Source organism: Lycium barbarum, chromosome 10 (genome assembly GCF_019175385.1).
Source record: "Lycium barbarum isolate Lr01 chromosome 10, ASM1917538v2, whole genome shotgun sequence".
Classification (NCBI taxonomy): domain Eukaryota; kingdom Viridiplantae; phylum Streptophyta; class Magnoliopsida; order Solanales; family Solanaceae; genus Lycium; species Lycium barbarum.
Window position 1 is genome coordinate 114,779,735 of NC_083346.1, and position 144,134 is coordinate 114,923,868.

At 35.0% G+C, this 144,134-nt stretch overlaps 7 protein-coding genes, 1 long non-coding RNA gene, 6 other non-coding genes and 1 pseudogene across 16 annotated transcripts; 5 read left to right on the forward strand and 10 right to left on the reverse strand.

Annotated features, from left to right (window-relative positions):
* Positions 1-150: 150 nt before the first annotated feature.
* LOC132615618 (heat shock cognate 70 kDa protein 2-like) lies at positions 151-2,899 on the reverse strand. Its single transcript, XM_060330227.1, has 2 exons — positions 2,573-2,899; positions 151-2,117 (listed from the first exon to the last, which is right to left on the reverse strand). Exons 1-2 carry the CDS (start codon positions 2,784-2,786, stop codon positions 379-381), a joined length of 1,953 nt encoding a protein of 650 aa, XP_060186210.1. The 5' UTR covers positions 2,787-2,899; the 3' UTR covers positions 151-378.
* A 12,373-nt stretch (positions 2,900-15,272) lies between these two features.
* Positions 15,273-15,344, reverse strand: TRNAP-AGG (transfer RNA proline (anticodon AGG)). Its single transcript has one exon. It is a non-coding gene; the product is annotated as a tRNA-Pro (tRNA).
* A 6,509-nt stretch (positions 15,345-21,853) lies between these two features.
* On the forward strand, positions 21,854-26,973 carry LOC132613744 (ubiquitin-conjugating enzyme E2 7-like). The gene is made up of 6 exons (XM_060327949.1): positions 21,854-22,059; positions 22,200-22,302; positions 23,987-24,084; positions 24,194-24,294; positions 26,063-26,140; positions 26,674-26,973. Exons 1-6 carry the CDS (start codon positions 22,005-22,007, stop codon positions 26,749-26,751), a joined length of 513 nt encoding a protein of 170 aa, XP_060183932.1. The 5' UTR covers positions 21,854-22,004; the 3' UTR covers positions 26,752-26,973.
* A 9,456-nt stretch (positions 26,974-36,429) lies between these two features.
* LOC132615700 (CASP-like protein 4C2) lies at positions 36,430-38,911 on the forward strand. The gene is made up of 3 exons (XM_060330309.1): positions 36,430-36,828; positions 37,741-37,876; positions 38,515-38,911. Exons 1-3 carry the CDS (start codon positions 36,608-36,610, stop codon positions 38,734-38,736), a joined length of 579 nt encoding a protein of 192 aa, XP_060186292.1. The 5' UTR covers positions 36,430-36,607; the 3' UTR covers positions 38,737-38,911.
* Positions 38,912-41,866: 2,955 nt separating this feature from the next.
* On the reverse strand, positions 41,867-45,627 carry LOC132615423 (uncharacterized). Its single transcript, XR_009572688.1, has 2 exons — positions 45,146-45,627; positions 41,867-42,332 (listed from the first exon to the last, which is right to left on the reverse strand). It is a non-coding gene; the product is annotated as an uncharacterized LOC132615423 (long non-coding RNA).
* On the reverse strand, positions 44,098-44,170 carry TRNAR-CCU (transfer RNA arginine (anticodon CCU)). Its single transcript has one exon. It is a non-coding gene; the product is annotated as a tRNA-Arg (tRNA).
* TRNAR-CCG (transfer RNA arginine (anticodon CCG)) lies at positions 44,745-44,817 on the reverse strand. The gene has a single exon. It is a non-coding gene; the product is annotated as a tRNA-Arg (tRNA).
* A 351-nt stretch (positions 45,628-45,978) lies between the features above and the next one.
* On the reverse strand, positions 45,979-46,050 carry TRNAH-GUG (transfer RNA histidin (anticodon GUG)). Its single transcript has one exon. It is a non-coding gene; the product is annotated as a tRNA-His (tRNA).
* A 1,392-nt stretch (positions 46,051-47,442) lies between these two features.
* Positions 47,443-51,907, forward strand: LOC132614320 (UDP-glucuronic acid decarboxylase 5-like). Of its 2 annotated transcripts, none has more exons than XM_060328734.1 (13): positions 47,443-47,596; positions 49,180-49,279; positions 49,414-49,500; positions 49,605-49,692; positions 49,883-49,974; positions 50,108-50,172; positions 50,245-50,333; positions 50,510-50,587; positions 50,714-50,807; positions 50,906-50,972; positions 51,053-51,116; positions 51,210-51,250; positions 51,509-51,907. In XM_060328734.1, the coding sequence occupies exons 2-13, from the start codon at positions 49,199-49,201 to the stop codon at positions 51,692-51,694; spliced, it is 1,032 nt and encodes a 343-aa protein (XP_060184717.1). In that variant the 5' UTR covers positions 47,443-47,596; positions 49,180-49,198; the 3' UTR covers positions 51,695-51,907. The 2 variants fall into 2 exon arrangements, with proteins under 2 accessions (XP_060184717.1, XP_060184718.1); XM_060328735.1 differs by lacking the exon at positions 47,443-47,596 and adding an exon at positions 47,780-47,910.
* Positions 51,908-52,202: 295 nt separating this feature from the next.
* TRNAK-CUU (transfer RNA lysine (anticodon CUU)) lies at positions 52,203-52,275 on the forward strand. The gene has a single exon. It is a non-coding gene; the product is annotated as a tRNA-Lys (tRNA).
* Positions 52,276-55,805: 3,530 nt separating this feature from the next.
* Positions 55,806-56,330, reverse strand: LOC132614078 (histone H4-like). The gene has a single exon (XM_060328436.1). It carries the CDS (start codon positions 56,263-56,265, stop codon positions 55,954-55,956), a length of 312 nt encoding a protein of 103 aa, XP_060184419.1. The 5' UTR covers positions 56,266-56,330; the 3' UTR covers positions 55,806-55,953.
* A 15,505-nt stretch (positions 56,331-71,835) lies between these two features.
* LOC132614014 (uncharacterized) lies at positions 71,836-86,987 on the forward strand. Of its 2 annotated transcripts, none has more exons than XM_060328347.1 (11): positions 71,836-72,047; positions 76,053-76,161; positions 76,579-77,466; positions 77,553-77,632; positions 79,519-79,731; positions 79,845-80,817; positions 82,575-83,093; positions 83,190-83,518; positions 84,367-84,465; positions 84,548-84,673; positions 85,006-86,987. In XM_060328347.1, the coding sequence occupies exons 1-11, from the start codon at positions 71,901-71,903 to the stop codon at positions 86,761-86,763; spliced, it is 5,241 nt and encodes a 1,746-aa protein (XP_060184330.1). In that variant the 5' UTR covers positions 71,836-71,900; the 3' UTR covers positions 86,764-86,987. The 2 variants fall into 2 exon arrangements, with proteins under 2 accessions (XP_060184330.1, XP_060184331.1); XM_060328348.1 differs by having other exon boundaries at positions 79,576-79,731.
* A 1,013-nt stretch (positions 86,988-88,000) lies between these two features.
* TRNAC-GCA (transfer RNA cysteine (anticodon GCA)) lies at positions 88,001-88,072 on the reverse strand. Its single transcript has one exon. It is a non-coding gene; the product is annotated as a tRNA-Cys (tRNA).
* A 1,886-nt stretch (positions 88,073-89,958) lies between these two features.
* Positions 89,959-94,236, reverse strand: LOC132614146 (actin-depolymerizing factor 2). Its single transcript, XM_060328520.1, has 3 exons — positions 94,078-94,236; positions 90,648-90,913; positions 89,959-90,309 (listed from the first exon to the last, which is right to left on the reverse strand). The coding sequence occupies exons 1-3, from the start codon at positions 94,078-94,080 to the stop codon at positions 90,147-90,149; spliced, it is 432 nt and encodes a 143-aa protein (XP_060184503.1). The 5' UTR covers positions 94,081-94,236; the 3' UTR covers positions 89,959-90,146.
* Positions 94,237-102,275: 8,039 nt separating this feature from the next.
* Positions 102,276-102,970, reverse strand: LOC132613347 (glucose-6-phosphate/phosphate translocator 2, chloroplastic-like; annotated as a pseudogene).
* Between the last annotated feature and the right edge of the window lie 41,164 nt (positions 102,971-144,134).

The window sequence follows — 144,134 nt, forward strand, 5'->3', positions numbered from 1 at the left end:
GATCAATCTCACTGTGTTCTTGCCTTATTATGCTGGACCTCTTGGCTCGTTGTCCCATTAAACCGTTTTCGTGTTAAATAATGTGTAACTGATGCATAACTAGTTCCAGCCTTCCCTAGTTTTGTGTTACCATGAGGATAGAAAAAAGACTTGCACAGAAAATTCAATAAGATTTAGTCGAAGGGTTCTTTCACAAAACAAACCCATCCACCGATCACTGCACCAGCAAGAGTACGGGATGCTTACATCGTCTCAAAAATAACTTACACAAACAGCTGAAGTCTCAAGCATATTACAACAAGAAGTAGAAAATGAAATTACTACAACTATATTTGACTACTAGAATTATAGATATCATCTTAAATCCGGGTAATAGACTTAATCGACTTCTTCAATCTTGGGACCTGGACCGGTTGCACCAGCAGAAGGACCTTCCTCATCCATGCCACCAGCCATGTCAGGACCACCAGCACCACCTTGATACATCTTTGCAATGATGGGGTTGCAAATGCTCTCAAGCTCCTTCATCTTGTCCTCAAATTCATCAGCCTCTGCTAACTGATTTCCATCCAGCCACTGAATCACCTCCTCAATTGAGTCCTCTATCTTCTTCTTGTCATCAGGAGAAAGCTTTGAAGCGATCTTGTCATCCTTAATGGTGTTTCTCATGTTGTATGCATAATTCTCCAAGGCATTCTTGGCTTCCACTTTCTTCTTGTGCTCTTCATCTTCAGCTTTGTACTTCTCAGCTTCTTGAACCATTTTCTCAATATCTTCCTTGGACAATCTTCCTTTGTCATTGGTGATGGTAATCTTGTTCTTCTGGCCAGTTGTTTTGTCCTCAGCAGAGACATTCAGAATACCATTTGCATCAATGTCGAAGCATACAGTGATTTGAGGAACCCCTCTTGGTGCTGGAGGAATGCCAGTGAGCTCGAATTTACCAAGCAAGTTATTGTCTCTGGTCCTGGTTCTTTCCCCTTCATAAACTTGAATCAAGACACCAGGCTGATTGTCCGAGTAGGTCGAAAACACCTGTTCTTTCTTAGTTGGGATCGTAGTGTTCCTCGGAATCAAGGTGGTCATAACACCTCCAGCAGTTTCCAGACCAAGGGAAAGAGGGGTAACATCCAACAACAAAAGATCTTGAACTTTTTCGTTCCCTTCACCACACAAGATTGCAGCTTGCACAGCAGCACCATAGGCAACAGCCTCATCCGGGTTGATGCTCTTGCAGAGTTCCTTCCCATTAAAGAAGTCCTGCAATAACTGTTGTACCTTTGGAATTCTAGTAGAGCCACCAACAAGAACAATTTCATGAACGCCGCTTTTGTCCATTTTAGCGTCCCTCAAACACTTCTCAACAGGCTCCATACATTTTCTGAAAAGATCCATGTTAAGCTCCTCAAACCGAGCACGAGTAATCGTCGTGTAGAAATCGATACCCTCAAAAAGGGAATCAATTTCAATGGTTGTCTGAGCAGTGGATGAGAGCGTTCTTTTTGCTCTTTCACAAGCAGTTCTCAGTCTCCTAAGAGCTCTGGGATTTCCACTAATATCCTTTTTGTTCTTCCTCTTGAATTCTTGAACAAAGTGACTAACCATCCTGTTATCAAAATCTTCACCACCAAGATGCGTATCACCAGCAGTAGCCTTCACTTCAAAAATACCCTCTTCAATAGTAAGAAGCGAAACATCAAATGTACCACCACCCAAGTCAAAAATAAGCACAGTTTTCTCCCCCGTACTGCTTGTTTTCTTATCAAGACCATATGCGATTGCAGCAGCAGTAGGCTCGTTGATAATACGCATAACATTGAGGCCAGAAATAGTTCCAGCATCTTTCGTAGCCTGTCGTTGAGAGTCGTTGAAGTAAGCTGGCACGGTAACAACAGCATTCTTTATTGTTGTTCCAAGAAAGGCTTCTGCAATTTCCTTCATCTTAACAAGGACCATAGAAGAGACTTCTTCAGCAGAAAATTGCTTTTCTTCACCTTTGTAATTGACAACAATCATAGGCTTGTCATCAGGACCGGGAATAACCTTGAAAGGCCAGTGTTTCATGTCACTTTGCACTGAGGGGTCACTGTATCTCCTACCAATTAATCGCTTGGCATCTATATAATCAAATATAGAAGAGTTCAGCAATGAGATGGTTAAATAATAGAACTAGCCATAGTAGTCACAAAAACCGAGCAATATATCTCTAGAAAACTAATCATTATCGTATTAATGAAAAGTAACAAAAACAGGGATCGATAGACCATCCAAATCAGCAAAAAAGAACATACAAATCAGCAAAAGAAGAAGAAACAGAACAGCCAAAAAAATAACTTCTTCATTGACAAGTTTAGCCTAACATATCTAAGGGTGGACGTATTAGACAGATAACCCTACGGTGGACAAGTTAAACAGATAATCCTCCTTTGTGCTATAAATTAAACACCCAATTCTTAAGGGATTATTAAATAACAAAAACAGGAGCAAAGCTACACTTCTTTTTACAGGTATAGCAAAATCAAGAACTCATAAACTCAACAAATTTAAACAAACATGGAATTTAAGAACTTACCAAAAACGGTGTTGGTAGGGTTCATAGCAACTTGATTCTTAGCAGCATCACCAATAAGTCTTTCCGTATCAGTAAACGCAACATAAGAAGGAGTAGTCCTATTCCCTTGATCATTTGCTATTATCTCAACCCTATCATGTTGCCATACACCCACACACGAATACGTCGTCCCTAGATCAATTCCTATTGCCGGTCCTTCACCTTTTCCAGCCATATTATAACCTCACAACACAAATAGATCACTAAACTAAGCAATAAAAAAAGACAAGAGTATTTAAGCAAGTTTTTGTAGATTGTAAAAAATGTGGTGTAGCTAGGTTGAAAAGTTGAGAAGGGTATATATATATATATATAGGTAAATTAGAGTGTCTAGAAGTTTCTTTGCTAACACACGTCGATTAGATAAGGTGAGTTGGTCTGAAATTGTTTTTGAGTTGGGACAAGTAGCCAATTGCTTTTCTCTTCTAGTGACTTCTCGAGATTTCTTTAGACTACTAGACGTGTTTCATAATGTTTGGATTAATTTTCTTACTCATTCTTTTACTAGTCTTTATTTTACGCGCAATTTACGTACTCTACTTTGTTTCTTCGACACAATTGAAATTTCGAGAATTAATTAAGTTTTTTTTTTATTGGAATCTTTTTATATGATTTTTAAAATAATTAAGTTTTTTATTATTGTGATTTATTACATAGATTTTAATTATTTAAATTTTATATCAAAAAACTTAAAGCTTTTATGTCCAAATTTATGGTTAAAATTTAGAAATTTAAATCTCGAAATTTCAACTGTGTCACAATAAATTTGGAGAGAGGGAGTAAAATTTTAAGTATTATGTAGGAATTATAAATTTTATTAAATTTAAATTTATAGTAGTATAACTTGAATTATATTGTAAATTCATGAAAATGGTTCCAAAAAGAAAAATGTTGTGGGTTAGTATGATTTGAGTTAATTATTCAAGTTCAATACACATGGATTAATTAAAAAAAATTGAATTAATTGGACTAACCCACTTATTTCTCTAGACTGCTAGACTTGTTTGACAATGCTTGGGTCAATTTTCTTGCTCGTTCTTCTACTAGTCTCTATTTTACGTGTAATGTAATTTATATACTAACACTTTTAAGTGTGATGTAGGTAGTTAAATTTTATTAAAACCTGAATTTGTAAAATATTTTGAACCTTATTTTAAATTCAAGACGTTAGTTCCAATAAATGTTATAGGTTATACTATTAGGATTGCACGGTAAGATGATACTGCAGAGGGACTTTTATAGGTTAATAACCCTGGCAAGGAATTTATCCAACTCAGATCAAGTCCAAAAATAGCCCTAAACGCCATCTCGGCTCAGCATATTAATATTATGCTAAAGCAACAAAATTACGCCAGTATTTACATGAGTATATAGGGCAAACAAATTATTTCATTACATGATAGAATCGACAAATTGTTTTCTGAAATTGAAAAATTACACCATTCTGATAATTTTCAAAATAAGAAGCAGAAACCCTTGCCACTCCTAGTGTGCAGCCTCCTCCTGAAATTAAAGATTTCAAATTGAGTTCATTTTCAAAATTAGAGCAATTGCTTGATGATAGTTTCAAATGTTTGAAAATTAGTCTGTTACTAGCGGAAGAAGACGAGTTTGACCTCTCTAATCATGATTATAAACAAAAAGTATTGGAAGAAATAAATAAGATATCGGAAGCATATGCCCGAAAGCCTTCTCAACGGATGTTCTACTATCCTCGTCCTACTCCTCAGGATGTATTGCTCGAAGAACATGAGCCTATTATTACCAACCGTTATAGTGGTAAAGAGATTTATGAATGGAATATTGATGGTTATACCGACAGACAAATTTATACCTTGGTACATAGAATGCTAATCTACAACACAATTTGCAAGGCTAATAAAAATACTGATAGGAATATTGCCGAAATGATTACTACTGGTTTTACCGGCCAATTGAAAGGTTGGTGAGATAATTACTTCTAAAAAGTTTTTTATAAAAATTACTCTTTTAATTGATTATAATTTCAAAAAGGGATTTATTGCTCTAGTTGATAGTGGAGCTGATTTAAACTATATTCAGGAAGGATTAATTCCCTCCAAATATTTTCATAAAACTACTCATGGTCTCACATCTGCTAGTGGCCAGAAAATGAAAATTGCTTTTAAATTACCAAAATCTTATATTTGCCAAAAAAAGGTTTTTATACCAGAAAGTTTTATATTGGTGTAAAACATTTCAAACCAGATTATATTGGGCACTCCATTTTTTCAAAAAATATTTCGTATTATCAAATGGGATGAGAAAGCTATAATAGGAACCTTTGAAGGAAAAGAAATTACATTACAGTTTATAACTGAACCTTTTTCAAGAATTATAAATGAAATCAAAGACAAGTTGATGAATAAGCATCAACAAGTCAATTTTCTTAAACAAGAAATTTATAGCATTAATATTGAGGAAATTTTACAAAATCCTAAATTACAACAAAATTTGATTTTATAAAAAATCAGTTTTCATTACAAATTTGTAGCGAACATCCCAATGCTTTTTGGAATAGAAAGAAGCATGTGGTTACTCTCCCATATGAAGATAATTTTAATGAGGGAAATATCCCTACAAAGGCAAGACCATGTCCAATGAATTTTGAATACTTAGAATTATGTAAAAAGGAAAATACTTCACTTTTACAAAAGGGTCTCATAAGGCCTTCTAAATCTCCATGGTCATGCACCGCTTTTTATGTTAATAAACATGCTGAACAGGAACGAGGAGCTCTTAGATTGGTGATAAATTATAAACCTCTTAATAGAGTTTTGAAATGGATAAGATATCCCATTCCAAACAAAAAAGATTTCTTAGATAGACTTCATAATGCAATTATATTTTAAAATTTTGATTTAAAATCAAGATGTTGGCAAATTCAAATTGTCGAAACAGACAAATATAAAACTACTTTCAATGTCCCTGTAGGGCAATTTGAATGGAATGTTATGCTATTTGGATTAATAAATGCCCCTTCAGAATTTCAAAATATTATGAATGATATTTTTATGCCTTATAGTCATTTTATTATTACATATATTGATGATATCCTAGTATTTTCGAATACTATAGAAATGCATTTTAAACATCTTGATATATTCAAGAAAATTATTATTCAAAATGGGTTAGTTATACCCAAACCAAAAATGTCTCTTTTTCAAACAAAAGTCGAATTTTTGGGTCACAATATTGAAAAAGAAAAAATAATTACTATCCATAGAAGTATTGAATTTGCTTCTAAAGTTTCCTGATAAAACCCAACTTCAAAGATTTCTTGGAAGCTTGAATTATATTTCACTATTTTATAAAGATTTAGCAAAAGATACATCTATTTTATATGATAGATAGAAAAAAGATTCCGAAAGCATGAACTGAAGATCATACCCAGGCAGTTCGAAAAATCAAGGAAAAAGATAATAATCTTCCTTGCCTTACTTTAGCCAACCTAATTGGCAAAAAATTCTTGAAACAGATGCATCTGATATTGGCTATGGAGGAATATTAAAACAATATTCCCCAAAAGAAAAGCAGGAATATTTAGATCAATTTTACTCTGGCAAATGGAATAATAACCAGAAAAACTACGCAACTGTGGCTAAGGAAATCCTTGCAATAGTTAAATGAATTCTTAAATTTCAAGGTGATTTATATAATCAAAAGTTTTTAATAAAAACTAGCTGTCAAGCAGCTAAATTTATGCTTAATAAAGACTATAAACATGATGTTTCTAACCAAATGTTTGCAAGATGGCAAGCTTTATTAGCGCCATTTTTGAAATTTAATATAAAAAAAGGTCAGATAATAGTCTCCCTGATTTCTTACAAGAGAATATTTGAGTTCATAAATCTTATTTACATTATCTGGAGGATGAGACCGCAGTTTCAACCCTACTTAGAGGAAGGGGAAAAGGCACAACCAGAGGAGCAGGAAGAGGAATTGTTCTTGCCCAAATGAGTAACCAAAGGCTAATAGTCGATAATATTGCAGGATCTTCCAATATCACTATTGATAAAGAAGACCCTATGTATAAAGAGGTTATGGATTTCATAAAATCCAAAAAGAAGGATGCTAATACTCCGCCTTCTTATTCAAGTGCCCTTACCTCATATGATCATGAGGACACAGATCATATGATAAAAATGAGAACAGGGAATTAATAATTCTCCTAGAAAATGAAGACCTTCAATGGAAGGACGATCCCTAGCAAATCATGCAAAGGTATTTTGATACAGTGTCATACGCTCCTTATACTTATAAGTATAGGATGAATTATGAGTTGATTCTATCCTCCATAGGATCAGCAGAATTCCAATACTTTTATCTTGCTAAAGATCATAATAAAAAAGATTTATGCTCCAGCTAATTGGGGATTAAGCACTCTTAAGGAAAGAGATTATATCCATCCTGATCAAAAAATCTCAGTTAAATTTAATTATCGGGATTATGTGGAAAGCTTTAATAAAGCTCTTTTATATGAAAGAGAAAACAATTTTGATTTATAAAACTCTGTGCCAATGTTTATAAACAAGGCATACCCAATTGGTTTTGTCAATGGTGATCAATTATGGTCCAACAATCAAAATATTACCGGAACCCTTCAAGAGTTTATATACAGAATGGGTTAAGTTTCTCCCAATTTAATAGACTTAGAAACTAATCATACATTTTTGAAGGAATAGCTAATACGTATTTCTTTATTGAATTTTTTATTCCATAGATCATGAAATGGTCTATAGAAGTGGGCCATACCCACACAAGCTTCCTTGTCTCAACAGAATTTTTTATGCAAAATTCTGGAAAAAACTTATTCAAAAAGCAGCCGATGGTAATATTCCTGGCCAAGAATTAGTGGATCGAAATCCAAGCTACTATAACCAGTTATAAAGAGTCCATTAATTCCAGACAACATAGGGAAATCCCAAGTCCTTTTCAGCACATTGTTAGAAGAATTCAAATGAAAAAAAGGAGTTATAACCCGAGAAGAAATGATAGCTGCTTATATGGATGAAGTCAGGAAAGATTTAATACAAAATCTAGACATAGAAATGTCTTCAGACATATCCATGACATCCGTTGGTGATACCATTGTCACGACCCAACCCCGTAGGCCGTGACTGGTGCCCGACCTGGACACCCGTATACATCTTCTTTAGCTATATGTTCTTTTCACAACAAACTCAATATGGATCTTATAACGACCAACCACGGTCTCAGATTTGTCGCATAATTATACATATAAAAGCAAGCCGACAAGGCTACAATCACATATCAATATCATATGCAAGCTAACAAGGCTGTCATTATAGACGAACATCGTACCACAGCACATCGTATAGACACAGCTGAACAGAACCCATACACAACCCACACATATGTCCACAGACCTCTAAGAGTTTCAACAGTGAAATATGACGGGGCAGGGCCCCGTCGTACCCTTAAACATCATATGCATATATTTAGATAAAAAAGGATCTATACCAAAGTCTGGGCTCCGGAACAACGGAACTCTCCAAGATAGCAGAGGGGAAATCTTAAGCTGACGGCTCACCAAAACGAATATCTGCACCTGCGGGCATGAAACGCAGCCCCCCGAAGAAAGGGGGTCAGTACGAAATATGTACCGAGCATGTAAAACGTTAAATACAGTAAAAGGATCATAACTGAAATATGGAGTACAGTAAATGTGTACAATATCCAGAATGCCAAAACACTTGCCTTTGTAACATAATCATATTTGTCAATATCATATATCATATGCATGTATAAATATTGTACCCGGCCCTTTAATGAGGGACTCGGTGAATAAGGTCATCATATGCCCTCCTGGCCGCCATATCATATCATCGTTTCATCATATCGTCATATCATCATATCATCATATATATATATACCGTACCCGGCTCTTTAATGAGGGACTCGGTGAATAAGGTCATCATATGCCCTCCTGGCCGCCATATCATACCATCGTTTCATCATATCGGCATATCATCATATATATATATACCGTACCCGGCCCTTTAATGAGGGACTCGGTGAATAATGCAGTAAAACTGTACACGATAACATTACATTCCCGGCCCGGGATTAGGTGAAAGATATATTGAGACATGCACGAGCAGGGTAGTGAGAAACTATATGCAATTCAAAACATTTTTAAGTATTCAATAGGATAGTCAACACGAACCATCGTTCGCAAATTCAAATAATAGTCATGTCATAAACCTTTCGGATGTCCCTGTGGATTATATCAAAATGAAACTTTGAAATTCATGTGTACATATCAATATATATAAAGCAAATCATAAGTTATGGGAATCAAGATCAATAGCCATCCTAGTGGCTCTAGGAATAGGAATTCCTTTGGAATCGTATATATATATATATATATCGTATATTCATTTCGCAACGATCATGTCAAAAGAAAGAATGGTTAGCTTCGCATACCTTTAGCGCTTATTCGTCACGTAATATGTATACGCTGCCCAATAATACTTCAACCTATATTAAGACGCCAACAACTACGGTTAAGCTACGGGGAGATTCAAAACGTATTCTAACGTTAGTAACTCCTTTCTAGAAGTTTAGACGACGTTTTCTCTTGTATCCAAACCAACCACATACAACCAATCAAACATCAATAATTATGTGTTCAATACCAATCCGGACAGCCTACACAATATCCCAAACAGTCCGTATTCACAACATTCAATAGCGATTCACATACGGCTACTACATTCTCAAGTTATTTGTAATAGTTTGTAGCCTTATCGTTTGCATGTAACAACTTTATAACAGCCCATCCAACATACAACACGATGCATAATCTTAATTATCATTAATCTTCCAAGCTCAATAAGAATAACAACAACGTGTCAAAACAGTCCGCACATTACAACACCCAATAATAGTCTACATGCGATTATGACACGTCCAATTTATTCTTGTTAGTCTATAGTCATAACATTTCGTCAAAACGATTCTATAGCATCCCAACCACTATGACAACATGATGTGTATTCTTAACTATAATTAGTTTTTCCAACTTAGCCAAAATAACACGTCCAAAACAGTCCCTAATCAACAACATGTCCAAAACAATCCTTAACCGACAACATAAAAATGTTTGGAATTCTTGCAAACGTTTACGAACATACTAAGCAAACCACATATGATTCTTACACATTATTTCATGTCTTCTTTTCATATAATTTCAGTAAGTTATGACCAGATATCCATACGACAAGTACAACATCAATTCATACGCAACTAAGCTACATCGTCATCTCTATAATCCTTACAACAACTCACAAACGACTTTGGTTTCAACTCCAACCATTAAACACCTTCATTTCCATCATAAAATTCATGACAATAACAATCAAAATATCAAGTAAAATCAGTTCACTAACTTCTTACAAAAACAGTCCATACACGGTTTCAACATGCTTCAACATCACTCACATAAAATCATAGATTCAATTATTTTCATACAAACACAACTTCACTTTTAACCTTCCAATTCTTTTCATTCCTTTTTACCATGAGATCTATGATAGTAAAAACCATATTTATTAAAGAAAATTAGTCCATTAATTCCACCAAAACAGTCCCCTCGGCCACATAGTCATTCCAACACCAACATTCATGATTTTATGCATGCGATTCATGTTCATCAAGTTACAACCATACTTCAACATTAACACCTATAACCTCATGGTTACTATCATTTTCCCACATCAACACACCTTATTTCATGCATACAACTTATATTTACACATCTACATCACCCTTAATACATGAAAAAGAAAGTTAGATCTTACCTTGACAACTTGACTTCTCAACTTGGCTAGAGTTTGTGAATTGAAATGAAAATGGTTCTTGTTGCTCCAATGACTATCTTCACGTTTCTAGGGACCTTCTAAGGGTTGAAACACCTTGGAAAATAATTTTTGAATCAAGACTCAAAGACCTCAAAAATCAGCCCCTTGGCCGAGACTCTCTCTCTCTAGGTTCTAAGTTTTCTTTCTTTGTGTTGTGTAGTTGAAATGAATGTATTTGCTGATCTCCTTAGTCCTTATTTGGTTAAACTATGATGCCTACAAGGTGGCCACATTCTCCACTCAAGAAAATGAGTCACTCCATTAACTTTACACAAAAATTTCATTTCTTTTTCTCCTACTTTCGGCTAGGTGTTGGCTGAATTGTCCATCTTTGTTTCCTTTCTTCTTTCTTTTCAATTGTTTACAAGACAATTGCTTGTGTAGTTGATGATTCATACACTAACCCTTGTCCATTGTAATCATACAAGATGAATGGTCAATATTTAATGTGAAATGATTCCTCCACCATGTTATGTCTTCATAAAATAACGCATGCTTTCATAAAGTAATGGATGCTTCAATATTCAATTGCATGCTTCAACTTTTTCTCCTTCAATTTTCAGCCATCTTGGCCGAGTATTACATGTATATTTCTTCCAATTTAATTGTCCACAATATAATGAAAGTGTAGTGGATGAATCAACATTAAATGCATATGTGTATGTCTTCCATAATAGCCTTGTTTTAGATGACTTTGAGTCATATTTTGTGTATTGCACGTTGGTGTTCCTTCTTGGTTCATGGTTGTCACAAAATTTTAATTAACACCACAATTAAGTAGTTCCTAATCTCCAATAACATTTTTATTCTAAGTAAAATTTATAACCGATTAGTTCTAGTTTAGAAATTAAAATCCGAGGTTTCTATCTCACGTCGATTCCTTCTCGAATAACTCGACGTATAAAATACGGGGTCTAACAACCATAGACAATGATGATGAAGACCAGATCTGCCTGATAGGGGAATCTCACGTCTTGATGATTCAGAAGATATTAAAGAATTTATGGCAAAGCTCAAAAGCTAGATGGAAGAATCTTCCACGCCCGCAAGCGATAAGGGAAAAGAAAAGATGAAATGATAAGTGGACCTCGCCACTAACTACTGCTTTTATAAAGAAAAGTATTTTGTTTTTTGTAATTATTAAACTTTTCTTTTTAGACTAGCCGAGTTTTAAGTTTTCTTTTTATCTTGTAAAATACTTTGTCAGCCATTATTGGTCATTCTTGTCTTTTAATTTATCGTTTTTCTTGTACTAATCCATTATATAAGGATCAACAAAATTAAGCAGAAGGAGGGCTTTACCCACCACCTTCTCCTCCCTTTGTAAAAATACTCTTTACATAATAAAAGTTTATTGTTTATCAAAAAAAAAATGGTATCAAAGCCATGGTACATAGTAGTAAAAGTACTCGTTCTTCTACTAGTCTCTATTTTACGTGTAATGTAATTTATGTACTAACACTTTAAGTGTGATGTAGGTAGTTAAATTTTATTAAAACCTGAATTTGTAAAATATTTTGAACTTTATTTTAAATTCAAGATGTTAGTTCCAATAAATGTTATAGGTTATAATATTAAGTTAATTATTTACTGTGAAAAAGGCTAATTATTCAAGTTCAATATATATGAATTTAATTAAGATATTCAACTAGCTAATTTATTTACGTTGAGTGTGCAAACAAGATCTATTAAATATAAAAGACGGAGATTTGTTTGGCGTCAAATTCAATTGTTCTTCTCTTCTAGTGAGTTCCATTGTGGATAGTAGTTAATTATTCAAGTTTAATTTATATATGTTTAACTAAAAAGTCTAAATCCATTGGACTAGCACACTTATTTGTGTTGAGTCTGAGAATAAAGTTTCACATTGGCAGTTGCAAAAAATGTTACATATAAGCAAATTTATACGAATGTCCCATTTTTGGCTATCATTTCCATATTGTCCATATTTTAGAGATTTATGCAAATATAACCTTTGTAGCTGACAAAACACTAAACTGTTCTCTAATGTCTAACATTGTTTAGACGGTGGCCTGACGTTTCTTCATAAGATTTTCATTTTGTTCAACAGAATTCTTTGCAGTTTCAAAAGTTCCATAAATTGCAAGAATGATAAAAAAACAATATTTACTAAGAAGTTATCTCAAAATGAGACAACCAACAAAAATTTATGCTAGGAGTATGAAACTCTTCATGGTTTGAGGTTTTTTGGAAAAATTGTGCGGGTTTAACTCAAAACAAACAATAACATACTAACTTGAAGTTGTATTTGAAAAATGAAAAACTCTTAAAATCATGTTTTCACTTTATTTCACGTTTTTACTTTCAGTGCATTCAAACAACCTAATATTCTTTATAAAGACTATAATCAAACACAATTCCATCTCCGACTCCAACTTCAAAATTCCAAATAAAGTGAAAAGTATTTGGTTTCATGGCCAAACGCCTACTAAGAGTATATTTGGGTTGTTTTAACCCAACAATTTTAATTTTAAATGATGAATCCACTTTGTTAAGCTCGATATGTCAATCTTATCCTAGATGCGGGACCGATATCACGTGTCATCTTCTGTGGCACATCAATTCAAATAGGAGAGTCAATATATAGGACCATACCACCGGCCAAAATGATGTGGTATACCCAATCAATCATAGGCAAACAAAAATACATTATATGTGCAAATGACATATTTCGACCGATCAAATATAATTTTGTTTTGTAGGTTCAAGTGCCTGCAGAGCATATTTACCGAAAAAAATGATGACCTTAATAAGATATTTCCTTTATTCTCCGGAGATTCAAGTCAACCAATCGAATCAAAAGAAAAAATGTATCTTTGTCACAGCACTACACTCCTATCTCATAACCAAATAAGATATCAAAATTCATAACAAAAATCTAAAGAGAGATTATGGATCAAAAACTATAAATTTCTCTATAAGCAACAAGTATTCAAGCATTTTCGTTTTAAGTACACGTGGAAGGTTAAGGCTTATTGTTACTAATAAAAACATATTTTAAGACTGAGTTGTCATTAAAAAAAGGGATTTATGATATTTCGTAAGTAGGTTTGGATAGCAAAACATAACTGGTTTTGCAGGACTCGAATTTTAATTTAAATTTGAAAAAAAATATAAAGTAGGGAAAAGGGGCAAATATACCTCTCAACTTTGCGTTATAGAGCATAATGCCCCTAGTTAAAAAAATGGTGCATATATACTTCGTCGTTATACAAATGGTGCATATTTATCCTTTTGTTAACAGGCTTTTATTTTATAAATTAAAAAATTATTTTCCTTATTTTTTAATTTAAAAATTGCTAAAATAACAAACAACCAAAAAAATGTCAATCATCTTTATGTTAATCCAATTGTAAATCTCCACCAAAATCACTCAAAATCTTCACCAAATTATCCCAAATTTTAAATATGAACTTCTCGAGACATTCCCAATCTTTTAAAATGACGCTTATTCGAAATACAGCTCGCTTGCACAAATCCGAAATTTTGAACTTGAGATGTTAATGCTCGGATGATGATGCGAGTTGTTGCTCTTGTTCTTTGGCTATGAGCCGCATTTGCAAACATTGCTTTCACACTGAAGTTTGATTTTTAGGCCTGATTGGTGCTTTTACACACATCAAACGATCACCCAACGCATTTCTTCCACTAGGTATGATGAGAAATACAGTAGAATTAAAGAGTCCGTTTGGATTCACTTATAAGTTGCTTATAAGCTGTTTTCAGTTTTTTTGAGTGTTTGGCTGGCCAGCTTAAAGTCATTTTGTGCTTAAAGTAAGCTCAAAAAAATAATTTGACCCATTTGACTTAGCTTATCTGAAACAGATTATAAGCTGAAAACAGCTTATAAGCCAAAAAAAATAAGTTACACTACCCCAACTTATTTTTTTTAGCTTATTTTTTTTAGCTTATTGTACATGGACTAAACCCAAACAGGCTAAAATTTGTTGCTACATGGACTAAAGTCATTTCCAGCCATCATCTACTTTTCTTCTTTGTTGCCCCTTTATTTCCAAGTTATGCACTTTTCTTATTCCAAGAAATATTTTGGGTTTGCGCAAGCGTACTCCATTTCTAATGGATGTTATTTTAAAAGATTGGGAATGTATTGAAGAGTTCATATTTGAAATTTAGGATAATTTAGTGAAGGTTTTGGGTAATTTTGGTGAAAATTTATAATTTGTTAACATGAAAATGATGGACAATTTTTTGATTTTAGCAATTTTTAAATTAAAAAACAAGGCAAATAATTTTTTAATTCAGAAAATAAAAACCTGATTAATGAAAGGGTAATATGCACCATTTGTGAAAGGATGTATAATATATGCTATCACTTTTTTAAAGATATACTATTTGCCGCTTTTCCCTATAAAGTATGTGTCATTATATTGCAGGCTGAAAAATGGTCATAAAGGTATACATGCTATCACCTTTTTAACTATACACTATTGCCCCTTTTCCCTATGAAGTATGTTTTCATTATATTGCAAGCTGAAAAAGGGTAATATGCACCATTTGTGAAAGGATATATAATATATGCTATCACTTTTTTAAAGATATACTATTTGCCCCTTTTCCCTATAAAGTATGTGTCATTATATTGCAGGCTGAAAAATGGTCATAAAGGATATACATGCTATCACCTTTTTAACGATACACTATTTGCCCCTTTTCCCTATAAAGTATGTTTTCATTATATTGCAAGCTGAAAAAGGGTCATACAAAAGTTACAAATTGGGGCATTCCGAGAATTGAACTCGGGACCTCTCGCACCCTAAGCGAGAATCATACCACTAGACCAAATGCCCCTGTTGCTTCGTTGATTTTACTTTATGGTATTCTTGGAATTACAATTTCAATAAAACTCCTAAATATTGTCATGTATCTACCGTTTTGGCTATAGATTTTTGCTCAACATTTTGAAATAATATTTGCAATTTATTTTAAATAAGTGCTTGTTTATTGAAATGTCTTACACTCGATTCCTTATTATGTTCTTTATATCATAGACTGAAGATATATTATTCTGGTAGAAAAAACTAATAACAATAAATGGGCATTCGTTTAACTTTAACTAAAGAAAACAACATAGCATGTTAGGTGCTAGATTTGTTTTCAACCTTCTGTATCTAAGTGCAACACATGGTCCATGGAGGTAAAGCATACACATGTTGGTATGTATTTTGTCTAGTTGCAGTAGTGTCATCATTTAGGTCAATAGTCTTAAACGCAAAATTATTAATCCCTCTAACCCAATTTATTTGATACAGTTTGGATTTCGAGATTCAAACTTTTTATTTTGACTGTGAATTCGAACATACAATATTTAAGTTTTTTTAAAAATAATTTAAAATTTTAAAAATTACATAAAAAGTATTATTAGTCACATAATTAACAATTTAAAATATTTAAAGGGCATACAAATAAACCACGATTTTTCTTGTTTGGCTCGAAATCTCAACCGTTTCGCATAAATTGGTACATAAGGAGTATTTGTTTGACGAATAAATCATTAATACAAATTAAAGTACCAATGGACGCATTACTTATTCAAAAAAAAATTGTCGGTCGTCCCATTTTAAGATAATTATTTAGTAAATACTAATTCTTTTTCTTATTTGTCTTTTAAGGACCTTTAAAATCATGGTCTAAATATGCTTTATAAATAAATTGATTTTTTTGAGAAAACATTAGTAGGCTTTTGGCCATAGAAACCAAAAACTTTTTCACTTTTTTTTTGAAATTTTGGAGTTGGAGTTGTGTTTGGCCATAGATTGAAATGTACTTTTTTGGTTGTGAAAAACTTGAAAAACAAGTTTTTATTGTTTTTCAAATTCCAAATCCAACTTCAAGTTGTATTTGAAATTTTCATGACCAAACACTAATTTTTGAAAAAAGTGAAATAAAATTCTGGAAAAAAGTGAATAATTCTTATGGCCAAACGGGTCGACTACATTTTAAAATTTTAGACAGTTATATTACACGACTTTTAAAAATAAGAATAAAATTTAAATAGGGGCTAAAAGGATATTTGCTTAAATTAGTACTGCTTCTTTGGGACAACATAATTCAATTTTGCATGCCCATGCAATTGGTCCATTTACATGAAAAAGTTGACTAGCCCACTCAACCCCTCCTTTCCAGCCCTATGTACACATAAATTTTTATATATACTAGTAGTAGTGTGAAAAAAATCACCACATTTCAATTGATTACAACAAATTATTTACTTTATTTTTAGGTTACCAAATTAAATTACTTATTATTGCAAGTCACTGTAACTTAATAGAATAGCGTAAAAAAAACTATTAATTATGTAAAAAATAAACTATTTTTTAGGTGGTTAATTGATTGCAGAAAGATAAAACTGATCATTTCACGTTTGGTCTCTTCTCACCTTTTGCAAGATTTTTTTTCTGTTTTCACCCAATTCAGGAACCCATTTTGAGATCCGATCAATTCGAATTCGTATTGAGAAGTCGCTTCTTAGTAAAAATATGTTTCCATTTTAAAGGCTTGAAACTTTTGATTGGAAATGATTGGGTATTTTGCCTTCTTCTCACATTTTTGGTGGTTGCAAAATGCATAATGAGTAAGCCATAAGGAACCAAAAATAGCATTTGAAAGCTTTATACGAGCCATTGAAATTGCATGCATCGAAAGACACATCCTTTAGCCATGAGCAATGAGTAAGAAAGAGGAACTTTATAAAGAAGTTATGTTCTTCAACTTCAAATGGGAATCGGCATCCTTGCACTTCTCTTTTTATTTTTTCACTTGGTGCTGGTACTCGCATTGAGGTCCGATTAAATTAGGATTAGTATGGAAAAGTCCCACATTGGAGAAAAATCACTTTCTAACAAAGAGGACTCCATCTGGGCGTAGCTAGAAGACCTAATATATGTTCGACCGAACCCAATAACTTTTGCTCGAGTAATGTATTTGGGTTAAGAAATTTATTTTGAATGGAAACAAATATAAAATTTGGAATCCAATTATTACCACTTTAAGTGGTCAATCTAAAATTAAGAACCCATAAAGTTAAAATTTTGGCTCCGCCTTTGAATTCCATAAGCACAGAGGCTGAGCAACGTTGGCTCCAGGGGTTCACTAGGTGAAAAATTACAGTGTATTTTCAAAGTTAAAATTATTTTATTATATAGATATAGTAGATGTTGAACCCCTTGACTTCTTCGTGTATTTACCTTTTAGAATTTTTGAACCCCCTAGATGAAAATCCTGATTCCACTACTGCATACGCAAGACTTGAACCCGAGACCTTCGATTAAAAATGAAAAAAACATTTAACTGTCCACTCCACCATAATCCTTATTGGTTCCACTTTGCACTTAATATCAATCTTTTGCCTCATATTACTTCTAATTTCTTTCTTTTAGATCTTTGTGGTGTTCATATTAGAAAAAGTGATAATATTCCTCAAAGTAAAAATTGAAGAAAATAAAATAAAAGAACTATATATGTCAAGTCGAGATCACAAATTCCCCCCTTTTTGACCATAAAAAATGGAAGACCAGCCATTTGAAAATACTTTTTTTTTTTTTTTGGTTCCTTGACGTTTGACTATAAGTTAATATTTCATTATCTTAACTTTTAAGTTATCTTAACTCTTAAGTAATGAAGTTCATTTTTATTATATACTTTTTTTTTTGTGAATATACGTTTGGCCATCATTATTTTGTAAATAATGAACTTTATTAGGAGTATTTAAATGCTGATGAAATATTGAATTTATTGTTTATCCTTTTTAAAAAAAAATATATATATGTGGAAGAGATGATGCCAAGATCTGATAATTAGGCCCGGTTTGTCCATGAATTTATTTTTTCCAAATCCATGAATTACGTGGACCCTCCTCAAGTTTGAAATAACATTCAAGTCCTAGCCCAAATGAAAAAAGTGAAAGAAGACCCAAAAAAAAAAAAAAAAAAAAAAACACTCTCAAACAAACCGATCAAAATTCCCAAGCAAATCCAACTAGTAACATTTATTTTCTCGCTTTAATTTATTGAAAATTAATCATCACAAATTCACTATGCTTTCAAGTTCAAAGGAGTCCTAAAACCAAATCTACCTAAGCTAAATTAGAATATTGTTATGTGAAGATTATTAGCAAGTTGATCTTCATTTTTATATAAGGGCGGATCTAAAATTTAAGCTCACTATTATAGTTTTGTAAACTTTTACATGGAATTTTATATGTACGAAAAGTATTGGGGCCATATGATGAAACTATCTGCACCAACAAACTCCATCTGGCCCTGTTTTCACATTATAATTAAGGTTAATTTAAGAAAGACTTAGGGCATTGAAATTTGAATTCGTAATACTATAATTCGAATTGTAATATCTTAACTACTGAACTACGGAGTAATTTATTGGGACTGAATAATTGTAGTTACGAATAAGCCACAATCATTATATTATATATACTAATAATTAGAGTTTATTTTACTGCAATAATATACTATACTTCTCTTTTTTCCGTGAAAGGCAATATGAGGTGAAGACTTATCACTAAACGGAAGAATTTCACTTCTCGACAAAAAAATAGGCACAAACATTATCCTTAATGATCAAATATTTTAGTCGAGTGAAAGCTAAATATGAAATGATGAGTCAGTGTGGCTAATATCTTGGGTCATCCCTTCCCTACCTTTTTTTTTTTTTTTTGTTGCCGCCTTTTTCTTAATAATTTGTATTTTCCTTTTTAGCTTGCCTATTTGGTGCATGTTTTGTGTCGGTTTGAAGTTCCGATTAATTCGAATTCGGAATTGCTATCCATTAGAATTTTTTTCATTTTCAGAGCACGGATTCGAGGTCCCTAATTAAGAATGAAGACTCATATTTATCCTACCGTAACTATTGATGATTATTACGAAGACCGTTTGTTAGTTACTATTTTCCTTGTGTTGAAGTACAAGGACTTGTTGAAACCAGAACTGTTTTTAAGTTTAGTTTTGATTTAGCTTTTGAAACATTTCATCCAAACAAGTTTGTATTTGAATTAGGTCTGACTTTGGAAATATTTAATTTGTTTTGTTTTTGGTATGAAAATAAGTTTGGGTTAGCTTTAGTTTTCGTAATAGGAAAGCCTAAAATATCCGATGGTTAATGCAATATTAATAAAATAATAAGTAATAGAGTATTATTTTAATTGATCATGATGAATTAAATGATAGAAGTTTATGTACAAGCACATATTATGCATATATTAATTTAGTGCAAATACCGAGCGTAGCTAAATTTTTACAGGGAGGCGTGAATTCAAGCAGTTTCAAAACCGGAATTTCTACAAGGAAATTTTAAAATGTAAAGAAGTAAGCACAAGAGAAAATTAAGAGAATCCAATATCTATTATATACAGTGTTTCAAATAACGTTTTTTAGGTGAAACCCGGGGACATGGCATAGTAGAAACGCACCGAGACAACCTGGAACTGAAAGCATCACGAGGCATAAATTCCATTGTTTTGAGCTGTACACTTACGCATTGGGCGCATTTTTATTTAGGGTGTAAGATCAGAAAATCTCACCAAATTAGAATTAAAATTGCTAAACAAGTCCTTAATCTAGTACCAAAAAACACAAAAAATGAACTTGTTATTTTTTTTAATAATTGTGGTGTCGATGCCAGCTTATACGCACCTTGACTAATTCCACGGGATACCTGTCACACCCCCCCCCCCCCCCCACCAGCAACAGGTATGAAGTAACTATATCCGCCAAGGTTAGGACAGATGAGAAAAAATCGCCTAGTATTTTTGTCTCTACTGAAATTTGAACCTGAGACCTTATGTTTCTTAACCTAGAGCCTGTTTGGATGGGCTTATGCCTATAAGCTATTTGTAGCTTATAAGCTAAAAAATAAGTTGGGGTAGTCTAACTTATTTTTTTTTGGCTTATAAGCTGTTTTTCAGCTTATAAGCTGCTTTAGATAAGTTAAGTCAAATGGGTCCAATTATTTTTTTGAGCTTATTTTAAGCACAAAATGACTTTAAGCTGGCCAGCCAAACACTCAAAAAAGCTGAAAACAGCTTATAAGCAACTTATAAGCCAATCCAAACGGGCTCCTATCTCGTTGACTATTAGGCCACATCCATGAATGCAAAAATTAACTTATTATTATATTCTTAAATTTTAAAACATAAGTTATTTTTTTTTATTCTTAGCCTTAATTTTAATTCTTTCTATTCATATTCTAACGGGTAAAAGAAAAGATGATAAATTCGCAAATACAAAGAGCCTGTTTGGATGGGCTTATGCTCAAACAACTTATAAGCTAAAAAAAATAAGTTGGGGTAGTTTAACTTTTTTTTTTTGGCTTATAAGTTGTTTTCAGCTTATAAGCTGCTTTAGATAAGCTAAGTCAAATGGGTCCAATTATTTTTTTGAGCTTATTTTAAGCACAAAATGACTTTAAGTTGGCCAGTCAAACATTCAAAAAAGCTGAAAACAACTTATATGCAACTTATAGGTCAATCCAAACGGGCTCAAAGTGAAAATGCATTCTCCTTCATAATTTGCTCTGATTTGACGCTTTTGAATGGAGGTTCCTATTTTGCTTTTATTCCTTTTCAAGTTATTCTGCTCTTTCAAGTTTAATTATAAATTTCTACCTATTTTTTTCAAAATATAATTAATTATGAGATAATTAATTTCAGAATTAGTTTTATTCCTTAAAATTAATTTTAAATAGCGAGATAACTAGATATGATAATTCTAAGATATGGGACAAACACATGAGACCAATAATGAATGAAGATGTAAAATTCAGCTATGTATTTTTTTGTAAACATGTTAAGTGATATTTATCTTCACGGTGTTTTCAAATGATAACTATGCAATATCACGGCTTGCCATTTGAGTTATCTCAATCTTCTTATTTCTATAGATGAAAAACCTATTAAACATCATCTTTTTATTAAAGAATTACGAGGGTTAACAGTGTTAACAAATGAAATTTGACACATAATTTGTGTAAATTATTAGGTAAGCTCCGAGCGTTGGCCGTTAGGCGTGTTTAAGACGTACAGTCGGGCTCTTAGAAAGTAAGCCTCACAGAAGTAAACCCCACACGTAAGTCTCGAGGCGTTTTACCATTGTCCCGCCCCAGGACTAAAACACTATTTTTACCGCCCCTATACTTTGAATCTTTCCACAATCGGGTGTTGTATGACAGACAGTATATCAGTCAGTTTTTAGGCTAAAAAAAGATGGGTCTTTACTCTTTTTTGACCCCCAGTATTTATATATATATACTGCACCGCCACTGTTTATATAAATTCCAAAACATAACATATAACATCCCTATAAGTCTCTCTTTCTTTTTATCTATCCATCTCTTTCGTTACCCTAGAACCTTCTTGAGAGACACCCTTTTTATATATAAATATTTTCATCAACTTTCTCTCTCTAGAAGAAAATAGCTCTTTATCTCTCTGAAGTTGTATGGCTTCAGGTTCACCTTCACAAGCTAGTCTTCTCCTTCAGAAACAACTTAAAGGTACCATTTTTTTTTTTGGGGGGGGGGGGGGGGGGGGGGGGGGGGGGGGGGTTATTTTTTGCAACTTTTTGCTGAATTGGGGTTGTTTTTTAAATTCTTGATTTTTGGGTTATTTAAAGATCTGTCCTTTTTCTTTGCAGATCTCTGTAAAAACCCAGTTGATGGTTTTTCTGCTGGGTTAGTTGATGAAAGCAATTTGTTTGAATGGAGTGTTACTATTATTGGACCACAAGATACTCTATAGTGAGTCAATTGTATTTTCTTGATTTTGTATTTGGGCTTATGGTTCTTGTTTTCTTGAATTTTTTGTTGTTTGGTGTAATTTTTTTTCTTGAATGGCTATTTATTCAATTCAATTAATTGGGTTCTTAACTGTTGAGCAGTAATTCTATTGATTGGGTTTAGTCTAAGTTTGTAATTATTCCCTCTGTCCCAATTTATGTGATATAGTTTGACTAGGCATGGAATTTAAGAAAGAAATGAAACTTTTGAAACTTAGTGGTCTAAAACAAGCCATAGATTAAATTATCTATAAATATAGAAATGTATCAGTTCTTTTTGGGACAGATTAAAAAGGAAAGTGTATCGCATAATTTGGAACAGAGGGAGTATTTGTTTGCATTTTGTAGAGGTGGCTATAGTGTTCTGATTTGTCCCAATTGTAAAAGTAGTTTTTTTTGTATTGGCTTATAGCTCTTTATTTCTAGAATTTGTTATTTTTTGGTGTAAATTTGCCCTGGAATGTCTGTCCGGTCGATTCAAGTAATTGGGTGCTGAACTATTTCAGGATTGTATTGAGCAGTAATTCTATTGATAGGGTTTAAGCCTAAGTTTGTAATTACGCGTCGGCATTTCTGATTTGGCCCATTTGGGTTCTGTGTTTTGCCTATTTTTGCTGAAGCTTTGAACTAGAATATACTAATTTTATCTTGTAAAGGTCGTATCTTTGTATTGGAATTAAAGGGAATATAGCAGAATATATAGTGGATTGCGTTGATTGGTTGAAAAGTAGGATCTTGAGTTCAGTTTTTTTCTTGAGGATGAACTCCCTGTCGATTGTCCCTTTTCCAACCCATGGAAATTTGAGAACTATAGATTCGTTAGTACCGTTTTTGGGGATACTAAGGAGGTGGGTGGTAGGGTGGAGTATATGGGGAAATGAAATACGTAACCATGCAAAAAACCACCAAATCCGTGGTTACAAAAATTGAGCTTTTTCATGGTTATATAACCATGGAATTACAACGGGTTTACAAAACCATACAACATAATTTTGAAAACAATGGAAAAAAATATGGTTTCATAGAAAACAATACAATAATGAACTACGGGAAATGACCATCCAAACAGGGGGTAAGAGGTATGCCAATTCATTGGATGAGTAGTTCTTCTCATTCCAATTGAGTATCTCCACTATCTCAATAGATTCAAGAAATTGCGGTATAAATATTCGGCATCTTACCCTGGGGAAAGGCTATGCGTATGTACAAATAAAGAATTTGTTTTGACGCTAAATGGATAATTTTCTTTTCCTAGACAACAAAAAAAAAAAGGCAGCCCGGTGCACAATGCATCTTGCATTAGCAGGGTCCGGGGAAGGACCGCACCCCAAGGGGTGTGATGTAGACAACCTACCTTAATGCAAGTATTAGTGGCCGCTTGCACAGCTCGAATCCGGTCTACAATTTTTGAAAAAGCAACTGTTTTCAGTCAACTCTGCGCTCTTCTGTGTTCATGGTTTTGAGAACCGATATTGTTATTATTCATTTTCAAGAGTTCTATTCTACGTTTATCAATTCTTTTTTATTTGTTATTAACTCTTCCTCTGCTTTATGGATCCGATGACATTTGGTTATGTCCGATGTTAATGTGTACAGATAAGTTTGTATGAGGAATGTCTAACATTGTGTAATTGTTATAATTGCAGTGAAGGGGGTTTCTTTAATGCCATCATGAGCTTTCCTCCAAACTATCCCAACAGTCCTCCAACCGTAAGATTTACCACAGAGATCTGGCATCCTAATGGTTTGTAGCTACATATCTATCTAGATTAATAAGTCGATTGTTCTTCATTACCTTCATCATCATCATCATTGATTTTGGTTTTTGCTCGGTATTCTGGTGTGCCATACAGTTTACTCTGATGGAAAGGTTTGCATCTCAATTCTTCACCCCCCGGGTGATGATCCAAACGGCTATGAGCTCGCTAGTGAACGTTGGTCTCCTGTCCACACGGTATGACTATCAAAGACCTTTGATGAAATGTGTATGCAGTAAATTCATTCCTTATTATCCTTTTCAATTTGCTTATTGCAAAAAATCTTACCTATAGCGGCTAACCTTTTGGTGCAATTATCAGGACGTATATGAAAATAGACAAGATTATAGCTTTCATTAGCTCATTTCAGGAGTAGGATTTATTGTATAAAGGCGATCTTTCTTTTGTTTTTCTTGCGTTGGGGACCGCTCACTCACCTTCTTGTTGTCTGGTTATATTTTATAAATATTATATCTTGTTTGCTGATAAAAAAGTTACCTATGTTGTACAGGGGGTTAATGTCTGTCAAAGATTTGCGTATTTCATGTTTTTGTTTCAACTCAAATCTTCCGACTTGTCAAAGAAATAAAAAGAAAAGCCAAAAGAAACTACGAAGATCTTCTGTTATACTAATCTTAAATGCTGCCAAATATTTTTAACGATCTTTTGATTAATTGTGTTGCTCTTTTCTTTGTAAAAGGCTATGTAAGGGCAAAATCACCTCAAGAACCTGGGATCAGGAATATATGTTGTAACATCTTATGATTGCTAGCCTTCTTTTTATGATACTTCTTTTAATGCTTGAATTATCCTAGTACTTTGCAATTGAGTAGGTTGGTTCTTGAGCTTCAGTAAACTGATAAACTTGTCTCATGGTGAACTCAGCTGATGAAAATGAAGAGGGTTTTCTAACACTACGGGTATTTATATACAAGCATCTCCAAAGGCAATTCTGCAATGCAAAAAGAAAAGAAATATCTTTTGTGTATGCCCTTTTAGTGTAACTGGACAATAATAGTAGTGGTCTGGTCTTCTGTTTCCTCGCTGAAATAACTCTTTGGTTATGCTTTGGGTCCCCACAAGTGTCCATCCAGAATTGGAGAAACTGAGGAGACCGTTATCAGCAGGTTTTACCCGACCTGACTATTCAAACAATTTGAAAAATGTGCAATATAAATTATGAAGTGACTCAGTTGCTATTAATTTGTTGTATTTCTAATTTATTAAGTAGAGTTTTTTTATATAGGGGGCTAAAAACTGCTGACACTAATTGCTTGGTATAAGCATTGGCATTGGATTCTTACATATTCTAATTTCGCTAGAATTCTTTGTTCGACACTCATGTTCACCAACTTGAAGATGCATGTCAAATGTGAGAACGCCAGCTGTCCTACACTGACTTCAGTGCTGCTTTATTGCTTTTTGACTTCTTATGCAATAGTTGAGATCTAGTGTTGCTTGATTCTTTGGGTATGGAAGTGGTTGGTGAGCACTGAGCATTACTGATGATTTAAGATAAACCAAATAGTAGTACAAAGCCGGTATTGTTTTAATAGTTCTGGTACTTATTTATTCAAGTTTTTGTTGGGATTAGGTGAGAGATTCTTTCTCCCCGTTGGTACAGGGAGGGAAATTCCTTTTTTTGAGAGCTAAGTACCACTTTTTGGACGGACTAATTATAAGACGTGTAAAATTTAAAGACATTATGCATAGTGCAATAAAACAAGACGTGTTTATCCCCCTTTGTTATGAATAGTACACACTACTTCTTTCATTGTGAATCAGAGAGGAAATGTAACCAACACAATTGAGAACACTGTTAACTTACACATCCAGCAGGTGTGCCACTTTATGCGTTCTTTCTTTTGTGATTGTTTGGTTTAAGAGGGTTTTCTGTATGCTGTTTTAGCATTAAAGAGTATAACTTCTATCGAATCAAAACTTGATTCAGAGTTTCCTTTGCAGGTGGAGAGTATAGTTCTAAGCATCATATCCATGCTTTCAAGCCCTAATGATGAATCTCCTGCTAATGTGGAAGCTGCTGTAAGTACCTTTTGTAATTCACATTACTTCACTCATTCATTAGGGTTTCTTTTAGCTTTCCGCTTAGTAATATCCCTGCACCTCTCTCTATATCAACAAAATGTCCGTAGATATCTTGACTTGTGGGAGTTAGCCTTAAAATGCAGTTAAGCCTGTGTCATGATAATATGATTAATCCGCCATTGAAAGATATTTTCGCTTGACAGAATTAACCACCAAAATGTTTTTAGATTTAACATTTGTTTGCAGGATGAAAGGTGCTGATAAAATAGAACTCACACAATGTTATGTAAATTACTGTTATTGTACAGAAAGGATGAACTATAGACGCATTCCCGAAATCCTCTTTGTTTTTTTTTTTTCACACATTTTAACCTTTCCCTTTTTCGTCCCTCTCTTCCTTTGAAACTTCTAACTGTTTCATTTGTTGCACCTTTCAACTCGTGGACAGATGTCTTGTTTCTTCAATAACTTGCTCTGCCCAGTTCCCTGAAGCGCAATATCTCTAATGTCTCGTTTATTGTCTTTTGCAGAAGGAATGGAGAGAAAAAAGAGATGAGTTCAAGAAAAGGGTCAGTCGTTGTGTAAGACGATCACAGGAAATGGACTAAACACAGAATGCTCCTACCCATTTTATGATGAAGCTGAGGAAGTAGCGTCGTTCTTTTGGCTGGCTGTTCATTGCTACAAAATGTAGAGTTTGTTGACCGTTAAGACATTATGTATCGTGCCTTTCTGGTCTTGGGGGTTTTGTCATTTTGACATTCTTGTTATCTTACTTTGAAGGTTAATTGCCTTTTATATTCAGTGGGAGTACTTTATAGGTTGCTGAACTTTGTGATCTTTGGCCTTTTTTTTTTTTTTTTTTTTTCTTTCCTTCCATTTTTTTGGTGGGACGTTTGGCCAACTTTAAGCCAACTGCATTGAACATGTACTGGTGTTATATCAACTTTATGTCCATTTCAACCTTGTCCCAACCCAGAAATAGTAGAACCAAGAAAGTATAATTAATGAAAGGGAAAGGTGGATGCCGGGAAGGACTGGCAATTGATTTGATTGTATATAAAGCTACAGTACATTTTTCTCATTGTATGACCCACCTTAAACGGACCTTGTAAACGATATCCTCCCCTTCGTAGATAATCTGTTGTTTGTATAGTGATGGTAGTTGGAAAATTGGGTACAGAATCAATCTTAAGAAGTGTTGCTAACTTGTTGCAATCTTTTGTAGCAAGGACTTGAAATGAATTAATTCATCAGGAGGGTGATCGTTCAAACAATAATGATTCATGTTAAGCAGTGTTTTAAAAGTTGTTTTCGGGGTGAGTCCTGGGGCGGGGCGTATCAAAAATGCCCCGGGGCGATGGGTCGGGGCGAAAGTCTCCAAAGGTGTACGCCCAGCAATTCGGACCCAGACGTTTGGGACGAGTTTTTTTTGTTGGGGCGTAAGCCCAGAAAACTTCTTCGAACTAAAACGAAATTTGTTAAATAAGTCCTTTATATAATGCCCAAATTTTGAAAAGTCAACATGTAACTACTCAAATGTTTTAAAAAGGAATTAAAACATTAAATTTAAAAGTCAAGACCTTTTTTTATTGCTAGAATGCCTAATATATATTCTTTTCCAATTATTTATCTTGTCTTCTACTATCTCAAAAAAGTAACGAGCAGTCACTTGTACTTATAGGTAGCGTATAATAGATTATTCTAATTAGTTTTTTTGTAGGGGTGGAGCATATATATATATATATATATATATATATATATATTCTTTTTCAATTATTTATCTTGTCTTCTACTATTTCAAAAAAGTAACGAGCAGTCACTTGTACTTGTAAGTAGCGTATAATAGATTGTTCTAATTAATTTTTTTTTTGGAGGGGGGGGCGGGGGGTGTGGAGCATATATATATATATATATATACATATCACTTATTTATAATTTTTTTCAATTTTTTACGCTATTTCACCTATTTAAAAATATTTATTATAATTATATCATTTTATAAAATACTAAAAATTAAAACCCCATGGGGCTTACGCTCCGTGCCTCGAGGCTTACGCCTCACTGAGGCAGACGTAAAACGCCGCCTTACGCCCTCGCCTTTTAAAACACTGATGTTACGGTGGCATTTGTTTCAAAAACAAATAATTTATGTACCAGATGGACATAGAGCTATAGGAGTATAGAATTATCAGAGTTAACTTTAACTCCCTCGTTTATAGATATCTTTGGTTATCATAATAGTTGCTATTGTTGTCAGCAAGCAAAATAATTTGTGGCAATAGTTTTGGCAGGATGTTTGCTTTGCCGTCCAGGTTCATGCGCTTTTAATCTCGTAATTACGAAGGAATGTTTGGAGGATAGTCTTTCCTATAAGGGTCTGTTTGGAAAGCCACCTGGTAATAAAAAATAAATTAAAAATAAAAAGAAATTAAAATAAAACAAAAAAAGAAAGAAACTGAAAAGTAACTCTGGAATTACAGGGTATAATTACACCCAATTTTCATCCCCTCCCCCCCCCCCCCCCCCCCCCCCCTCCCTCCTCTCGAGAATTGGAGAGTGTAATTACACCCTCTCAATTTAATTACTTAATCAAACAAACAGACCAACTGGAAAATGAATAAAGAGATGGAGTTAACTTAGAGAGAACCTAGAGCCTCTCTGTTGGTTTCAACTTTTACCTTCATTTTTTATTTTTTTTACAATTAAATAAAAAATGGTGTGTAGAAGACATGTTTAATGTTTTCTTCGAAGACAAAAAGATGTTCTACAAAGAGCAATATGAGTCAACCAGTTGCGGCTTCTGTTTGGATGGTTGTTTCCCGTGGTTCATTAATATACAGTATGATTTGATACAGTATGGTGTTGTATTGTATTGTATTGTATTAATGAACACAATGTTTGGATAGACTGTATCGTTTGTTGTGGTTTAATAACATTTGTATTGTTTGGTTTGACTGTATGATACTGTATAATAACTTGTAAGTTTACTAAAATACCCTTAACTCTTGATTAGAAATTAGTTTATATATATTAATAAAACTCAGGTAAAGAATAAAATAGAAACTTTAAAAAATAAGTAGGTAGTGAGTGGGGGTGGTGGAGGGGTGGGTAGGATGAGGGTGGGGGTAGTGGTGGTGAGGGGTAGTGGGATGAGGATGGGGGTAGTGGGTGGTAGGGGGGGTTGGGTGGTGGTGAGGGGTAGTGGGTAGTGGAGGGGTGGGTGGGGTGACATGGGTGGTTGTGGGATAAGGGTAGGGGTGAGTGGTAGGGTGGGGTGGGGTGGAGGGTGGGGTATAATGGAAAAATAAAATACGTAACCACGGAAAAATCACTAAATTCGTGGTTACAAAAATTGGGACTTTTCATGATTATATAACTATGGGATGAACCACGAATTTACAACATCATACCACATAATTTTAAAAACAATGAAAATAAATATGTTTTCATACAAAACCATACATTAATGAACCATGGGAACCACCATTCAAACAGGGGTAAGTGATCAAAAGGACACCAGCAAAATTCAAACTTCGATAGACCGATATAAATACTAAATAACAGGAAAGGAACTTGCAGCAACTTCACTATGCACATGCTGATTAACCGCACAACACCATCAGAAGTTGTTATAGGATAGTAAGTATCTGTTAATTTATAATAAAATATTTTAAATTCGAGTCCTGAAAATAGAATTGCTTTCAGTAGGGAGTGCTTTACACTCACTATATGAAATTTTAACGTGAATCTGAATTAATTGGATTCAAGCAAATATCATACACTGAGTGAGAAACTCAAAAATAAAAAGTACTATTGGAAATATTACTCCCTCTTTCTTGCACGAATTTCTTTGATATGCCCCAAAAATGATACATTTTATATATTTTTATATATTTAAAACTAATCTAATTCTTATTTTTTTATTTTAATCTTAGTAAGATAATTTAATTACATGAATATGTAAAGTTTGTTCTATGACTATGACTAAAGTTTTCTCTGTCTTAAATTGTGCGCCCAATTAAGTAAAGTCACATAAATGAGACTGAAGGAATAAACAAAAGCTACTTGCTAGATACAGCACGTGTAGAAAGCAGCATACGTACTTTGAACACTTTCAAATTAAGTGCGTGTGAAAACTGAAAACGAAGAAACAAAGAAAGTACCGCATACAAAAGTAAGGATGGGCACAGTACGGTATTTGAAATTTTGATATGGTAATTTTAATTTTTGATTTTTAAAAATATTATACTATTACCGTATCAAATTAATTTGATATGGTTCGGTATTTTAAGGTTCAATTTCGGTATTTTAAGGTACGGTAAATCGGTACCATAGTTTGTCGACTTCGACTTACATATACTCATATCGAATTATGACTTCCGCTAATTAATAAACGTTTCAATTATTATGTACTAAACGCCTTAAACATGTAAAAATATTCAAAAGAAAGTACAAGCAATTCCCTTCATAAATCAATTACACAAAAAAAGACCTTTAAATCAAGATAGTGTAGTCAAAGTTTCAAGGTTAAAAGTTAAAACAATTAGTTTTCTAATAATACTAGTTTATATATTTATTAGTATTATAATACTAAGATATATGAATTGTATATGTAATTATATACTTCGGTATGATATTCGGTATTTCGGTATTTTCTTTATAAATACCGAATACCAAACTTTTTAAAAATGCATACCAAATACCGTACCAAATATCATAATACCAAAATCGCGGTATAAAAAAATTCAATTTCAGTATGGTAATCGGTATCTACCATACCATGCCCACCCCTGTACAGAAGTACTCTATGCACTATCATTATATTAAACTGATTTAAAATTCTAAATATATTTAACAAAAACAGATTAATATATATCTGATTAAATTGAATTTATAATGTAACAATTCATTTCACTGATAGTACGTAACTTAAATTTTAACCAGATTTAAGTCATACTATATAAGATCTTTTACATTGAAAGTGTAGTTTAACCATGATAATCAGGCACTTGTAGTGGTAAGATCTGCGTACACTCTACCCTCTCCAGATTCCACTTAGTGGGTACTGGGTATGTTGTTGTTGTTGTCATTTTTATTAATTAACCGATTAATCTTAACCATAAGACTTGTAATTGTCTTACAATTGATATAATTATATAGTAAATTTTATATTATCATTTCATAAACTTTTAACTTTAACTGTAAACATATTATTAACGAAAGGACAAAGATTATATACCTAACTTATATTGTTAGGGGTTGTCTAGTTACAAGAATATGAGACAATATTTTCGCAATAAAATGCAAGATAATCTCATATTTGGTAGAAATACCTTCGTTTACTCACAAATACTCTCTAAGGGTTTCCCCCATCATCTAGGTAAAGGTTAACAAAATTTTGACGTGGTTTCCCCCTCATTAATCCCGTGGTGCTTGCGTAGCTTATCTCTTTTGCTTGGTTGCTGGATTAGAGCTTTTTTCAAGGTGAAGTTAGGTGTAAAAGGGTAGCTCTTAGATATCTAAGGTAAGGATTCTTCTATTTTACATGTGTACGAGCTCGTGTGAGGAGCTCGTGGTATTGCTTTGTTTTTCTCTCCTTTCCTATCAGTGAGTTCCAACCCTTTTGCTCGAAATTTCTTCGTTTGTACTGAACCGCTTGCAGAATCAAAGCATGTTCCATTAAATTTCGAGATTAGCAATACTCTAATTGTTTATACCACGATTATGTTATTATTATTTTTATACCACACTCTATATGGAATAACACTCTTGGGATTAGTAATTCCGGAATAAAAATCACGAAATTTACACTTATTCAACGTTTCTCCAAAGTCTTTTAAGAAAAATAAGATTAAAATTAGAAACAAAAATTTATCCAAGTTCATCTAATTTAAACCAAATATATATTTTTATTTATTATAATCTTATCTTGTATAGCTCATTTCAGGTTTATTGAACCAAACATTCATTTATTTAATCTTTGTATTATAATCCCACATTTTAGTCTAGATACAAACCAAACCACCAATCCTAAAATTAAACATGGTAATCAAATACGTAAGGTTGCGTAGACACCACTTTTCATAAATCTCACTTATCGAATTACATTAGATATGTTGTTGTTAATAAAATAATCCCACATTTTCTAGATTCATCCTAAACGACCCCTTATTAGTGTGAAATGTGAATACTCCTTTGTTTTGTTAGTTATTCCTTGTGTCGCCTTCTTTCCCTTTTCCTCTATCTTTACACACATATTCTCTCTTTTTCTCTCTCTCTATCCTTTCATGAAGAATCATGTTATGTTTTATCCGAGTCCGGAGCCAAAATGGCATATTTTTACAGCAATTAGACCAAAATAGGCTGTGTTTTTTTTTATACCCAAATGGGTATTTCGTTGATCATTCAACGAAATACCCCAGTTACTGTTCATAGCAGCAACTCTTTTTTTTTTTTTTTTTTGCTATTTCGTGGATTGTTCCACGAAATAGCTTTTTTTTTTTTTTTTTTTTTTTTTTTTTGCATTTCGTGGAACAATCCACGAAATAGTTTTTTTTTTTTTTTTTTTTTTTAATTTCGTGAAAAAAATGATTTTTTTTTACATATCATGACACAATCCACGAAATAGATGTTTTTTTTTATTTTATTTCGTGAATAAAAAAAGAAATAGGAAATTATAATTTTTTTTTTGTTTTTGCATTTCGTGTATTAAAAAACGAAATAGGATAAATTTTTTTCTAATTTCGTTCGTATAAAAAGGAAATTGGAAAATATATATATTATTTCGTGTATTAATGAAGGAAATTGATTTGTTTTTTTATTTTTTTTGCATTTCGTAATCTAATGAACGAAATAGGTTTTTTTTTTTTTGTATTTAGTGAATAAAAAAACGAAATAGGAAATTATATACATATATATATATATATATGTACCAATGAAATATGATGAATATACATATATATATTTTTGTGTTTCATTTATAAAAACATTTATATATTCACGAAATAAAAAAAATCTTATTTCGTTTTTTAATAATCGAAAAAAAAAATTGTAAAGTCAAGACATAACTTTATTTTAAATATAAATATAATTCTAAAAAATATAGGGAGAAAAACTAAAGTCGTCAAACTTTAGATGGTCATAACTTTGCGCTCGGACGTCCGATTTACGCGATTATTTTTTTGATTTTGGGTATTTTTCCGAGATCTATGCACACAAACTGCCATAAGGCGGTTTGACCGAGCCGAGTTTTAAAAAAACGCCTTTTATCACATTCAATTTCAATTTTTCCCCAAATTGGCATGAAATTTTCAGTTTTATTTACTTATAAGATGATGATACGCAATAGATTTCAACGTAAAAATCCAGGGATAATGTATCTGTGAATGTCAATTTCACTTCTGCGGTTTCAATTTTTGAAAATAAAGCTGACTAATTTTCTCGATATATAAAGTTGACTAAAATAACCTTACAGTTAAACACTAAGTTTTTTGAAAAATATATTTTAAAAAAATTAAAAAATGGCTTTTAATCAATTTGGAATATATATATATATATAAGATCAATTTCAAAAATATATAAAAAAACTGTTTTTTTTTTTATATTTCGTGGATTGTTCCACGAAATGCAAAATAAAAAATAAAAAAAAACAGTTTTAAATTAAAAAAAAAAACAGTTTCGTTAATATAAATAAAACTGTTTTTTTTTTTTTTTTTTGCATTTCGTGGAACAATCCACGAAATATTTCATTGGTACATGAATGAAATATATATATATTCCTATTTCATTTTTATATAAACGAAATGAAAATAAAATTATTTTCCTATTTCGTTTTTTAATACACGAAATGCAATATATATATATATATATATATATATATATGTATATAATTTCCTATTTCGTTTTTTTATTCACTAAATACAAAAAAAAAAAACCTATTTCGTTCATTAGATTACGAAATGCAAAAAAAATAAAAAAATAAATCAATTTCCTTCATTAATACACGAAATAATATATATATATATATATATATATATATATATATATATATATATATTTTCCAATTTCCTTTTTATACGAACGAAATTAGAAAAAAATTTATCCTATTTCGTTTTTTAATACACGAAATGCAAAAACAAAAAAAAAATTATAATTTCCTATTTCTTTTTTTATTCACGAAATAAAATAAAAAAAACATCTATTTCGTGGATTGTGTCATGATATGTAAAAAAAAAAATCATTTTTTTCACGAAATTAAAAAAAAAAAAAAAAAACTATTTCGTGGATTGTTCCACGAAATGCAAAAAAAAATTTTAAAAAAAAAGCTATTTCGTGGAACAATCCACGAAATAGCAAAAAAAAAAAAAAAAAAAAAAAAAAAAAAAGAGTTGCTGCTATGAAGAGTAACTGGGGTATTTCGTTGAATGATCAACAAAATACCCATTTGGGTATAAAAAAAAAAGACAACCTATTTTGATCTAATTGCTGTAAAAATATGCCATTTTAGCTCCGGACTCTGTTTTATCCTGTGACTTTAAATTTTAGGCTTAATGCATATGTTCTCTAAATTTGTTCTTTTTTTATTTTTTTATTTTAACATCCAATTAAATGTTGTTTCTATTGAACTTCTGAACTTGGCTTCAAGTGTGTCTATCAAACACAATCCGCCTTACATAACATATATTATGAATTTCATTTTTTTTTAACTCAAATATGGTTGGCACAAGACCCTACAAATCACAATAACTGAAATTAAAATTAAATAACTGAAAATCAAAATATATTTTACAAAGAGAATCAAGAATTCACATATGAATACATCATCTTACATGCATAGCATTGTCTTTATCAACGTAGTCAAATTCGATATATATATATATTAGCTTATCTTTCAAGGATACATCACGTGAGATCCTCCGTAATTTTCGAAGTTCAAAGCACAATTAATTAGTTTTTCCCCATTTTATTTTTAGTAGAATTTTCTCAGGTTACACATAAATAGTAGAGTAAATATTTAATGAAGAGAAATTATAACTCAGATATAAATAAGGGTAAAGTAGGTCAAATATCCCTTCTAAAAGGACAAATAATTTGAGACGAAGGAGTATTATAATTTCACATTTTCTATATCCTTCCCAAACAACCCCTTATTAGTGGGAATACTCCTTTACTCACTACCCTTTTCCTCTCTCTATCTTTACAGACATATATTCTCTCTTTTTCGCTCTCTATCCTTTCAGGAGAACCAAAAACAGTAACCAAAACAGCCTTTGATGTTTAACGGCGTCGTTTTAGTACTTCCGAATTGAAATTTAATGAATTTAATTCGCTCGTAAGCAGCGAAGGAGTCAAATTTGCTCTTGAACGATGCACGAGGTTCAAAATTTACTCTTCATTTTAAAAAAAACTAATCTTTAGTTGAGTAACCCGTGAATCATCGGTAGCTAGCTTCTACGGTTAAAAATAAGGGCAAATTTATTTCATCTAACACAGTTGGCAAATTTGACCCTAACTAGTAATAGCGAGTGCATATTTGACTTCAACTATTAACGGATGATAAATCTATTTTATTTTGCAGACAAATTTAATCTTTTATCCTATTTTTAATTTAATGAACCAAATATCTATGAATAAGAAATATATTCACTAAAAATAATCCAATCATTATTTAATCCTTCTATTTACGGTATTAGCGATAAACGCGGAACATTAAGTTATGGTTAAATCAACAAGAATAAAATGAAGCAATAATGACATCAAGATTTTACGTGGAAACCCTTCTGAATAAAGGAAAAATCATGGCCAAGAGGAGCAGCTGATATCACTATAGTAAGAAATTTTACACTGTGTAGTCACGAGTATAAATACTCTAAAGACCACTACACACTCAAAAGAAATAACACTCTTTTTAATTTTTCCCACTTCACTATAATATCTCTCACACTCTATTTTTCTTCACAGATTGTTTTCTTACACAGTTTATGATATACCTCACTCCGCACTCTGAGTACTCATATCTATTTGTTTGAGATTGGTGTTTTTTTTTTGTGTTTGTAAACTGATCAAGAGCTCCTTATTTATAGGGATGGAGTGTGTCAATTTTCTCTTGACATTAATTGACCAGTGCCAATTCTTTAACGTTTATTGCCATTTTAAAGAAGTGGAGATTTGCACCTATGAAAAGGGAAGATTTTTTTTTCCTCAATTTATGAGGCTGGACCCCACAAATTCTACATTTTCTATATTCCTGCCAAACGACACCTTATTAGTGTTCATACTTCTTTGCTCTGTTATTCCTTTTGTCACCTTCTTCTCCTTTTCCTCTCTCTTTCTTTACAGAGACATATTCTCTCTTTTTTCTCTCTATCAGTAAAGTAAACCTTGTAAACGACGTCGTTACCTTGTCATTATTACCTATCAATGCACCGTTAATTCTGAAGAGAAAAATAGTAAGAGAAAGAGATGATGAGATCACCTCAGGTTCGAAACGGCGTCGTTGATACACCTTCGCCGTCGCACTTCCATTCAAGCGTGTCTGTACATAAGCTACGGCGTTTCAACATTTTGGTTATCGTTTTTCGATTCGCTTGTTTTTGCTTCTCACTTGCTTCTGCTATTTTCATGTTCACTAATTCTCGACGTGACGATGATTTGCCTCAGTGGCATCACTTCGATGCCTTCAGGTAATACCAGCCTTTTGATGAAACGCTGAAATTTCATGTTTGCTCATTAATTGGCAACAAAAAATTGGAATACTGATCAAGTGACGTCGTTTTTAGTATCCGGAGTTCAAATATTCCGAATTTTTTGCTTTTTGTTTTTTTTACTGATAAACAGGACGATTTTAAATCTCCGAGTTCAAATTTGATGGATAAAAATTGGAATACTTATAACAAATGACGTCGTTTTAGTACTTTTACTGAGATTTTAATTCTCCAGAGTTGAAATTTGATGGATGTTTTGCTCATTAGCAAAAAAAAAATGGAACACTGATAAAATGACGTCGATTTAGTACTCTGGAGTTCATTGCTCATTAGTAAAACTTGGAATACTGATAAATTGACGTCATTTTATTACTCTGGAGTTCAAATTTTGTTGAGTTTTTTGCTCATTAGCAAAAACAATTGGAATACTGAAAAAATGACGTCTTTTCTATACTCTGGAGTTCAAATTTGCTGGGTTTTTTGTTGCTTTAACTGATAAACACGCGATGATTTCTATACTCGACTTGAGATTTAGAGCCCGTTTGGATGGGCTTATAAGCTGTTTTCAGTTTTTTTGAGTGTTTAGCTGGCCAGCTTAAAGTCATTTTGTGCTTAAAATAAGCTCAAAAAAATAATTGGGCTCATTTGACTTAGCTTATCCAGCTTATAAGCTGAAAAAGTTAGACTACCCAACTTATTTTTTTAGCTTATAAGTTGTTTGCAGCTTATAAGCATAAACCCATCCAAACAGGCTCTTAAGTGAGTTTTTGCTCATTAGCCAAAAAAAAATGGAATACTGTTAAAATGACGCCGTTTTAGTACGCGGAGTTCAAATTTGCTGATTTTTTTTTGTTTTTGTTTTTAGTAAAACTTTTTGTTTTTGCTTTGTAGGTTTGTGGCTGTTGCTGGTGCAATTGTTGCATTATATTCACTCTTCGAAGTAGGAGGATCCGTTTGGGAGATTTCAAGAGGCGCCACCGTTTTCCCTGAAGTTGTACAAGTTTGGTTCGATTTCGGCCACGATCAGGTTCCTAAATACTCCCGGTCTATTTTTACTTGTTTACTATATTAAAAATAGACTGTTCACTTTATTTATCCAGTTTAAAAAATCAAGAGATAATTTAACATATCATATCGTTTTTACCTTTTTATTAATTATTGGATTAGAAATTTCAAGAAATTGTTAGTGATTATCCAACTTTTAAAGTATGTTACAATTATTTAGCTCATTTCACTCTCTCTGTCCCAATTTATATGGCACAATTTGAAATTCGAGAGTCAAACGGTTTAATTTTGATGGTGCGTTCGTGCATGAAATCTTTAATTTTTTAAAAATAAAATTTACATAATTTGAAAACTACATAAAAAGCACTATAAATCATAATAATTCAAAATTCAAAATATTTAAAAAATCTATGAAGAAATTACGATCAAATAAACACTTGTTTGAATCTAGAAATTCAGGAGATGCCGCCTAAATTGAGAGTAATAGTTGTAATATAGTAAAATTATCATTTTATTTATTGCTGTTTAAGAGGCCTGAACAAGTAAAAATGAACCGTGTATTTCACTTATCAATGTTTTTTTTACTTCTTAATTTTTAGTCTCGTTTTTGCGGAAATTTGTGAAATACAAAGCCAATTTTGCATTATTCTGTGTGTGTAGGTTTTTGCGTACTTGTTACTGTCAGCGGAATCGGCGGGAACGTCGTTGGCTCGGACGTTGAGGGAGATAGACACGTGTACGGTTAACAATGCGTTCTGTGTACAATCGGATATCTCAATAGCCCTTGGATTCGCCGGGTTCATGTTCCTGGGCTTTTCCTCACTCTTGTCAGGTTTCCGGGTCGTAAGTTTTATTATCAATGGCTCTCGATTTCATGTGTAAAATAAATTATTTTCCCCTTCACATCAATTAGAGAAATGTAATCTTGTTCTTTTTTTTTTTTAATCATCCCATTATCAACAAAATAGTACTATTCCTTTTTGTTTGTTATTTTGATAGGATACAATTTTTCAGTAAGTTTTATTATCAATGGCTCTCGATTTCATGTGTAAATAAATTAATATTTTAAAATTATGTTTTCCCTTCACGTCAATTAGAGAAATGTATACTTATTCTTTTTTTATCACCTCACTATCAACAAGTACTATCTCATTTAATTATTGTGATAGGATGCAATTTTTAAATTTCTGTACACAGTTGATAATGATTCCTAAAAATTGACTAAAGATGAGTAAATAAAAGTCAAGTGGTGTGGGTCTAATATATATTGCTTATTTTCTTCTTTCTTTAGGTGCAAATTATAGACCATGTTGACTAGGAAGACTTTGACGGTGGTCTAATAAATAGGTATAATTAGAGCCCGTTTGGATTGGCTTATAAGTTGCAAGCTGTTTTAAGTTTTTTTGAGTGTTTGGCTGACCAGCTTAAAGTCATTTTGTGCTTAAAATAAGCTCAAAAAAATAATTGGGCCCATTTGATTTAGGTTATCTAAAGCAGCTTATAAGCTGAAAACAGCTTATAAGTCAAAAAAAAATAAGTTAGATTACCCCAACTTATTTTTTTTAGTTTATAAGCTGCAAACAACTTATATGCATAAGCCCATCCAAACAGGCTCTTAACCATTGATTTAATCTAGCTTAACTCATTTACTTACTAACAATTAGAGAGGTATATTATTTCACTATTTGTGCTGGTGGGAAGTAACAAGTATTTCATGGATTAATTGATTATATTCTTGACATGAAGTAAAGTAAAACAGTCATTTTTTTCTCATTGATAATGATTCCTAAGCAATAACACAGTTGATAATGATTCCTAAAAATTGACTAAAGATGAGTAAATAAAAGTCAAATGGTGTGGGTCTAATATATATTGCTTATTTTCTTCTTTCTTTGGGTGCAAGTTATAGAAAATGGTATATTATTTCACTATTTGTGCCGGTGGAAAGTAAAGTATTTCATGGATTAATCGATTATATTCTTGACATGAAGTAAAATAGAAATACTACTATTTTATTTGTAAAAAAGATAAATTAGCTTTTAAAATCATTTTTGTGTACTTCGGTAAGTTTTGTAGATTGACGATAATTCCACATTTGGCACCACCATTTAACTTGTGTCCTTTTTTTTTATTTTTTGCGTATGTATCCGTTTTAGACAACTTCAGACATAGAGTAGCTGGTGTTAAACCATTCAGTCATTTTTTTCTCATTTCAATCATAGTAGGCTGAAGTTCAAATATTTTATTTTTTCCTCACTTCAATTATAGGAGGCTTAAGTTCAAATATTTTTGCATGTCTTCAACTGGGCAATTCACACGAATGCCCCTATCCTGGGGTGGCCTTTAATTTTCGTCCCTCAAATTGCTGGTCTTTAATTTTTTCCTTCGACACTTTAAGTGATAAAAAAAGAAATGAGTCAATTCCTCAAATGGTCATTGAGTTTGTAAAAAAGTTCTACTAAAGTAACTTTTGATATTTTTTGGATAATAAGGTCATCAAACTATGCCCTTGTTTCCAATAAAGTAAAACAATCCATTTTTGGACATAATTCCCTTAACCCATTTTTAAATTACAAAAGTCATTATCTAGGCACAATTTTTCGGTACTCCGAAATTCTTGTTCAAATAATATTTTCATGTTTTAATAATAAAAAATCAAAGTATTATTTCAAGTTATAAGAATAAAACTTTAAGTATGCTATAAGATTTTCTTTGTTATATCAACTTCTTTTGAACTATTTTTTTTTTTTCTATTGCTCAAAGCAGGAAGTTAAATATTTTACTGAATGAAAGTGCTTGGACATAATTAAAACACATGAGACGTTATATAGATGTATGATGCATGTATAATATTTAGATAAATTTTCTCAAAGAAAAAATTGTGTTGGATAACTACATCGTAAAAATGAAAACATTTTTACAATTGGTTATATATATGCTTTCTAAAAATATAAAATATTTATATTAATTGTAATCCACTTATTTGTAGTAGTTAAATAAAATCAAGATATTACAAGTTCATCTTCAAGAAAATAAAAATAGTAAATATTTTTTTTTGATAATCGGAAATTTTATATATCCGGAAAAATTATTTATGATCAATTAAAAAATCTATAATTAAGCGTCGTGCTTAATTCTACTATCATTCAACTATATCCTTTTATTTTCTACTTTAGACACAATTTTGCAATATTCTAAAAATTTTGTTTGAATTAATATTTTTCACCTTTTGAAAATAAAATAAAACTATTCAAATGGGTTATATAATTTAAAAATAAGTCAAGGGGTCTTATGTCCAAAAATGGAATGTTTTACCTTTTTGGAAATATGGACATAGTTTGATGACCTTATTGTCCAAAAAAATTCAAAAGTTACTTTAGTAGAATTTTTCTATAAGTTCAATGACCATTTGAGAAATTGACTCAAAAAGAAATTCAGTCTACCCTATTTATGACCTAATTTCACAAGGTATAGAAACTTTGTTTTTTCAAACAAAGTTAACATAGAAACTTTACCTTATCCGGCATAAGTTTCGTAGGAATTAAGTTCATGCATGGCAGAAATGCAATTTAATTCATTTCAATCCTCGGTCCGATTGTGGGAATTTGAAGCTTGTACTTTGTAATTGCATTTTTCATCTGTGAACTTGAACATATAGTGTATGTACCAAACCCATTATTGGTCACATATTAGAGTTCAAAACTGGAATCCAATTGCTACCCAATTTTTGTGCCTTCGCCACTAAGTTCTAGCTCTTGGTCCAGCACTTAATGGATTTTTTTTAAAAAAATATTAGTTTTAGGTAAAAACATAGCAGCCTCGACTTCCCACTTTCACATGCAAAAATGGGTGTAGAAAAAGCTCGATTTGACCAGCGGAAGACTGGAAAACTGGAGTGTAGATTGATGAAACGAAATTGATTTGCTTGTATTATTTTGCAGAGATTTTTGTTCTTCTAAAACAATTTTTTATCTCAAATAGTAACAAAATGTATACGGATGGGAAAAGCGGGTTTAAAGAGCATCCCGTCTCAAAATATTACAAAACCAATGATGGAAGTATTGACATTCAGATATATAAAGGATTGGAAAAGCTGCTCAAAAGATTATGATTTACCTTTCAAGATAGAAATTAAATCTCCAGGAACAAAAATAAAATCTGTCTCCAGGAACAAAAATAAAATCCAAGTGTTACCAATGATTTTGCATATTCCAGCGTTAACGCTCAACGTCCAGACACAAATACCAGCACATTTTCCTCAGAATGTTTGCATTAGATTAAGTGCTACCAGGTTCACAATTTGGAAGATATCAAGTAATTAAAGCTCGACTCTATGAGACCAGAAAGGAACTGCTTGGCATCAGTTAGTTGCCTGAGTACTTGGGATCAGCCACTACATAATGATAAGCAATAACAGATACGAAAATAAAGATGCCAAGAAAGTTAGCAAAGAATCCTAGATCTTGGTCATCCATTATCTGCAAGTGAAAAATGAAGAGTCAATAATTAGAACAGAATGAGACTACGTTTAGTTACATAACAGTAGGTCTACAACAACTTTGCAATGATCTTGGCTTCCAAAAACCAGATCAGAAATAAAACAAGGGACGGATTCATTCCAAAATCACAAGAACAAAAGATACTAATCGTGTAACGGATACTAATTGAATTAAGAAGTCCATATAAGAAAACTAGTACACTAAACACAAAGGTTCACTTCCTGCAATAATCTTTTATTTTTCACCAGTCCCTGCATCTTTCATGGTAACCAGGTAAAGTGACTAAAATATTCATGAAACAAGAGAACGTTCGATTCTTTTTGGAGCCAGAATATTTGTATAGCACAAAAGTAATAAGAATTTGAACATATGCCATTGCACACTAGACTATTTTTTTATTTCTCTTTTGAGGACAAGCTCTCAGGGAAGAATATCCTTCTTATTATTCACCACAAAACATAAGAATATGCAAGGATCCTTCCTTTCTTATTCCTACAGTATACACAACATTCTGATGAGAGTACAAGTTACCGACTATCACAGAGAATACAAAGCCAAATTATTTATAAGCAACAAGTGAATAATTTACACATCAATGAGAATGATGATAACTTTTGAGTTATCCATTTCTAAAAGGACCTATCATCCTCCTCTTTACCGAATAGAAAAGCCTCATTGTCCAAGTTAAGTGCCTACTATATGCATAACATTCACTTAAAATCAAGAGCCACTTCAATAGCTTTAAAATTCTGCATGCCAATGTACCTAATGCATCTAGCACTGTCAGCCATCAAATTCACAAACATAATATCATGGTGAACAACACACATATCTATACTTACTAAAAATGTTAAGGTGAAATTGTTCCTAGTGCTTTTATTGTTCAAGTAACACCCTTGAGACTTTCGTGTACTTTCCCCAGATAAGGTAAAGAAAGACTTTTGCAGCACATGACACAAACAAACTCCTAAACTAATAAACCGAAAAAAGGAAAATTTAACCTTTTATTTCACTCCGCAAACATATCTCATGCCGAGGCAATGATTATAGGAACAAAAACCCTCAATCAAGTGAAAACCAACCTGCATTTCCAATAGAAATATCTTGGTGGCATAATTTACCCATATCATTTAGTAAAATGCCCAATCAAAACGAAAATTACTAGCAGTTGCACCAACTTCATAACTATTTTGCACATATGCAGTGGAAGCAGCTAGTAACAGTCTCTCAAATCAATCACCTCAAGCTTATATCCCAACAGAAAGAAGTAAAATTTCCAAGATAATTACATTAGGAAAAAAAAAATCATTAAGCAGCTTCCAAGACCAAATACAAAACATGAAAAAGAAAAAAAAAACAGGTGAAAAAAAGGCATGTAGCAATGGCATTTGGATTCGAACCCACGAGCTTAGATCCGGAGTCTAACGCAATATCCACTCCACTATGCTATCACCTCTTACTATATTCTCCATTCACTTATACATTTCAGTACTACATTTCCACCACCATTGAAAACCGATAACAGAAGAGAAATTGGATTAAAACCCCATTCATGTAAGAAGCAAACAAATCAAAATGAATAGGAAAGCCGACACACAAAAGAACAGACGACAAAAGCAAGTTTTCTGCAAGGATCTAACTAAGTCCATGTAATTTCAAATCGTTATGCAATTTCCAAACCCAAATACAAAACATGTAAGTCCACTTAAGAAAACAAAACAGGTGCGAAAAAAAAGGCATATAGTGATCACAGTGGGATTCGAACCCACGACCTTTAGATTAGGAATCTAACGCGATATCCACTATGCTATGTGACCACTTCTTACCATCATCTCCATTACCTTATTTATTCAATATGAATTCCCACCAACACCAAAAGGGACAAAAAAACAGAAATTGGTAACACTTCACCGATCAAAACCCCATTCATGTAAGAAGCAAACAAATTCAAAATGAACGATCACGATACACAAAATCAAAAGAACAAACAACAAAAGCAAGGTTTCTGCAAAAGTTTAACTAAGTCCATGTAAATTCAAAATATGAAACAACAACAACATACGCAATGTAATCCCACAAGTGTGGTCTGGGGAGGGTAAGATGTACGCAGACCTTATCCCTACCTGTGTGGGATAGAGCAGTTATTTCCGATAGACCCTCGGCTCGATTCAAAGTATGAAACCAAGAAAAATAAAACAGGTGCTAGCTAAAAAAGGTATGTTAGTATACGCAATGTAATCCCACAAGTGTGGTCTGGGGAGGGTAAGATGTACGCAGACCTTATCCCTACCTGTGTGGGATAGAGCAGTTATTTCCGATAGACCCTCGGCTCGATTCAAAGTATGAAACCAAGAAAAATAAAACAGGTGCTAGCTAAAAAAGGTATGTTAGTGATCACAGTGGGATTCGAACCCACGACCTTTAGATTCGGAATCTAACGCGATATCCACTATGCTATGTGATCACTTTGTTACTATCTTCTCCATTTCTTCATATATATATGACTAAATAATTTTTACACTAACATTGGAAGGGACAAAAGAACATCAGAAATGGGTACCACTTTCGCCGATCAAAACCCCATTCATGTACGAAGCAAACAAAAAATCAAAATGAATGGCAAAACGACACACAGAAGAACAGACAAAAAAAACTCAATCTTTTTTTCAAGAATCTGAGATACATGTAAATTCAGATCTATATATATATATATATTCACATGAATATGCACAATTATCAAACATCAAACATAGATATATGTGTGTATAAATTTAACAGATCGAGATTTGTACCTTTGTTTGAATAAGACGTACAATGAGATTGAATTTGCTGGAAATTTTAGATCGGTCCCCTGCTCTGTCAAAACTGATTTATGGGACATAGAAAAAAAAAATGATATTGGATTTTACTCCCTCTGTGTTAAAATATAAGGGCTCGTTTGGTACTAGTGATGAAGGGATAAATAATTTTGACATTAGTTTATTTCATGTTTGATTGGAATAAAATTGCAATATAACTGATTTGGAATTAGTTATCTCTAGATTTTACTGTTACTTTATCTCTATGGGGTGGTGGGATAATAAATTTCGGGACAAGTAATCTTAGGATAAATACTCAGATAACTTGTTTGCCAACCAAACAACTACTGAGGGCTCGTTTGGTTGGGAAACAACTTGTACCGGGATAACTAATTTCAACCTCAAGGTGGGATAAAATAAGGTTACAATTCTGGGATAACTAATCTCGAAATTAATTATTCCGAATTTTTATTCCAACTAAACTATTTTTGCTTATTCTTCTCACCAACCAAACGATCCCTAAGGGTTCACTTATTAGGCTTTAGCACATGCTGTATAAAATACAATTTCAATCAACTTGATATATTAAACTATTTTTGCTTATTCTTCACACCAACCAAACGATCCCTAAGGGTTCACTTATTAGGCTTTAGCACATGCTATATAAAATACAATTTCAATCAACTTGATATATTGAGATTTGACTTAAAAAAGGCTAAATAAACACTTATTAAAAGGAGTTAAATCAAATCTAATTGAAGGTTTAAGTTAAATACGAAATACAAAACTGAAAGCGACGGCCTAAAAGAACCGAAAAAAGATGCAAGTGTGGCTGCTGGGATTCGAGCCCAGGTCTCCACGGCCACAACGTGGAATTCTCACCACTAAACTACAGCCACTCGATGACATGAATTAAACAAACTATACTACTAAACTAAACGGAAATGAGATAAAAGGCATAGACTTTTTATATATAATAATTTTTAAAATAATCATCTCATATTCAAAATTCTTTAACCTTTAATATTTCGAATTCACCCTAAAAAATACGGTAGGGTGGTTTAAAAGTTTCCTATATATAAAAAAGAATTATTTTAAGGACTCATATTCAAAAAAATTTATTACTTTTGAATATGCAACCTGGATTGACAGAAATACAAGAGTCAGTCAAAGAAAAAATTGTTGCACACTTTGAAGAATGATTTGTGTATTCGAATTAGAAATAGTGTTTCTTTATTTGAGCATGTTAGTTCCTTGTAGAGTAGAAGTATGGTCCTATTAGGCTAACCGGAAAGTTGTTACTTTTGAATTAGTGTATACACGTGAGAGTGGCTGAACTAGTGTTTTCTCCCCTGGTTTTGTAATTCTCCGTCGGGTAATTAATAAAGTTTTTTACTTCCAAAAAAAAAAAAACAGTTTTTACTATTATTAAAGATGAAGGAATCTTTGTAAAATGACAAAACATTTTCAACCAGCCTTAAGCAAACACAATTTATTAGTGATAATATCCCTTAAAACAACATAATTGTGTTAGTACGTGAATGAGATGTTTCATGTGCCGCAGCAGAGGGGATCTGCACCAACGTCAAATAACTAGGAAGAAGTATCAACATGGATGGACCAAGTGCACACTAATTATAAAATTGCTCTATTTTAATTACACATAAATAAATTGTTTAGTTCCCCAATTAATTGTGGATGGGGACTTGATTTTCTTTATATGAGTTTGGCAATTCACATTGCATGAACGAATTTATGGTATTGAGTTAAATTTAATATCCAATTTTCTTAACACAAATTTAATTTTTTCCCAAAATAGAGAAAAATATACTCCTTCCGTCCACTTTTACTTGGTATGTATATTAAAAAAGTCTATTTTCACTTGTCTAGTTTGGAAAATCAATAGATAATTTCTCTTTTCATACATATTTTACCCTTATCATTGATTATTAGATTGAAGAGTACAAAAAATTCTTATTGACTGCATAACTTTTAAAACATATTTTATTAATTTCAATCATTAAATTATTTAATAACAATTAAAAGTGATATAATAAAATTATTATTTTATTTTTTATTCCATAATAAACTTGTCAAGTCAAGTAGAAATAAATAGAAGGAGTAGTGATGTTAAACATCTTTTAGGACATCTTGAGTACAGACAAAAAAGTACTACGTAACCTATGTTGTTTCTTTGTGATTGGAAAGATAACGTGAAAGTTCAGTTTAGTTTACGCTTCTGACATGTAACCAACGTGGCAAGATAAATTCATAAACTAAATATAGTAATCACAACATTTATTATTATTATTTTCCAACCAGAAAACTTACAGATTTTTATTACCAGCAATTATTTACAGCTCCTCCACCATCTACCCAATTTTTTGTGGGTTTATATATCTCTTAATTTTACATTAGCATCATCATTTTCCTCATATTCACCAGGTAATGTATAATTAATATATTTTGTTGCCCAATTTTCTTTTTGATTGTTTTGATTAAATTAGATGCAGATCTGTTGTGGGGTCTTTTTAGAGTTGCTAAAAAGCTTTGAATTTTAACTTTTATGTTCAAAGGTCACTTTTTTATTTCTCCCATCATTGTCTAGCTAGTATGTTTGGTGTGATTTAGGATCTTGATTTACGTGTTTTTCACGTTAATTGCTCTGAATCTATATTATTTTCATCTATACATTCATGCATTGAGCCCTGGACTTGTTATTCTTTCTGTTTCCATTAGCTGCTTTTAAAGAAGATCAGGTGATTAGAAATTGTGTTTTTATTTGCTGATATGTAATCAAGTTGTTAGCTTTTTTATCTTCTGTTGATGAAATTTGATTAGTGTGTGTTCATTCCTTGAAAATTTGCTCCTTTTAATTTCTTCTGTTGTTGAAAATTGAAATTTGATTTGTCTTTGTTGTTAATGTTTGAAAAATACATATTCTTGCTATTATAAATTGTGATTGATTTATAAAGAGGATCCACCACCTTTGGTGAAGGGTGTGGTGGAATGTTAAAGGTTTATCCTTTTTAACGAGAGATCACGGGTTTTGAGCCTTGAAATGGAGTCGTCTTAGGTAGGGAACCTTAATACCCTTGTTTGGTTTTTAATGGCACTAATCCGGATTAGTCGGACTAGGTGATCTTGAAGAGGGATAAAAAAAGAATAAAGAGGATTCATATAACTGACACCAATTACTTTGTGAAGCGATGCGTTGGCAGAGCTAGGGGATGGAAGGGGTTCATCCAAAACCCCCTTTGTCGTAAAATTACAATGTGTAATAAAGTTAACCTTTTTTATGTATACATGGTAGATGTATCAGTGGAAAATAAATGTAACATGCTTTGATTTTTCACTTTTATGTTCAAACATCACCTTTTTCATTTCTTCCATCATTGTCTAGCTGGTATGTTTGGTGTGATTAGGGATCTTGATTTACGTGCTTTTCACGTTATTTATATGATTTTCATCTATAAATTCATGCATTGAGCCTTGGACTTGTTATTCTTTCTGTTTACATTAGCATTTAGAGGTGATCAGATGATCGAAAATTGTATTTTATTTTTTTATTTTTTTTTGCTGAATACGGAATCAAGTTGTTTGCTTTGTATCTTCTGTTGATGAAATTTGATTTGGGTGTGTTAATTCTCTGGAAAGACAAAGCCTTTTTATCCGCAGTTGTTGATATTTGATTTGGGTTGTTAATTTTCTGGGATAAAAGACCTCTTGCCTTTAATTGTGTTGATTTAGGTGGGGCATTATGGCTATTAGAATAAAGAGGATTCATATCGCTGATCCCAATTAATTTTGAAGTGAGGTTTAGCTGATTGATTGATGCATATGTATATGTCGGCTTTTGGGGAAAATGGTGGCTTTTATCTGTTTAATTTATTTTCCATTTTTTTCTTTATGCATCTGTGTTACTCTGTAAGTAATGGTTATGTAGTAATCATGGTTTCTCTTTTGTAAAATTGGAACATTTTGCAAAGTGTTTATATGGTTTTGAACTTTTGACATCTTGGGTGCAGAAATCGAAGTGATCTATAAATGGCTTCCAATGGAGACAACAATGCATCTGCAAAACCACCACCAGAACCATCGCCATTACGAAAAGCAAAATTTTTCCAGGTATAGTAGACATGGCTCCTCATGTAGTATCTCGTTGATGAATCTTTTTTTTTTTTTTTCTTTTTTGGTTGTCATTTTTATCTTGATATATCTTGTGTTTTTATTGTTTGTATCTTTCAAATTTCTAATCACAGGCCAACATGAGAATTTTGGTGACTGGTGGTGCTGGATTTATCGGCTCTCACCTCGTTGACAGACTAATGCAAAATGAAAAGAATGAGGTTTGTACTTTACCACTGGCTTCACATCATATGTTTGCAACCGCTGAATCAGATAAAAGTAGAAACACAATTGCATTTACCTAAACTTGTTGCGTCATGCTTAGGTGATTGTTGTGGATAACTACTTCACGGGATCAAAGGATAACCTAAAGCAATGGTTTGGCCATCCAAGATTTGAGTTAATTCGTCACGGTAAAGCACACTTTGTGGTTCTACTTTCTGCACATTTTCAAATTTTGATGTACTACAATTGTCTTGCGAGTATCTCTGAGCAGTTTCTACGATTAATAGCTCCATTCGCTAATTATTTTCTGAGTTTTTTTATGTCTGCTCCTAAAAAGTTTTCTTTAATCATCTGTCTTTATATTCATGTGATATGCAGACGTGACGGAGCCATTATTGATTGAAGTTGACCAAATTTATCATCTTGCTTGCCCTGCTTCCCCAATCTTTTACAAATACAATCCTGTTAAGGTCAGTTATGAAGATCCCCGTATTGCAAAGTTTTCATCAATATTATCACTATGTTCCTTTGGATCTAGATAACCTAAAAGATGAAGCCTGTGGTTTTTCTGTTGATTTTTGACTTGCTCTATGGTATTTGCAGACGATTAAGACGAATGTCATTGGCACATTGAATATGTTGGGACTTGCCAAGAGAGTTGGTGCAAGGTATGAATCTGCTTCTATCGTCAATTATTCTTGTGATAATAGATCTTCATCTAACTATCAATATTCAAGCAGGATTTTACTGACATCAACTTCCGAGGTTTACGGAGACCCACTTATTCACCCTCAAGATGAAAGCTACTGGGGAAACGTCAACCCAATTGGTATGCATATTCTGCTTTTTGAAATTGCACTATCTGATTATTTGACATTAAACAAATCGTTGATCATTTGCCCAAGAATGCATCTAACGATAGACTTGTTTATTTCGTTAAAAACTTTTCTGTTAGACTCACTCTAACATAAGTTTGCTTATAATAATGTTGCTTGTGAATTTCAGGAGTTAGGAGTTGTTACGATGAGGGAAAAAGAGTGGCTGAGACTTTGATGTTTGATTATCACAGGCAGCATGGAATTGGTATATAGCACTTCCTCCATGTATATGTTTGAGAATGGTTTTCTTTCAAATCTATTGTATTTCATTTCGTAAAGTTCTACATTCTGAAGCATTGTTTTACATCTTTGAAATGATGGCCTGTATCAGAAATACGAATTGCTAGAATCTTCAACACTTACGGTCCGCGAATGAATATAGATGATGGTCGTGTCGTCAGCAATTTCATTGCCCAGGCAATTCGGTAATATTCTGAACCTCGCCATAACTCTTACTCTTCCATATTTAATCACATTGTGAGAATTAACAATGGCCAACCCTATCTCTTGTGCAATTCTGTAGTGATGAAGCCTTGACTGTTCAGCTTCCTGGAACACAAACCCGCAGCTTTTGTTATGTTTCCGACATGGTATAATCTATGAGCCACGTGATTTGAAGTTCATATAATTTCTTTATCTTTTTTCTTACCTTCCTTTCCAAATGATGAAGGTTGATGGTCTTATTCGGCTGATGGAGGGAGATAATACTGGACCAATTAACATCGGGAATCCAGGTTAGCTTCTGTTTATTTGGTGCATATCCGATCATAACCCTTTCTTTTCCAATTTTATCACTTAATTAAAATAACTCATCTTCTTGCAATCAGGTGAATTCACAATGCTTGAACTTGCTGAGAACGTGAAGGAGGTAATCTGCTGAACCTGCACTCGTCTATGTATTTGCATAACACATTTACATTTGTTGCCACAAACTATTGTTAGGGGCAGATCTAGCCCTTCGGTAACTGGTTCATCATAATCCATTATCTTTCAACAAATACGTAGTATATATGAACTCATAAATTTAAATATACAAGAAGTCCACTTCTAAGAACCTTAAAAAGGTCGAACCTATCAAGTTAAAATCTTGGATATGCCTCTAACTATTGTTGTTGTTGTTTTGCAGCTTATCAATCCAGAAGTGCAAATTATCACAGTGGAAAATACACCGGACGATCCTCGCCAGAGAAAGCCGGACATCACAAAGGCAAAAGAACTACTTGGATGGGAACCAACGATCAAACTACGCGATGGTATTCCCCTTATGGAGGACGATTTCCGTGGCAGGCTTGGTATCTCCAGAAAGAATTGAAGCTATTACTGGTCTTATCGACACAATTGTTAAAAGAGATGCTTTTATGTTTTCATTATATGATAAGGATGTTTACCTGGTCTGAGTTGTCTCTCGCTGTCTTATCGCATGGCCAGTATGTCTTAGTGCTGCATACCTGCATGTATGCCAGTTTTAAATCATGAGTATCGAATATCTTCTTGCCTCTTTGAATTTTCATTAAGTTTTTATGCATCTCTTTTTTTATTTATCGGTCGATACATAATAATTTTGGACAACTTCTGATACTAGAGAAACTAATATAATTCTGGATGTAGACGGGCTTAATTAGAGTGACATGGCAACTTAGGACGACAATATATGAAACACAGGTGAAGCAACTATGGCACTAGGCACTATAGCTAGTTTAGCGAACCAATTGATTTTTGTATTGGACTGCATATAGCGATACATAGTGGATGGAAAAGAGCAAGATGACTTTTAAGGTGCCTCGGGTAATTCAATGATTTTGTGAGCTAAAAGAGTCAAAGCCCGTCTAGCTCAGTTGGTAGAGCGCAAGGCTCTTAACCTTGTGGTCGTGGGTTCGAGCCCCACGGTGGGCGTCATTTTATCCTATATTTTCTTTTTTGTCATTATGGTAACCTTTAGTTCAGTTAAATGAAATAAAAAAACTCTAAAAATGTCAAAGGCTATAATTGTAAGCTAAATGTTGCACAATTATAAATCAGTCACAAGTTCTACACTGTACGGTGGGCGTCATTTTATCCTATATTTTCTTTTTTGTCATTATGGTAACCTTTAGTTCAGTTAAATGAAATAAAAAAACTCTAAAAATGTCAAAGGCTATAATTGTAAGCTAAATGTTGCACAATTATAAATCAGTCACAAGTTCTACACTGTATATTTAACTTTTAACATTATGAACCAACACACGATGAAAGATAATTTGTAGTCTTTAGATTTTTAGGAGGGGAAAACGTAATCTTTGTTTGATAATGGGGAGAATAGAGCGTCCACCCTAGTTACTCCAATTTATTCTTCGGTGGTTCGGTGGTGCCTAGTACTGATTGGTCGGCTAATAGCTTGTTTGGCCAAGCTTTTAAAATCAGCTTATTTTGAAAAGTGTTTATTTTTAGAAGTACTTTTGGCGAAAAACAGTCTGTGTTTGGCCAATTAATTTTAAAAGCACTTTTGAGCAATAATTAGTGTTTGGCCAAGCTTTTAAAAAGTGTTTCTAAGTGTATTTTTCTCAAAAGTACTTTCGGGCAAAAACTATTTTTTTAACTTCTGAAAAACCGTTTCTGCTACTCCCCAGAAGCACTTATTTTCTCTCAAAAGTTTGGCCAAATAACTCACTTTTTCTTAAATAAGCACTTATTGAAAAAAAATAAGTACTTTTCGGAAAAATAAGGTTGGCCATACAGGCTATAAGTTGCAATTGAGATTGCCGAAAGGTATATCTTGGTAAGAAATGGGTAGCTGGGCTAAAAATTGCAAAATAGATGCCATAATGGACAACCAACTTAATTTTCTCTAATTTATACACTATAAACGTTGCATTATTAATCGATGTAGTATACCCCCTAAAAATTATATGTGCTCAAAAGACTATACCCTCCTTTGTCATTTTATGTAACGCTACGGGTTATGTGACTGAAACTAAAAGTGTTAGAAAACATCTGAGTATTGAAACTAATTCTATAAAGAGAAAAGACATCATTTCCCCCTGAAGTTGGCACGAAAACTCACTTTAGCAACTAAACTTAACTTCTAATTATATACCCCCCTAAAGAATATAGGTTTCAATTATTTTCCACCCTGAAAAAATAATACCACTCTCACAATGTGAGGTGTATTACACTCGCGTCACGTCATTGCCACATAGTTGTCACGTCATTGCCATGTCAAAAATTACCAACTCTTCATTTTTTGTTTTTCTTTTATTATTTTTTCTCTTTCTTCTTCTTTCTCCCTTTTCTCTTTCTCCTCATCCTCCCCACACTTGTAGCAACCACCGCCGCCGCCGTCACCACGACCTCCACCACCACCATAACCACCGCCTCCTTAAATCAACCCAACTGAAAAATTCCATCTTTGTCATCTTCATCTTCCTCCTTATCCTTGTCATTCAAACCTCCATTATCCTCAACAAAAAATCCCATCTTCAATTTTTTTGTTGATACCAATCGCAATTTCAGTCCAAAATTAGCAAAATATCAACACTGCCTCTTTAAAAAGATGGAATCAAAATTTGAACGGAGGTGCGGAAGGTTTGTGGGTTGTCCAGAACAAGATGAAGCAAACCAATATTTGTGGGTTTTCTTATTTTGGTGATTTGAATGAGAAGTAGAAGCAAAATTGGAAGAAGATGGTTTGTTGGAAATTATTGTTGCTTCGGTGGTGGGGAAGGTTGGCCGCAGCGGTGGTGGTGGTTATGGAGGTGGGGGTGAGTACGGTAGTGGTCGAGACAGTGGGTATGGTGGTGGAGGTGGCAAGGGGGGGGGGGGGGGGGTCGGTTGGGTTGATTTAAGTGGGGTGGGGGAAGAGGAGTAGATGGGGGTGGGGGGATTTCAGTTGGGTTGATTTAAGTGGGTGGGGGAAGAGGAGTGGGTGGAGGGGCGGTGCATTTTTATTTTTATTTTATTTTTAAATTTTATATTATTTTTTAATTGTATAATAATATATATCAGCGGGTCCACCTTTTTGTGTTCTTTACTTTCTTAATTTTTTTTTTGTCACGTCAGCATTTGGGATTGTGTTTAATTAAGATGAAAGTTGTTTATGGGGTTATTTAAACGCTCATAAAGTTTAGTTGCTAAAGTGAGTTTTGCAGTCAAGTTTAGGAGTGAAATAATGTCTTTTACCTTCTATAAATAAAGAGTTATGCTTCTGAATAGAAATATGGAGATTTCAGTATAATAATAGTCAAGAACATAATTCTGGGTTTTTGGCAGCCCCACAACTCTAAACTTTTATTTTGAAGAGCTACAAGGATCTTTGCATCGGGTAACAAACAAAAGATGCCCAAATTACCATGGAAAAGATTCTGCATTTAACACCCATAACTTTTCTCAGATAACTAATACGAAATCCAATTCAATATTTCTCAAATCAGCTAAAAAGAAATCCATTTCAATATTTCTCAAATCAGCTAAAATAAAATCCATTGCAATATTTCTTAAATCAGCTAAAATGAAACACACTATATCATAGATTCAAGAACGGAATCAAATGCATTAATAACACAAACAATGGTTCAAAAATTATTCCTGAAAATGCTTTGTTCACTTCACGCCTTGAATGTTGTCAGGCAGCACCTTATAAAGTCATTTTAATAATCACATATAATTCTTATCATAGATACAGAAAAATATCAACCTTCAATCCATTAGAACGCATAAACAAGTCCATAAATTAATTTGTCATAATTTTTCCTCAAAATTTTCAAAGATCTACGAAAAATGAAACAATTCTGCAAAATATAGTCATACATGATAAAATCAAACTGAAACAAAAAATTCATTGTTTAAGGAAATGGTCCAACTACATTAACACAAGCGAATGATTCAAAAATTACAAAAATTATTCACTGAAAATGCTGAATTCTTTTCTAGACCACTAATTAGACAATTTCTCAACAATTATACCGAAAAGCAAATACTTTCGACCCATAGAAATACATAAATACAAGTGCATAAATTACTTGAATTACTAGAAATTCCACAATATGAAACCATTCTTCACATTCATAGCCATAAATAACCAAATTAGAAACTGCAATAAGATATTTCATAGATTTAGAAAGATAGTGAACATAATTTTCATAAGTAAGATCCACAAAAATAGTTCTCTGAAACTGCTTTATACTTTTTTTAGGCCACTAATTAAACAATTTCTCATCAATTATACTCGCTCCATCCACTTTTACCTATACACTAGACTAAAAATAGATCATTCACTTTACTTGTCCAATTTAAGATAATATAACATCTTATACCTAATTTACTCTTATTATTAGATACTAGAATTATTTACCTATATTTACTAATTAGTTCTTAAAAATTGTGTCAAGTCAAATACGAACAAAAACATTTAATAAACAAAAATGCATAAACTACTTGAATCATAAAAGTTTTTCCACAAAATGAACCATTCTTCACATTCAGATTCATAAATGACCAAATCCAATACAGAAATAAGATATTTCATAGATCTGGCAACATTACATTAACATAATTATAAGAAACTAATTACCCAACAACCCAAAATCTAAAACAAACTTAACCATCAAATCCATAAAGAGTTCTTCCTTGTCTTTTCAAAGCATAAACAACATCCATAGCTGTAACAGTCTTTCTCCTAGCATGCTCAGTATAAGTCACAGCATCACGAATCACATTCTCCAAGAACATCTTAAGAACTCCACGTGTCTCTTCATAAATCAATCCAGAAATACGCTTCACACCACCTCTACGAGCCAAACGCCTAATAGCAGGCTTAGTAATTCCCTGAATGTTGTCACGAAGCACCTTACGATGTCGTTTTGCTCCTCCCTTTCCTAATCCCTTGCCACCCTTGCCACGACCCGACATTTTTCGAAAATTTGAAAGAGAAAAATAAATGGAAATTTGAGTTGAGTTGAATTGATGATGGGAATTGAAGTGTGTTAGGGTTTATATAAAGGGGGAAATATTTTGGAGGGGTTTTGAATTTTAGAGCGGAAGATATTGGCGGTCGATTGAACTTTTGGTGAATTTTGAAATGGACGGCTAGAGATTGAGATTCGTGTATTTGTTTGTGGCTTATTGTAAACCGTTGATTAAGTGGAATTCAACGGATGGTAATTGTTTTGTTCTCACATGGATCGATGAGGTGGATTGTGCTTTCCAGCTCTAATAGGAGTATTTTTTTAATCAATTTCCAGATCTAATGTCAGTCTCTCATTTTAAGACGTCATTTTCTGAATTAAAATTTTTTGACTTTTAAAGATTCGTATTTTCAAATTATTCACATTTGAAATTTACTAATACGTCCTCATCAAAGTAATTTATCAACAACTATTTGTCTACGTTAGAAATTACTTAAACCTATAATGTTATTTAACACTACAGGATTTTTGGCTAAGCATATAAGCTGGTCAAACGAGGGTATAAATATTTTTAGCATATACTTAAACCTATAATGTTGTTTACCACTACAGGGTTTTTGGCTAAGCTGGCCAAACTACCTTATAAATATTTTTTAGCTTATTTACATGCTTGGTAAATATCAAAAGCACTTACTGTTTGGAAAGCCACCTCGTAATTGAAATTGGTGTAATTACATAGCCTAGTAATTACGATGACCTTTTTTTTTTTTTTTTACAATAAAATGATTTCATTACTAGTGGAAACAGTTACAGCACTATAACCTGAGGTTGGACATTGTCTCTGTCACACCCTAATCCCGTTAGGGTGTGATGGGCACCCGACCTTTATTTAAGGCCGAGCGAACCCGCAGACACTTATTACACATATAATCTCTTTGAACCTTTAAATCAAGTAAACATGAAATACATAGTAGGCTTTCAGAAATTTGTAACCACGTGGACTTTATAACATAACACAAAATGACACACCGGCTGATGGAGCCGCTTACAGACTGACTTCCAATACCCACGACTCTGTCTGCAAAGTCTCTAACATTAATCAGACATCATAGCACACACACTCTGACTCGGCAGCACTCCAGGAGCAAGTGGAGCTTGCCAACTCCGCTGGAATATCTTCTATAATAGCTTCAACTCATCTGGGTGTACCTGCGCAGCATGAAACGCAACCCCCGAAGAAAGAGGGGTCAGTACGGAAAATGTACTAAGCATGTAAGGCATAGAATACAGAAAACGGAACCATAATCGAAACAAGCAGTACAAAGGTAAGTACATCATTCAGAGTACCAACATGCTTATTTTTCAAATGCAAATCATATATGCCGAAGTCATATGTCAGAAGGAGTACAACAAGTAAGTAAATCATCCAGAGTGCCAAAATGCTTACTTTCCAAACATAGACTGTGCGTACCGACATCATATGTCATCACCTACATATCATCATATACAGATATACATATAACTGATAGTGTTGTGGAACGTACAGCCCGATCCATATGTAATATAATAGTGCCGAGGAACGTACGACCCGATCCATATATATATATAACATATACTGCCGAGGAACGTTCGGCCCGATCCATAAATATAATATATACTGCCGAGGAACGTTCGGCCCGATCCATAAATATAATATATACTACCGAGGAACGTTCGGCCCGATCCATAAATATAATATATACTGCCGAGGAACGTTCGGCCCGATCCATAAATATATTATATTGCTGCGGAACGTGCAGCCCGATCCATACATATATTATATTATTGCCGACATCATATATCAGAAGAAATACAGAGGGTAAGTAGCTTATCCAGAATATCAGAATGCTTACTTTTTGAAACACAAATGATGCATATCAAAGTCATGCATAGGGCACAGGAACATGGTCGCCACTCCTGTCTCTGGCGCCATAACACATCATACTCCAGAAGATTTCATATCTCCGAACACCTCCGTCACATAACACATCATAGCATATACACGGTACCCGGGACATATCATACTCCGGGGAACCGGACACATCATACTTCGTAACATATACACGGTACCCGGGGACCGGACATATATACACGGTACCCCGGAACCGGACACATCATACTCCGGAATATATATATGGAACCCGGCCCTCAAGCAAGGGACTCGGCGAACCATACGCACGATACATACCGGCCCGGGACTCGGTGAAGGAGGCAATGACACATGCACGAGCAGAGTAGTGAGAAACTATATGCATATAAATCAATTTTGAGATTCAATGGACAAGTACACTTACCGACACCTGAAGGCTCAGAAACAGGTTTCGGATCAATCCGATTTAGGATAAGAAAGTTATGAGCGTTTGAAGTACAGAACCTTCTATGAACGTTTCAGAAGCCGTTTTTGGAAAATCAAAGCAACAACCATATCAAGTACCTTTCGGATATCGTTATGGATCAAATCAAATATAACTTTTGGAACCATATGTACGTGAAAGTTTCAGACGTTTTTTACCACAAAACTTTTACGAACATTTCAAAGCAAATCCGAGATCTTTTACGAAAGTTAGGGATATTAAAACTTACAGAACTCTTTTAGAAACACAATTCTTTATGCTTATCTCGTTATTCAATCATATAATAAGCTCGATCATATCAGACATACTTATATCAGAAGTGAATCAGAATCATAGACAACCTCGGAAACATATCAAACAGAGCTTCGGAATCATGGATACATATCAAAACCATATGAAGTAGCTTATTTATTTATTAATCATACAATAGACTCAACCATACGAAACATGCTCATGACAAAAGAGAATAAGCATCATAACCGAGCTCGGAATCAAAGAGTAGAATTACCCCAAGGCGCGTGTCAGGTCATACCTTACTTAGCTCTAGGACATGCCAAAAGAAAGAAGGGGTAAGCCTTACATACCTGTTCGACCGCTTATAAGCTACGCTTATTCGTCCAAACTTGTAAGTCTACATTTAAAAGGAATTTATGCTAATGTTAGCCTTTTCATCGCACATTTGTACCATATTTCAAATCATACTATTTTATATTCTGCCGAAAATCGGGCAGCATCTCCCCTATTTATATGCCTAGCCCGAATTCTCAATTCAGCAACCAACAACAACAACAACAATACCAACATTAATCATAATATTTCCAATACCAACGTATGCCATAAAACAACCCACACATTATTTTCTAAATTCTCAACCAACCAAATTTGCGATGTAACTATTTAATAATTTTATTTCCGTAAGGGAGTCGAAATTAATACTAACAACATCAATAACGACATCCTCCACATTCTACAAGTTGCATACATTTATTTTCATTCAAAATTCTCTTCAAATCTCATTTCATAATTCACAACGCCAACAAACGAATTTATCACATTATTTTCTCCGTTCTAGTTCGGTAGAACTCTAAATAAACTTATTAGCAATGAAAAGGAACCTTAATCTTACCTCAAATGTGCAGCCACCACGTCCACCCCTTTCTTTTTGGTTGATTTTTAGCTCAAATTGGAGGCAACGCAACGTAGAACACTTTTCTCTTCACGGGCTTCGGGATTCGGGGCTCAGATTTTGGTCAAAATTGATCTTTTCTCTCTAAACTCTCTTCTCTCTTTTTCTCTAGAATTTTCTGGGTGTTTTGTTCTGAAAAATGAGGAGAAAAAGGCTGATATATTACTTAAATAAACATGGATCATGAGCCTAACCCGGTTGGGCCGCATTGGGCCTAGCCTACTGACCTTTCTGCCTTAAAATGTTCATATCTCCTTATCCCGATGTCGGCTGTGGACCCACGACCTATGGTTGGAAAGCTAATTCAATTATCTACAACTTCTATTTATCGGTAGTTTTCCAAATTCCAAACTTATAATACCGTTTTTGCCCCTCGAAGTCAGATCACCCGAAAACGTTACTTAAAAATATTTGTTTGGAGGACTTCCACTTTGATTTGGCTCAAGGGTCCTTCTTGAGTTGTGTTTAACTTCACATATGTGATTCATATAACTTGTCACATGTTCCTAAAAAATCTCGATGCGTGGGCCCCACCTCCGCTTACGAATAATCTGACGTACAAAAAAATACGAAATATAATACTATCAACGTGAGTTTAAATTATGTAGTAACAACGTGATTGTCAATGTTTGAGGAAGCACGTGTCACGCTCAGGCTCTGAAAATGCGGGGTATAACAGTCTCAACTTTTAGTTTGTTCTTTTATTCATCTATTACATAAAAACTTGCTACCCTAAGGATACCAATGTAGCTGCTGGAAAACACCTGCTAGTCTAGGAAATTTTTGACCTCTAAAGACAACTTCTTGCACCAGTTGTCTGATAAGTACATCTGTTGGCCTTGTTTACTTTGAAATACCCTCAAGGTCCTTTACTGTCATATAATGTGGATGCCAGCACTTAGCACCATTCTGTACACTTCAGCTTGTGCAGATCTTCCTCTATAATGCATTGTTGCCCATTGTGGTTCATCCTCCCACTGCATAACATGTCAATGTATCCCCTGCCAATGTAGTAGTCTTTGCTATTCGTGTGCTAAAAATTCACATTTGAAAAACAGGTCGTTGACAATCTCACTGTTTGTTTGTCATAATCTAATTACAAGCGTATTGTTTGGTGGCATAAGTATAATTACACAGTTAGAGTAAATTTTAAATAAAGTTATATTTCAAGAATTAAAGTTTAATATTTGACAAATACGTGTCTTTGTAATTGATAAATTTAGTAAGATGCATATTGTTTCTTGAAAATATATTAATTAATTAAACTAATATTGATATATATATATATATATATATATATATATATATATATATATATATATATATATATATATATATATATATATATATATATATATATATATATATATGTATGTGTGTGTTTCAAATAATTAATATTTAAGTATAATTAATTATAAAAAGTAAAAACACACGTTTTTTAAGGACATCATGGACTGCATGTTTGATAAAAAAAGATTAATATTTATAAATATAATGTCATAACCTTATTCAAAGGTTTGACATAAATTAACTTATCAATTCTAACTGGAAAAAACAATATGCAATGTGAAATAACAAGCCGATACTACTAAAACAAATGAATTGGAACCGTAAATATAACACAAATTCAAAATCAAAAAAATAAAAGTTAACATAATATCCTTATGTCAAATTCCAAAATAATATAAAGTAAGTTCCAACATAACTTAAATAAATATAATTCAAACGGAAAGGAAAACATAGGCATCACTCATTAAATGTCAAGTTTGTTAATCACTCATTATTTCTAATATTAGGAGGTCTAGTTTCAAAAACAAGAATAATAACGCAATTACGCTAAATGAAGAAATTAAAAAAATACGAGCATTTTATAGAATCACAAGAAGTAAAGGTTGGAAATGAGAAGAAAGGGAATGAAAGAAAAATAGTTTTTTTTTTTAAAAAAGATATTAAAATAACAGAAATACAAAACATTATAAATAAAATAAAGAAAAAGAAAAAGAAATTTAAAAATAACCTTGTAATTACACAGTATAATTACTACCAATTTCCACCTCCCCCATGAAAATTGAAAAATGTAATTACACCCCTTCAATTACACCCAATTCAAGGCTGATCGGGTAATTACTTGGCCAGTCAAACATGCCAAATTGTGTAATTACACAAATCTAATTCCGAGGTGGCTTTCCAAACAGACTCTTAGTATAAGCCAAAATAAACCAAAAGTCGCAAGTTCTAAAATCAGCTTATTTTTAAAAGTACTTTTGATAACAAACAGTTTGTGTTTGACCAATTAATCTAAAAATCACTTTTGAGCAGCAATTAATGTTTGGTCGAGCTTCTAAATAGTGATTATAATAAGTAGGCGTCCGGACATGCGATATGAAATCATGATTTCATGTCATGATTTCAAATCAGCATTTACAAAATTTCAACTTCAACTTTATATCACGATTTCAAATCTCAAATCATCCAAAAAGGCATGATTTGAGATTCTAAATCATGATTTCAATTTTTTAAATGTAAAACTTGACCCATAAGTTTATATTTTATAAAAAAAAATACCCATAAGTTGGTAGATATATTCACCAACCATGTTTACCAACTATTTATATCAACTATTAAAAGATCTGCAAGTTGATAATATATTTTTAACAAATTTACTCTTACCAATCATGTGGAGGATTATATTAAAGAGCAGTTATACTACAACTCATGTTCAATTTTTCATTTTATTAAACTAAAGTTTGATCAATTGATGTTGTATTTTTTAGAAAGGTCTTCTAGTAGCGTATTGGTTTTGTTATGAACTATGATTTGCTCATGCGATGAGATTGTAAAAGAATTGGAAAGTTTTGATGGTTTCACAACTTGTGGGGTTATTATCTCTATGATAAAAAATACAACTAAAGAAGTCTAAATTGCATGTCCAAATAAAACGTCAACTTCAAATCATTGATTTCATACCAAGTTTGTCACACCCCAACCTAGGGGGGAGGGTGTGGCCGGCACCCGAAGGACCGAGCCAACCAACTGTGATATCTGAACTATGTAACATGAATCATAGGCCGACAAGGCCGCTGAATAACAATTGTAAGAAGTATATTACGTCCAACTTGCAAGCAGAAAAGGCCCAACAACACATATATGCATAACTAGGGTCGACAAGGCCACAACCAGGAAAGACAACTAGTCAGAAGGCCGGCAAGGGGAAACACAACACCCGTACACTAAATAATAGTCTGTAAGTCTCTAAGAGCACTAATATGCATCAACTGGTCGGGACAGGGCCCCGACGTACCCATAGCCATACTCATAATATATATATATATATATATATATATATATACACACACACATGCATCCATTCCTACTCAAGACTCTAATCAACAACTCCGGAGAAAGGAAATCATGTACAAACAGCTCCAAGTGTATTTTTCTCAAAAATGCTTTGGAAAAAAACTATTTTTTAATTTATGCTACTCGCCAAAAACACTTATTTTCTCTAAAAAATTTAACCAAATACCTCACTTTTTTAAAATAAGCACTTTTGACCTCTGAAAAGCTTTGCCAAACAGGCTAACGTTTTACACTTAATTTTTAATATTACGAACCAAACGCAATAAAAAATTATTTATGTATTTCAATCGTATATAGCTTGTTTCGGGGGAATTGATTTTTTGACCCTTTACAAACCCTTTTTAGTTTTATGACCTTTTTACAAGAGATCTTCATTTTTTAGACATAAGAGATCTAGAAAAAAAAAACACATAAGAGATATAAAAAAGATATTTTTTTTTCTATTCAAATTGTAAGATGGCAACAAAATCTCATTTTCTCGCTTGTTTCTAGCCCAGACATTTCATAAAAATTCATGTGCTCAAAGGAATACACTCTCCCGACACCATGGGTTATGTGATTGAAAGTATTGAAAAACATAAGCATTAATTACGCGTTTTGGCTAGAAATGTGAGAATTGATGGTCCGTCCGTTTTCTAATAAGTGATGTTTTTTGTTCCTTAAAAAAATTATTCACTTCTATGAAAATAGAAAGTGTATTTACTAACTCACACTTAATCAAATGTGTTGAAAAAAGAAGTAGATTTTTAATGGTTTTTTTTTTGTTATTGTAAAACTCCATTTATTTAAATAAGAATAAAATTAGAAGAGGAACATTGATGGCTTCTTGATTTTGTAAAACATCACTTATTTAAAAATAAAATAAAAAAGATAAAAGCATCATTTATTATGAAATGCGGTAAGTAACAAATATATTGATGTATTTTAGGTAAAAGAAGATTGATAAACGATAGTTATGTTAAATGATTAAAATAGTATTAAAGCTATTTTAAAATGTTATAATTAATAAGTAACTTTGCTGGGAGGAGGAGGAGGAGCGAGTATTCTATTCTACTATATAATAAGAGGGAGTTAGCAGGCAGCTGGTCAACATACCTGCTTAGGATTTAGGGGTATTTTGGTCAATTCAGTTAGATAAGAGTAATATGATTGGCTGAAAAATTAATTTACTGAAGGCTGCTATACAAAATTTAAATTTTGTTTGACTAATTTGGTCATTCGCTTATGTCATCATTTGTAATCCCTTCACAAGTGACAATGCCGTTTACGTGTGCTACGTGGCCTGAAGATCTCTTTGATAATCACACACAAGGTTTCAAAGTTGATCTATTAAGTACGTGTTCTCACCTTTTAGTTCTTTGTTTCTTTTCTTCTACTTTAAATCACCAATTACTCCATATTACCGAAAAGAAAGTTTACTTTCCTAAACTAGCATTTAGATAACTGAACTGATATATCTTTGGAAGCAATTGGATGTTTGTTTGGTTATTATTATTTATGTTTTGATAATTCTTTTGTTACTTATGTTGCCTATAGCCATTAGCAACGTTAATTAGTCTGCTGTATTTCTAATTTTGAATTTATCATTGAATTTTCAGTTGTGAATTAAAAAGTCCCTTATTTATAGTGCATATTAGTTTGTAGAATTGTTAGAAAAATTAGCACGATGTATTTTTTAAAATAAAAGCATTCAAACAACATTTAGTTGAGGTTAAAAATGTTTAAAGCTGAAGCTGAAAAAAGAGTGTTCGGAAGTTATTAACTATGTTTGGACATGAACTTAACTGAGAAAGAAAGGTTGAAAATTGTGAATAGTAGCCTTATTTCTTTAGTACAAAATGCCGATTAAATTCACCATTGTTTCGAATACTAAAATTAGTGATTACATTACTGATTACAAATCAATAATTTTAACTTTTAAAATTTTGCATTATTGTTAAAATTCTACCATATTTCATACTTTCTACGTTCAATTTGTTCGTCTTAGTTTAACTAGGCACGAAATAAAATAAAGAGGACTTTTGAATCTTTGATCTTAAATTAGACACGTGTGTAACATACCAAAATGCCCTCTGAATCTCGTGATCTTAAATATGCCATGTAGGATATTGATGGTCATTTGTTACTGGGTGAAAATCATTTTCACCGCCCAACTTTGCTTTAAAACTCAAACTCCCTCTTCAACTTTGAACAATAGATGTTCTCTCCTCTTTATCCTATGCAATGACTATTTCACCCTTGTTTTTTTCAATCCTCCATATATGCAATACATTGTCACGACCCAAGCTAGGCTGTGACAAGCACCCGACCCCAACCTGCCGAGCACCACTAAACATACATTCACCTCATAGTCATATCTAAGTGGGCCACATTGCTAACTCATAGATATCATAAGCTGTATAAGACACAAGCCTAAAGATAATATACATCGTCAAGCTGAAACCAAGTATACAAGCTGGACCAGACCGTCACATATGTACTGAGTATATAAGGTACGAAAAAAACATCATAATGGAGACATGAGAGTAACATGAAACATGAGAGAGAAAATGAACCTATACATTTGAGCTGTTTCTAAGCCTGTTAACCGGTTTGACCGGAACCGGACCGGTAACCGGTTATAAAATCGGCCAGTTTCCGGTCTAAAAATCGAAACCGGCCACCGGTTCCGGTTTACCAGTTTCAAACTGGAAATCGGAACCGGACCGGTCCAAAACGTTAGAAAACCCTTTTTTTTGTATTGTATATATATTATAGTATTTATTAGTATATTGTAGGTATATTTACATATGTTATATAGACATATATAAGTTTATAAGTAAAGTTTATATATTTACTGACTAACAGCATATACGTATATATATATTAAGTTATATGTTTAAGTTATACTACATATACCTAAAATATACTAAGAATATACTTATATATATCAATATACTTTCGTTATATAACTTATATATATGTGTGTGTTTATCTATATGTTTAATATATATATGTTTAAGTTATATCTATACTATATATACTTATAACTTATATATATATATATATATATATATATATATATATATATATATGTGTGTGTGTGTGTGTGTTTAAGTTATATGTGTACTATATATACTTATATATGTTTAAGTTATATGTATTATAGCTTAAGTTATTTATAGCTTAAGTTTTTTCTAAGTTTATAAATTCCTATTTTATAAATTAAGTATATTTATATTATAAGTATATTTTAGTTATTTTTCAAGTATATAACTTTCTAGTTTTTAATTTAAGTAGATGTATATTATAAGTATATTCTTAGTATATTTTAGGTATATTCCTAACTTAATATAAGTAAAATATGAACATATACTTATAACTTATATATATATATATATATATATATATATATATATATATATATATATATATAGTTATATGTATTATAGCTTAAGTTTTTTCTAAGTTTATAAATTCCTATTTTATAAATTAAGTATATTTATATTATAAGTATATTCTTAGTATATTTTAGTTATTTTCAAGTATATAACTTTCTAGTTTTTAATTTAAGTAGATGTATATTATAAGTATATTCTTAGTATATTTTAGGTATATTTCTAACTTAATATAAGTAAAAATATGAACACAAGTAAATAGAAGAAAGCTCAATGAGCCATATATTTTATTCATTCATGGATAACATTTATTTGCAAGTTGTAGTTTTTTTAACTTGCAAATAATACATGAGTTGCAAAGAAATAGTAGAATAATAAAATCAAAAAGTGTCAATCATTTGGCTAATATCCGCCATATCATATTTGGTCATGGAGATATCTTCAAAGTCTTCCATTTGGTCCACTCCACTTGCTATTAAATCTTCAATCTCTTCCTCTTCGCCTTCCACCGCTTCTAAGTTTTGGTTGCGTCGCTCCGATCTAATTCAATCGCGAATGCACACTAGTACTTGCAAGCTAAATCCTGATAATGAGTTTCTATGGTCTCCAATTTGTTGTCTTCCTTGGCTAAATACACTCTCCGAAGCCGCGGTTGATATTCGAACCGTAAGGATATCTCGAGCCATTCTTGAAAGTATCGGATGACTTGCCTTGTATCTCTTCCACCATGCTAAGACGTACAAATCATCTAGTTCCTTGATATCCACATTTTGCTGCATCAAATAAAGGTGATATTCATTAAAGTTTGCATTATAAGAAGGAGTTGGATGTGAATGTAAAACTTTTAAATGCGACAAACCCGACAAGCCCTTTTTGCTACTTTGAGAAGTAGTAGGGCGTGGAGCAACGGGTGTAGCATTTTCTTCCAAATTAGAATAATGACTAAAAACTTTTCTAAACTCGGCATCAATAGCGAGCTCAGCTTCAGTTAAAGATGGTTCAACTTCCTCTTCAACTTCTAAAAAGGTATAAATTTGATTAATCAATGCTCTAGTATAAGACATTTTTAAAAAAGGATTTAAAAGAGAATCCAATATAAATAAAGTTGGGATGGGAAAAAAAATCCTTCTTAAATTTTGTTGTCACATTAAAAATAGTCGCTTGATAACCGGATTTATTTTTATACTCTTGTAAAACTCTAGCTATTTCCGCTAAGTAGGCTAAAATTCCGATTACCGTGGGATAGAATTGTCTAGAAAAAGTAAGAGTTGCATTATAATTTTTTTGTAAAAGTTTAACACATTCCTTAACATCTTCCCAATCGGTAATATTTAACCAATCATCACTATTCGTATTAAAATGGTTGTGAACTTGTTGTATGAGAATCCTATAATCATATGCTTATTGTAACATAATGTAAGTGTAGTTACACCTAGTGTCAATTTCTACTTGAATTTTCATAGGTCTAAGGCCATTTTCCACACAAGAATTCTTAAAATCTCTCAGTTTTGCCCTATTAGCATTACAAAAAAGAAACGCAACCGCATTTCTAACTTTTTTGAATAAAATCTTCAAAACACTCAAGATCATCTTTAACAATCAAGTTTAAAATGTGACAACTACATCTCATATGAAAAATATTTTTTAGCGAAGGGTTTAATTCCCTTTTTGAAAGACCAATCGCCTTTGTATTATTAGAAGCATTATCTAAAGCAATACAAAATGTTTTTTTATAAATGTTAAAAAATCTCATAATAGTAGACATTGAATCCGCTAAATTTTTTCCATCGTGACGACTTTCCCTTCATCATATAAAAAAGCTATAATTCTTTTTTGCATCACCCAATTATCATCAACCCAATGACAAGTAATAGCAAAAAAATTTAACTTGTTAAGACTAAGACCCAAATCGGCAGTAAGAGAAACACTACAATTTAAAGAATTAAATACACGGCGCAAATAAAATCTATATTTTTTATACAAATCTATAACATCCGCTCTACAAGTACTTCTAGGAATACCCTCAAATAACGGATTATAACAACGTTTAATATAAGTAATAAACCCCAAACCCGAAGGAAAGGAAAATGGTAGAGCATCAAAAGCAACCATTTTAGCTATTTCTACACGCTCTTTTTTCTCGTCATAGGCAAAAATTTTACCGATTCATGGGTTTATCGTCATTTGAATACCCCCCACATTTGAACCCGTTTGCTCTCCCCAAACATCCATATGTTTAGCTTTCATATGATTATTTAGTGTGCCCGTTTCACCATCCTTATTAGTTTGTTGCCTAAAAGCAAATACTTGTCCACATATGGTACATTTAGCTGTTTGGCTTTCCTTATTCTTAGTCATAAATTTTCAAATTTTAGCGGTTGACTTACGAGCTCTTGGCGGTTTGTCTTGTGTATGTGATTGTGCAGGACATGTATCTCCTATGGGATTTTCGAGGGCTTATGTTTCATCATCATCAATTTCATTAAAAGTGTTGGAATAATGTTGTTGCATTACCTCATGATCTAAAAGTGGATTATTTCCACCAGCATCAATATCTAAATTAGGTGTTTCGTTCACAAATGTTTTCTCATTAAACCCACCCCTAACAATACCACTACTACTGGCAACACGTCTAAATCTCTTTGCCATTATTAAATAGAATTAATTTAAATCACACTCAAATAAATCACAAGAAAATAAATTGCAACAAATTAAATTGCGTAAATTAAATAGCGAAAAATAAAGATAGATTTGGAACGAAGGTACCAAATTGTGGGACTAATTTCCAACAAAGTGAAGGCGGCTAGAATTACAAATCCACCAAAGCTACTTCAGATTGTTGCAAAATCACCAACTCCACCAACAATATTATAATTGCAAAATTAATAATTGAAACTAGAATAAAACTTTATAATATTTAATTGAGAGAAATTTAAAGTGGCTAATTGTTGCAAAGTAGCTATAATTGAGAGAAAGAGAAGAGTGAATTGATGTGGATTAAAATTGGAAATGAAGAGGGATTTATATAGGGGTGGGGGATTGGCTAAAGTGTGAAAAAAAGAAGAAGTTTGGGGGGGGGGGGGGGGGGGGTTGGGGGACCAAAAGGGGCGTTTGGAGCCGTTGGCAACGACCATTTTTGCAAAATGGACCGTGCCCAACGGTCCAGCCCACACAGTTAATGGCTACATTTTAATTTTTTTTGGACCGGTTTAACCGGTTCCGGTCCCAAAAAATAAAACCGGACCGGTAGGCTTTAAACGGTTAATCGTAACCGGTAAACCAGTTCCACCGATTCCGATTTTGATTTTACCGGTCCGGTTACCGGTTTGAACCGGTAAAATCGGACCGGTTGCCAGGCTTAGCTGTTTCTATAGACCAATGATATGCATAAATACTGTGCATCTGAAGTGCCTCTGAGGGTTAATGATATACGTAAATACTGTGCATACATGCATGAGGTCATACATATATATATATATATATCTATATATATATATATATATATATATATATATATATATATATATATATATATATGCGTATATAAGGCCCGTCTAGCGACTTTGTGCAGAAGAAGTTCTCCAAGATCAACAATAAAAAGATGAAGAATTACTTCTTGCAAGTTTAATACCATGACATTTGAGGCGTTAAGAATTACTTCACTCAATGTGACGATTTTGTTAGGAGAGAAACATGAAGTTGGATTTTGATTTACGTTATAAAAGAAAATATTCAATTTCATGGTTAGACTTATAACTAGGATTCTAATTTTAAAATATTTTCCTAAATTTTAGATTTAAGTTACTATGGTAATCATTTAATATCTGCTCTGACAGTATATAAATTATAAAATTTAAATTTAAAATTGGATGGACGAGTATCAAGGATCAAATTTAAGCATACTTTCAAATTTGGTTTTATTGCATTTTAGTTCCTCAAGTATAGCTATATTTTTATTTTGGTCCTATTAATATATAGTAATAAAGTATATTAATTCATTAAAATCTATGTTTTTATCTCATTATATAGTAAAAATATATCATTTTAACTAAAACTATATTAACATCAAATTTTCATTATCATTGCAAATTTAATCTAAGACATTAATAATAAAATAGTTTAACAATTAATTGTTTGTTAAATTAGAAAAGATACAATTCAATTGAATGAACGGAAAAGGGCCAAAATTATCCTTGAACTTTGAAAAATAGTTCATCCATACCCTTCGTTATACTTTAGGGCCAATTATACCCTTACAGTTATACTATGGGATCAATTATACCCTTATGTCTAACTGCTGCCACGTGGCATCATCCTAGCCCTTCAAAATTATTGTACCCTCAAATAATTTTTTACCCACTAAAATAACTCAATCCGACCCGATTTTTTTTTCCAGCAAAAATAATACGAAATTATTTTTATTTTATTTTGCTGGAAAAATTATCCGTATTATTTTTGCTGGAAAAAAAAATTCGGGTCGAGTTGAGTTATTTTAGTGGGTAAAAAATTATTTGAGGGTAAAATAATTTTGAAGGGCTGAGATGATGCCACGTGGCAGCAATTAGACATAATGGTATAATTGATCCCATAGTATAACTGTAAGGGTATAATTGGCCCTAAAGTATAACGAAGGGTATGAATGAACTATTTTTCAAAGCTCAGGGGTAATATCTAACAAAAATATCACAGGGACCAAAAATAACAATTTTTTGACATTTCAGAGACTAAGGGCCCGTTTGGCCATAACAATTATTCACTTTTTTCTGATTTTTTTTTTACTTTTTTTCGGAATCAGCGTTTGGCCATAAGAATTTCAAATACAACTTAAAGTTGTATTCCGGAATTCCAAAAATAAGAAAAACTTGTTTTTCAATTTTTTTTACTTTTTTCACAACCAAAACAACTACTTTCAACAAAAAAATATAACGTCAAAAACTATGGTCAAACACAACTCCAAGCCCGTTTGGATTGGCTTATAAGTTGCTGAAAACAACTTATAAACTGTTTTCAGCTTTTTAAAATGTTTGGATGGCCACCTTAAAGCCATTTTGTGTTTAAAATAAGCCCAGAAAAATAATTAAGCCCGTTTGATTTAATTTATCTAAAGCAACTTATAAGCTTATAAACTACTTTTTTTAAGCCTATCCAAACAGGCTCCAACTCCAACTCCAAAATTCTAAAAAAAGTTTTTTTTTTTTAATTTTTATTTCTATGGCCAAACGCCTACTAAATAGTCGAGACTTTTAGCACCTAAAATTCGTACACCTTGCAATTTCGTCAGCCATTACAACAGAAAAGAGAGAGAGAGAGAGATTGGGGTAAAATGGAGGAGCAAAGGGAGCTCCTAATAAATAATCGCATAAAAAACCCTAGTGATGAACGAGAACGAAGAGGAGATAACAATAATAATAATAATAATAATTCATCAGGAAGCAAAGAAGAAGGAGAACTCTCTGCATCTGATAATGATGTAAAAACCCCTCTCATTTTCTTATATGCTTTACTATTTATTTACATTTACTAGAATAACGCAGCTCTAATTTGCTAGCTCTATGCTTAAGTAGACATTTGGAGTTGAAGATGGAGGTGTGTTTGGTGTACTTTTTGCAAATAATATTTGATTGTTTGAATGTACTGAGAGGGGAAAAAAGTGAAAACAGGGTTTTAAGTGTTTTTTAAATTTCAAATACAGCTTCAAGTTGTAGTAAAACCCTCTCATTTACCTCTGTTTTTTACGTTTTCTATTGATTTACTCCATTTTTGCCCGAAAACAAAGCTCATTTTGCTAGCTGTATGTTTAAATTCATTATTTGTAAAGGTATACTTGCTTAGTTTCATTTCTTACTGTTCTATATTTGCGGGGGGAAATATGGCTATTTTGAGCCAAGATATATCGGAAACAACCTTTTTACCTCACAAAGGTAGGGGTAAGGTCTGCGTACATCCTACCCTCCCCAGACCCCACTTGTGGGTTGTTGTTGCCATAGAAAATATATGGCTATTTTGAGCCAAGGGTCTATCGGAAACAACCTCTTTACCCTACAAAGGTAGGCGTAAGGTCTTCATACTTCGCACCCTCTCCAGACCCTACTTGTGGGATTACACTGATTACACTGAGTATGTTGTTGTTGTAGAAAATATATGGCTATATACAACAACGAAACCTCAATCTCAATTTACTAATCCTCAACATCCATTCCGTTACATTTGGACGCCTTAATTCTAATGCTTAATTATTTGTCTTTTAAGATTAATTAGGGTTTAGAGATTTTTCTACATTTTCTATGAAATTCTAAAAAAATATGAAATGATTCTTAATGTGAAGTTCAAAAACAACTAAGCCCTAGATGTGAAGGTTTTCCCCCTATATCCTGTATTTCACAGTTTGTGTTGCTTTATTATCCTCCTGAATTTAGTTGTCATTGCGTAGATGTGAAGTAAAACTTCTTTCCGTATATCCTTCCTTTATTTACCTCTGTTTCTATGCTTGACTATTTGATTTACTCCTTTTGCTCGAAAACGCAGCTCATTTTGCTAGCTGTATGTTTAAATTCATTATTTGCAGATGTATACTTGCTTTGTTTCATTTACTACTGTTTTATTTGCTTTCTAAGTTAAATTCATTATTTGCAGACGTATACTTGCTTAGTTTCATTTACTGCTGTTTTATTTGCTTTCTAAGTTAAATTCATTATTTGCAGACGTATACTTGCTTTGTTTCATTTACTACTGTTTTATTTGCTTTCTAAGTCTTCCTAGAAGGGTAAATGCTGAGAAAATATACCTCAATTTCCAATTTATTAGTCCTAATATCCATTCCCTTATGTTTGGACCCTTTCATTCTAATATCGAATTAGTAGGTGCGCATAAGCTGGCCTGGATACCACAGTTATAAAGAAAAAAAAGATTAATTATGGTGTAGAGATTTTATACATTTTCTATAAACTTCTAAACAAAATGGAAGGATTCTAGACAAGCATCAATTTAATGTGAAGTTCAAACCAACTAAGCCTTTGTTTCTATTCATGACTATTGCTTTACTCCATTTGCTCGAAAACACAACTCATTTTGCTAGCTGTATGTTTAAATTCATTATTTGTGCTAACGTATACTTGCATAGTTTCAATTACTACTGTTTTTTTTAGAAAGGTGACAGCACTACTTTTTTTTTTTTTGCTGAGAAAATATATGGCTATATACCACAACGACACCTCAATCCCAATTTATTAATTTACAATATCCGTTCTCTTAGGTTTGGAACTAATTTGGGCTTAGAGATTTTGTCCATTTAAATTTCTAAACAAAATGAAAAGATTCTAGACTTAAGACGTGTTTGGTACGAAGGACTATAGTTTCCATGATTTCCTAGATTTTTTTTTTTTTGGAGAACAAGTGGTTTTCTTACTTACTTGTTAGTGGTTGGTAAGTAAGCAAAAAAATATTATTCCAAGCAGGGATGGACGCACCTTGGGCTAAGGGGTGTAATATATATATATATATATATATATATATTATCTGAAAAACAGAATATATCATATATTATATAATATAAATGACACTTCTGTGAAAAAAGGATATTGTAGCTCACTGGTTAAGTCCTTGCTATTTCGGCAATTACTGCAGGTGGGTTCGAAACTGCGTAACGTAATTGATCTAGTTTTTTTTTTTTTTTTAAATAATTTGTAAGTGCTAAAAAAGAGCACCTTGAGTTGAGTTCGAAACGTCACAACAATTCTCATAGTGGCCATGATACAAAACCAGTCAACTACATTCGTTTCAGGATAAGCCCTGCACATTAAGTTCCTTAAAAGCAATCTGGAACTGAATTATAACCCTGGGGGTGAAAAAATTATTTATTATTCTCTCCATTTTGTTTGTATGTTTTTCTCTTTAAATGTCGACACTGCTTACGGAAAATCCTGCGTACGCCACTGATTCCAAGAGCATTTATAGTGTTTGGTAAGTAGGCAAAAAAAAAAAAAAAATTACCCCAAGAGCATTTATATGTAATCTAGCAAAAAATTATGAGGGTTTGGGGGGTAGCAGGGGGTGTCGAGGGGTGGCGGTTGGGATTGGGGGCGTTGGTGGGTGTGAATGAGACAACAAAACTTGGAATGTCACTTATTGAACTTGTCTTTTCTCTCATTAACCTCTATTTCTATTCACGACCATTGATTTACTCCATTAGCTCGAAAACGCAGCTCATTTTTGCTAGCTATATGCTTAAATTCATTATTTGCGCAGACGTATACTTGCATAGTTTCTTTTGCTACAGTGTTTTATTGCTTTTTTAAGTCTTGCACAAAAGGGTAAATGCCGAGAAAATGAACCTTAGTCCCAATTTATTAATCCTCAATATCCATTCCCTTACATTTGGACCCTTTCAGTTTAATATTCAATAGTTTGTCTTCTAAGATTAATTAGGGTTTTTATCTGGTACATGTGCTAGTGGGAGGTAGCTGGTAACTCGTGGAATTAGTAGCTGCGTGCAAGCTGGCCCGGACACCACGGTGATGAAAAAAATAAATTAAGTAGGGTTTAGGGATTTTCTATAAATTTCTAAACAAAATGAGAGGATTCTAGACAAGCATCAGGCCAAATGTGAAGTGCACAAAAAAAAAAAAAAAAAGGCCAAGCCCTAGATTTGAAGGTCTCCCCCCTATATATTCTGTTCTTTCACCTTTGTGTTGCTTTAAAATCCTCCCGAATTTAGTTGTCACTGCTAAGATACGAAGTAAACTTCTTTCTGTGTCTCCCTTCTTTCATTTACCTCTATTTCTATGCTTGACTATTGATTTACTCCATTTGCTCTTGCAGCTCATTTTTTGTTTAGATTCATAATTTATAGACGTATACTTTGCATAATTTTGTTTACTACTGTTCTTATTTGCCTTTTTAGGTCTTCCCGGAAGGGTAATTGCTGAGAAAATACCTCAATCCCAATTTATTAACCCTTACATATCCATTCCCTTACATTTGAACCTTTGATTCTAATACTCAACATTCTGTCTTCTAAGATTAATAATAATTAGGGGTTTTATGTGGTACATGTGCTGGTGGGAGGTCGTCGAATTAGTAGGTGAGCGCAATTGGCCCGGACACCAGGGTTATCAAAAAAAGATTATTAGGGTTTAGAGATTTTCTACATTTTCTATAAACTTCTAAACAAAATGTAAAAGATTCTAGACAAGCAATAGACTACAAAAACAACTCAGCCTTAGATGAAGGTTTTCCCCCTATATTCTGTCTTTCACCTTTGTGTTGCTTTAAAATCCTCCTGAATTTAGTTTTTATCGCCTAGATGCGAAGTAAAACTTCTTTCCGTTTCGTGTTGCTCTGAGTGCCTCCTGTGATGTATCTGTTATTGAGTTTCTACTGTGGTGAATGCCTACGAAATTGTATGGGGCAAATATGTAAGTTATGCTGGGTTAGTAGGCTAAGATGCTATTGAGCGATTCTAAATTGTTTGCCACAGGATCAAAATGTTTGTTCCACTGATCAGCTTACGAGCAGTGATGCTGCTCCACTGGAGCAGCAGGTTCACATTGACACAGTGAATGAGAATTCTCCGAATACCCAGGCAGGTATGTCGTAAAGTTCGAGTATTAAAACATTTATTTGTATTATGAACCCTCAGTTTCATATACCTACTAGAAATGACTGGTCACGTTGTTTTGACCAAACTATCTCATCAGTATATATGCACATTGTTGTTAAGTTCACTTTCCATGCATAGCTATTAACTGGTTGACTTACTCTGGTAGTTTTTCGTTCTTTTGGTAAAACTCTTCTCCTTCCCTGATTCATACTCTTTTTTTTTTTCCTGTATATTAAGGACAAGTAACTAGATAAGAGGTTATAACACATATTCTTCTAGTTCTATGTTCTTTTTAATTTGTGGATCTTACTATTTATTCTGTTAGGTCTTTAATTACATTTCTTGCTTATCTGACTGTCCGGCAACGTATTTGCTAAATATTTTTTTCCTGCATACTTTGAAGAAAAATGTACGTCCAGCAAAATGAGTTGCTCGATTGATGTGCCTTCTAGAACTCCTCAAGAATCAGCTCATCTGAAGAGTTCTAAAAAGAATCAGGGGAATTTTATACCATTTTTGATAAGCTTCTCAGATGACAGTGGCAGTGACTGTGAAAATTCTGGACAGAAGAAGATTTCAGTAAGTAAAAACAAAACATTGGCTGCGGGTAAATGTTTTAAACCACCAGCACCTGCTCCTCGAAGACCTCAGAAATTGCAAAAGATTACTAGAAATGAGGCAAAGTTGATGCCAAACAAAGGGGCTGTAAGTCACAAAGTTTCTTCTTTAGTGACCAAAACTAATGGAGGCACTTATGGAAATGCTAGGCCCTTGCATGGTATGAGAAACTTTAACAACTTAAATAAGGTAGCGACCCTTGACCACGGGAAAAGAGAAACTGTACATCCGAATTCTAGTAAACTGCATGATTTGCGCCAATTGATCGCAATTCGCGAGAATCAATTGAATCTTGAGAAGTTACAGAATACCAAAAAGTCAACTTCAGCTTCATCTAGGGATAGAAATCTCGTCAATAAAAGGAATTTCATGGTGAGGGCATCCAGAGAAACTACTTGTGATAATTTGCAAGAACTAAAAGAACCAGATAAGAAACGCCAAAAAATTGTTTCACCGAATCCAAGTTGGGGTATCTCAAACTCCCAAGAAATTATGTCTACGGTCATAGAATCAGAGAAGTGTGCATTAAAGGATTCCGATCAACTAAAACGAGCTGATCATAGCAGTCATGGGGGAAAATACCCATCTTGCTCAGTCCTTCCTGGACAGTTGAAACAAAAAGAGTATCAGGGCTCTTCTTCGTCAACAAATCCATCTCTCACTCTGCAAGATGGTACACATACTCTAATTTGTGTATACGAGCGGCTTGCTTTAAGTGACTTTATTGGATGTCTAATTCAAATGAGCTTATTGCCACAGGTATAAATGCCGTAACGAATCACAATCAGAGTTCCAGCAATTCGTCAAAAGAAATTGCAAGTAAAGCTGCCAATAATTTGGTAAGTTCTCTGAGTATATCACCATATCTCCCTCTGGTTGTCTATGTTTTAACATCAGCCTTGAGAATGGGCATTGAATGGCTTGTTGAGTATTGTTTTGGTGCATGGAGCCTTTGTGTGGATATTGGAACTTAGTTTCACCAGGCCAAAAGTTCTTCATTTAATAAAAGTTCTCTCCCTCCGTTACTGCACTTGCTGCACTTAGAAGCCGGTATTCTTCAGAGGTAAGATAGTGAAGAAAAAATTCTGTGCCAAGTGGATTGAAATAATTGTCTTGGCCTTTTGTCAAGAGATGCTTAATCTAAGTGTCATGCAGATATTATAAAGAATAGGGTGTATGGGTTTAATAAAACATTGATAGAGTCTGATAAAAGCCTTAGAATAAGTATTAGTCGTCAGTTTAATTTTTGGTTTGGCCCGTCCAGCAATAATGTTTCCTCTTGGCAATCAAAGACACGACTTGTAAACACTAAAAATAGAGGTGTTACTTTCTCTGTCTTGGTCTCCATGATCAGATTCTCCTAATTACTTTTTCTATTCTTGTTCTTCATTATCATATCTGATTCTGGTTGTATATGAACTACCTTTGTTTCTTGTGCTAAGGGGTCGATGGGTTAGAATGGGAAGGAAAGAAATAGTGATGGAATGGTGAATAAGGTACTGTCTTGACTTTAAGTGCAGTCTCATTCTTGTCCATTCCTTTCTGTTTCTTCCTATTTATTCAAAGCAATTATTCCTAGGAGTCAATCATGAGAAGTTTTGATATTGTTGACATTCCTTCTTCGCTTATAATTGGAGGATGTCACCCCATCCAGGACTATATTGCCTCATCCATGGTTTATTCCTACGTATATTGTCTGTAGTCATGACTTCAATTTTTATGGTTAAGCTGCTCCGTTGCCTTATTAGGAGAGAGAGACTTTTTTCAAAGGGAGCCTACGCAAATGATCTACCTAAGTCATTTGGAGTGGATAACTTTTAGCATAGTTAAAGGTCCAATGACAAGCTAAAATGAAGGGTCCTACCAATCAGCTTTTTATTTACCATGTAATTCCTAAATGAACGAGGTATATAGTTTTGTCCCATACTCCCATTAGCTTTTATTTCCTTTTTCCCGACCTCTAGTACAATTTCCTTAGTAAGGGCCATTTCGAGAATGAAGGATTATGACGAGATTTGATGCTTTCCATTCCAAATTTGTAATTCTAAGTTGAGTTTTTTGTATTATTCATGGTTAAAGTTATTTCCTAGATTTCCTCATCCCGGACCTATGCAACATTCAGATTATAGGATATGATGTCACTTTCACTGTAACAATTCTGGTCAGGCATTAATCAAATCTTTCTTTGGCTCTTGATTTTGTTTCTAACTTGTGAACTTGACATTTAAACAATGATGAAGTTGAGTATTATGGGGGGAAATTATCTGATAACTCTGACTTCCTCTTGGATGCTGAAAGTGGACGTATGCAATTTTTTTTTTTTTTTTTGGTTGTTGAGAGGAAGTAGATATATGAAATTTCATTTGTTTCACCGTATTTTCCACTGATGGTAGACGATTACAAGGTGCAAACTTGTCGAAATAAATAAAGCTGTCTGTTCTCTTCTCACAGGAAAGATCACACAGTAGGCTTGACTTTCTTAGTCATTGTATTGTTTAAGCTGTATATTCTGGTGATAGTGTAGGGGCTTCTATGTGTTGGGGTGGGGGTGGGGGTGGGGTGGGGGGTTAGTCAATACAAGCTTTCTTAATGCATATATATATATGTTGATATAGCGGATATTCTGTTGTCTCTTGTCAACTCATGTTAGCTACATGTATATTTAATTGTGATATTGTACTTTTTCATGGATAGTTGTTATCTTTTCCCTTTTTTTCATTCTAAGGACAAGGCAAAGCGTGCCTCTGAGCTTTGTAGTCAGTTCAATCAGCCTCTTTTGCAGAAGAAAGTGGGTTCTGGGCTTGCTGGTGTTAATGTAACTGAAAAAAGTGACAGCAATCCAGTCAGATCTAATGAAAACACACAGAAGCCCGCTCCAGGTGGTAACATTATTGCAGCCTCTACCCATGGTGCAGGCAGCAATGCTGGGGCCAATGTTGTACGTTCCTGCCTTTTTATGTCTTCCTTTGCATGTGTTTTTCTTTCCCTCTTCTTTTTCTAGAACCAAAGCTTAGGCATAATTCTGATAAGTTCTTTTTCCCCTCGTGAAAGGAATCTCTGAACTTCCCGAGCTTTTGGAACTTCTGTGACAAGCTAAATATTAATGGAAGTAGCAGCATAGACTTACAATCATTGTTGAATTTAGAAGAACTTCAAGATAAGGAACTGGAAGAAGCACAGGAATATCGCCGCAAGTGCGAGATTGAAGAAAGAAATGCTCTGAAATCTTACCGAAAGGCTCAAAGGGCCTTGCTTGAAGCTAATGCTAGATGCTCACACCTATACAGTAGAAGAGAACAATATTCAGCCCAGCTTCGAGATCTTATGATGGGAAATCCAAATCTGTTACTGTCTTCTGCGTCTCCTGACAAAACTGGAATTGGGTTGGACACCTTACCTGCAATTTCTGATGTTAATTTGCATTTAATTCCCAATTCAAGTTGTGCAGTGCAGCCTATGGTTGACTTTAACAATCAACATAGATCCAATTTAGTTGTCCATCCAAATAATGTTGCTCTTGAAAATGTCCCCAGTGTTCAAGAGCATTACGCTTTGGCATCTGATCCCTGTAGTGAGCCTGATTGTATCACATTCAAGCCTCATAAGGAAGACAATGATATAAATGACATGTGTTCCCCCTCTGAGGATGTCAATATGTCTCAAAATGAGGATGAAGGGACATTTCTGTTTGAAGATAAATCTGCAGAAAACCATTTGGACTATCAAGGAAAGGAAAAATCCAGAGTTGACATGGACAAGAATGCGACCAATGCATCAGAGGGGCAATCAGCAATGGATAGTTCTCACAATTCTTTACTCCTTGAAGCATCTTTGCGCTCTCAGCTATTTGAAAGACTAAGGATGAGAACTTTGTGCCAGAAGGCGAGCCCACAAGAGAGCCTGGAAGCTGTAGCTGAAGGAAGAGCAGAAAATAATGAGCTTGTGGGAAGGGTGGTAATAGACGATAGATTATGCTCCGATTCAGAGCGAGAGAATGAGCCACAGCAAGGTTCTGACTTGCAAGGTAGTGTTCCTTTATGGATGTCTTTCCCTGCAGTAGCTTATCTCTGTTGATTGCAATTTGACCTATGCGGGCATATGATCCGTGAATCAAAAATTAAAAACAACCGAAATACCTTCTCGGCTATTTGGTAATGCGATGCTTTTAGATAAACAACAAATACTTCTAAAAGAAGGTAATAAATGGATTTAGCAAGATGCACATCATTCTCTGTACAAAGGGCACATACAACTTACAAGTACTACCTGATAGTTAATTGGATGTTGTAGCTGAAAGATGTCAAGTGCAGCCTCAATGCCAAACTAGTTGCATTCAGCTATGTGAATCCTTTGTATTTATCGCGCTCTATTTGGGTCCATTTCATTTCAATAAGTACTTTGTTTTCCTAAAACAAATTAAGGGTTTTCTAAAGCTAGAGGTTCTCTACATCCTCACACTTTTTCTTTTTTGATAAGGGCATCCTTACACTTATTCTGACACTGACATACAAACTTCTAAAAGGACTCTTGGCAAACACCAGACCTAATGTAAGCTTAATAATAACCAAGTCTTTATCGTAAACTGGCTTGTATTGCCTATATGGATTCTTTATTTCCATTGCGTTATGGTCTTCGCTAAGTCTGCATTATGTACAAGAGATTGTACATATTTTGTGACAACCTCCTTTCATGTTGATTTTAGATCTACTTCATTCATTTTCCCCTTTGATCATCAGTGTCACACCCATGATTAGTCAATATGGAAATCCACATATGATATAGCCAGCCATATAAGGCAACTTTCTCACATATGTATGATGATATTGCACATTTGAGTATTCGTTAAATTATGCCTCAATCCCGAACTAGTTAGTAGTTGGGGGACGACCATATGAATCCCAAAGCTAGTTGGGTTTCGACTATATGATTCTAGAGCTGCATCATATTGCATATTTCAAGATTTAAAATTAAAAAATATACTTCCTTTGTCCAATTTATGTGGCATTTTTCGCTTGACAAGAATCAATTTGACTGACCTTTGAAGCTAAATTAGATTAGATCAACTCAATATTTTAAAATTTAAATTTAGATATTTAAAAACTATATTAAAAGTACTTTAAGTTGCAATTCTTCTCATATCAATATGATGAAAAATACATCTTAAAATGTTGGTGAAAGTTTACATCGTTTGAATCTCGAAATAGGAAAAGTGCCACATAAATTAGGATAGAGGGAGTACTAAAAATCAAATCTAATTGCTTAAGAACTTGGCTTGTCATGTCTCAGCCATTATTGAGTAAATCATTGACTGCATTCGAAGAAATTATATGCTGAAAGAAGAGATGCAATTTTATTCTGTGTATAGTATGATATTTGTTCAGGTAAAAAATTTGTTAAATCCTTTGCATTTGGATTCTCCATATTTCTGTGATGTACTATGTAACTTTTTTGTGGTAAGCTTAGCTGGTTTGGTTTTTCTTAACCGTATCTGCTAACTATTTGATTTAGTTTTCTGGAAAAGCAAAATTCATTCTGTTGCATCACTTGTACAGTTATACCAGTTAATATGAGTGATTATCTTCTTTCTTATGTTTGTATTCTTCTGGTTTCAATTGTCCAAAATAGTTATCATGAACTTGTATTTTTGGAACGTCATGATATCCATGATCATTTGGAGGTCATATAACATCGAGAAGTCATAAATTATCATTCAGAGGTTGACACTCTTTATTCTGTTTGAGCCAACTTTTGATTTCTCTTTCCTTTTGAACTTTTTATTAGGTTGTGACATGATGAGTACGATGTTTAAGATGCCTGCTGAGGTGGATCGTCAGTGCAACAATGAGAAACTTGGTTCTAATTTTGCATCCCCTTCATCTTATATTTGTCTAGATAGTTGTATCACCAGAGGCGATGACAAATCTCAGTTCGCAAGCTGGGTCACCTTTTCATATCCTATTTTGAAGAGTGCTATCTTAGACTTTAAGGTTTCAGATTCCATGAATTTACTCAAATTACAGATTAGAAATTCCATTGTACAAATTTCTCATGATCGAGGGAAAGACAATTCTGGTAGCAGCACCATTCCAAGCATTTCAAGTTCGGTCTCAGTTGAAGCGGCTTCAATGGATTTAATTGGCAGTAAGAGTGGGTCTTATTCTTGCGATTTTGCCATTGACCCGCTTTGGCCACTTTGTATCTTTGAACTTAGGGGGAAATGCAATAATCCCGAGTGTTCCTCTCAACATGTTAGAGACTATTCTTCTGGCAGTAGAATGAACATGACATTGGATAAAGATGGTATGGATCTTCTGTTTGAAATGCGTAAGACATCCTTACAGTTCCTTCTTGTCCAACATCTGGTGTAAAATTTTCATTACTTGTTTTCTTCTGTAGACAAAGTTGGATTACCAACTCAAGGACAGATATCCTCGGCTAAAAGAACTCTTACCAAGTCGCTTGACTGCCTTAGTTTGGCTCCGCCAACTTATTTGGTGGGCTTGGATGTTCTGAAAGCTGATCTGCAGTCATGTAAATCCATTCTAAGTCACGAGTACAGTCAACTGTGGGTGAAGTGCTTCAGTCTTTCCGTTGTTCTCTCAAGTCATCTGCCCACTGATCTGCCATTTGATGAGCCGTTGTTTCATGGCGTTAATGCTCGTGTTGAGGTCCAGGGTGGTTGGAATAAGCGATCACTTTATTTTCAGAGCAGAATTGGATCATTGGTTTGTCGAATCATCCTTTTCTTTTCTAATAAAGCATGGGGGTGGGGTAGGAAAAGAGGGAAGGAAAAGGGATGATTTTTAGCTACTTAGATAACGCTTTTGGAAAAGCTGAATTTTTATTTTTAGCTTCAACTATTTTAGATGACTTGCCTCTGAAATACCAGCAAAGCTGTGGAAGTATTAAGGGGCTGCCCGTTGCACAAAGCATCCCGCATTAGCAGGGTCCGGGGAAGGGCCTCACCCCAAGGGGTGTGATGTAGACAGCCTACCTTAATGCAAGCATTAGTGGCTGCTTCCATGGCTCGAACCCGTTGAAGTATTAATTTTAATTTTCAATTCATGAATCAAGAAAAATTATCTTGCATCTCCTTGCTGGTTACTAAAACAGTCTTTGTCCGTGAGAAGAATGCAGTCATTGTATGAACTCTGAAACTTAAAACATATTTTGATTTCTCTGGGTAATATTTTGTCTTTTTATTTTTACAATGCTTTTATTTTTCTTTGGAACTTTTATTAGTCGAGGCATCTGAATCTATCTAACCATGCAAATGATGTTTTATTGGTTATGTCCTTTTATATCATACTACTAGGTCTTTTCCAGTGGCTCTTCTAGCTTCCCAATTCACTAGAATGCTCCTTACCTTTTTCTACCATAGGAGTTTCATCTTCTGGTTTCTCAGTCATATATTGTGGAATATCCCTTTTTGTTTCCTGTCCTTGTATAGGCTCGATTTTGCTATGCAGCAAGCAAAGCTTTCCCAACCTTCTGTTGAAGGCAGATAAATAGTTGCTGCCCTTCTTTGGCACGTGCTGTCAGTGCTGTAACTTATCTTCTAATAACTTACCAGGGTCCATGCAAGGAACTATCTGCTGATTATGACCAGATTGTAGAGATGGCTCTTCTTAATCTCAGCCAGGAGGCTAATAAAATGAAGGGAAGGTTACAGGTATGTTTCTTGGTGGTGATTATGGTTTAGATATATGGAGGGTCAGTAATCTCATCCTTCTAATTTTTGCTAAAACATGTAGGCTCTTAAACTCCTTGCTCGAGCTTTGGAAGCCAACCCTACGTCAGCAGTTGTCTGGATCGTTTACCTGTTACTTTACTATAGCAGTCAGAAGTCTATTGGAAAGGATGACATGTTCAAAATTGCGGTATGCAGTATTTCTACATGGAACTCTGCTGTTAAAATGGAATATTTTAGTTGGTTCAAGGTGTTTATATCATTAGGGAGTCTGAGCTGAAAAACATGTGTACATTATAGGGATAGGAATATATTTTAATTGCATCAGAGAACACCAATTTGGTTTATTTTGTTTAGGCCCCTTCTCCAAGTTATGTACGAGCCCTTCATTCTAATAGTTGGGGCTTCCTGAAAACTTGTCATAAATCACCTTCAGCAATGGTTTTACTTTGACTTGTGAGTTTGTCTATGATTCACTTCATTATCTACATAGGTACTGATTAATCTTATTCTGCAATCCAGGTTGAGCACGCTGAAGGCTCTTACGAACTCTGGCTTTTATTTATAAATAGTCGAACACAGCTGGATGAGAGGTTGGCTGCGTATGATGCTGCACTCTTGGCCCTGTGTCGCCATGCATCTGCATCTGATAGAAAAGCTCTTTTTGCCAGTGATGGCATATTAGATATATTTTTGCAGATGATGAATTGTCTCTGCATGTCTGGGAATATTGCTACAGCCATTGATAAAATTAATGAGCTGTATCCCACAGGAGAGAAATCTGATAGCCCACTCAGACCATCTCTCCCTGATATCATTACTTGCTTAACCATTTCTGATAAATGTATTTTCTGGGTCTGTTGCGTCTACTTGGTTGTGTATAGGAGGCTTCCTATTACTGTTCTGCAGCGGTTTGAATATCAGAAAGAACTTTCTTCCGTAGATTGGCCATCTGCTGACTTGACCTTTGATGAGAAGCAGCGTGGTGTCTCTTTGATGGAATTAGCAGTAGATTCTCTAGCATTATACATCGATAGAGAGTCTCTCGAAGATGAAGCAAATCTCAGGGCAGCACACCTGTTTTCGGTCAATCACGTTAGATGTGTAGCGGTGCTTAAGGGTTTAGAATGTAGTAGGAGTTTGTTAGAGAACTATGTCACGTTGTATCCATCATGTCTAGAACTTGTTTTGATGTTAGCTCGGGCCGAGCATGATTTTGTAGATGGAACTTTTGAAGGTTTTGAAGATGCTATAGATAACTGGTTTGAGGAAGTTCCTGGAGTGCAATGTATTTGGAACCAGTATGTCCAATGTGCACTCCAAGATAAGAAAAGAGATTTTGTTGAGGGATTAATGACTCGATGGCTCCAGTATTCATGGAAACACAAATACTCTCAAAATAGCTGTCTGGACACAGTAGATAGTGACAACTCCCAGTCTTTACCACAGACTGCTTCAGTATCTGATATTGCTGTTCTCTTTTCCAATTCTAGCCAGAATGATATTGTATTTGGGATGCTGAATTGTTCCATCTATAGGCTATTACAAAATGACTACATTGAAGCTCAATTAGCTATTGATAAGGCATTGGAGGCTGCTTCTGCTGAGAATTACAGTCACTGTGTGAGAGAACGTCTCTTGTTCCTGACTGCAGATAGTTTGCACAAAGATGGGCAAGCATTGAGACTTCTGTCTGGTTATTTGGCTGATAAGCGTGCTTCGATCATGTCTGAGCCATTGTCCAGACAATTCATCCAAAGAATTAATAAGCCTAGAGTCCGGCAGCTAGTTAGCAAATTGTTATGTCCGGTGTCATTGGAGCCTTCCGTGGTGAACACAGTTCTGGAAGCATGGTATGGTCCATCTCTCTTACCTGAAAAGAAAGACGAACTCACTAACTTTGTTGACACGGTTGAGAGCTTAATGGAGATACTACCTTCCAACTATCATCTGGCAATTTGCGTATGCAAGCAGTTAACCAGAACCTCAAGTGCAGCTAGTGCTTCTGACGGCGTCTCTTTTTGGGGAAGTGCTCTCTTGATAAGTGCATTATTTCAGGCTGTTCCTGTGGCACCAGAATATGCATGGGTAGAAGCTGCAGATATTTTGCATGATCTTACAGGTTGCCGGTCCCTATCTATCAGTTTCCTGAAGAGAGCTTTGTCTATACATCCATTCTCTATAATGCTTTGGAAATCTTATCTCAGTTTGTCAGAGGCTGAAGGAAATTCAGAATCTGTAAAAGAAGCAGCAATAGCAAAAGGCATTAAACTCCGGTGACTAATATAATCTTGGGCAGCTTTTTGATAGGGGAGTGAATTATGTAAATGTGAAGATGCACAAAAGGCAGATCAATAGTTATGTAGAGAACTAGAGAATGTACATGTACAGGAAAATCATATAGGTCCATGCTGCCAAAGATATTTCTCTGAGTAAAACCTTTTTATTGTATGAAGATATAAGCTTTGTCATGTTTTCTATGGCATTTTGCTGTGGTTTCTTCATTTCCGTTATTTCCTTTTTCGATCTGCTTTGAACTCTTTTCCTCGGGCCGAGGGTCTATCGGGAACAGCCTCTCTACCTCCAAGGTAGGGGTAAGGTTCGTGTGCACTCTACCCTCCGTGGATTCCATTGGGTATGTTGTTGTGGTGTTGTAGCTTATGAAGACTTAGGGTAAAGTTACTGTCTTTTGGGTTGATGCAATGATACAGCAACAAATTATACCTTTCTTGAACTATTAACTTTTGCTTATTAGTCTACTAAACGCTTGTAGTTTTTTTTTTTTTTTTTTTTTTCACTCATCGAATTCTGAAATTGGTTTTGTTGCAACTCATACGTGTACTGTTTTCATTTTGTGGCTACCTTTGAATAACACCCCATTTAAAGTTTTTAACATCATCAACCACCTCACCGAGGAAAATTTGCACATCAATGTATGCTTCGATTAATAAGTAAATTGATTACATAAATATTAGTAATGTTTAAATGCAATCAACGATTAAAGAGTGTAGCAATTCTTTTTCGATATTAAGAAAGTGCTACCTCCCCCATTTTTCATATGAAACAGGGTCTTTCTTTTAGACAAAGACATGAAATGAAAATCGAATCCATTTTCATTAGTAAACATCCAACAACAACAACTACAAACCTACCCAAAAGACAGTAACTTTACCCTAAGTCTTAATAAGCTACAACACCACAACAACATACCCAATGGAATCCACGGAGGGTAGAGTGCACACGAGTGAGGTCTGGGGAGAGTAGGATATACGCAGACCTTAACTTACCATTGTTAGGTTAGTAAACTGTAAAAATCCTTCATTTCTTTCAAAACAGAGATTATTTAAAAAGTTAATTTACTGTTTGGATGATGTTGCACAACTAAAGAAAAAATAATGAATATATCCTGACTGATGGTATAGTCCACGTCCATCAGAGTAGAAAATAAGAAAACAGCTGCAGAAATCGATTCATAGAAATAAACAAATAACATATAAAATAAAAAATAAAATGTCGAAGGGCCCACCCGGGTTCGAACCGGGGACCTCTTGATCTGCAGTCAAATGCTCTACCACTGAGCTATGGACCCTTTGCTGTTCACAGCAGTCAGAAACACTATTTGTACGATTTCTAGAAGTTTTATACAGCCATCTTTATTGGGTACATAATTTTTAGAAGCTATTATGTACACCCTCTGTCCCATATTAGTTGTCCTGTTGCACTTTTCGAGAGTCAAATTGACCAGTATTCAGAGTTAAATTGGATTAAATCAATTCAATATTTTAAAAGTATAATTTAGATATCCAAAAGCTATACGAAAAGTACTACAATTCTTCTCATATTAATATGGGGAAAAAATATATCTCATAATGCTGATTAAAGTTTTGTAGAGTTTGACTTTTAGAAAAAGAAGGTGGACAAGTAATATGGGCCGGAGGTAGTAAATATAAACATGGAATCATTAATATCATTCTTTCTTATTGCTTTAAAATTGTTATTATTATTGGAAGAATAATAATAACAACTAAGGTAGAGGTATCTTAGCCCCCATGAGAACTGATTTACGTATAATCGAATCTAAAGTTTGTTATTTTGACAAAAAACAATCGCCACAATCTAATTACGCGTCAATTTTCTTTTTGTTAATTAAAATAAATAATACACTACTCAGCTACTGTCTTCGGCTTAATTCATATATTTATGTATGATTGAAATTTTATTTACAAATTATAAACATTTGTGTAAGTTTGCGAAAAAGAACAGTGATGCAATGACATTCACTTGCAGACTTACAAATTAGATGGCGCTTAACAAAGTGAAATTCTCAAAACATTACTTAGATAAGATCATCATATCAGTAATCTTATTTTATTGTTATTGAATAGCCGGTTAACAAATTTGGAGGTCTTAAGAGTAATCCAAAGTTATTACCTGAAACGTCAAATACTAATCTTCAGAAAAGACAATAGGAGAGTTGGATCAAATATTTGAGACAAAATTACATCTATTTGGCACAGACAATTCATGTCAGCTGAGTTGCTTCTACTAAATGCACTTCCATTTATGTACCAAACATTACATTAAGTTATACATATGTTCAAAAAGAAGCAAGCCTAGTGGCTGAAGCAGTATTGCACTAAAGACGACAACAACAACAACATACCCAGTGTAGTCCCACAAGTGGGGTCTGGGGAGGGTATGCAAACCTTATCCCTATGTTGGGAGATAGAGAGGTTTCCGATAGACTCTCGGCTCAGAATAAAGCGAGGAACGAGAGACAGTAAAAGTATTGCACTAGGCACTCTGCAAAATCATGGAGATTATACCATTTCATATTCTCAACCATGTAACTGCTCAGAAAGGAGAAAGTCTTTGTTGATGTAGCCTCAAAAAAGAAACTTTTATTTGTTTGCTCCTTATTCATTATTTTTGTTCTACAACAACTACTACTGCTACAACCATTTGAAGCTAGTTGAGTCCGTCATATGAATCCTCGCTGTCCAGTTGCTCAAACTCATGTCCTCCTCCTTCACCTCAACCCAGGTTCAACCAATTTTCATTCATCTGTATAACTTGTATTTTCTTCACTAGACCCACTTAGGGGATCACACTGGGTATGTTGTTGTATAACTTTGTATTTTCTGCATCATCTAACCTATTAGACTGAGAATATAAGCTTTGACAATACCACTTAATGTACTGCATTTCCTTGCTCTATGTTGAGGAGATGCTTCAGACACTCTCTTAACTCAATTAGAATCTATTCTTAGATGCATAGTCCCCTGCACTGATTGAAATGATGAACACACAACGTATACAATTAGGGACATCACAATTTAACGGAATGAGTTCAAAAGGTAATCCAAGTTGAAAGACCACCTATATAAGAATAGAACATGTATTAAAAGATTATTGAAGTTCTCTGAGCAGATGAGACTTGAAAGAGTAAGATGAACTAAAAGAAAACAACGATGCTCAAAATAACAAGATAGCTCCTTGATTTCATGAACAATATAACAGAGTAAAGAGTATTGAAGTTCTCTGATAAGAAGAGACTTAAAAGAGTAAAATGAACGGGAACGACAAGCCGGTAGTATAACTAACCAAGTTCTACTTCCCCCACAAACTATAATCACTTTAACATAAGCAAGACACTCAAGCACTCAACATTCAATTCCGCCAGCTCGACTTCTGAAAACATCGAGCCCCATCTCTGTAGGATCAGTTGCTTGCAGCTCTACCTGGAATCCATCAAGCTCTCTCTTGAACCTGTCTTTGGAGCTTGCATAAATCATCTTGCTTCTCACCCTTGCCGTGTCAGGTGACCTTCAACAAGATACAGAACAAAAGGTCAAGCTAGATAACCAACAGTATAAACGAACCGGCAAGATAAAAGTTTATATCACTAAATTAAGTACTCCCTCCGTCCCAATTTATGTGACACTCTTTCCTTTTTAGTCAATCCCAAAAAGAATGACAACTTTCTATATTTAGTAACAATTTAACTTTACAGTACCCATTTTACCCTTAATGAGATGATTTATAGCCACACAAATATCTAAGACTTATTTAAGACCGCAAGTTCCAAAAGTCTTCCTTTATTTCTGAAACTCCACGCCCAATTAAACACCATCACATAAATTGGACGGAGGGAGTATACTTACCAAGCAATGAAGAATATTCTGCTCTTCTGGCAGTTTTCTGCTGTCATGAAATCAAAGTCATAGACAGCATACCGACACTCATCAGCAGGGAGGCCAGCAGTGAAATCCTCATAGCTTTCAGTTGGTTCACCAAGCTTTTCCACAACAACTTGCTTTGACTTCTCTTCAATCTTATAGATGATGAAGCGGTAGGTTCTTTTTGCCTTCAAGTCTAGAAACTTCAGCTTGCAATCATCATGCACAGCCATCCCAGATGCAGCGTTAGCCTATAATTTTTTCACGACATACAACATTAGCCCAAACCCACTACAAGGAAACACGTTGAACAGAAATACAGGGGAACAATAATGGGATAAATACCCTATCAAGATCAACAAGTTTGTCTTACACCTATAAGTCATTAGGTTAAAATTATCCAACCAGTCTAACCACACTTCCAGATACTCCTCCTTCCCTAAAGAGAAAAGAATCAACAACCAGAAGAACAAAGAAAAGAACCAAAGCCTCCAGTAATTGAGATTTCCAAGTCTTATTCATTTTGTCTAGAATTTACAATTCCCACTTAAAAGACCTCCACCAAATAATTGCGAGAAAAACACGTGAAGAGAAAAATAACAATTGCATTTCTTCTGTCTCAGAAGAGAAGAATACATTATTTTCAGAAGTCACTAAGAAGACCAGAATACATAAGAAGTCAAAAAGATGATTTCCTTTCGTTGTTTTTACTTTTCTTGATGACAAAAAATGAAGATGGTGGAACAAGCACTTTCACAAGTAGATTGATTATGAAAAAGGAATAGATAGAGAGAAAGGCTCCAGGGTTTCTTTCTCTTGGTGTCAACATAGGAATGGGAGCAGTTTGAATGGATGCCTTTTTCCCTTGTTGAATCAGCCAAGTCAGTAGCCTTTCTTTTATGCGGGATTGCCTTTGAAATTGCGATACAAGCTGAGGATAATCCGGAATGAGGCTCTCATTACCACCCAGAGGGAAGAAAAAATAAAAAATAAAGGGGACAGTGGCATCACCCCGTGAGACCTGTACTATCGCATAATGGAATTAATACAAACTCCAAACGTAACTTCCAAGGTATGCGTTTTCCAGCACCAAAAAGTTCGAATAATCAAGGCTAACATCATTCCATAACTTTCAAGTCAACTTAAAAATAAATATCTTTTTTGGTGTTAGAACCTCAATAAAAGTCTTAGGAACAGAATAAAGCACAGGTAGAAACTTATAGGCATTCAGACTTACATGATTTGCAAAATAGTGTTTGTTTTACAATTTTCTCCATTATTTCAACCTCAACTTGATATATAGAATCTGAAGTTGAAAAACTAGTAGTTTCACTCTACCACAACTTCAAATAGTCACTTTTTTCAGCTTCAACCAAATATTGTCAAGACGAAGCCTTATTGCCAATCCAAGCAAGAAATTTTATCCAATAAATCATAGATTTTAACTCTCCACACTCCTATTCTGAAGCCTGAGATTTACCCTGAACTTTTGCATAATTAAGCAACCAAAAGGAGAAGTCCAACCAAGAATAATATCTAGATGACCCGAACATAAAAAGGTTAATAGTCAAACCCACACGGAAGACTGTGCATGCAAGAGATGCCGGTATCAAAGAACTCACAATTCAAACCATAGTGTTACCAAAAGAATCAACTATTAAAAAGAACAGTTGGAGTCGTTTGTCCAAAGAATTTTTTTCCTTTTGTTAAACATAATGCTGGTTATACATTGGATTGATTTTTTTAAGATAAAGAGTTTTTTCTACTCTTTACTTTCTTTCTTGTTTTATATTATCATTTTATTAGCATCTCTCATTGGTAATGTCATCACAGAGTTGAACATTGTGATGATCATAGAGTATTTGGTTCTTTCAAGTTTGCTAGTCGTAGAAGAGATGTTTGACCTCATTAAGATTTGTAAGGCCTAGCTCCCCTTGCTTGTACTTATTCTTTTTGAGATTCTTTATTATGAATGAAAAAATTCACTCAAGGTAAATATTTGAGTGGTCCAATATTCGCTTTTACAAAAAAAAAAAAAAAAAAAAAAGAGTTTTTCCTACCCCACAAAGGTGTAGGGGTAAGGTCTGCCTACATCTTAACCTTCCCAGACACCACTTGCACTACACTGGGTATGTTGACAACATACCCAATGTAATCCCACAAGTGGGGTCTGGGGAGGGTAGAGTTTACGCAGACCTTACCTCTACCTTTGTGGGGTAGAGAGGCTGTTTCCAATAGTTTTGAGTTTTTCAAGTGAATTTTTTCCCCCCTCACATTCAACTTTTTATAAGATAAATACATGTTCAGACACAATTTTGTTTTCTCCTTTTAAATCTGCTTTGATTTGCGGTATTTGAGCCCAGGGTCTCCCAGAAACAGCCTCTCTACCTCCACGAGGTAGTGATAAGGTCTGTGTACACTCTATCCTTCTCAGACCCCACCTGTGGGATTACACTGGGTATGTTATTGTTGTTGTTGTTGCATGTTCAAACTTTAATTTCCAAATACACTTTTTCAGCTTAAACTTCAAATACTACATTTTTTTCAAATATCGCACTTGTTATGTCCAAACACCTACTACAAGTGGCTACTAAAACAAAGATCTAAAGATGGATTTTGAAAAAAGAAGGGGCTCTTTTTCTTTTTCTGATGACAAGGGAACCCACAGCTGCTACCTTCCGGTGCGCACAGGGTAAACCCCCACTCCTGTGCAATAGCCCGCAAACCACACAGGAGAGATAACCCGCACCAAAAATAAAAAATAAAATAAAAAAGGGGCTCTTCACAGCTCAAATTCACGGCCATCAGAAGATCCCAAAGCAAAATAATAAATAGTCACATGAAATACCTAATACTCATTAATCTAATCATAAATTGAAATCAGATCCATAAAACGCTAAAGAAATGAGCAATCCAACCGGTAATTTTCATCAAAATTATAGGAAATCGTATCTGTTTGGCCATGAAATGTGTTTTATCTTCAAAATATTTTCCAAGTGAAATGCATGTCCAAACACAACTTCAAAAACTCAAATTTTCACGCTTCAAGTTTCAACTTCAAAATCTATGGCCAAACAGGAGCTTTTAATATGTATAAATAATATATCTAAAAACTCACTAACCTGTCTTTTTTTTAATAATCTATAACTCATAAACTCAAAATCCTAACTCCGTCTCTAATAAAAAAAAGGTCATATGAACTACCTAATACTCATCAACTAACAATAAAGTAAAATCAGATCCATAAAACAATAAACAAATCAGCAACCCAACTCGTAAATTTCATCAAAAGTATTAAAAAATCATGTCTATTATACATATCCTTGTACAGATCGAAGTAGTAGCTAAAATTTAAAATCATTATAATTAAAATTATGTTTACACAAAGAGTTATTAAAAAAAAAAATTGACTAACCATAATTGCAGGAGACAGAGAACGGATGAAGGATGGAGAAAATTTAGGTGTCCGATAAAGTTGGTATTTGGAGAAGATGTTTTTTTCTTGAGACCAGATACGAAAGAAGAGGGGTCCTTGTTTTTCCTCTCTTTTTCCCTTTTTATTTTTTTTTATTTTTTTGAGGGAGATTGTGGTTGTTATTTATACTCCGTCTGTTTAAATTTATGTGATATATTTTAATTAGGCGTGAAGTTTAAGAAAAAAATGAAGACTTTTGTATTGTCTAAAATAAGTTATAGATATTTGTGTAGTTATAAATCATTTCCGTCTAAATTTAGGTGATGTAATTTGATTAGGCGTGAAGTTTAAGAAATAAAGAAAGACTTTTGAAACTTGTAGTTTGAAATAAGCTATAGATATTTGTGCGATTATAAATCATTTCGTTAAGCGTAAAGGGTAAAGTTTAAAGTTGAATTGTTGCTAAATAAGAAAATGTGTCAATTCTTTTTGGGACTGACTAAAAAGGAAAGCGTGTTATATAAATTGGAACAGAGGGAGTAATATCGAAGAGTTAAAATTGTGTTGGACATGTATTTCACTTGGGAAAAAATTGAATTTTTGTAAGTGAAAGAAAATTCAGTTGTCTCGCGGACGCTACGACTCCAATGAGTTCCCTTTAACTAAGCCACTGCCTATGAGTCGCTGGCTCATTTTTCAACAGACACGCGGTTAGAGTCCTGGATCCTCTCGCTACCTAGGAGCTTATGGTTTCATGTTTTATTTCACTTATTGATGGGGTTCTTTTCACCATTCTCTCACGGTACTACTTCGCTATCGGTCATTCAGGAGTGTTTTGCAAGGTGGTCCTAGCCGATTCACATAGAATTCTATGTGCCCCATGCTACTCAAGTCAGAGCGTAAGCTAGTGTTGCTTTCAGAAATTAGTTGTAATTTTTTAAAAAAATCATCTCCAAAAACTAACCAAAATATCATTTTAATATATTACCAAACACATTTTTAAAAATATATTTTGAAAAATAGGGGAAACAATCATGTTCAAACAGGCCCTCAATTTAAGGAAGTTTGGTAAAAATAATCTTGACACTATATACCCAACCGAATGAATATATGATGGTTGTTCAATTATTCACAAATTTTGTAAAACGGTATACAACTTGATATTACTTTCATTTTACTTATTTGGTCGTTGAAAGGATAAGATTTGCATGTGTTGTTAAGTTGTTACAAGTTCTGAAAAGTAGTCTTATAGCACTATATATACACCCGGAAAAATATAAAAGTTATTAAATTATTCGCAAGTCTCTCAAGGCGAGACAAAATTTGTATTATTTTCATTCTCTATCCATCTTGTTGTTGGATGACTTTGAATGTGTTCAATTGTTACAAGTTTTTTTGAATGGACAAAATTTGTTGCCATCTTCATTCTACTTATCTTGTTAAATTGCTCAAACATTTTGTCAGATGACCAAATCTTGCATCTGTTGTTTAATCGCTCACAACTTTTGTAGGACAGACAAAGCATGATACTATCTTCATTCTATCCATCTTATTAAATTTTTCACAGATTTTGCGGCCAGATAAACCAAACGTGCATGAATTGATCAATTGTTCACAAGGTTACATCTTACTGATACAAGTAGCTTAGTTAAGATCTTGTGGAATATAAAATTTCTTTACTCTTCTATTCAATTGCTACACAATAATATATAGTATGATAATTGTGCTCTGATACCATATTGTTGTTATTAAAATAATAAAACATTTCAAAAGATTACTTCGGGCCAAAGTAAAGCAAATATACGTGCTATTTTTCTACTATATAGAAGCATGAAGAGAGAACGACCAAGGGCATTTCAGTCATTTCATGTATATTTCATTACAATTTATAAATTTTATTATTAAATATTAAATACAATCTCTCTACATGACTATTTCACCCCCACAAATACATAGAATTTTTCTAGAGACTATCTCACCTTCACAAATACATAGGACTTTTCCAGAATCAGGGTTGTTATACCCCATTTTAATCGGGTTAAATTAGAGTACAACATATTGGTGATTCCTAAATTAATTAACTAACTTAAGGAGTCGCCACCTAATTAATTTAGAGGTGAATTAGGACACCTATCAACTACTAAATATTAACTCCGTTTAAAATCTACTAAATCTAAGATTCTGGATGAGGGTTCAATTAATCTAAAGGGAATGTGTTAAGCACCCTTTAAGATTCGTATTAAAACGGTTAACCGGCCGAACTTAATTAATTAAAACAAAAGTTACATTGTTATGAGTTTAGGGAAATAGCTAAACATTTAGCTGAATTCAAAAAAAAAAACTTACAAGCAACACAAAGTTTTATAAGTAAAATAATGGATCTAAACTGAAGAAAGAGTTGGACCGAAACTTAAAAAAATAAATGAATTTGTTGTTTATTTAAAGGCGTACAGATGGCATATTAGTTCAAAGGAAACTTTGGTGAGAACTTATAATTGGACTAAATGGGTTTCTTAAGTCATGAAATATATACGCTCTTTTATGCCAAAAAAAGGTACCTTTGTATTATAAAATAAAGGAAGTACTCTATGTGATTAAATAAAACTTCACTCCTAACCATGAACCCAAACTTGAAATAAACCCCAAAACACACACATCAACATTTATACATAAAAGATTTAGATAGGACAAATGATAAAATGAAAACGAAGAAAGACGCCATGGGCATCCCCAAGCAAGTTCGCTTGTTTTCTTGTTGTCGCATGGGGTTAAAGAAGGTAGAGATATGATGACTCTATGTTGTTATGAAGAGCCTTGTATCAAGACTCCATGTTGCTCCAAATGTGTACATGTAAACAAAGACGAGAAGGAAAATAAAGAATTAGAGAAATAAATAAATTCTCAAACATAAGGAATTTGTAAACTAAGGCAAATCTGGACTAATATTAATTCTCAACTATTACACGCATACATTAATAGTGAGTATAAATGTGAGATACAACAAACATTATGACCATTTAAACATTTATGTAACACATACCACTCTTAAAGGTTTCACACATGGATATGATTTTAAGATTATTCAAAGTAAAAAAAAATCCGCAAGGCATACAGGCTCAGATGGTTTAAGAAGCATACAAGTTCAAATAATTAAAAATCTGAACACGTAATCTTACATTGTCCCTCTTTTTGTCATGAACCAATTCTCAGAGCAAAATGAATAAGAAATTTTAACTGCGATTTCTACCCGGCTGAATTAGAACAATATTACTCAAGATTTCAAAATTAGATGCAAAGACGTTACACATTTCTGGAAATTTTTAGACGAAGTAAAAATCCAAACATGATTTCTACAGCACACAATTACTATTACCTTCTGAATATTTTAAGTGACATGGTTTCTAAGAAAAGGACCAACTTCTTCTTCAGTCGTGTTTTAATACAACAGAGGAATCAAACAAGTTTATTTTAAATAAACCAACAAACATAAGCCACATTCTTTTTATGCAAAGATCCGAAAGCATGATTTTTAAAACATAGTAGTATTTTAACAACAAAAAATAAAGGATCGGAGTCAGATTTCTGTAAGCAAATCTTAAGTATTTTATTTTGACATTCAAACATATATATTAACCGAACCAAAGTAGAATTGTAATAATGCTCTGAACATTTATTATCAAGCAAACCAAAACAAAATTCTAAAACATGGATTTCTAAGCAACAGAACCACTTGAAATGAAAGGAGGAGGTGAATGGACATGGAGTCGGATTTACCTTTCTATGGAGCAATGAACTGGGGCTTTGAGGTCTTAGATCTACTATTACTCCACCAACAAAATGGGAATTTAAACTTGTAAATAAACTAAAGTAAATGGACAAGAGCTGAGATATTTTTCTGATTTTTTCAAACTCCCCTTTTTCGGCTGAAGCATAAAGAGGTATTTATAGGCAAACATTAGGGTTTTAGGTTTTGAAATTTGAAGACAACAAAGAGGGTCACAGGCTTGATTTTGGGTCTGAAGGATCCGTTTGAAAAGAGAGACCAATCTCTGAAAAATGCATATTTCTTCAATTTTTTGTTTTGTTTTTTTAGCTTGACCGGATCTTGTGACAGAGTTGAGAGAGGAAGAATTTCATGAAAATGGAGCTGCAAGCTCTGGTCTAGGAGTGAGAGATTATTTTTCGTCCATAATGGGAAAGAGGTGGGGGCAGCTTGCTGGAAAAGATGAAAAATTTGGAACCTTAATTTTATTTCTAGGTTTTGAATGGCTGAAGAGGGAAGGAGTGTTTAAGAGGGATTTCAGTTTTGGGCCTTATCAAGGTTATTTGGGCTCAATTTAATGGACTTGCTGGTGGGTTTGGTTGTTTAAATTGATGTAAGACTTGGGTTTTAAATGAATGACCTCTTCATCCTTTAATTAGTTTATTTGGTCCTCCTTTGTCTTAATAATATGGACTAAGATTTAACACTTTCAAACATAAATACTTGCTTGTTAAAAAAATAAGTAACTATAATAATAAAATATAATATTTGAATATTTGAACAATATTAATTTGTTATGTAAATTTGTCAGAAAAACTAGATAAAATAATATGTCCAAATTATTAATGACCAAGAAGCGTAAAATAAATTAATTGGAGGAAAAGTGGGACAAAATTGGGTGTCAACAACTTGTCCCTCTTTGACCGGAAATGATGTAAGAATTTTCGAATAAAGAAGTTAACGTAGTTGCCAATTTTGTCCCGTCCAGCATGTACGAACTTGGAAGAATTGGAGACACAGATGTTGAAAAGGTTATGTGATAGAAGGCTCTGGAACGGTTATGGGGTAAAAAGGAAGTTGAAAAAGTTATGGTCAATCTTCGTTTCAAGTCGCCTATATTATTTCGAGTTGTATAAGAATCAAGTAGATGTAGCATTGTCGATTTTAAAAAATTGTCCCAGTGTCGAATTATGGAGAGGCTGGGTTAGGCGATTATGTCACGACCCAGATCTGACACTCAGGTCGTGACCAGGCACCCGTCGAGCTTCTACCCATAAGGCGAACCCTCTAAGCTAATCATGCGAAAATTAACGAATAAAATGAATAATACGCAAAGTCTCATAATATAAAGAAAAGTGCGGAAGCGAAATACAAATACTGAGTCGTGCCCATAAACCGCATAAAAATGTCTAAGTCATGGAACTACTAGTCTGAATATAAAAGTACGAGATGTAGCTCGGAATACTACTAAGTCAACTAAAGAAGAAGAGGCCGTCATGATCGAATGGTGGCTCACCTCGACTGAACTAGACTGAACAAAGCTGGAATGAATCAAGTACCGGCTACCTGGTCACCGTTAACCACACCTGTACATATACAACATCAACAAGCGTGAGTCTAAAAGACCCAACAAGATCATCGACACTCTCAGTTTACCCCTGGGGCAAGTCTTTGAAATTCCTGATAATGCATAAAAGCAATCACACAGTACAAGTATATTAAATATATACAAACACTGAAGCTAAAACTGAAATCATGAAGCATAAACAAGCAAAACATGAAAAATACTTTAAATCTGAATCTATGCTCACGAGACATAGTACGTATTTACCTATGTCTTACCCCATCTTCCGGAGAGGGTATTATTTATCCCCATCTTACCCAGACGAGCAATACATGAAATACACTGAATCTGAATGTATGCTCACAGGACATAGTACGTATTTATCTATGTCTTACCCCGTCTTCCGGAGAGGGCATTATTTACCCCCATCTTACCCGGACGAGCAATAGATGCACTACACTGAATTTGAATCTATACTCACGGGACATAATACGTATTTGTCTATGTCTTACCCCGTCTTCCGGAGAGGGCATTATTTACCCCCATCTTACCCGGGTTACTTAGAATTCTAGCATCTATCTCTCACCTAACATCAATGGGACCTGTGAGAGTATGCCCCTCTGAAGATATGATAAGTGGAACATACATCCAATCAATACCACTTCTAGACTTTACATTTATATAAATAGTATCTATTTAAGCGAAATTACGCTAAACGACTCATACGGTCATTATTTAGAAACTTGAAAATTATCCAATTTAGATCATGCTTTCCCACTCACACGAACTAAATGGTTTAAATGCATACATACAACACAAACCATATGCTTTTTATGAAAAACAAGTAAACTAAGAGTTAAAGCCTCACTTGCCTTATAACCGAAATGCAATCCTCTCTTGAAACGCCAAATTCTCCTCCAATAGCCTCAATCTATTCAATAACATAAATGACGGGTCCAAATTAGTCTAGGAAAACTAATCCTAGGTTTAGAACTAAATCTCAACATTCTATACTCCGGTTCTTGAAGTTAAAGATTAAAAAAATATCTCATAAATTGCCATTAAACTCAATATTTTATATATAGCTCATACATAACTGTTTGCATAGCAAGAATGATACTTAAACCAAAGACTAAAGAATTCACCTTAACCGTACACTTGCTGTCGCCCAAAAATTGTAAGCCTATGTGAAAGTTTTCTCTTAATCTCTTTGTTGATTCCCTGGCCAAACCAAATGACCCTTTCTTTCCAAGAAAACTTTCACGCAATCATAAATGGATGGAATTGAAATAGCAGTCGGCGCCGTAATGCTTTTGTTTCTCCAAACTAAAATAAAGGAACCAACTTCACGTTCTTTATTTTCCTTCTTTTAGGCTGTCCACTAGTCAGCCATATAGGATGGGTTTGGGCTCACTTATTAACCCATTAAACTAATGTAAAATTCTATGCACTCTTTACTATTTTCTTAAAACATTATTTAGTTAACCGATCATTAAATCTAACCCACCAACCGCTAGTTATTCATAGGTAGATCACATATGTACCGGTATTAAATCCCTATAATAAATTTACATATATATACATATTATCTGAATATAATCAATACCAACTTCGATATGCAACCAATTAAAATTATATAATAAATACAGAAGTAATTCTAAACACTTAAAAAAATATCGGGTTATTACATTCTCCCTCCCTTAGAATAACGTTCGTCCTCGAATGTAAGAAAAGTTCTACCCGTGGTCAAAGAGGGATACATTGGCAATCCTTAACCATCTTAACAAGTCTCTTAGGTCTACCGAAATTTCGACAGAATTTTCCCTGTAATTAGGACTAATGTTATTTTTAAACGTGTCTCGAATCAGTTGAAGACAACACCAAACATTTATACTTTATAATAACATATACTACAGAGTTCTAGGAGACTCTGTACCATTCACCCTATGCAGAAATTTCAAATAAGGTATATATAACCATCGGAGAATCTTTAGGTAGCTGCTACTGTAAGCTAAAACAGCAAGTGTTGCATCGAACTAGCTTGACCAACAACGTCTTGGATTTCCTCATATAAATTTTTGTATACGACCACTCTTATAAGCTGTTAATTAACACACGGTACTTGTTGAACAACTTACTTCATTCATTGAACTTCCCCTTATTGCATAACCATGTAGTAGCCAGATTACACCGTGGTGCTCCTTCACTTGCTGTTAAGCTTTTAGCATTTCTAGAGTCTGTAATACCTAATTTTGACAATTTATTTTTCACACTAATAAGACTACATGCATGTCTCCATTACTTGCTCTTGGTTCCCAGCCTGGTGTGCCTACATAGTTCCCTCTTCCCATTCACGTTCTAGGCTTCTAGTTAGTAAATTACTCGCCATTTTATCCGTGCCCCTACATAATCGTGGTAATTATTGATAACTCCAATTTCAAAAAATGGAAAATGAAAAAGTTTCTTATACAGTTCCAGATTGTTTTGTCCATCTAGTTTCTGAATCTGATATGTAGTAGCTAATCCCGTGGTCAAATTAGTTTAAAAAGTGATTCTACTTGCTTTTCTAAACTTCCCCGTCAACTGGTACGATTGATGATACTAATTTTTCCATCATTGTATCTTATCTACTGAAGATTAAATTTGTTGAGGTTGGATGGAATTGTGACAGTTTTGACTTTGATCAATCTTCCTTTGCAACATCACTTACGACCCCTTTAGGACGGTTATCATGGATAGCTAATCACTTATTTGGTTCACATTATAGCTAGATACAAATGCCTTTATTTTCCATCCATCAATGGAAAAGGGTGTTCAAAATGATGAATCAAGGGTCGCGCGTTCCATTCTATACGGGAGCATTTTACCATCCTACTGCCCACATCTGGGGCCCTCCATTGCAATTGCAAAAGGTATAAGAATTAGCAGAGACATAACGCACAAACACACATAATAGTTCATCCCGCTCACAGACTCCCCCTTCATTCCTATCTTCGAGAATATATTTCGGAACACAAATGCAAGATTAGATACCATTGCCCCCATAAAGCCAGTCATGTTGAAATTGAGCTCGGTAGTAGCTGAAAGTGCACAACCACCAATAATTGGCAGAGGCGACAAATATATCGGAAGCGGGATAGTATTTCCAATCAAAAACATTGAAACCAACACGCTAAAAGTCGGTTCATCACTTTTGATTAAACTGCAATTTTGTACATACTAACAGTGGATGCCACATGCTCAATTGTATGAGCAACTACAACCGGAAGCAGATTCTTCCAAACTCAAGTTTTTTTTTTTTGGTTGGTTTGGGGGGGAGGGGAATTCAGCAAAATTCATGCAGTCCATAAAATCAATATAATCGATGTACCAGTGGCAAGGGACAGAGTAGAAGTCAACCAGGGTACAAGATAAGCATTAAAACTTTCTTGTTATATATGTTACAAACAACATTCAAAACCCACCATGTAGCAAAAATATATGCTGGTTTTAACCCTTTGAGCAACAACGTGTCATTTTGGTAACTCAACATTCAAATCCAAAGCCTGTGATTTGTCAGCTTCATATGTTTTTCATATCAGTGGCTTTCCAATTCTTGATATGTAGAGAGGTTTCTTGGTTGAAAAAGAAAAAAAAAATATTCCAGTTTTGAATCTTTGTTTTGGGGAATTGGAAGCAATGATAAAAACCCAAGATTTGGATTATAACCCCCCCCCCCCCCCCCCCCCCTTTTTTTTTGTTTATCACGTGACTAGACTTTACCCCCATCATTCAACTTTTAATATCCATCACAATTCCAATTTTTCACATTTAGACCGTGCTTACTCTTTATCCATCTTCTATAGTATTAGAAAGTTCTGAAACATAAGATCATCCTAGTCTGAGCCGTATTAAGGCATTTTGTTTTTAAAACAGACCCTATCCAAGATCGATTACACTAATTCCTAATTCTTTAGATTCGTCCCCTTGAGCTCCAGCTACTTAACTAGCGGATAACACTGATAATTCATGATACCCTAGACCAGTTGCGAGAAAATTTACTCACATGTGGTGTTGACATCAAATTGCATTGATGTGTCAATTAAGCAATAAAAGTGAAATACATGTTAACTTAATTATAGTTAAGTGATGAAAGTGTATACAAAAAAATACAATCATGTATGTAGAGACATTAGGGATAAAATCTCTAACATAATTAATCACACCTAAAAACTGTTGGAGTTGCTTGGTCGTAAAATTAGTGTCCGAAAATTTGAGCAGTTCTTGACAAATATGTGAGAAGCTAGTCTCAAGCAAGCCTTTGTTTCATCACTTCCAAAGTTGTTAGCAAGCCGTACCATGACGATCATTGAGGAGAAATTTCAATCTATAACAATCTCACCAGTCAGCTACATCAGGCAAAAAATATTTTCTAGCGTTGGATGATATATGCACAAAGAGACATATAAATCCTCAAATGACATGGTTTATGCGCACTATCCTTACGTGCAAACTCTTGCTAAACCACTTTTCATTCCAATGACTATCCAAGTCAAAGTTAGACATCCTCAAAAAGTTTCCAAGTATCACCATTAACATGTTCAGACCGTTCATTAGCGGGTGACCCCAAATATCATCAATTAACTCACATCGGTATCCAAAACACTTGATACCATTGTTCTGGCTGAACGGTGGGCTGTCCCTCAGCAATACCCAATGTGAGAGAGTATCTAATGCAACTGCACAACCTCTCAGGTCCTATATCTATGCAACTATTATGCTGCCACTACTGAAATCTGCCACAGATGTCCACATCTCTGAACCTTTAGCTAATGCCAGCACTGAAGTTATCATCAAAATTATCTCAAATATCCGACAACTTAACTAACACCCAACTATTCTTTAGAACTGAATACTTATCTAAGTCAACTGAGTCGAAAATGATGTCATAGTCAACGCCTTCAGATGACGATCATCATATTTTGCTAGATACACAATATTGTGTACCCCCACGGTGGTAGTGTTTCGATCTGGTACTGAATTGTGCCAATCTCTTTAGGATCCATCTAAATCCTATATCTAAACTGAACTCATACTATTATGCTATGGTATAAACCTAGAACTTGCTTACTAAGAATCAACACATAGGTACTCCCGGTATCTGTAAAACTGCTCTCAAATGCTCGTTGCTACAATATGAGTATCAATGCTGGCTCGAACCCTTGGTTCTTAGAATCCACAATGACTGACCATGTGTTGTTTATATCATAGACTCCAAAGCCCTTATCATGACCTCAACAGATCTTGGAAAACTATCTCCAAAACCTCCAACTCTCTTTATTTCTTGGTAGTTATGACAGACTCCAAGTAGATCTCAAAGAGGCTAATTACACCCCATAGTGAATTATTAGATCTAATAGACTTTTGTCGGTAACCCACGTATTTGATCCACCAACACTTCCAACTCATGAAAAGGACATATATGACAGTGTAAAAGTACGTTGATCTGGCGACACATCACCTTAGAATTTTATTACCTCCTTAGACAGATTCTCATAACCCCTGAAGTATCCTCTTTGGAAAATTGCAACCTGTGAGAATGTCTCGAGGGTCAATACTTTACTTTAGTGTTCAAGCTGATACACTTATATACGTCGAACCCATTCTTCTCGATCTTACTCAACATGTCATAAATGACCAACCTTTCCCCTAGGCAACCGTGAACTCACTTCCGCATAAAGTTCTAATTTGATTAAACCCATTGCTCCATGCTAAACTTGACTTTCTAGTCAACATAACAAACCACATAAGGTCTACCATAATACACTTCCCCACTTAGGGCTGAAACTATATTAACTCATATAGAACTCAAGTTCCATCTCTTTTCATGAGAAATATGGAAACTATCAACATCTTGATTGTTTTCCTCAAACTCATGCTATACGAAGCGTACACATATCGAATCGATTATAGGAATTGGAATCCATGATCGCTAAAGGTCATATCACCTACCTTTAAATGTATCAAACATTCTCTGAACTTGTCTCTTTACAAAAAAATGTGCAGTAGTAGTTATACTTCAGGTTTTACTCAAGCTGTGATGGAAGTCATGCCTTGGTGCGCTTATTCTCATTCTCAACGTCTTACTATATATAAATGAAGGTACTCTCTGTTTTGCTGAATCTCGCACATCAACCCTCTACTAGCTATAAAGGATAACAAACTGAGATGACAATTATGACCCGCTATACTGAGACTGGTGATCAATGTATATATATAGTTGTAAAGAGTGGTATGCTGATATTGTCTCAAGTATAACTTGGATGAACCATAATTCTTGCTTTTCACATACCTTTTTTGAATGTGCTATTGACTGTATAGACAAAGTTGTCGCTTAACTAAAAATGTACCTCTGCTCCCACTTCAAGGGACATACTAAGGTGTTATCTTATGAACTCAACTTAAATCTTTTGAGTCTCCAAAGACTTTATATTAACTCGTTCATAACTTCTTCCAGCCTTGGCGGCTAATACTATGACTCTGGTTGTTCTTTATATATATTTAGGCATGTCCTTTAAACCTGTCACTTATCTCTTGAGACTTTTTTACCACTTCTGTGAGGCATCCTATATTTCTGGTTCGCAATCCAAGAAACGTGTCTCCCAAATGTCGCTTACGAAGGGAGAATAAAGAATGTCACCGTCCCTACTTCAATCTCCATAGCACGAAAGATGAATCAAAGAAAGAAGGGAAACTTCCTAAAATGCCCCTGCAGCCTCTTGTTTATAGATATGGTCGACAACATATCCATAAACAAGACTCTACTAGGACACTGTTCCATGACTCACAGGACTCTAAAGCCTAAGCTCTGATACCAAGTTTGTCACGACCCAAATCTGACACTCAGGTCGTGACCAGGCACCCGTCGAGCTTCTACCCATAAGGCGAACCCTCTAAGCTAATCATGCGAAAATTAACGAATAAAATGAATAATACGCAAAGTCTCATAATATAAAGAAAAGTGCGGAAGCGAAATACAAATACTGAGTCGTGCCTATAAACCGCATAAAAATGTCTAGCATCTATCTCTCACCTAACATCAATGGGACCTGTGAGAGTATGCCCCTCTGAAGATATGATAAGTGGAACATACATCCAATCAATACCACTTCTAGACATTACATTTATATAAATAGTATCTATTTAAGCGAAATTACGCTAAACGACTCATACGGTCATTACTTTAGAAACTTGAAAATTACCCAATTTAGATCATGCTTGCCCATTCACACGAACTAAATGGTTTAAATGCATACATACAACACAAATCATATGCTTTTTATGAAAAACAAGTAAACTAAGAGTTAAAGCCTCACTTGCCGTATAACCGAAATGCAAACCTCTCTTGAAACGCCAAATTCTCCTCCAATAGCCTCAATCTATTCAATAACATAAATGACGGGTCCAAATTAGTCTAGGAAAACTAATCCTAGGTTTAGAACTAAATCTCAACATTCTATACTCCGGTTCTTGAAGTTAAAGATTAAAAAAAAAATCTCATAAATTGCCATTCAACTCAATATTTTATATATATCTCATACATAACTGTTTGCATAGCAAGAATGATACTTAAACCAAAGACTAAAGAATTCACCTAAACCGTACACTTGTTGTCGCCCAAAAATTGTAAGCCTATGTGAAAGTTTTCTCTTAATCTCTTTGTTGATTCCCAGGCCAAACCAAATGACCCTTTCTTTCCAAGAAAACTTTCACGCAATCATAAATGGATGGAATTGAAATAGCATTGGTTTGGTTTCCAATAGTGCCGGCGCCGTAATGCTTTTGTTTCTCCAAACTAAAATAAAGGAACCAACTTCACGTTCTTTATTTTCCTTCTTTTAGGCTGTCTGTCACGACCCAACCCCGTAGGCCATGACTAGTGCCCGATCTGGGCACCCAAACCCATCTATCAAACGTATTCAAATATATAGCAGAAGCCGACAAGGCTATATTCCAAATTTAGACAATTTCCAGAAACATTTCGGCAGAGTCTCCTTTGTTTTTCGGACTATCCAGAATAATCCTGCACACAACAAACCCCAGCAAAGGCCACACAGGGCTAACAAGGCAACGTATAAACATATGCGGACCGGCCGCCTCGGTGTATGGGATCGCCCAAACAACATATACACATAAGCATACAGACAGACCATAACCCACAGACATGTCCACAGACCTCTAAACTGACCGACAGAATCATATGACGGGACAGGGTCCCGCCGTACCCAAATAGTAAGATATGCAGAAATATATACATGGCGAAAGATATATATACCGAAAGTGGACTCCAAATCAAGGGAGTACTCCGAAATAGCAGAAGTGGAGCCTACAGTGGTGGATCACCGGCGTCTGCACCTGCTGGCATGAAACGCAGCCCCCGAAGAAAGGGGGTCAGTACGAAAGATGTACTGAGTATGTAAAGCATGGAGTGCAAAAAAATATAGGCCACAACTGAAAGCGAACAGAATACAAAAGAGAGAAATGCCGAACAATATATCAAAATGTTTATCAAAATCATATATACATAATGCAAACAAAATCATGCAAAGCTCAGGAACGTGGTCACCACTCCGACGCAGGTGCCACACACAACATAACACCAGAAGGTTCAAATCTCCGTACATCCCCGAACACACACATATGAGCGTATCGCATCACAGCCATATCACAGCATAACTCCAAACGGAACCTGGCCCTATGGCGGGGCCTCGGGGAACCGTAACACAGCATACGGCCGAATCATCATAGAGCGTACGAATCATAACCGGCCCGGGAACCGGTGAACGAAGTCATAATAAGGCACGAGCGGAGTCGTGAGCAAACAATGCACTTTGTATATTAAAATAGCCTTTCAAAACTTGATTACTTCATAAGTCAGTTCATTAACCAAAATAGTCAAATAATTAGTTGGTACGAAAGTTTATTTCACAAAATGTTTCCAAAGTGGTAAGTATGGCTCAAAACATAGTTTGTTATATCATAGCGTTCCGAACATTATTTCATAGAGGACAATTTCAAAATCGAAGATTCTTTATCAAAGCTTATCAAAAAAGAGAGCCTAGTAGGACAAATAAGGCATCTCGGGGTTAGCGGGCCCACCTCGGGTCAAGTCGAGGTGGCGAACATAATTTACGGACATTTAGGGTCTATGGGATCATACATAAAGATTTCAAAGTAATCCGATTGCATTTGCATAAGTTTCGAACGTTTGATTGCTTTCTAGCCAAAATAGGAACATTAGGCTTCAATTGAATTGAATGAATAGTAGCCATTTTCTAGATCGGATTTCGAGGAGCAAAATTGCTCCCGGGGTTTCGATATCATCCTAACGTACTAAGACATGCCAAAAGAAGAAGTGGGAAGCTTTACATACCTTATAAACGTCTTATGCTCACCCCAAACTCAAATCCCGATTCGTCCAGAATCTGCAAATGGTCAAAGTTACCAATTAGGGATTTCAAGGCTTAAGAATTCACTTAACTTCATTTTTGTCTACCGAAATTTCGGCAGCATTTCCCCTATATATCTAACACCCCCGAGACTTAGCTCGGCTCAATATACATCAACACAACAGCCCACAATATCACAAACATCACAAGTCATAACAAAAATCATTCTAACGACAATATTTGTTTTTCTTTCTACATAAATCAACAACTTTCATCCAAACTTCACAACGTCAAACTAACGTCCACATTATCATATTCATTTACTCATTCAAAGTTATTCAAACACATTCCAATAATGTTCCAAGCCATATTCATAAGTTCAAATGATTCGTCACTTTCCATATTCCATCCGAAACGCCCATAACTACGACGAACATACTAACTCGCATTGTTTCGTTCCAAATTCATCAACAACAACATAAATTCTCATCCTAGCATCTTACTTCCACAATTACACAAAAACTATATGAAAATTACATAATCTTCCATAATGACATACAACTCGTTTTCATGCTAATTTAGTGCATTAAACCTTCATTCGCATCACAAATGCCACAACGACGCAACTAACAAACTAAACAAAAATCAAATTCGTCTCCTTCACCATACTTGGCTCACGGCCACTTCACCATACACACACACACCCACGGTTTCACACACACACACACCAAAACTACGAAATTATCGTCTATTCTCAATCCTCATAATATCCATACAATTTCCATAACACAAAAGTGGCAAAATTATTACCTTTTCTTGAAATTCCGACTTGCCGCAAACGTGCTTATTTCGCCAAACAAATTGTATCACGTCGGAGAGCGTCTTGAACTTACTACAAATATGAGAAGAACAAGATTTTTAGAACCAAAACAAGGCTAGGAATTTTTTTTTGTTGTTGTGGAATGGGGTTCGGCCGAAGGGTTCAAGAACTCAAGGATGAGTTTTTAATTTTGCTTCTTGAATTATCTATGGATAAGTATGCATATATACATGATTGATTAGTAGGCACATGGAAAGCACATGACCATTAAATGGGTCTTGGGCCAAGGCCTCATGGCCGGCCACCCCATGGTCTTGGGCTTCAATTTTCCTTCAAATTTTTCTTGGCCCAATTCGTTGAAATCTTATTTTGTAATTCCCGAAACTAATTTTCAAAATTCCAATTTTTGCCCTTGGACTTCCTCCACATTTCCACACCAATATTTTCATAAACAACATAGACATTTTAACTAAAATCAATTATTTCCTTATAGCATGCAAGTCTTAATTATTTTCACGATTTCCGAGTATGCGAAAACACGGAATATAACATTCTCCCCCCCTTAAGAACATTCGTCCCCGAATGTTAAATTAGTCTTATAATATAACGGGGGAGTCTCCCTTTATAGTTAGCACACACAATTCATTCGTCAATCAATACAACAAATTTGAAGGTTTAAATTACCTGTGGCTGCAGGAAACAAGTGGGGGTATTTCTTCTTCATCTCGACCTCCGCCTCCCAAGTCATCTCTTCCCGATTGTTGTTGCGCCACAGGACTTTAACAGAAGGCACTTCCTTAGTGCGTAGTCTCCTGACCTGCCGATCCAGAATAGTTACAGGCTGCTCTTCATAAGATAAATGCTCCGTTACCTGAATATCATCCACTGGGAATATCCTGGAAGGATCACCAATACATTTTTGCAGCATAGACACATGAAATACCGGGTGTACGGCCTCCAAATCGGATGGTAAGTCTAGCTCATAGGCGACCTCGCCTATCTTCCGAATGATCTGATACGGCCCAATATACCGCGGGCTCAACTTACCCTTTCTACCGAATCTCATGACACCCTTCATGGGCGACACCTTCAGAAACACCCAGTCGCCAATCTGGAACTCTAACGGCCGACGTCGTCTGTCTGCATAAGCTTTCTGTCGACTCTGAGCAGCCAATAATCGCTCCCGAATAAGCTTTACCTTATCTACTGCTTCCTGGATCACGTCTGGACCAATCAGTTTAGTTTCGCCCACGTCAAACCAGCCAATAGGAGATCTGCATTTCCTACCATAAAGGGCCTCGTACGGTGCCATCCGAATGCTGGAGTGATAACTATTATTATAGGCAAACTCAATAAGTGGCAAGTGATCATCCCAGCTGCCTCGAAAATCAATAACGCAGGCCCGCAGCATATCTTCCAGCGTCTGAATAGTGCGCTCGGCCTGCCCGTCGGACTGAGGATGAAAAGCTGTACTGAGGCTCACCTGAGTCCCTAATCCCTCCTGAAATGACCTCCACAAATTTGCCGTAAACTGGGCACCTCGGTCAGTAATAATAGACACAGGGACTCCGTGAAGTCTAACTATCTCTCTGATATACAATCTAGCATAGTCCTCAGCCGAATAAGTAGTCCGAACCGGAAGAAAATGGGCTGATTTCGTCAATCGGTCAACAATAACCCAAATAGAGTCGTACCTGCGTGGAGTGCACGGTATCCCAACAACGAAGTCCATATTAATCATCTCCCATTTCCAGGCTGGAATTTCCATCTCCTGTAATAACCCACCGGGGTTCTGGTGTTCAATTTTGACTTGCTGACAATTCGGGCACTGACTAACGAACTCGGCAATATCTTTCTTCATACCGTCCCACCAATACAAACACCTGAGATCATGATACATTTTAGTGGAACCAGGATGAACAGAATACCGTGCATTATGCGCCTCGCCCATGATTTGTCGTCGTAAGCCTGCAACATCCGGAACACAGAATCTGCCTTCATATAATAATACCCCTTCAGGTGAAATTTCAAACGGAGTCTTGTCTTTATTAAGGGCCACATCTCTGTACTGAACCAGAATAGGATCTTCGAACTGACGCTGCTTTACCTCCTGTATGATAAATGATTCAGCAACTACACGAACAGAATTCCCAGAATCTCCAGAATCTGCCAAACGAACTCCAAGGCTGGCCAGCTGATGAATATCACGAACCAAATCTTTCTTACCAGATGGTACATCGGCCAAGCTGCCCATAGACTTGCGGCTAAGTGCATCTGCTACCACATTGGCTTTCCCAGGATGGTACAGAATATCAACATCATAATCCTTCAGTAACTCAAGCCATCTTCTCTGCCGCAAATTCAATTCTTTCTGCTTAAAAATATACTGGAGACTCTTATGGTCCGTATAAATATCGACATGGACCCCATATAAATAATGCCGCCAAATCTTCAAAGCATGAATCACGGCGGCCAACTGAAGATCATGAGTGGGATAATTCTTCTCGTGCGGTCTGAGCTGCCGGGAAGCATAGCCTATGACTCGACCGTGCTGCATCAACACACAACCTATCCCAATACCAGAGGCGTCACAATAGACAACATACCCATCTGATCCCTCTGGAAGAGTCAAAACTGGTGCTGAAACTAACTTTTCTTTCAACATCTGGAAGCTGCGCTCGCAGGCATCGGTCCACAGAAATTTTGCTGCTTTCTGAGTAAGCTTCGTCAGTGGTGCTGCAATAGAAGAAAAATTCTCCACGAACCTGCGATAATACCCGGCTAATCCCAGAAAACTGCGCACCTCTGTCGGTGTAGTAGGCCTGGGCCAATTCTGTACAGCCTCAATCTTCTGCGTATCGACCCGAATACCGTCTGCGCCGACAATATGGCCCAAGAATGCCACAGAAGTTAACCAGAATTCACATTTGGAGAATTTAGCATATAATTTCTGTTGACGGAGAATACCAAGTACCGTCCTCAGATGATCCGAATGCTCCTCGGCTGATCGCGAGTAAATCAGAATATCGTCAATGAACACAATAACAAACATATCCAAGAAAGGCCGAAATACCCGATTCATGAGATCCATAAATACCGCTGGAGCATTAGTCAACCCGAAAGACATAACTCTGAATTCATAATGCCCGTACCGGGTCCTGAAAGCAGTCTTCGGGATATCTGATTCCCGCACTCGCACCTGATGATAACCTGAGCGCAGATCTACCTTCGAAAAATATTTAGCACCCTGCAACTGATCAAACAAATCATCAATCCGGGGGAGGGGATATTTATTCTTTATCGTCACCTTATTCAGTTGCCGATAGTCAATACACATCCGCAGTGACCCAACTTTCTTTCTCACAAATAATACCGGCGCTCCCCAGGGTGATGTGCTGGGTCTAATAAAGCCTTTAACTAACAAATCTTTCAGCTGCTCCTTCAACTCCTTCAATTCAGCCGGTGCCATTCTGTACGGAGGAATAGATATAGGCTGCGTATCCGGTATCAACTCTATAGTAAAGTCTATCTCCCGCTCAGGCGGAAGGCCAGGAAGCTCGTCAGGAAATACATCTGGGAATTCACTAACGACCGGAACAGACTGAAGGGTAGGTGTCTCAGCTGCAGTATCGTGCACACGAACCAAATGATAGATATAACCTTTCTGGATCATCTTCTTAGCCTTGAGGTATGAAATAAACTTACCCCTCGGCGATGCTGTAGACCCGAACCACTCTATAACTGGTTCCCCTGGAAACTGAAAACGGACTACCTTTTTCTGGCAGTCAACATTAGCATAACAGGAAGACAACCAGTCCATACCCATAATGACATCAAACTCAAGCATGTCTAACTCTATCAAATCAGCTTTAGTGTAACGATCATAAATAGTCATAGAACAATCCCTATAGACCTGCCTCGCTATAACAAAGTCTCCAACCGGTGTGGCTACCTCAAATGGCTCTATAGGCTCAGACACTATCCCAATTTTACTAGCAACAAGCGGGGAAATATACGATAAAGTAGAACCAGGGTCAATCAATGCATATACAGATCTGGAGAAAACCAGTAATGTACCTGTGACGACATTCGGCGAAGCCTCCTGATCCTGGCGGCTGGCCAATGCGTATATGCGGTTCGAGGGACCGCTAGAACCTGAAACACCACCGCGGCCTCGACCGCGTCCCGCCGGTGTTGGCGCACCTCGCCCTGCAGGGCGTGCAACAGATGGAGCAGATGATGAACCGGCGGCGGACCCTGTCGGCTGCGCCACACTACCAGACCCGCTAGCCAACGGACAATCTCGCATAAAATAGCCCTGACCACCGCACGAAAAACAAGCTCTAGTAGCTCGATAGCACTCCCCAGGATGAGACTTCCCGCAATGAGAACAACGGGGCCTGGGTGGTCTGGCTTGGCTGGGGCCTCTAGATACCTGTGAACCTGCCGCCCTGGAGCTCTGACCAGCCCCAGACGGTCCTGCACTATCAAATCTCCTGCTACCTGCCTGAGTACTCCGGCCGGACGGAGGAAGCTGTCTGCCTGTCTGCTGCTGCTGAGGCTTCCCGCCTCGAGAATCTCCAGAATATCCCGCGGACCTAGCCCTCTTGGGCGGCCTCCTGTCCCGATCTCTGCTAGAATAATCAGACCTGTGACGGTCCTCCATACCCAGCGCGTAAGCCTGAAGTCGGGCAATATCCATATCTGTCTGCAATGACACTGCCATACAGCCGTCGATCAAATAACGATCCAACCCCATATCATATCTGTGCATCCGATCGGACATATCTGCTACTACGGCAGGTGCATACGGGGCCAGGGAATCAAACTCCAGATTATACTCGCGCATGCTCCGACCCCTCTGCTGCAGATGTAAAAATCGATCAGCCCGCGCCCGTCGCAACTCTGGGGGCAGAAAATGGCGGGTGAAAGCAGTCACAAACTCGTCCCAAGTAGCTGGAGGAGAACCCTCGCCCCTAGATAGCTCCCAGGTCTCATACCAGTGAGCAGCAACATCCCGAAGTCTATGCGAGGCCAACTTGACCGACTCGGTCTCTGAAGCCCTGACCAAGTCTAGTGAGCGCCGCATCCCCCGAATAAAGTCATGGGGGTCCTCATCGGGCTTATACCCGAAAAACTCTGGAGGGCCACACAATAATAACTCTCGAACCCGCAGGCTGTCACGCCTGTCATCATCATCATCGTCTCTCCGCCCGCGTCTGCGAGCCTGCCCCGCTACCAATGTGGTCAGCAAATGTACAACCTCCCTCAGGGTCCTGTCCTCCGCCCCTGGCTGAGGGGCTGGAGTCTCGGGAGCGGGTTCTCGGGCCTCTGGAGCTGCTGAAGGACCTGCTCCAGGCTGTACCAATGGTGGTGTAGCGGACCCCTCAGAATGAGGCACAACCTCAGGAAAATCATAAACACGAGCCCGGGTAGCTCGTTGTGCCTGACTAGTCTCTCCCATCCTCGCCTTGCCCTTCTGGGCCGCCGCTGCCTTCTTCGGAGGCATCACTGCAAACACAATAACGGGTCAGATTAGAATCGTCCTAATAGCACAGCTCTATCGCACGATCTAAGATTCCAAAGAAAAGTAACACCCTAAATGCCCTGTAGCCTCCTGTTTATAGATGTGGTGCAGAACACATCGATAAACAAGACTCTACGAGACACGGCCTGTAGACATTCCGAGGACAAACTGCTCTGATACCACTTTTGTCACGACCCAACCCCGTAGGCCGGGACTAGTGCCCGATCTGGGCACCCAAACCAATCTATCAAACGTATTCAAATATATAGCAGAAGCCGACAAGGCTATATTGCAAATTTAGACAATTTCCAGAAAAATTTCGGCAGAGTCTCCTTTGTTTTTCGGACTATCCAGAATAATCCTGCACACAGAAAACCCCTGCAAAGGCCACACAGGGCTAACAAGGCAACGTATAAACATATGCGGACCGGCCGCCTCGGCGTATGGGATCGCCCAAACAACATATACACATAAGCATACAGACATACCATAACCCACAGACATGTCCACAGACTTCTAAACTGACCGACAGAATCATATGACGGGACAGGGCCCCGCCGTACCCAAATAGTCAGATATGCAGAAATATATACATGGCGAAAGATATATATACCGAAAGTGGACTCCGAATCAAGGGAGCCTACAGTGGTGGATCACCAGCGTCTGCACCTGCGGGCATGAAACGCAGCCCCCGAAGAAAGGGGGTCAGTAGGAAAGATGTACTGAGTATGTAAAGCATGGAGTGCAAAAAAATATAGGCCATAACTGAAAGCAAACAGAATACAAAAGAGAGAAATGTCGAACAGTATATCAAAATGTTTATCAAAATCATATATACATAATGCAAACAAAATCATGCAAAGCTCAGGAACGTGGTCAGCACTCCGACGCTGGTGCCACACACAGCATAACACCAGAAGGTTCAAATCTCCGTACATCCCCGAACACACACATATGAGTGTATCGCATCACAGCCATATCACAGCATAACTCCAAACGGAACCCGACCCTATGGCGAGGCCTCGGGGAACCGTAACACAGCATACAACCGAATCATCATAGAGCGCACGAATCATAACCGGCCCGGGAACCGGTGAACGAAGTCATAATAAGGCACGAGCGGAGTCGTGAGCAAACAATGCACTTTGTATATTAAAATAGCCTTTCAAAACTTGATTACTTCATAAGTCAGTTCATTAACCAAAATAGTCAAATAATTAGTTGGTACGTAAGTTTATTTCACAAAATGTTTCCAAAGTGGTACGTATGGCTCAAAACATAGTTTGTTATATCATAGCGTTCCGAACATTATTTCATAGAGGACAATTTCAAAATCGAAGATTCTTTATCGAAGCTTATCCAAAAAGAGAGCCTAGTAGGACAAATAAGGCATCTCGGGGTTAGCGGGCCCACCTCGGGTCAAGTCGAGGTGGCGAACATAATTTACGGACATTTAGGGTCTATGGGATCATACATAAAGGTTTCAAAGTAATCCGATTGCATTTGCATAAGTTTCGGACGTTTGATTGCTTTCTAGCCAAAATAGGAACATTAGGCTTCAATTGAATTGAATGAATAGTAGCCATTTTCTAGATCGGATTTCGAGGAGCAGAATTGCTCCCGGGGTTCCGATATCATCCTAACGTACTAAGACATGCCAAAAGAAGAAGTGGGAAGCTTTACATACCTTATAAACGTCTTATGCTCACCCCTAACTCAAATCCCGATTCATCCAGAATCTGCAAATGGTCAAAGTTACCAATTAGGGATTTCAAGGCTTAAGAATTCACTTAACTTCATTTTTGTCTACCGAAATTTCGGCAGCTTTTCCCCTATATATCTAACACCCCCGAGACTTAGCTCGGCTCAATATACATCAACACAACAGCCCACAATATCACAAACATCACAAGTCATAACAAAAATCATTCTAACGACAATATTTTTTTTTCTTTCTACATAAATCAACAACTTTCATCCAAACTTCACAACGTCAAACTAACGTCCACATTATCATATTCATTTACTCATTCAAAGTTATTCAAACACATTCCAATAATGTTCCAAGCCATATTCATAAGTTCAAATGATTCGTCACTTTCCATATTCCATCCGAAACGCCCATAACTACGACGAACATACTAACTCGCATTGTTTCGTTCCAAATTCATCAACAACAACATAAATTCTCATCCTAGCATCTTACTTCCACAATTACACAAAAACTATATGAAAATTACATAATCTTCCATAATGACATACAACTCGTTTTCATGCTAATTTAGTGCATTAAACCTTCATTCGCATCACAAATGCCACAACGACGCAACTAACGAACTAAACAAAAATCAAATTCGTCTCCTTCACCATACTTGGCTCACGGCCACTTCACCATACACACACACACCTACGGTTTCACACACACACACACCAAAACTACGAAATTATCGTCTATTCTCAATCCTCATAATATCCATACAATTTCCATAACACAAAAGTGGCAAAATTATTACCTTTTCTTGAAATTCCGACTTGCCGCAAACGTGATTCTTTCGCCAAACAAATTGTATCACGTCGGAGATCGTCTTGAACTTACTACAAATATGAGAAGAACAAGATTTTTAGAACCAAAACAAGGCTAGGAAAATTATTTTGTTGTTGTGGAATGGGGTTCGGCCGAAGGGTTCAAGAACTCAAGGATGAGTTTTTAATTTTGCTTCTTGAATTATCTATGGATAAGTATGCATATATACATGATTGATTAGTAGGCACATGGAAAGCACATGACCATTAAATGGGTCTTGGGCCAAGGCCTCATGGCCGGCCACCCCATGGTCTTGGGCTTCAATATTTCTTCAAATATTTCTTGGCCCAATTCGTTGAAATCTCGTTTTGTAATTCCCGAAATTAATTTCCGAAATTCCAATTTCTCCACATTTCCACACCAATATTTTCATAAACAACATAGACATTTTAACTAAAATCAATTATTTCCTTATAGCATGCAAGTCTTAATTATTTTCACGATTTCCGAGTATGCGAAAACACGGAATATAACACTGTCCACTAGTCAGCCATATAGGATGGGTTTGGGCCCACTTATTAACCCATTAAACTAATGTAAAATTCTATGCACTCTTTACTATTTTCTTAAAACATTATTTAGTTAACCGATCATTAAATCTAACCCACCAACCGCTAGTTATTCACAGGTAGATCACATATGTACCAGTATTAAATCCCTATAATAAATTTACATATATGTACATATTATCTGAATATAATCAATACCAACTTCGATATGCAACCAATTAAAATTATACAATAAATACAGAAGTAATTCTAAACACTTAAAAAAATATCGGGTTATTACAGATTAAGAATTCAGAGAAAAGGACATGACCGAACTTGAAAGAATTTGAAATACCTACATATCCACGGATTTGTAGAAATGTAGTGAGGGAGTAGATCTTTGACCTCTTGCTGACGAGCTTAACTCAACTTCAGCAATTGCCGTAGTTCACTGCTTAAGATTATGATCCACGAGTTGATGTGCGATACTATTTTAATCTTGCCATTTTCAAAAGGTCACAAGCTAAAAACAATAGTTAGCAATAAAGAAATACATATGTAAATGAGATAGGGTTGAGGGAGTTTACACTTGTAACCCATGTTTCGGAAGTTGAATCCACGTCATTCTTTGGAGATGAATTAAGTCGACATCCACATCTGTTTTTAAGGAAAGCTAAAACCATGATGACGCCCATTTTTAAGGGGAGCTAATTTATGACCATATTCAAGCCCATATGTACAAAATGCGCTGTGCATAAATATTAATTCACGTCCTTATCCACGAAATTCATGCCCACATCATAAAACTCATGATGTAGAAAAATGAATTCATGTCCACATCCACAAAAATCTACTAAGCACAAATATAAATCCACATCCACATCCGCATTCCACGGTACAAAAATATAAATCCACATCCACTTTCACAAACTTTAAGTGCAAAAAGATAAATCTACTTCCACATCCACAAGATCTATAATGTAAAAAATAAATCCACATCCACGAAATTCACTGTGCTGAAATTTAAATCCACGTCTATGCCCAAAATCCACAATGCAAAACATAAATCCACGTCCACTTCCACGAACGTTATAATGTAGAAATATAAATTCACGTCCACATCTACATCCAAATCCATATCCGCGAAGTCATTAGTGCAAAAATGTAAATCCACGTCTACTTTCACAAAATTTATAATGCAAGAAAGATAAATACACGTCCACGTCCACAATGCTCATAATGCAGAAAGATATATCTACGACCACATCCACAATACCCACAATGCAGAAAATAAATCCACGTCCACACAATCCACGATATTGAAATATAAATCCATGTCCGCTTTCACAATTTGTAATGTAGAGATGTATATCCACAAAACCATTCGTGAAGAGATATAATTTCACATCCTAATTCACGTCCCGTTGTGACGGGAGTTAAATTTACAATTGTCTCCGCGATTTGACATATGATGGAAGACTTCGATCCTATCATCTCATTAAATACCATATTCTAAAAGGAACTTGTTAGCGACTTGAAACCAATGAATATGTACAAAGTGATGACAAAATTGAGGAATTAAAATAATAACAGGTGACCACGTCCGTATCCACTTTGGAGAAGGTTAACTCCACGATCATGTGCCCTCGATCCATTGACAAATGCCACGAGCTAAAAATAACTGTTAGTGGTAAGAATATATAAATAGTTGTGTTTGAAAGAATTTACGCTCACTGCCCTTGGTTGAATTCATGTCTACTATTGCGATCACAATTTCTTGAAGAGTGGAACAACGTCCACCGTTTAGCGTAATCTAAATTTATATCCACATTGAAGAATGTTTGCCTTTTGAAAAGCTAGTCCATAATTAAAATTTGAAGAAATATGCACCACATCCATGTTAATTGAAACTTGTCTCATCAAAGAAAAATTGTGAGTTTAAAAAGAAAATTGGTTGACTTGTGCTTATCGGGGAACATGGTCCTTGGGTCAATTCTTGTCTTGGTCCTGTCCATGCTCTTTGGGGGCCCACCAGATATTTTGCTTTGCCAAGGAGTTTCAGTAATAAGTAATAAATAATGTCTTTTGAAATTAAGAGTAATGAGATTTGGATGACTTCGAAAGGGAATACTTAATGGCCCTAATAGATAAAATGATTGTGAAGACTCGGATTCAAACTTATCAACATTTTTCTAGAAAGATATGGATGGACTTTATTTATAATCGTTGAACATTTAAGACCACTTTTGTGCTACTTCTAAAAAATAAAAAATTGCCCCAGTTTCTAGTCCTGGAGGCGCTTGGTTCTAAATAGTTGAAAAGTGAGAAGTTACAATCAAAGTTTTTGGAAGCGATTTGATCGATTTCAAAAATTTATCCCAGTTTCAGGATACTAGGACACATGAATTTAAACAATGGGAAGACCAAAACTTTATACAAAATCCTTATGTATCTTATAGGGACTAAAATGGTTGGAAAAACCAAAGACATTGAAGTTTTTAAATAGAAGGGCCGAACCCGCCTTGGGTTGCCTACGTATCCCAAAGGAATCAGGCAAGACGTAGTTCGTGAATAAAAATAAGAACTTTTGAGTTTTTTTTTTCTAAAATAAAAGGAGGGCCGAACCCGATGTGGGTTGCCTACGTATCCAAAAGGAAATCAGGCCACACGTAGTTCATACCTACAAAATAAAGACATCGAAATATTTTGAAAAGAGTGGCCGAACCCGATATGGGGTGCCTACGTATCCAAAAGGAAGTCAGGCCAAACGTAGTTCATTACAAAAAATGAAAAATACTAAATTAGAAAGGCCATAACAAAACATAGAGGCGGCATGACAAAAACAAAAGATTCTAGCTTATGCCTCCGGCCTATTACAAAAGGAATATAAACTTAAACTACTGAAACTCCGGGCGAACCGGGGCTGATATGAAAATCCAATTCTTCAACTCAGGTCCTAGCTCGGCAGCCCATAAGGTCGGTGTTTCAGCAATGTCTTCAATTACCACAGCATGATCATCTTCATCTTCCACGAACAAGTTCTTGACCCCTTCCACAATATCATCATTGGCAACTTCAACAGTTAAATCTGAAGTTTTAGAGATGGCAGGTCTTGAGAAAGTTTGATCAATGGTAGGAATGGGTTTTGGCAAGAAAATCTCCTTTTCTTTATTCTTTCGTGCTTCCTTTACTTCTTCTTTAGTTGGTTCATATCCCAAGCCAAATGTAAACTGTTGTGCAGAGAGGACTACAGGCTCAACCCGCCCATTTAATGTCGTCCCTAACCCAAATCTAGGTTGGTACCCATTTTTCAGCATTTCCTTTGCAACCATGATTGCGGCGCATGACATTTTTGATTCTTGAGTTTGACTCCCTTCACCCGCTATAGTAACATTCACAACCTCCCAAGCATGGTAAGTTGTTCCATCAAACCCTCCTGTTGCCTCAATGAACGGGATAGATTGCTCTCGATAGACGGACACGTCACATTCTCCTTGTACACATATTTGTTGTTGATTCCACTCAAATTTGACAGTCTGATGCAAAGTAGATGGCACAGCTCCAGCCAGATGGATCCACGGTCTTCCTAACAACATGTTGTATGTCGTGGAGATATCAAGTACTTTGAAATCCATAATGAACTCAATAGGTCCAATCAGCACGTTTAACTCTATTTCTCCAATAGGACACCTTTAAGCCCCATCAAATGCTCGAATATTCATATCACTTGTCTTAAGATCGCTAATATTATATCCGATCTTCCTCAGACTTGTTAGTGGACAAATGTTAAGTCCAGAGCCCCCATCAATCAACACTTTAGACACAAACATGTTACGACACTTGACAGTTATATGGAGTGCTTTGTTGTGACTACATCCCTCTGGTGGCAGTTCTTCATTATCGAAGCTGATTCGATGACTGTCAAGCACGCGCCCAACCATTCCAGCTATCTCACTAGTTGTTTCGATTGGAATATATGCTTCACTCAAAATCTTCAAGAGTGCATTTCTGTGTACATCCGAACTCAAAAGCAAAGAGAGGATAGGAATCTGGGCATTGGTCTTTTTCAACTGCTCTACAACTGAGTATTCGCTGGCCTTAATTTTTCTCAAAAATTCTTCTGCCTCGGCTTCTGTCACAACCCTTTTGGGAGGCACATTGCTTTCTTTAGTTTGCCTCAATCTAGCAAGCTCTTCTGGAGTATAGCACCATCCGGATCTTGTCATTCCTGACGTCTTAGTCTTGTCAGTGATTGTTTCCTTTCCTCAACACTCCATCACAGCTTGTTAATAATTCCATGGTACGGCTTTGGTATCGAGCACTGGTAACTGATTTGGTGCCCGAACTACATCCACAGGTGTTGATGAAGCTCTTAATATCTCGACAGGTATAAAACCCCTAACCACTATAGCTGGAGAAGCAACGGCTACAAGACCACGTTCATTCACGCTATCCACAGGCACTATAAGTTTGGCCGGATCATCATCACTTTCATCTACGTCAATCATATTTATCGAGGCTCCATCATGGGTCGGGAGTAGATGTTATACCCCAGTTTAAACGGGTCAAATCGGAGTACAACATATTGGTGATTCTTACTTGTTTATTTTAAGGAGTCGTCACCTAATTACTTTAATGGTGAATTAGGACACCTATTTTAACTAAGTAAGTGCTAAAAGGTTAACTCCAATTAGTAGTCTACTTAACTTAATGATTCTAGGTAAGGGTTCCTAGTTATCCTAAAGAGAAGGGGTAAGGCATCCTTTAAGATCCGTTAACTACGGTTAACCGGCCAAACTTAGGTTAATTAATAAAAAGGAAGAAAAGCTCGATCTTAGAATGCCTTTGCATTAAAATTAAACTCATGGCCAAGTACCCGTTGACTTTACCTACTTAAAATTATGAAGTGACCAAATAAGATAAGGGGGGCAATAAATAAATTAGCTAGCAAATGTTACATGAAAAGTAGCTTTTAGGAAAAATGCAACTATTCTCCTTTATGAAAAATTGGGCTTTGTTTGAAAGGTGAGTATTTAAATTAAATTTGAGGAAAAAGATTCATCTATAGCCATTACTAGAAATGGTCATTTAATGCTTTTATATAAAATTAACCATAGAACTTAGGACATAAAAAAAAAAATGTAAAATAACGTTTAGGCTATAATTTGAAGTAGGTGAATGATTTGAAATCGGACTTAATTCTTAATTGGATTACTCAACTCATTTTAAACTTGTAAAAGAGTAATTAAATTTTGAATTGACAAAATAGGCTAAATTATTAAACTTTTAAATACGTTATTTCGAAAGCAAATTCAAACTTCAATTACCCATTATCACTAAACTATCTCCACTAATTCTACTAAAATTCATCTAAACTAAGAAACAAAGATAAGGTAAATGTTAGTCAAGCAATCAAATATACAAAAATAGAGCAACGGGAATAAAATATGTCTAAATGGGCTTGGCCCATTTTAATGCTGCTGCCATATACTTCTGCCGTATGGGCTTTTGGCCCAATTTTTTTTCGTTTTTCTATGCTGCGGACAGGGCTGTTACGGGAGAAAGAGATAACGTTGGGCTTTTAGCCCAACACCGAATGCGGAAGGAGACGAGTCCCTTGGACTCGTATGCGATGGTCATGCATAAAAATGAAAGAGAAAGGATTAGTACATAATCAATAAATAAGGCTAAGATGTATATGATGCAAAATTCAAAACAGACCAGTGGATTGTGTATATACTATGTATATTTGAATATACTCCATATATACATTCACAGTATACTTGCAATCATATAAAAATTCAAAAGGGTACAGGATCAATATAACATTCATGAAATTTTCCTATAGCATATTAGTGGAATGAAATAGATTCCTATTCAAACCCAGCTAAAAACGACAACATTACAAGGATGAAAGCAGGCCCAAACATGTTACAGCAATAGAAGAGAATAAAGTAGGCCCAGTTGAAGTAACAGATGGCAAAAACACAACCCAAACAAGGTCAATTTACCACAGATGCAAAGGAAGTCCAATACAGCGAAAATAAGGAGACAGTGCCCAAATCAAAGAATTTTACAGTACAAAGGTTTGCAATTCTGAGCCCTTACAAGTGATATTCGATGTTTATACCGAATATACAAGTTCCTATTACCGTATACACTTTGATAACTTAAGTGTATCATATGCATATCCCATCCATTTTTAAGAAGAAATTAACATGCCATTTTCAGGGAACAGGTCTGATCTTCTTTTAGCAAATAATGCCACTATTTACAAAGGGACACCAGGTTTGATTCCAAAGAATACGAAAAGACATGGCATACATGCCATATATAGTGTTCAAAAGTTCAGAGATATACTAACTAGAAGATAGGGCAACACATATCATTCAAGATTAGACAAAGCCATTAGTTCATTTTCCCACATGGTCAAAGATGACTTCAAATATCATGCACATGTGAGAACCAAGTTTTTCAAGCTTTTTAAGCACTTAAACAGAGACAAGTATTCAGTAATACTTCATGCATGGATCTTAACATGGATTGGGTGTGCTAGTTAACATGTAAAGAATTTTTATTGCATATTTTAGAAGTTAAGGACTCAACTCAAAATGAAGGAACTGTACAGGATGCGAGACACTCAAGCAACAATTCATTTCAAGACAATCAAACAGGGACTAAGATGTGGCCTTCATGTGGCCTATTTATGAAGCAAACTGACAGGATCCCAGCTATTCAAAGCTGCTAAAAAAACCAAATTTAGATACATATTCTGGTTAAATCAAGAATCACATAAACCATCATTTTTGTTATGTTGAGGATTAAGTGAACCAAACAACTTATGTTAACACCAAACTTACCATCTCAAACTTATGAATCGGTATATTCGTTACCGTTTTAGGCTAGGGAATACTATATGTTAGTTAAGGGTATCAATCATACCATTTGATTAAACAAGCCAATAAACAGATGCAGAGTTATACTAAGGTGATCTCAAATAATGCAAATATGAACAAGCATCAAGATTAAGGCTAACTGAAACATAGACATATATTTGTTCCACTTTATCAAACAACATTAAGCCCATATTGAAGGTATAGATTACATTTTGAACCTCATTCAACATTTTCAAATACCAGGAATATCTTCAGCTAATCACAACAGCATAATAGAGACTAGATTAACAGAAAAAATAACTAAGCAGGACTCGGGATTAGTAATTAACCCATACAAACTAAACATGATTTAAAATAGGCATATACTTATCTAACTCTTGCATACTGAAACTAACTAAACAAGACCAAATTAACAACTAATCCATATGAACATGTTTAGATAGGAATTGAACTCATGTAAACATGCTTAACTAAGAAATGGCATAACTAAGCAAGGAGTGGCAATTAACACGTAAAAAAAAAATAACTTAAGTTAGTAATTAACATGACTATACTAACAATTTAACATATAGGCAGAAAACAAGTAAGAAATGCTGAAAATAACTTAAAGGGAGGAGGATTACCTTCTTTGGGTGCAGCGAAGTGAGGCTTCGAATCTCCGATATGCACTCGAAACACTACAATCTCCGAGTTTGTATACACTCGGATTCAAACCAATACCCAAGGGAAAAGAAAACAGGAAATGGTTTAGTATGTTTTTTTTTACTCGATATCAAGAATATTACGACTGCTGAAAACTAATATTTTTAGGGGAATTTGGGCGGCTGAAGAACCTCCTTCAAATGAATTAACAAGGTATTATTTATACGAAACATCTAGGGTTTTTCTAGGGTTTAAAAAGATTGGGCGGGATTTCTGGTCAAAGAAATACTTTTCAAATCAAAACATTAGGGGCTTTTCTGTCCTCGATCAGAAACAAAGATGAAGAAGACAAATCCCATTAACTTGTACCATGAGAAATGCAAAAAGGAACTGATAAAAGACCGATTTGAATTCACAAATGGCCAAAAACTCATTAAGGGTTTTCAGATCGGAAAGAAAAGAGAAAAGAAAACAGAGAGGGGAAACTCGCCTCTTCAGTGTTGACCCTGACGGAGCATTAATTTCCCTTTCTTAAAACGACCATGCATGGTCTGTGGGGCGAAAGGGGCTCTGCGAATTGCCCTGTCCGTCGAAAGAGAAAGAGGGAGGAGAGAGAGAGAGAAGAGAGAAGAGCGGCGGATCTATTAGGTTTTAGGGTAAGGAGTTGAAATGGTAATGTTTTCATAGGCCGGGTAGGGTAGGTTAGCGGGTTAGTGGACTGGTTCGAATTGTGGGCTGGTTTGAACGAATTAGGCTTTAGCCCAAATGGTTTTAGGATATAATTATGGATTGAATTAATATTTTGGGTTGCTCATTATTTGGGTGCCAATGGGCTGGTCCGAAAAACATCTGGGTTGATTGGACTCGGGTTTGGGCTAATATTGGCTGAATGAAAGAAACAAATTCGATTTCTAAATTTAAATAAAAGACCTATTTTAATTAACTATATACTAACGTGTGCTAAAATATTACCTAATATAAAAGTATGTATTTATTAGTGCTCGGATAAAAAATAAAATTATATGACGTCGTAATAGTCGTGCGATAATATCAGTAAGTAAACGCTATTATTTAATTGTGCAAAAAAAAGATAAATGCGATGCGTGTCCATAAGATGGTAAAAAATATTGAAATGATTATAATGCAAATTATAATAATACTCGTAATAATAATAATAATTATAATAATAATAATAATAATAATAATAATAACAAATAATAATAATAATAATAATAATGATGATGATGATGATGATGATGATGATGATAATAATAATAATAATAATAATAATAATAATAATAATAATAATAATAATAGTGGTAGTAGTAAAAATAGTAACGGCTAGTGACTACAATAGGATAATGAAACGCTGGTATTAATAAAAAGCTAGTAATCGTAGTAAAGTGTAAATAATTATTTCTTAAGTTGCCAAAAATATTAGGGGCGTAAATAAATATTTTGGAGGAAGGAGGGACAAAATTGGGTGTCAACAACTTGTCCCTCTTTGACCGGTAATGATGAAAGAATTTTCGGGCAAAGACGTTGACTCAGTAGCCTATTTTGTCCTGACTAAAGGATTTTGAAGGACTAAGGGTAAAGAAAATTTGATAGGATTATGGCCGAACTCCGGTCTCTGAGTTGCCTACATATCTCGGGTCGCACGAGAATCAGGCCGTGTGTAGTTCTGGGATAAACTACGACACCTATGAATAACGAATCCCGATTGGCGCGAATTTTTACAAAATATTGTCCCAGTGTTGAATTATGATGAAACTGGGTATTATAATCGCACTTGAGAATTCTGAAATATGAATGTGTTGGTATGCAAGCGGAATATTTAGGGTTGGAGACGAGTGTTCGAGGTAGATCCTTGACCTTTGTTGGGAAGTCTGATTATCCTTCCGAACAAATTGCCCCAGTTCGCTGCCGAAGAAATAGTTCCACATTGCGCTAAAGCTCCTGTGAAACTTAAACTAGATAAAATAGTCAGTAAAAATAAATATCGAAAGTAAAGCGATGAAAAATAAACCCATGAAAAAGCTGCAATGATTTAATAAAATGATAGCCTTAGCTGAGGCTAATGCAAATGAGGTTCTAGGCCGATGATTCATGAGAATGATGCCTCTGGCAATGATTAATGAAAATGAGGCCTCAAACCGGATATCAATATGGGCTATTTAAGCGGAATGATTTATGAGAAATGAGGCTTTCCAAGCCGGCATAATGAGGTTTTCTTTAAAACCCAATGATTGATGAAACGAGGTTTTCAAACCATCATTATTCATGGTGCAGAGCATTTGTGCGGTGAATTTAAAGCATTTGCGTGGTGCGTGTGCGTATGAAAGTGTTTATGCGAAGCGGATGAAAGTATTTGTGCAATTCGTGTGCGGTGAAAAGCGTTTTGAAGGCAGTCATGCAATGTATGTGCGGTGCATTTGAAAGTTGTATTGCAATAAGCGTGCGGTGTACTTGAAAGCATTTATGCAGAGCATTTGAAGGCAGTGGTGCAATGCATTTGCGGTGCATTTGAAAGCATCCATGTAGAGCATTTGAAAGCGGCAGTGCTATGCGTGTGCAGTGCATTCATGTGTGGTGCGTTCGAAAGTATTTATGCGATGCGTTTGCAGGGCATTTGAAAGTAATAGTGCAATGTATGTGCGATGCGTCTGAGAGCATTTATGCAGTGCGTTTGCAGGGCATTTGAAAGTAATAATGTCATACATGTGCGGTGCGTCTGAGAGCATTTATGCAATGCGTTTGCAGGGCATTTGAAAGTAATAATGCAATACATGTGCAGTGCGTTTGAAAGCATTTATGCAGTGCGTTTGCAGGGCATTTGAAAGTAATAATGCAATACATGTGCAGTGCGTTTGAAAGTATTTATGCGATGCGTTTGTAGGGCATTTGAAAGTAATAGTGCAATGCATGTGCGGTGCGTCTGAGAGCATTTATGCAGTGCGTTTGCAGGTCATTTGAAAGCAATAGTGCATGTGCGAGATTCGTACAAAATATTTGAGATAAAAGTTGTGCAAATGCGAGATTAGTACAAAATATTTGAGATAAAAGTTGTGCAAGTGCGTGATTAGTACAAAATATTTGAGATAAAAGTAATACTAGTGCGAGATTAGTACAAAAATTATTCGAGGTAAAAATAGTGCAAGTGCAAGTGCAACATCAGTGCGCTTTTGTAAAACTTAATATGTCCAATTTTAAGGCAGACATGCCCCAAATAAATTAATCAAGTCCTATTATAAGGCGGACGAACCCAAATAAAATGAGTAAGTCCTATTGTAAGGCGGAAAAACCTAATAATATTGCGTCCAATTTTAAGGTGGATAAACCAGATGAAATAATTAAGTCCTATTATAAGGTGGACAAACCTAATAACATTGCGTCCAATTTTAAGGGGGGAAAATCCAAATAAATAATGAAATCCTATTATAAGGTGGACAAACCTAAATAAATAATCAAGTCCTATTATAAGGTGGACAAACCTAAATAAATAATGAAGTCCTATTATAAGATGGACAAACCTAAAATGTCCGATTAAAGGCAGACGAACCTACACTGTCCAATTAAAGGCGGTCGAGCGTAAGATGTTCAATTAAAGGCGAACGAGCCTAATATGTCCAAAAGGCAGACGATCCTAATATATCCAATTAAAGGCGGACGAGCCTAATACGTCCAATTAAAGGCAGACGAGCCTACACTGTCCAATTAAAGGCGGTCGAGCCTAAAACGTTCAATTAAAGGCGAACGAGCCTAATATGTCCAAAAGGCGAACGAGCCTAATATATCTAATTAAAGGCGGACGAGCCTAATACGTCCTATTAAAGGCAGACACCTAAAAGGTCCAATTAAAGGCGGACGAGCCTAAAATGTTCAATTAAAGGCGAACGAGCCTAATATGTCCAAAAGGAAGACTAGCCTAAATGCGGTGCTTGATTTATGATTACTAAAAAAAAATTGGTGCGGAGCGAAGAGCTTGATGCGATGCTTGATTTGTATTAGCGAATATCCATGGTGCAATGAGAAGAGCTTGTGCATTGCCTAGTTTGATAGTAGCAAATATTTTATGGTGCAATGCCAATAAATTGGAGATCTCCCAACTTGTTGCAATTCGGTTGCCTAGAAAAAATTCCTGCACTCAAAGAAAATTGTGAGTTCTGAAATTTAATCAGTATTAAGTTGGCTTTGCCCTTTGCTTTATCTGAATCTTGCAATTGCCGACTTAATATTGAGCTTTCGGATGATGTGCGACATCCTTCAAGAATAGCTAAAATATGCCCCTGCGTTACTCAAAGAAAATTTGTTAGTATAAAATAAAGTGGTTGCCTTGCATTGAACATTGAAGCTTTGGCGTTGAATCTGTGTTTCTCGTGGTGATGGCATTGCAACAATCTGGTGATGCTAATATATTGCTCGGGATTTCGATTCATGCTTTTGTCGAATAATGATAGGCCATTTGCAAAGCTGCGCCAGTGTTGCTTTATGGGGAAAATGGAAATTTTCACTATATTAGGACCGAACCCAACATGGGCGCCTACGTATCCCGCTACTAACAGGAATCAGGTCGAACGTAGTTCATACAAAGGTTTAGCAGAATTACAAGAAACAAAGTCGCTCATAAGGCGAGTGAATAGAGAATGCTAGTGATGGTAAATCCTTTCAATCATCCTACTTAGTTCCATGCTTCCTTTTCAAATTTCTCGGTGCCAATTTTGATGGATTACCAGTAACAATAATTGCATTGCAACTGGAGGGCCATCATTGTCGCACAATTTATTTTGTTGTACGCTTATCTTATCCTTTTCAATCATGTTCTAGATCTTATGCTTAAGTGCTGGGCAATTTTCTGTATCATGACCTGGAATATTAGAATGGTAAGCACAACTCTTGGACCAATCAAAATTTGACGGTAGGCTTTTAGGGATCCATCCTTTCTTTGGCTTCAGGAGTCCCTTGGCTTTCATTCTCTCAAATATGCTGGTTAATGACTCTTCAAGAGGAGTAAAAGTGCGAAATTTTACGTGCTCTGACTGTCGTAAGCTAGACTGTGCTTGATCGGGTTGATATTGAAAGCCTCGTTGGTGAAGAGATATATGATCATGCGAAACTTGATGGTTCTGTCGTGATTGCGGCTGATATGTAGACCTGACAGTTGAGTCGGTTTCTCTCTTTTTGCCTTGCAAGTTGTTGGATGTCTCAGCTTGAAAAGTTGCTTGTACTGATGAAGTGTCAACAATTCTTCCTGCTCAAATGCCCACTTCTACTTGCTTTCCAGCTTGAATTAGATCAGAAAAGTCACATAACTGCGCACATAACAACTTTTCATAATATATGCCCTTTTGCATTTGGATGAAAGTTGAAATCAACTCATTCTCCGGCAATGGAGGGCGTATTTTTGAAGCTTCCAATCTCTATCGGATGGCATATTCCTGAAAAGACTCATATGGCATTCTTTCTATCTCGCGCATATCATAAAGATTTGGACTAACCTTGATGTTAAACTTGAATTGTTCTACAAAGTCGCGGGCCATGTCCTCCCATGTGTACCATTTGCGAAAGTCTTATTCTGTATACCAATCTAATGCTAACCCTGATAGGCTCTGAATGAACAATTTCATTTGTATGGATTCATTTTGTCCAATTCCCATTAATCTGCTACAATAGTCCTTCAGGTGCGTAACAGGATTTCCTCTGCCATTGAAGGTGTTAAATTTTGGCACTTCGAATCCTGGCGGCAACTCAACATTTGGAAGCGTGCACAAGCTTTCATATCTTAAACTTTGGATATTTCTTGCACGCATCTCTTCTTCGACAATTCTCCTTAAATTGTGAAGCTCTCTATCTGAGTCATCCCAATTGATTGCATTTGTTTCATTTCTCGGTCTCTTGTATGGGCATATCGCTAGCTGATTTTGTTGGCTTTTTGCGAAGCGTGATGCGAGTGCAGGCTGTTGGATATTTGGCGTCAATGTGACTTGCAAAGCTTTTGGTTTAATAAAGTATCTTGGCGGAATTTGTGGAGAAATTTTATAGGTAGGAGCTAGGTAAGGAGAAATAGTGATGGAAATGTTTTGGGTTGAGCTGGAAGCTGAAGTTATGTTAGGAAGAAGGCTGAAAGTATTTTCCAGATTGACCAACACGTTTCTTTGTACCACATTCTTCTCGCTATCGTCGTTTTGCGCTTGCACCAATCCCATAACGATGTTGAATGATTCAAATCTCTTTGCCATTGTATCTTGTCCCTAACGAAGATTCACAGCCAAAACGATATTTAATGCTAGGCAACCTCTAAGGAGAAAAAATAAAACTTTACAAACAAAATAAAATGTTAGTGCATGGAGCATATATAAAAAAATGAAGTAAATGCACAAAATAATAAAATATTTTTTAAATTATATTAGTGCGTGATCTAGTTAAGCAGGCTCTAAATTAGTGATGACTTAAGTCATATAAAGGGAACGAATGGACGAAAATGAATCATCAGCTATTTGGCTCTAACGGTTGAGAATGAATCGGAAGAAAAGAAAACTACATTGGAGTAGAACATGCAATTTGAAGAAAGGCTGACTCATATCGAACTTGATTCTGAGTTGATTCTTATCCTTTTCCAACTTCGGCATATTCCAAAAAAATTTGCCCCAGTTTTTAGGACGTTTTTGAAGAAGATGTCTTGGTTGCATGCCAAAAATTTTGCCCCAGTTTCATGCTCCTTCTTTGGGGAATATTAGAATTTTGTGTAAATAAGACCGGGCCTTATATAGGCTGCCTACGTATCCTGTATCCGACAGGAAGTCAGGTCAACGTAGTTCCGGTTACATGCAAATGGGAATTCAAAATTCTACCCTAATATGACCGAGTCCCTATGTGGGCTGCCTACGTACCCACCGAGGAATCAGGTCAAGCGTAGTTCGCCTTGCATAACAAGGGACTTTTAAAACATGCAAAAGATTGGTCATTTAAGCTTACGAAAGTAAATCTCTCCAAAAGATGCTAAATCTATCTTACTCCAAGTTATTATTCTAAAGTCCATCCACAAACCTAACGTTCTTTCTTAATGCAACCATTCTTGGTGATCTGTCCGACTGTATCATGAGTATTTGCAGCAGATGCGGGAAAGGATAAATTTGACGCAATAAACCTTAGTCCCTTAATTGCTTGGCTTTGCAGAGGAACTTGACTGGTGACTTGCAGATAAAATGCTTGATTGTAACTTGGTATTGGCATGCGGGCCGGAGGTTGATTCAAAACAAACTGAGGGCGAGCCATCGACCTCAGAAAGATCCTACTGTTATCCAATAGCTTTTGGACACTCGTGTTGCCCTTGGTGTTCAATTTAAGTCAACCTCTTGAAGGAAAAATGAAATATTTGGTAAGCGTTGGGTTAGGTGTGATTAACATGAGACAAGAAAGTGGTAACGGATATGCCTAAGAAACTTATGGATCGAGTCTTATGAAGGATACGTTTTAAAAGAAGGCATAGATAAACTTGGTCTTGAACACATATTGGTGCTTGTTTGGATACATGGTCGACAAGCTCGAGATTAGAGATAATTGATATATGGAGACTTAAAATTAATACGCCCAAAGGGTTGTAAACGGCTCTAAAATTAACTTTAGCATTAGCGGGTTGCAAAATGTCAAGGACGGAAAGCCTATGATATTGTCCCTTGACTTGCATGCCAAACTTGAAATTAATGGGTACGCGAAGATAAATCTCGGAGACCTAAAATAAGAATGACGCAATTAAATGGGTGAAGATTTCAAAGAAGTAAGGTACTTGGAAAGTCATTTCTGAACAACATGATGGCAAAATCGAACAAATATCGAGAAGTGCCATTTGATAGATTGCACAAGTAAATTTGGACATCTACCAATTTCGGAAGCGATAAATGGTGAAAATGACAGAGTTTGAAAGTAAAAGTTCCATGACATAGACCGAGTGCAAAATGAATTCTACGAGGCATGGCGCTAACGGGTCAAATGTCCCGTCGTTTGAGACAGAAGATCATACCCGTAAAGGAAGGACACGGAAAAGCTCTAGAATTTGTAGTTTGATGCGAGACAAATTATTTGACACTAATAGATTTGAGTAACTAAGCGAATAACGATGGGAAAGACAATTATAAGAGATTACGCCTTTTAAAAAAAAAATAGATGGAACAATAAGAGTTAGCTTCAAGTGCTGGCAAAAGAATTTTTTTAGGCTAGTCCATGGATGCGAAAATCAAAAAAAAAATAAAAAATCGAGACTTCCGACGGTCAGAACCTTGTCGAATAAAACATCCTACTTTGTAAAAATAGGAATCGTGCTAAAAAAATGGAGGGATAGGCTCTAGGAATGTGAACGATCTTAAAGGTGCTCTAGAGTCGCTAAAGTGCGCTAGGCGCGGAATAATTTGATTATTATTATTTTAAAAATTGTGAGGGTCACGCATAAAATAATTAATAAAAAATATGCAATTATATGTCAAAACAAAATATGTTCTCTTCTCTTATTAAGAGAAGTGAAGAAGACGTTGGTAAATATCAAGTAATAAGATATCACAAATAAATTCAAGTAAGAGCATATTGCAAATAAATTTAAGTAATTCGCTTAGCATCAAGTGATAATCGCAAGTAAATTCAAAAGCAAGCATATTGCAAATAAATTCAAGTAAATCACTTGGCAAGCAAGCACGCAACTTAAAAAGCTTATAACACAAGTATATTAAATAACAACCATGCGTGTTAATATGCAGGGGACCTCTTTATGCCTGAGGTAGGCCTAGCGTGTATTTGAAAGATGAATGTGCCATTATATGTCATCCCATTTTCTCTTTAATTAACTAAACGAGTCTATTCCCAAAATGAAGTACATAAATATCTTTAAGCTTTATTACATGCCAAATAAGAAAAAGAAAAATATTCCTAATTAAAATAAGCTAAGTTCAATTCTTCATTGCGTCCAAGCTTCTTTCTCTATTAATAATGTGCGCCAAGGCATTTTTTTTTTCTACCAAAACTTGCAATCTTCATGGCTATCTGCATCACAAAAGGTTAGTCAAACCCGCCGTCCTAAAGTTTAATTAATTTAGAGCAGATGATCCATATTTTGGCACAATATATCTTCAAATAATGCACACATAATATGATAGGCGTCGCTCGGGGTCATGAACCCACTTGGAAAGTTGGGTAAAGTTGACTAATGGACTTAATATACCAAGGATATTAAGCCTCCTAAGTTTAATATGCATGCCCCTAAAGAGGGGTTTTGGTTGAGCTTTATCTTAGGCTGACTAAGAGTTGGTTTCCTATGACACAAGGCTCTCCCAAGTGGACAACTTGGAAGTGGAAAGTCTGTGGCTATCGACTGCACCGCCGATCGACTAAATCCAAAAGATCGATGCAACTAAAGGGTAATTTAATAGTGCACGGCAGCGAACCGCGAAACCGCTTTAAGTGTGTGGGTTTGTGTGAATTTTCCAGGAGTGGAGGAGGTATGAGCGGAATGCCAATTAAGGAAAGCAAAAACATATTATTATATAGAACAAATTTCACATAAGGAAATAAATAAACAATAATTAAAAGCATTTAAAGCACATAAGGGAAACAATAAAAGCAACAATAAAGGCAAAAACAACCAAAACATCCAACACATTAATTATAAACCTAAGTTGTTATGGTTAAGAACCTAAAGTCCCCAGCGGAGTCGCCAAGCTGTTATACCCCATTTTAAACGGGTCAAATCGGAGTACAACATATTTTTGATTCTTACTTGTTTATTTTAAGGAGTCGCCACCTAATTACTTTAATGGTGAATTAGGACACCTATTTTAACTAAGTAAGTGCTAAAAGGTTAACTCCGATTAGTAGTCTACTTAACTTAATGATTCTAGGTAAGGGTTCTTAGTTATCCTAAAGGAAAGGGGTAAGGCATCCTTTAAGATCCGTTAACTACGGTTAACCGGCCAAACTTAGGTTAATTAATAAAAAGGAAGAAAAGCTCGATCTTAGAATGCCTTTGCATTAAAATTAAACTCATGGCCAAGTACCCGTTGACTTTACCTACTTAAAATTATGAAGTGACCAAATAAGATAAGGGGGGCAATAAATAAATTAGCTAGCTAATGTTACATGAAAAGTAGCTTTAGGAAAAATGCAACTATTCTCCTTTATGAAAAATTGGGCTTTGTTTGAAAGGTGAGTATTTAAATTAAATTTGAGGAAAAAGATTCATCTATAGCCATTACTAGAAATGATCATTCAATGCTTTTATATAAAATTAACCATAGAACTTAGGACATAAAAAAAACTTGTAAAATACGTTTAGGCTATAATTTGAAGTAGGTGAATGATTTGAAATCGGACTTAATTCTTAATTAGATTACTCAACCCATTTTAAACTTGTAAAAGAGTAATTAAATTTTGAATTGACAAAATATGCTAAATTATTAAACTTTTAAATACGTTATTTCGAAAGCAAATTCAAACTCCAACTACCCATTATCACTAAACTATCTCCACTAATTCTACTAAAATTCATCTAAACTAAGAAACAAAGATAAGGTAAATGTTAGTCAAGCAATCAAATATACAAAAATAGAGCAACGGGAATAAAATATGTCTAAATGGGCTTGGCCCATTTTAATGTTGCTGCCATATACTTCTGCCGTATGGGCTTTTGGCCTAATTTTTTTTCGTTTTTCTATGCTGCGGACAGGGCTGGTACGGGAGAAAGAGATAACGTTGGGCTTTTAGCCCAACACCGAATGCGGAAGGAGACGAGTCCCTTGGACTCGTATGCGATGGTCATGCATAAAAATGAAAGAGAAAGGATTAGTACATAATCAATAAATAAGGCTAAGATGTATATGATACAAAATTCAAAACAGACCAGTGGATTGTGTATATACTATGTATATTTGAATATACTCCATATATACATTCACAGTATACTTGCAATCATATAAAAATTCAAAAGGGTACAGGATCAATATAACATTCATGAAATTTTCCTATAGCATATTAGTGGAATGAAATAGATTCCTATTCAAACCCAGCTAAAAACGACAACATTACAAGGATGAAAGTAGGCCCAAACATGTTACAGCAATAGAAGAGAATAAAGTAGGCCCAGTTGAAGTAACAGATGGCAAAAACACAACCCAAACAAGGTCAATTAACCACAGATGCAAAGGAAGTCCAATACAGCGAAAATAAGGAGACAGTGCCCAAATCAAAGAATTTTACAGTACAAAGGTTTGCAATTCTGAGCCCTTACAAGTGATATTCGATGTTTATACCGAATATACAAGTTCCTATTACCGTATACACTTTGATAACTTAAGTGTATCATATGCATATCCCATCCATTTTTAAGAAGAAATTAACATGCCATTTTCAGGGAACAGGTCTGATCTTCTTTTAGCAAATAATGCCACTATTTACAAAGGGACACCAGGTTTGATTCCAAAGAATACGAAAAGACATGGCATACATGCCATATATAGTGTTCAAAAGTTCAGAGATATACTAACTAGAAGATAGGGCAACACATATCATTCAAGATTAGACAAAGCCATTAGTTCATTTTCCCACATGGTCAAAGATGACTTCAAATATCATGCACATGTGAGAACCAAGTTTTTCAAGCTTTTTAAGCACTTAAACAGAGACAAGTATTCAGTAATACTTCATGCATGGATCTTAACATGGATTGGGTGTGCTAGTTAACATGTAAAGAATTTTTATTGCATATTTTAGAAGTTAAGGACTCAACTCAAAATGAAGGAACTGTACAGGATGCGAGACACTCAAGCAACAATTCATTTCAAGACAATCAAACAGGGACTAAGATGTGGCCTTCATGTGGCCTATTTATGAAGCAAACTGACAGGATCCCAGCTATTCAAAGCTGCTAAAAAAACCAAATTTAGATACATATTCTGGTTAAATCAAGAATCACATAAACCATCATTTTTGTTATGTTGAGGATTAAGTGAACCAAACAACTTATATTAACACCAAACTTACCATCTCAAACTTATGAATCGGTATATTCGTTACCGTTTTAGGCTAGGGAATACTATATGTTAGTTAAGGGTATCAATCATACCATTTGATTAAACAAGCCAATAAACAGATGCAGATTAAGGCTAACTGAAACATAGACATATATTTGTTCCACTTTATCAAACAACATTAAGCCCATATTGAAGGTATAGATTACATTTTGAACCTCATTCAACATTTTCAAATACCAGGAATATCTTCAGCTAATCACAACAAACATAACAGAGACTAGATTAATAGAAAAAATAACTAAGCAGGACTCAGGATTAGTAATTAACCCATACAAACTAAACATGATTTAAAATAGGCATATACTTATCTAACTCTTGCATACTGAAACTAACTAAACAAGACCAAATTAAAAACTAATCCATATGAACATGTTTAGATAGGAATTGAACTCATGTAAACATGCTTAACTAATAAATGGCATAACTAAGCAAGGAATGGCAATTAACACGTAAAAAAAAAATAACTTAAGTTAGTAATTAACATGACTATACTAACAATTTAACATATAGGCAGAAAACAAGTAAGAAATGCTGAAAATAACTTAAAGGGAGGAGGATTACCTTCTTCGGGTGCAGCGAAGTGAGGCTTTGAATCTCCGATATGCACTCGAAACACTACAATCTCCGAGTTTGTATACACTCGGATTCGAACCAATACCCAGGGGAAAAGAAAACAGGAAATGGTTTAATATGTTTTTTTTACTCGATATCAAGAATATTACGACTGCTGAAAACTAATATTTTTAGGGGAATTTGGGCGGCTGAAGAACCTCCTTCAAATGAATTAACAAGGTATTATTTATACGAAACATCTAGGTTTTTTCTAGGGTTTAAAAATATTGGGCGGGATTTCTGGTCAAAGAAATACTTTTCAAATCAAAACGTTAGGGGCTTTTCTGTCCTCGATCAGAAACAAAGATGAAGAAGACAAATCCCATTAACTTGTACCATGAGAAATGGAAAAAGGAACTGATAAAAGACCGATTTGAATTCACAAATGGCCAAAAACTCATTAAGGGTTTTCAGATCGGAAAGAAAAGAGAAAAAGAAAACAGAGAGGCCTCTTCAGTGTTGACCCTGACGGAGATATAATTTCCCTTTCTTAAAACGACCATGCATGGTCTGTGGGGCGAAAGGGGCTCTTCGAATTTCCCTGTTCGTCGAAAGAGAAAGAGGGAGGAGAGAGAGAGAAGAGAGAGAAGAACGGCGGATCTATTAGGTTTTAGGGTAAGGAGTTGAAATGGTAATGTTTTCGTGGGTCGGGTCGGGTAGGCTAGCGGGTTAGTGGACTGGTTCGAATTGTGAGCTGGTTTCAACGAATTAGGCTTTAGCCCAAATGGTTTTAGGATATAATTATGGACTGAATTAATATTTTGGGTTGCTCATTATATGGGTGCCAATGGGCTGGTCCAAAAAACATCTGGGTTGATTGGACTCGGGTTTGGGTTAATATTGGCTGAATGAAAGAAACGAATTGGGTTTCTAAATTTAAATAAAAGACCTATTTTAATTAACTATATACTAACGTGTGCTAAAATATTACCTAATATAAAAGTATGTATTTATTAGTGCTCGGATAAAAAATAAAATTATATGACGTCGTAATAGTCGTGCGATAATATCAATAAATAAACGCTATTATTTAATTGCACAAAAAAAAATGTGATGCATGTGCATAAGATGGTAAAAAATACTGAAATGATTATAATGCAAATTATAATAATACTCGTAATAATAATAATAATAACAAATAATAATAATAATAATAATAATACTAATAATAATAATAATAATGATGATGATGATCATAATAATAATAATAATGATGATGATGATCATAATAATAATAATAATAATAATAATAATAATAATAATAATAATAATAATAATTGTGGTAGTAGCAAAAATAATAACAGCTAGTGACTACAATAGGATAATGAAATGCTGGTATTAATAAAAAGCTAGTAATCGTAGTAAAGTATAAATAATTATTTCTTAAGTTGCCAAAAATATTAGGGGCGTAAATAAATATTTTGGAGGAAGGAGGGACAAAATTGGGTGTCAACAGTGGATTGTTGTCCACGTTTGGTGCCGGTTGTTTGACCATGATCTGTTTTGCTTCAATGAGATCTTCAACCTTATGTTTCAATGCGTAACAACGATCAGTGGAATGGCCTTTTACCCCCGAATGATATACACACGTTTTAGTGGGATCAAAACTTCTAGGTAGTGGATCTAGAATTCTACCCTCTACGGGATACAATAAGCCTGAAGCTTGCAGTCTTTCAAAAACAACGCTTAACGGCTCTTCTAATGGTGTAAAATTGCAAAAAGGTCTATTTGGGCGAGGTGTGGATACATTGTTTGGATGATGAAATTGTGGTGGTGGAGCTTGGTATGTTGGGGGTCGTGGAGCTCGGTATGTTGGTTGTGTGTTGTAGACGGGGTATGAAATTTGTGGTGATTGAGATTGGTAAGATGGCAAAGCTTGGTTGTACGGATGTGATGAATATTGGAAATATTGTGAGTGGAGAGCATTAGGCTGGTACCGCGGAGGTTGTTGATGGTGGTATGAGGTGCTTCCCGAAGCCATTACCGCTGCCGCTTCCTTTTCCTTTTCTTTCCATTTTCGAGAGCACCAGTTTGTATGGCCTTACTAGTAGACTGCAATGTCGCTAGACTTGTTATTTTCCCTGTCTTGATGCCATCTTCGATCATGTCTCCAGCTTTGATTACTTCTGCAAAAGTTTTTCCGCCTATTGTCACCAAACGTTCATAGTACTCCGGTTCTAGTGCCTGAATGAAGAAAGTAACCATTTCTGTTTCCTCCATGGGCGGGTGTACCCTAGATGCTTCTTCCCTCCACCGTATAGCATACTATCAGAATGATTCGGTTGACTTCTTCTTTAATTTTGTAATTGAGATTCTGTCAGGAGCGATCTCAACATGAAACTTGTAATGATCCACAAAAGCATTTGTCAAGTCATCCCAAGTACGCCATTTGGTTGTATCTTGCTTAGAATACCACTCCAAAGCTTTTCCACTGAAACTCTGATTAAATAGTTTGATTCTTATCCCTTCATTCTTCCCCACACCAATCAACTTCTCACAATAGCCATCAAATGGAAGAAAGGGTTTCCCGACCCATCAAATTTTGGAATCTTGTAACCTGGTGGCAATTCTACCTCAGGAAATGCACATAATTCTTCATATCTCACGCTTTGGTTACTACCGAGTCCATCCAAACTTCTCATAGCATCTTCCAAACTTTTGAGCTTTCTATTTATCATTTCATCATTAACTGCCCTTGCCTCCTTTTCGACTTCGACATAATGATCAACATCTGTGCGACATAGTCCTTGGGTTTGTGTCATGGGTGGAGCTGTGGCATAAGTATATACCGGCGGAACTTGATGCGCATTGGTAACATCATGTGCCAGCGGTATGTACTGAGCCTTTGAAGAAGCGGTTGTAAACAAAAAAGGAGCATTTTGAGTATGTAGGTGGGCGAAGGGTTCGGAATGAACTGGTTGAGAAGTGGTAAAATAGTTTGCTTGGTTAAGTTCATCCAAGTTTGGGAATGGAGGTGGCATAGGCACAGTCTGACGAACCCCATGAGATGGAGTCATATGTGGCGGAGTTTGAGAAAATGACTAATTTTGAAGTACCATGCGACTTAGTTCAGCAACTCGTTGCTCTAGACGAGCAATGATCTCCAAATGTGTTTCTGGTTCATTAGAGGATGTGGGATCACTCGTGATCGGTAAACTAAGAGATGGCTCAGATGAAGTGGTTGCATTGATCAAACTTTGCTCCATTTTAGAACGAGTCTTTTTAGTTAACCAGGTGATTAGTGATGAGTCAGAGTCTGATTTCTTGGCTTTAGACCGTGTGAAATATGGATGCTCTGCCAGTTCCCCTTTCGCACAATTCAACCTTTTGTTTTGAAAATAAGTTTAAAGAAAATAAAAATAAAATAAAATAAAATAAGAAAAAAGAAAACGAGTCAGTATACAGTAAGGACATTTAATTGCACATAAACACATTATTACACAATATATCGCGTTCTAAAATGCAAGTTACCTCTTTATGCCAGAGGTAGGCCTAATAAATATTTGAAGGACAAATATGTCTTGATGTATCATTCCATAACTCTCCCTAAAATTATTTTACAAGAAAATGAACATATTCTAATAAAAATATATTACATGAATAATACAATTCACAGCTAATCTAATCTATTTAGTCCTTTATCCCCGCTAATTCCCTTGGTTGTCTTCAAACCTTAGCCACCAATTGGATGCTCCATAATAACCTGCAACAAAACATTAGTTCTCCTAAAATATTTATCTATAGAGTACTAGTTCCACATATTCGACACATTTGTCCTTCAAATAATGCACATAAATCGTGAATACTGTCACTTAGAGTCGTAGACTCATTTGAACACTTGGTAAAGTTGACTAATGAACTCAATACACCAAGGGTATTAAGCCTCCTAGGTTTGAAATGATGCATGTTTCTTACAAGGTTTTGGTTTCACTCTACGCTAGGTAGACTAAGAGTGGGTTCACTAGACACAAGGTTCCCGAGCGGACTACTCGAGTGAGAAGGCTACGCGGTCACACGAAAATCGGACACCCCACACATATGCCAACTGTCCTAACTTGGGTAAATTGAAAGAATTTCGCGAGTGCGTAAAACATACCTCGCGGGTGCGCAAAACATACCTCGCGTGCACGTGTGATTGTGTGAATTTTCAGAAGTAGAGAAGTGAAATGGTATGCCAGTGTATATTAAAACAATAACACATAAACAGTTTATATCATACAAAACAGTTAATAGCATATATAAAAGTTCATAGTAAAAGCAAACTAAGTAAACACATAAAACCTTAAAAGTGATTAGTTAAGCCCGTTATGGCTAGAACCTAAATGTCCCCAGCGGAGTCGCCAAGCTGTTATACCCCATTTTAATCGGGTTAAATTAGAGTACAACATATTGGTGATTCCAAAATTAATTAACTAACTTAAGGAGTCGCCACCTAATTAATTTAGAGGTGAATTAGGACACCTATCAACTACTAAATATTAACTCCGTTTAAAATCTACTAAACCTAAGATTTTGGATAAGGGTTCAATTAACCTAAAGGGAAGGTGTTAAGCACCCTTTAAGATTCGTATTAAAACGGTTAACCGGCCGAACTTAATTAATTAAAACAAAAGGTACATTGTTATGAGTTTTAGGGAAATAGCTAAACATTTAGCTGAATTCAAAAAAAACTTACAAGCAACACAAAGTTTTATAAGTAAAATAATGGATCTAAACTGAAGAAAGAGTTGGACTGAAACTTTAAAAAAAATGAATTTGTTGTTTATTTAAAGGCGTCCAGATGGCATATTAGTTCAAAGGAAACTTTGGTGAGAACTTCTAATTGGACTAAATGGGTTTCTTAAGTCATGAAATATATACGCTCTTTTATGCCAAAAAAAAGGTACCTTTGTATTATAAAATAAAGGAAGTACTCTATGTGATTAAATAAAACTTCACTCCTAACCATGAACCCAAACTTGAAATAAACCCCAAAACACACACATCAACATTTATACATAAAAGATTTAGCTAGGACAAATGATAAAATGAAAACGAAGAAAGACGCCATGGGCATCCCCAAGCAAATTCGCTTGTTTTCTTGTTGTCGCATGGGGTTAAAGAAAGTAGAGATATGATGACTCTATGTTGTTATGAAGAGCCTTGTATCAAGACTCCATGTTGCTCCAAATGTGTACATGTAAACAAAGACGAGAAGGAAAATAAAGAATTAGAGAAATAAATAAATTCTCGAACATAAGGAATTTGTAAACTAAGGCAAATCTGGACTAATATTAATTCTCAACTATTACACGCATACATTAATAGTGAGTATAAATGTGAGATACAACAAACATTATGACCATTTAAACATTTATGTAACACATACCACTCTTAAAGGTTTCACACATGGATATGATTTTAAGATTATTCAAAGTAAAAAAAAAAAATCTGCAAGGCATACAGGCTCAGATGGTTTAAGAAGCATACAAGTTCAAATAATTAAAAATCTCAACACGTAATCTTACATTGTCCCTCTTTTTGTCATGAACCAATTCTCAGAGCAAAATGAATAAGAAATTTTAACTGCGATTTCTACTCGGCTGAATTAGAACAATATTACTTAAGACTTCAAAATTAGATGTAAAGACGTTACACATTTCTGGAAATTTTTAGACGAAGT

Bases quoted from the DNA above. Each gene is read 5' to 3' on its own strand.
- LOC132613744 (XM_060327949.1), top strand. From the start codon at position 22,005: ATGGCTTCAGGTTCACCTTCACAAGCTAGTCTTCTCCTTCAGAAACAA. The intron at 22,060-22,199 runs GTACCATTTTTT...TTTTCTTTGCAG, and splicing joins CCTTCAGAAACAACTTAAAG to ATCTCTGTAAAAACCCAGTT. The intron at 22,303-23,986 runs GTGAGTCAATTG...TTATAATTGCAG, and splicing joins GGACCACAAGATACTCTATA to TGAAGGGGGTTTCTTTAATG.
- LOC132615700 (XM_060330309.1), top strand. From the start codon at position 36,608: ATGATGAGATCACCTCAGGTTCGAAACGGCGTCGTTGATACACCTTCG. The intron at 36,829-37,740 runs GTAATACCAGCC...TTTGCTTTGTAG, and splicing joins CATCACTTCGATGCCTTCAG to GTTTGTGGCTGTTGCTGGTG. The intron at 37,877-38,514 runs GTTCCTAAATAC...CTGTGTGTGTAG, and splicing joins TCGATTTCGGCCACGATCAG to GTTTTTGCGTACTTGTTACT.
- LOC132614320 (XM_060328734.1), top strand. From the start codon at position 49,199: ATGGCTTCCAATGGAGACAACAATGCATCTGCAAAACCACCACCAGAA. The intron at 49,280-49,413 runs GTATAGTAGACA...TTCTAATCACAG, and splicing joins GAAAAGCAAAATTTTTCCAG to GCCAACATGAGAATTTTGGT. The intron at 50,173-50,244 runs GTATGAATCTGC...ATATTCAAGCAG, and splicing joins GCCAAGAGAGTTGGTGCAAG to GATTTTACTGACATCAACTT.
- LOC132615618 (XM_060330227.1), bottom strand. From the start codon at position 2,786: ATGGCTGGAAAAGGTGAAGGACCGGCAATAGGAATTGATCTAGGGACG. The intron at 2,118-2,572 runs GTAAGTTCTTAA...TTGATTATATAG, and splicing joins CCCTACCAACACCGTTTTTG to ATGCCAAGCGATTAATTGGT.
- LOC132614014 (XM_060328347.1), top strand. From the start codon at position 71,901: ATGGAGGAGCAAAGGGAGCTCCTAATAAATAATCGCATAAAAAACCCT. The intron at 76,162-76,578 runs GTATGTCGTAAA...CATACTTTGAAG, and splicing joins TTCTCCGAATACCCAGGCAG to AAAAATGTACGTCCAGCAAA. The intron at 80,818-82,574 runs GTAGTGTTCCTT...ACTTTTTATTAG, and splicing joins GCAAGGTTCTGACTTGCAAG to GTTGTGACATGATGAGTACG.
- LOC132614146 (XM_060328520.1), bottom strand. The intron at 90,310-90,647 runs GTAAGTATACTC...ATCTTGTTGAAG, and splicing joins AGAATATTCTTCATTGCTTG to GTCACCTGACACGGCAAGGG.
- LOC132614078 (XM_060328436.1), bottom strand. From the start codon at position 56,265: ATGTCGGGTCGTGGCAAGGGTGGCAAGGGATTAGGAAAGGGAGGAGCA.